Consider the following 144,179-nt stretch of genomic DNA (forward strand, 5'->3'; position numbering starts at 1 on the left):
TCTGCTGGTGTGCGACATTCCAGTTCACCCTGAAGTTACAGTATATGTTTATGCAGATGACATAGCCTTCTTTGCTTCTGCAGCAGATATTCATGCCCTATATCGCTCTCTCCAGGATTGCCTCAATGCGCTCGAGGTTTGGCTGGATACAATAAATTTCGTATTAAATGCGCACAACAGCAGCGTACTGCTTTTTAAAACCAACATACCTCTGTATATATCCTACGCTATCGCTCGGTCAGCATAACTCAGGTAGAATCGTTGAGGTATCTAGGCGTCATTTTTTATGCCAATTTAAATTGGCGGCCCCACATCAAAACTAACGTGAAGAGAGGAGAGCGTGCACTAGGTAGGCTACTACGGATAAGTAATAGGAAATTTGGTATGCGCCGGGATGCGCTTGTACTTCTCTACAAAGCCTATGTCAGACCCATTTTGGAATTTGGCGCATACTTTTTTCTGGCTCCCCTAAATATCAGCTTTATCCGTTGCTGCTGCTATAAAGGCGCGCACTGCCTCTCTGCCTAGGTCTCCCTCAATCAGTCTCCACAGCAGTTCTGTACTTGGAGGCTCCTATTCCCGACCTTAACTCCCGTTTTCACCTGTTAACTGTCAGGCCTTTTTTGCGGGCATTTGAGTCGCCTCCTGGAGTGAATACTTCTATTTTCGTCTCCCATCCAGCCCTTTTTCTCACTCCTCATTGGCCAAGGTCCCGCATACCTCAGGTTGTTTTTACTCAGAATCTTTTATCCATTATTGGAGCGGACCTCAATTTTTTATGCAGAGTTGGTTGGGCAGCGTCCCCTGTCGAAATTACTTTTGATTTTATTTTCCCTCCTAATGCGAAGCATCTGCCTACAAGGATATTAATTGGAATCCTCTTGGATCACCTTGCCCAGTACCGGCAGCATACTGTAATTGCTAAGGATGCGTCTGGGCTCGACAGGAAGGCAGGGGTTGGTATTTTTTCAGAGTCTCACTCGTGGAGCTTTTCGGACAGAGTCCCGGATTACACAACCATATTTCTAGCAGAGTTTATGCCTCTGGGACTGCCCACTTTGGCGATTCCCCCAACTGTTTCTCAGGTGATAGTCCTCTGAGATTGTCTTTCTGTTTTGCTGGCGTTTTGCTGACGCTTTTTTGAGACGCTCACTAAACTTTTTTATTCCTGGATGGGTGCAAGAGGTGCGCTTCGTTTGGATACCAGCCCACTGCGGTATTTTACAAAATGAAGGAGCAGACTTTTTGCCAAAAGAAGACCTAAATGCGCCACTTGCCTGTAGCGTACCCAATCTTGTTCTTTTCGGAATGACGGGATTTCGGCGTTTTCCGTTTATAACCGCCGTACGCAACGATTCCTTGCTCTCTACTGTCGACTACCAACATCTCATGTACCCATGGAAGACTCGTGCGTGTAAAACCCGGCAGTGTGAGGTAACGATGACACTCAAGGGGTGCAGGATTCCCTGTTTAAATCTGTACTTTTGTAAATGCGGGTGCATTCCCACAAACCTTTGTGCGGCTCGGCGGTGAAGAAGAGACATTGGAACATATCTTACTCTCTTGCCAGAGGTTTGCACTTCAGAGGAGAACACATCTAGAAATTCCCAGCACAAAGTTGGGTCTCACCTTGTCGGTGCCTCTCCTCCTCTCCTTGGGCGCTAGCGCCAGGGTTTTGCATTGCATCAAGTTTGCGAATACCTCCACAATTATATAAGAGCTACCGGCAGATTACCTTTCTCATTGTTCCGAAAATTTCTGCATTCAAAAGAGCGTTTCGGTATTTTCATATGTTTAATTAATAAATTCTCAGACAATCTCTCCCGATATTTTGTTTCTTCGTTTTCTTTTAAATTACTCTGGAATTTCACCCAAGGCAAAATCATTAGCTTGACTCCAGTTTATCTTATTCTATTGTGTCTCCCCACTGAACCCTGGCCAATCTCCCGTCGTGGGTATGTGCCATGTGACCAAGGCAACAAAAACAACGAATCATTCCATCGCATCTGTCAATTATTCTTGTCTTCACCTGCTTGCCGTCACGAAACAATATATCCTGTAATGTTTGAATGAGGCGCTAGGTAACGTGATTAGTACCTTAAAAAAACTTCTTGCTGGGCAAGTTGTTAAGTGTTAATCTTTGGTAACAGGCGGGAAAAAGGCACAACACAAGGCACTTCGTCGCGTCTTTCTGCCTTGTGTTGTGGTTTTTTCGCTCCTGTAACCAAAGGTGATTAATAACGTTATAGACCCCCAGGTGGTCGAAATTTCCGGAGCCCTTCTCTGCGGCGTCCCGCATAGCCTGAGTCGCTTTCGGACGTTAAACCCCCAAAAACCTTTAACCAAGCTGTAGTGCAATTGTACGAGCATACAAATATTTCGGGATAGTAAACGTAACAGTGCTGGCTTATTCTTTTTATTTTAGTATTTATAAGTATCTAAGGAAATAGCCGTTGTTTTCCGAAGAAGGCAGAAGACGAGAAGGATGAGCGGCTTTGTGAACAAACGCAAAAAGAAAGTTAAAGCTGCCGAGGTGTCCCAGACCTCCGGCTATTAATATCTATATAACTACGGAGCGTCATGTTTTTAGATATATGGTTTCATACGCCATGAGCGCATGTGGTTCTGAACTCAGCTGTACTAATTTCTAAATGTGGACCAAGACACAGGGCCATTGTTTCATACCTTCGTGTCACGCTGAGGAAGAACCAGAACACATCTGCCAATTGTTGGCCTTTAGTTAACAATCACTTGTGGGAGTTCAATCCCCAGTGGCGCCGCGTACCCACCGGTGGTATACAATGGGTACAAGCTTTCCCCTGATCAGGTGATCGGCTTATTTAGGGTGAAATTCTTGAGAAATCGGTCTTTGACCCCATCTGGAGGAGTGGAAGAATACCTTGTGCCGTGGCGCTGTTTGGCCATTGACGCCCTTGTGCCATAAAAAATCCATACTCATCAACAATCACTTGTGAAATCTACTCAACTCTTGAGGTCTTGCCTTTCGAGTTTTCGCATTTTCTTCCCTTTTAAACGAAGAATGCAGCACGCGATGGAAAGGAAAATTATAGGTATAGCATCAGCGAGACACAATTTAAGTTGAGTGGTAAAACACCTAAAAATAATTTTGTCCAGCCCACACCGAAAATTGGCAAAACGGGCTAACATTAAGAGACCGAAGGTCGGATTATTTCACTTGCTGCAGGAAGACGGCTCGCGTGTTACATGAGGACAAGGTACGTTATAACGTGCAGAAACCAGGCTTACGCATCTTTATTTTAAGGGCGCTGTTATTAAGAGGCCTCGCTTTCTAGCTCCTGAATAATGCAAAAGCGCGCGTCAGAAAACAAATTTCTTTGGGTACGCATTATTTGCTTTCGCGCTATTAGGAGCCTCGGCTCCCGTCATTAGCGTAATCATTACTGGACATGTTTGTGACTGGGAAGCAAAGAGGATGCAGAAAGTGCAAATGCAAGATACTGCATACCGCGTGGTGGCGAAATCCATGCTTGCGCCTGACCTAGCTAATACCGGCGCTATAACCGCTTAGTGACGCTCTGATTTCAGTCCTGGTTTTCTTTCTCGCTCCTAGAATTACCCGTTCATTGCAGTATGCTTAGATAACGCTGTCGCTTCACCCATCTAGCAAAGTTTGACTCTCATAGGAACACTGAGTTTCGAGGTAGGCGCAGCCCCTGCTTGTCAACCAGGAGGTTCTGGATAAGTTTGCACCACACAGGACGATAACTAAGGAAGCGACCCGGTACAGGCGCTGCGTCTTGTTTCTGTACGTTTTGCGCTGCGCAAAACGTATTCCCTAGAATTATGCGCTAACTAGCTGAGTAATTAGTTTTACCTAGCGCTGAAATAGTCCGGCAACATCTTAGGTCTGAGACTAAAACCACGCACCGGCTAAGTTTCTTTCCTCTTTCAACACACAACAGGTAATGCATGGTGTTGAGCATGATTCTCTGAGAAAACTCAGGCACAGCGAAGTTGTTCAGGCTAAACTTAGTTGGAGCGTTTACGACGGTACTGCCACATGGTGGGAAAAGATGCAGGACGCGATAGTTTGCCCTAAACGTGGCGGACCAATCTGTCAGATTGTCGCTCCGAAAGAAGCGAAAGCAAGAAGTGAATAATGTGAGGGCGCGCATTTCATTAAAACGATCTATGCTTGGGGAATGTTCAGATATTAACAAGCTGCGTCAAGCCCTTGATTTTCACTTTAACGACGGAAGCTGCAGCAGAGCAGCACGCTGCTGCAGTTTATTCTCCAGCAAGTTAACAATTCTCTAGCAACTGAACACGTGCCAGTATTCAGGCGCAGTCAAACGCACACAAATTCTGTCACACGAATGGCTATCTGGCGTTCTTGTAGATACATAGGTTTAGATGGGATTATTGATTCTTTAACTTTCATGAGGCGCTCGTCGCTTACGTTCTAAACGCCGTCAAAGGCGCGTCGAGGTGCTCAATCTATAAGCGGCTGCCTCACTTCAGCTCCGAGTTTCGTTAGTTCTCCCTAATGGGTTTAGAAGTATTCGACGAGAATTTCCTTTCTTCTCGTTTTGTACTTTAACTGCAACCTCCCCAGTTCATGGTGCCGCTTATTAATTTAATATATATTAATTGGAATTCAAATCCCCAAAGAATACCTGGTTCGTTATTCTTAATACATTGATAATTTATTTATAGTCATTAGTGAGATGAAAAAGGAGACGAGATTTATTTAAAGCAGATAACTCGGGCGACAATACTATTATCCGGCTCCAAAGGAACAAATTTAGGCTAGAAAGAGTCTCCTTCCCTTCAAGTCGGTTGCTGTGGCACCAAAGTAAAGTATCGCAAGGCAAAACTGCTAAATTTCGCTGGTCGCTACGAGTGCTTCCTGAAACAACATATCATGTAACATTGGTACATAAATGGGCACGCACAGGCGATGAACTACGGTGCGCTCATAACTAGCTGTTGTTGATCAAAAGCCTGCGGTAGACAGAAGAACCCACATGGTTGATTATTGAACCGGCTACGAAACTGTCGCAATCACTCAGTTTAGAAATAATGTGTTAAGTGGAATGGCAGCACTGTAGAAGTCGTGGAATGATAAAAAGTGGCAGTCAGCTAGGAAAATTTCAGCAGATGATGCAGGGCAAACTTTTAGAACAGCGCTGATAAGAAATTTGTCTGTCGAAGTGACATCCACCGCGGCACGCTGTCACCGTCGCGAGGGCACACTTCAAAAAATGAATATATAGTGTGGGCAAACATAATCACCCGCGAAACACTCGATATTCGGAGCATGCGAGCGCAGCCATTTTTCAGAGCCAGATGGCCTTCATGAGAATGAGACCCATCCCTACTTACAGAAACATCCTTATTCAGGAAAACGAGCGTAGCTGTCTCACTGTCTAGCACTTTAAGTACACGAAGCAACAGAAGTGCCTCACTTCTACTGCTTGGAAATCATGCATGCTATATGCCTGCTCTGCAAGGTAACTTGCTGGATGAGTTCGTGCCAATATTCTGAGAATACAAATCGATGAACGGGACACAGAAGAAGGTGTTGTGTCCCTGCCTCTTTCCTCCTTCTATATCCTGTTCGTCACGCTGCTGTCACGGTATATCCATGCACTGTTTTTTCTGGGGATGCGGAACCTCCACTGGTGCTCCAGCTTTGCTAGTAAAGCAGAAGCGACGTTTTGTGCAGCTTAATAGCAGCCTGGACCGAATGAAACTTTCCTTTCGAAATGACCGTCACAGGTGCATACGTCTACGATTATCTGCAGGCTCCTCTATCTTTGCACCACACCAGCGGTATATGTATTGAACCTGACTGGCCACGTGTCTATTCCCGCCTTTTCCTGCTCCGTTCTGCTGTCCACTGAGGAAATGCATAAAAGTATGCTTTTTATTTGAATTGCAAAGCAGTTTCTCCCTGCGAGTTTTAGCTTTCTCTGTGCAATATACGGATTCGCGGCCGCTGTTTCTTAATAACCTTAAATGCTTTTATGCATCTGCGTTTACGGAGGAAACTAGTGTACAATTCTTCTTAAATGTATTGCTGGAGAGACGCACAAGTCACATTGGATTTCTTTTAAGAAAAATGCCAACACACGGTATTCCTGAGCCTACCGCGGGATCACCTGCAGGTGCAGTGTGTAATACCTCTATGTTCACTAGAAATGGGCCTAATGCAGTGGCTACGAATTCTTAATTAGCCCTCTTTATGTTATCGCGATTTCCATATTACGTCAGCAACAAGTAATTTTCTTTTCCGACGGCGTCTACGAGCCTGATTGCCTCGGTGAGCGCAAGCCGCATGCATCTCTGCAAAGCATCTCTGACACGCTTGCTCAGCTGCCACCATGGAAATACCTATTTCTCTTTACATTACTGTTTCATACAGATAGTGTACCGCTATCAGCTGCGGGCCGATGGACATGTTATTGAGGGAGCACCAAGCATGCGTGCTCAAAACGTCACTGTGGGGTGCTGCGATCCAAACAGCGTCAACCCGACACTTGATGTTTAGGGTGCCAGAGAGTTGCGCGGTTATCACGTATTTCTTGCCCGGAAGAGCACTGTTGTAGAGAACGCAATGATATATAATGTTCTGACCGGCTACCATTTCTCAACCACAAAGCGAGAGTTATCTGAATGCTTTAAAGAATGCTTTTTCTCTCTGGCACGCGAGTCAAGGAGCATTGCCGTTTTCCGTTCATAATTCCTTTATACATTTGTGATCAGTAGCAGAAATTCTTTGTCAGCGCATCAATTTCTTGTTGTTGTTATTTAATGACTATAGAATTGGTGGAAATATCGCGACAAACAGACAATACCAATAACGGGGGAAATCGGTGCGCCATGCCTATCGCTCCGTGCGCGCCGTCGTTCATTACCACTGCATTAGCGGAGGGTGACATGTTAGGGGAGGCAAGGTTTGTCTCCGGCACTGCGGCAAGACGCGCTTGCGCGCTGCCTCTGCACAGTCGCACCGCGCTTCGCTCCATTGGCGGATGGTGCTGTCAGATGTGTTGCACACGATATATTCATATAAGTTCGTGACGGCCGTTGTGTTACAAGTACAAACCGTTTACCGCCGAGAGGACCCAGGATTTCACGGTGCCAAAATAGAGGCTAGTCTCCGCCTTCGAGAGGACACTGCCGTTCGTGCCGCCGAAGCAGTCAGAGGTGCGCTCAGATTTCGGATTGCGGAGCACCGTATTCGCTCTTCGTATTTTTTTTTTTAAATTCAACGTTTCATTTTCAGCTTTGAACATCCCTTGCATTTCATAAAAAAATATCAAGGACACACCAGTCTATCGCTATGATCATTTGTCGCAGAAAGAGGTCGAAAGAGGCACTGATTAGCCCCTCCCGCTCTCTCTCCCCCCCTCCTACAGTTTACTGGTAACTGTGGGGTTGATGCGCATGCACACTTTGTGATTTGGCATATCTGGTAATGCCTAGCGCAGGGAAAAATAGCCTAAATGATAGAATTTGGTTTCTAACTTAGTGAACTTTAGGTTCTGTCATGGACACCACAGATGATGCTTGAAAGGTCGCTTTTTAGTGCTCACTGTGTGTCCGCTAGGCAGCTAACTCGAAAGAGCTCTCGTAGGTACCCCATCCACTGGTTCCTTGCTCTGCCATACTAGTATAACCGAATGTTCTCCCTCTGGATATATTAAGACCACACTGAATAAGCAAATAGCCGTTTGAGCAAATAGAACCTAAACAAAGTGTTCTGCACGTAAGCAAGCAAGAAAAAGCGCTTCCAAGTCCCTCGAAATGCAGGGTAATGACACACACGTGTACACTAGAAACAAATTCAGCATTGCTCTCACGTTCCACAGCATCGTTTTGTTGCGTTTTTCTTCAGCAGTATTACTGCGCGCTTATAGGCTAGTCTGAACGAGCGCATCTTCTACCTTACTCTCCCTCTCTCATGAAAAATGAGCAACTCCTTCATCGAGCTCGTTCTCGCCTACTGACTGCAGTGCCTTCCAGCCAGCAGACTGAAAATAGTGCATTTTACTACTTCCTTGACATATTTAAGAAGTGATCTGTACAAAACGGAACTGCGACGCTGTGAAAGAAATATTATTTGCTACGCGGACTGTTGTTGAATCGCTGCAGTAGCTCTTTGCCGTATGGCATGTACCTGCTATAAAGGTAGACAAATATTTGAAGAATGGTAGCCGTTGGCCAAGGAAGCATTTTGGAAACCTTGACGCAGTGCACGTGTTTATCAATGATTACAAGCAGCGGAAGCCGGAAAGTATATCAGCCCTAAATATTTGGCATAATAATTAGGCTTGGATGACCCAAAGAAGCTGCGGACTTATGTAATTAGATGGTACAATCTTTTGCACAAGTGACAGAAATGTAGCCGCGCAATTCTCTACCACGTTAAAAAAAATCCGGGTGTCGATGGAATTGCATAACCAGGCCTGGGGTGCGGCCTGATCGCAGTGACCAACACCTACAAAGCATTTCATCACGAGAACACGATTTGACCACCTTGGAGTAGTACTTGGCCGGAACCTTCGAAAAACAGAAAATGATTGGTGTACCGTTAAGGGACCAGAAGCGGGCAGAGTGGATGAGGAAACAAATGCGGGATAATGACGTCCTAGTCGAAATTAAAATTCAGAAATGGGCTTGATCAGGGCATGCAATGCGTGGGCAAGATAACAGATGGTTCTTAAGGGCAATGGATTGGATTCCAAGAAAAGACAGGTATAGCAGTGGATGGCAGAAAGTTAGTTGGGCCGACGAGAATAATAAGTTCGCGGGGATACAGTAGCCGCAACTTGTAATGAACAGGGTTAATGGGAAAGACACGGGAGACATTTTCTCTGCAGTCGGCGTAGTCATACTGCTGCAGCTGATGATGATGATAACAAATAAGTTTTTAGCTCGTAAAAAATTTATTGTGCGGGACCTGCGTCGCATGTCGAAGCTGTCGATGCAGACAATGTAAATGCTGAGCGCAACAAATCATTAATCGGGAACTAAAACTCTCAGCTAACATTAAAAATTTTCGACAGACAATATGACTTTGAGGAAGAGCAACAATTCGTTGGTTCCTGCAATCCCTCGGATGTGCTTTCTCAAATAGGTGCAGAGAGTTTGCTTCATGAAAGTGCAAAGTTGTTCACTATTTTATACTTTTCTTGGCTAACTGAAAATACCCCAAGACTGAAATATCTCTGGAATGTTAGGAGGGCTATAATTCTCGCTCATCAGGAACTAGTTCGCTTCACGGTCGCATTGACTTTCCGACTAATTTGTTGAAACCAAGGTCCTGTGAATTGCGGATTTTTAAACACTCTTTGCACTCTTTACGTTCTTATGTGGAGACAAAGATGGAATAATGTACGTTAGCGTGCAAGCACTGGCACTGACAACAACGGTCGCGAAGTAGCGCGAAGAAACAAGACTGCCTGTTCGATGCACATTGACAGATTCCGGCCGCTATGAGTAAGCGGCCACGTGCTATGTACTAGAAAGTGCTTGGATGTTGGTGCCTGCGTTAGAAAGCAGGTGAGATTGGCTTTGCATTGAACATGTCGGTAATTCCTTCCTGTCTGTCGCACAGTTCCAAGGTGTTCTTCGAAGCGCTCCGTACTTGCATCGACTGTCCACGATAAGATGTCCACGACAAGAAACAGTTATTGTAGGACTTTGTGACTGCTTAGTTGGTACAAGATCTTTGAATAAATAGCGCGCGCTGAAATGACGAACGTTTCTCTTGTTTTTTTTTTCGTATTCATCATTTCACCTCACGCTATTTATTCAATGATACAGATATTTTTACGTTCGCTTGTGCCACACCTTTATTCTGAGGTTAAATTGTTATTGGATTATTGAAAAGACGTTCCAACTGGTTTCACAGCTTAGTTTTCTCTTGTTTAACGAGAACTGTTAGTGATAAATCCAAAAATTTAAACAAAACTATTTCTTTCTTTAAAAGCACTCCCACGATTATAGAGCTGTCGAATGAGGTCGAAGAGATTATTTCTGCCAAGATCTGTTAAGTCTCGCTCAGGGCGGGAGTTTCCCTGGCGTGCGCACGATGTTCACTTGATTATTTATTACAACGCGTAGAAAGCTTTTAAACGTTACCACCACTGAGGATAATTTCTCTATATGTTACATTGTATCATTTTTAATTTATAGCTTTAGTTTAACAGTGCCCTCAAAGCATTGAGAGGTGCTCTTTAGATCGTCAATTCTTTTCTTGCTTAATTCCTTGCAGCCCCGTGAAACCTGTGGCGGTATCTTAAAGTTTTTACTTCTGTCTTCAAACAACTTCCGGAAAACGAAAACGGTGTACTCTTTCTTCCAACAAATGGCTTAATTGGCTTAGGGATTTGTGGCGTCCTAGAGGGAAAAAATAAACTTACAGGAGGAAAAATACAAAAGAATAGAAAGAAGGTTACAACATCATCTTGCACTTTCCTCACAGGTGAAGAAACGGAAAATGGCAGTCGTTAATAATGAAAGGATTGCTAAAAACAGCTGCTTTCAGAAACGACAGCAGTTGTTAGTTTAATACTTAGCGTTGGTGACGCTGTTCCTTCGACGAAGTACTAAAGCGGTCTCGACACCAATTCTCAGACACAAGCTGTTTATTCCATGTTGTTCGGTATGCATCTCGGGTACAATGGGTAAAATATGAGCTCATTTGGTGCTTCAAGAAATTCTGATTGAGTTTTTACAAGATCTGCTGGACTTTGTGGCAGTAACTCGACATTGGTGCGCAAGCGTTCCACGACGTAAGCCAACTGTCATGTGCTTGCTCGCTAGTGAACGACATAACTGCGCACTGCGCATAGTAAGCGTAGGGGAGTGGATTGTTCGTTGTTCGGGATATGGGTGCGGAGGGGTGAAGGGCGAAATCACGACAAGAGGGATAAGGCTACAAAGCCCTAACTCCTTGTTTCTGTCTAGCTTCTGCCCGATTTAGGCCACTTCACTAAAACATGTCATTGCCAGACTGGAGTGGACACGCGCTCGGCTCCGTGGCGACCGTGCGCGCGGCAGTTTCGCACTCGACAACTTCGCTGTCTGGTAATGACGTCACTCAGACGGCTTCAATATGGCCGTGGTTGCCACGGGGAGGCGTTTAGAGCCGATAACTCCTATTGGCATTTTCTAGCTGAAATTCGGGCGTAGAGCCATACTTCTTCTTTCAAGTAGGCATAATAACGACGTTGTTACTCGCTGCAATCTAAAACCACGATTAGCTCGTAGACCATCTCATGACCCCTTTAAGCATGAGAAAAGCAGGCTCACCCGGTCATATCTTTTGGCTGGGCGAAATCTGTAGCCTCAGAGATTAGTGGATTTGTTTCAAAAACTTGTCGATGCTCAATACTGACTTGTCATTGCTTTTCATTCATACCTTGAACATTCGACCTCGGATTTCGGAGTTTCAAAATCGTGAACCCTCCAGTTTTCGTTCAGCTTCAAGCGTAGCTTTAAAAAATGTGTCTGAACGAGACTGGAGTTAGCAGCAAATCATCCAAAGGGTGGAGATGCAGTGAGTGCCTGACATACCTGGCCTTATGTAGTATCTTGTTGAAAAGCAAGCTCAGTGATATCGTACTTAGGAAAACCGGTAACTGAAACCAAAAAAACAACTAGTGAGTTGTGAACTGAATGACACAGCAGCAGTTGTTCTGCCATCTGTTGCCCGCAACATAGAAAACGTTTCAACGACCCCTGTTATGCAAACACGGCCGCGAGTGTTATTAATCTTTCTTTTCCGTAAACAAACTTGCTATGGCCGCGTTGCCATCCTAAGGTGTCAGGCGACTTCCGTGTATAGAAACCCTGAGTTTAACGCAGATGAGTTGCAAACTACGCAAGTTTCCGAATAAATATCAGTTCATTTTTTCACGCAGTCAAATCCGCACTGTCATAAACTTCATTATGCTTAGTATAATGAGCTCAGGAGTAGCCTGTGCTGTTAGAAACGATGGTATCAGTAACCTCCAAAAGTGTAAGGGTTCAACGGAAGTCCAAATATCACTCGATGCGTCGGAGGTCGTCGATATTTAGGGACTACCCTTTTATCGTTGACATATTGTAAGAACTCACCAACTGCGTAGTGGAGGTAGACTTTCGCCGCATGGTATAGAGCGGGTTTCAGGTGTGCAAATACTCTTCAGGGAGCAGGCACCATTTAAATGAAACCACAATATTCAAATCTACGTTTACCTTCTCCTGCGCGGTGTGTACTCACACCTTGGGATGTATTCAGCTAGCAAATAAGTGCGAAGTTGGGCAAGCTAGGGCTTTCCTTCCGAGGAAAGCGGTATCATTATTTTTAGCGAATGGCAAAAACGAGACTCCAGCATCAAAAACTCTTTCAGGTGTATGTTGAAAGGGCAATGTACATGAGCAAAAACCAGACGTAGACCGTAACAGATATCGAGGGCAATGTAACTAACAATGTAGATATTGTATTCAAAGACACTGAAGATCTGTACGTAAATCTCTGCAGTTGGGGACATAATAAATATGCTAAAGACCGTCAGTGGTGTGGAGGAATTTCACACCCCACAAATAACGCAACCGAAATAAAGAAAGCTTTCCAACCTTTGCAGGAGAAAAACATGGGTTGGGCGCCATAAAGTGATTGCAGTTTTTTAAGGACAGTGAGAACATTGTGCTAGAAAAATTTGTCACAAGGAAGAACCTGAATAATTTCAGTGTTTTGTGAAGTAGCACGCATGATTATTTCTACAGGCTTTTTTTCATGTAATGCATTTGGAAGCAGAATTGCGAATGCCGAAGCGCCCTCGAGGACAGTATCATATGCAATTTATTTTGTTGTTCTGTTTTGTTATTGAAAACTATGCCGAAAAGAAAGTAATCATTTGAAAATGCGAGAAAAAAAAACATAAAGCACAAAGCAACAATACTTCGGTGTTTCACCCATAAGTGTAATACAAGATGAAAAGGAAAAACGCCAAACTTTTTGTTGGAACCTAACCATACCTCATATGTTGCTTTTATGTATGTGCATCACGATGGCTCTCTCGCGATCTGCTACAAAAAACTGGGACGAAAGCGTACACCTAAGACTTTTTCAGCAGAATACGCGTGCTTTAGGTTTCAAATGCTTATACTTTTCTTACTCCACACCCGGTGAAGCCCTACAATATTCAATACATTATAAATTTTAAAGCAGAAGATTAAAAATAATTATATCCAGGGACAAGCAATGATTGTAGTAGAACAACATTATTGCGTTGACTATACTTTTTTTTAAAGGCCAAGGTGCGTTCTTGACTGCACGGGGTCATTCTGCTGCTTTTTTAAGTTCAAATTGCTGGTGGAAGATAGGCTTGAAGTGTCAGCTGAGATAGGTTACGTAAGAGTCAGAGCTAGGCGGCCCTTTTTGCGATGAGATTGCGGAATATGTTAGGACGTGCTTCCCCATATCGCACTTCATAGCCTAACTCACACCTGTAATGAAAGTACCGCCCTCTCAGAACGGCTGTTTTTGTCTATACAGAACGTAAAGCTTTTAGACTTTTGTCCGCGAAGAAAAGGCGCCGGTACTTTCAATGGCGCTTCTTGCAAATGAAGTTCCACGTCCTTTCCGCCTTGCTGCCATCCTACGGAGCTAGCTTTACTACGAGCTCACCCCTTGCACAGGGAGCTCGCAAACTTTCACCGTATAATTTATTTGGGCACAAATAGTAAAACGTCAACGAAAGAGGCCCGAAGTATGCAATTCCGCAATCTCCGCTTTGGCATTTTCTGTTTATTGGAGCTGTAACGCTATATACAGTGGGGCTAAAAGAAATGTTCCCTTCGCTCTGAACAAAATTTGTGTCTCATTCTTGTTTTCGGCACATTACGCTCACGCACAGATAAAGGATGCTTAAATGCTTTCTGTTAGCAAGCGTGAATAAAGGTTGCTATTAGTTGACCTTAACAATTTTCTGCCTGTATTGCACTATTCAAATCAGTCGTCTTTTGATTGTTGTCGTTTGTGGAACATACATAATAAAGCCAATGATGATAAGCTAGACGGAGCGATTAATTAACAGCACTTATCACTTATCTTCTAAATACATATAAGGACCATTGCAGTTCAGAAATATAAAAATGTTAGGATGTCCTGGTGGGGATTTGTATTTCGCAGCTCTGAGTACTAAGGTGAAACTGTTGTGAAAAAGTTGTGTAGTTTCCAAAAAAACACGACAGAAAAAACGTTGGCCAACCGAATCTTGAAAAAGATGTTGAAGTTAACAGAAGTAAATCTGATGAAGCCTGTAGTTTTTTCCTTATATCGTGTCTGCTTTGAGAATTGCTTCTTTTCATGATATTCCGGTTTCCCGTAACATGATGACCGAGCTTATGATTACCGTTCGTCTGGTAAGCGAAGCTTATGCTATGAAAGTGCCATTTGGAAATGAACTCATGACAAACATTGCTTTGTGTAAGATTCCCAAGCCATGAATCTCACTCGTTACGTGCCTCAGTGGAGAACAAATCTTTTGGGCACAGAGGCGGCACTTTTGAATTGTCATTTTCTATTCAAATTTCTATAAAGGTCACCTACAACATTGCTCATAAGCCTTTAAACCACAAGGTGTTCCTTTTAGCTGTGAAGCTCGCCAAAATACGCAAGGCCAAAGTTAGAGATATCTGGACCCCCCCCCCCCCCCCCCCCCTTAATCAGAGAATGTATTCTTCTACCGGATTGGCCATTATTTTGGAAAATGCGCGACTTCAGTTTTCTGTAGTTAGCCACAGAGAACCAGGACTATTGCTCATGTTTTACATACGATCTTATGTGGTGAAAAGCGTTCTTACCGCGTGTGTGTCGTTTTAAACTCCCTAAATTCTATGTGGAACTACCCTCCATTGCTCTTAGCAGTGAATAACGCTAGCAGCAACTTACTTTTACCTGGAATACCTGCACACACATGAGATGCCAACTTCGAAAACGGCGAGGACACTTATGGAGTCAAAACATCAAACGAGCAACCGGATTCATTCTCTGAATAGCGAGAAGGAAATTAATTTTGGACAAGGGCTTCAGAGTATAACATTATTTGATCTCGCCTTGAGGCCTATTTCTTTTATGCGTCACCTCCTACACCTATTTCAAACACTCAGCAATGTATCCGTTCCGCCTCTTCAACCCCCGGTTCCAGAGCCTTCGTAAACATTGGCCGCGAGGATGTGTGCTCTAGAGAAGAGAATGTGCGCTGCAACCAAATAAGGAAACGACAGACAAGCGCAGTTTGGTTGCTCAAGGGGAAGTGGCCCTCTGTTCTCGCTCTAGTCTGGATCCTTGAGTTGATCGAACGACCTAGGTGCATTGTTTACCGAAAGTTCGCAGCACCAATTTGCAGCAGTACTTTTGTTTCTTTAGGTATATTTTGAGAAGGCTATGCTGAATGTTGATCTTTGCGTCTTAGTGGTCTTTTGGCCCTCTGTTTTTCCTCAGTTTACACCATCCCCTCTTGCGGAGCGTACCCTATTATGCTAGGTAGAGTAAAGTCCGAAGCGAGCAGGAAATACTTTCCTGTACTCTGCAAGTGGGGTGGGAGATTCCGTTTGCAGCTCGGTTTCTGTGAAGTTTATTTTCTGGGCAAAGGGTGAGGCAGGACGTTAGCCCTCTTGGGATATTATTGTGCAACCATGTTTTTATGCGTGGTAATAGACAACGGCTGTGGCGAGACATTTGGAGCAGATACATAGCAACAGAAGGATGAAAGCGTCATAATGAGTTGACATATATGATTGTTCCTCATAGGACTGCATATTATTTTTTTTTTGTAGATCTACATGAACGAGTTTTTCTTTGTCCTCGAAGGACAGATTTTTGCGGTTGAATCTGCGTTAAGCTTAGTGGCACAAAGGCACTTGCTTTGGAACGGTTCCTTTGCCTTCAAGCTTCCGAAGAGCGCATGTATTTTGGCGCGAGGTAGACAAAATTTGTTTGGCAGCAGGGCCGAGGGTAACTGCTTATTCGCAACTCTAAAAGCTGTAATGAATATTAATTACGGTGGGCACCACTCATCAATAAAGAACAGGCTAATGGTTATAGTAAAAATTTAACTAAACTCAATATTAGCTAACCAGCCTACCATTAGCGCGTCTCAGCAATATCCTGGTACTCTACACCACTGATAATGTTATGCCGAAAAAAAAATCCCTCTTTTAACTGAAATGTTTTTCAAAAATTTCAGAACGTCTAAGGGGAAGCACCAGGTTTTGATTAAATGCAGGCGTTTGGGCTCACATCAGAATCCAGTGAGAACTATGCAGCCACGCAAACATAAAATAGTCACCAACTGCTGCTGCCAGCACTGCATGTACAGATCAGCGTCGTGCTGGAATTAAAGGTCGAGAGATTGAATATATCTGTTCTTTGTTTTGAATGCCCTCCTCTTATTTTACGTCTTATGATGTAGGAAGAGGAAATTTCTGCGTGTTCGAATAGAGGTGAATTAAAGTTCATGATTAAGCCACCTTCTGTGTAAAATGTGCATATTTTTGTCAATGCTAAAAAAATTGCTAGGCAGTGAATTTTCCACACATTTCCAAATGCATTGGCCCCATCACACTGGCAAAGCGGTTCTGGCATTTTCGTTGTTAGCTAGCTGGAGTTGGCGGGTTATGTCCCAGCTAACAACGCTGAATTTCTTTGAAATTTGAAAGTATAAATAGGCCTCTGAAGAGAGATCAGTAAGTCCCTTTGCGAGCCTTAGTTGGTAGAAACATCCCGACCGTTTTCTTCTACGAATTGCCGTGAAGGCCAATGGTACAGTGAAATAGAATAAGTGCAGCGGACGAGGGTTTACGCAAGACCACGGTGTTGTCATTTGTAGCTTTTTCCTTTCGATATCTTCAGCTCGTAGCGCTGCCAAAAATGCGTGGTATCGTCCCGTCCTTGGAGTGTTCGTGAGCGGTCGCAATTTTTCGCCTAATCTACTAACTTCCGCTTCGCTGCGTAAGGAAAGCAAATATTGTGCCCTTTTATGCACGAGGCACACGGCGGAACGCAACTTACCAATTCCCTTTCAGAGGGCTCAAAAGTGGGCGCCTTCTGCGCCTGCGTGCCGTTCACCACAGGCGAAGTCCAGCGCACGCGCACCTGTGCATAATTCCTGCCCCGCGCTACGCTGCCTCTTATAGTACACTGCACCACAGGTTTGTACTCACACATTAAAATGGTTACGAAATAAAGATAAAAATTTGCGGTTAAGCTCTAAGGCTAAAAAGAAAGAAACTGTCTATTCCTCTACAAAACTGTTTCAGTTGTTTTTGCCTCTCGTCACTAGTTCAGTCAAAACGGCGCTTTCATTATGTGGTATCGGCATTAGCTGCCGTGAACAGAAAATTAAGCGCACTCAGTGAGCGAAATTCCTTACATACCGTGGAGCAGTATATATTAATGTGCACGCAAGCAATTTATTGTGGGTATAATAAGCTTACATCTTTGCTTGGCGCATAAGAGCCTTAGATGATTACGCGCCATTAAAAAGAACAGAACACAACATATAAATTTATTTCAGAGAAAGCGGAACTAGCTCTCGCTGAATGTGTGGTAGTTGTGCCTTAAAAAGCATAGCTTATTTCAAGTTTCCCATTGCTTGACTTATCATCCGTTGCCATTTTATTTCTGCTTTCAGAAAGACAAAGGACTGCCACGGTAATCTCAGTGTATAAGTGATCATGAAGGCCCTGTTTTCGATAAATGAAGATGCCACCCCGCCATTCTTAATCAGATGCTGGCTCCAGTAGAATTGCCGCTGAAAAAAAAAAGCATTATCTGTGAATATTTTTTCGCCCTGTGATTGAATTTGATCTACGCTGCTAAAAGATAAATTACGACTTTCGTCAAGAGCCCAGTGTGTACCATATTTAAAAATACCTAATGCTGATAGGCACAGTCTCACAAAAAAAAGAAAAAAATATTTGCAAAGGAAAGGCCAGCATTTTCAAGAATTGTGCGGTTAGGTGCACTATCCCCCAAAAAAAATAACTGCGGTTTAGTTCATTTTGAACTTGATTAGAGAGCGAAAGCAGTAGCGTATCGGGCAACAAGAAGCGGCTTGGCGTCTGTAACTTCAAATGCATTCCGGACACTGGATAGGCACCGCGCCCACCCTCCCACCCTGGCAGGTGGCAGTGCAATTTATGGTTGATCGCGAGAAGTTGCTCGCCCAATTGTTGTAGTACTGCGTGTCTGCCACAACGTTATCAGCGCAAATGCATGCAGCCCGCATTTCTCTCTCACCACCGCCACGTACCTCAAAGTGTGATGGAGGCGCACACTGACCCTGGGAGCCAGTTATGCGCTTTTCGTTTCCTAAAAATGATCAGAGTCTAGAGCTTTGCCAACGCCAAAGCCAATGAACACTATGAATGCCGACGGGGCTAGCCGCAGCTCAGGTGCATCAGGTTTCGATGGAAGATGCTGCGGGTAGCTGGAACTTTTTCTTCCATTGTTATTTTATTAATAAATATTCCCAAAAAACAACAACGCCGACGACCTATAGCTTCATTGCCGCGTTTCTACTACAACGTTGAGAATGCCAACGCATGCAGCGCACATCTGTCACTATCGCCACGTAGCCTAAAGCGCGACAGAGGTGTCCACTGTCCCAGAAGAACAGTTATGTGCTTTTCCTTTGCTTTGGAACCTCTCTGTCTTCATCGGTTTCGGCTCAGATCCAGAGCGGCTGGATGTCGCTGAAACTCAAAGCGGCGTTGTCGGCGAAACTCGCGGAACACTGAGTAGTAAAGCTTTCGCTTTAATAAAGTGGCGTGAATTCAGCGGCGTTGAATAACATTAAATTGTCTCACATCAAAATTGCAAGCCATTTCAGCTTACACTCAAGGCGCTCAAGCAGTGTTTTCAACGACTGTATACGAATGTATTAACATAGACTTCAGTATAGCTCTAAGGTGTTCCGTTCTTACGTTATCGAGCGAGTAGGTGGGAGTAGTGAAAAGCATTTATTCGATATTGGCATATAAAGAGAGGTGTTCGGGAGCTTCCTCTATTGGGAAGGCTCCTTGCATGCTAGGTGTAGTCCCTAGTCTAGAACCTCATTGGTAGAAGCCGCCATCCGGGCACTCTGGACCAATGCTCGCTGGGCCTTGAGGTCCGGCCAGCCAAGCAGGGGCGCCTCTCAGTCTTCTCGGGAAGGGGGGCGGTTACGGAAAGCGCTATGTACTGCTGGCAGGCCCACAACGTGTGGTAGGTGTCAGCTACTTCTCCACAGTAATTGGGTGGTGGTGGTAAAAACATTTATTAAATATAGAGAGAGGTGTTGGGGTCCGTGACCTGAAGGGTCACGCCCTTACAACCACTAGGTGGGGATGCCTAGTCAGGCACCCCATTGGCGGTTGCCGCAGCCCGGGCACGCTGCGTTAAGGCCCTTTGGGCCTGGAGGGTGCAGCAGCCGGACAGGGTCGCCTCCCAGTCCTCTCGGGTGGGGTTTGGGATAGGGGGTAGGGATGGGTTCTGCTGGCAGGCCCACACCATGTGGTAGGTGTCCGACACCTCCCCACAGTGTGAGCCCCGCCCGTCGAATTGAGGATTGAAATGCTTTAGAGTTGCCGGGCAGAGCATCGTGTTAGTGAGCAGGCACAGGAGTACCCGCTCGTTGGCCTTCCCCAGCCCTTTGCAAGGAGTGGGAAGAGTTTGGTGGGTGGATTTGTAGTAATCGCATATTTCCTTAAAAGTGGAAACCGGATTGAAATCGGAGTCCTGGTCATCGTCGGGTCCCGAGAGAAACGCCCGGAGAGAGAGCGCGCAGGTGGCGGCTTCGGCTGCTTAGTTTCCGTGGAGGCCTTGGTGACCTGGAGCCCAAATAATAGATCGGTGCGCAGGATCGGAGTCTCGGCTACAATTTTGATAGATGCGATAAGCCAGGGGAGTAGCCCACCCTTGCTCGACGTTTCGACAAGCCCCTCGCGAGTCGGTGATTATGTATTTGGAGGAGGAGTCGGAGTAAGCGCTTGAGTTCATTAGACGTTGCTTCGCTCGTTTCAGCCACATGGCGTTGTGGTATTTCGCCTTTCTTCATATTGGAACCGGAGCTCTGTAAAAGTGATGCTGCAAAGACACGAAAAACATGCGCACGTGCTTTGTTTTTAAATTGCCTGTACCTTTTGACCGAAGGCTTAGATGCAATTTACACTCCTTTGAGAACACACATCCACAATATGGAATGCTGAATTCAACCATTTATTTTTGAGAGTTAATAATTGTTTTCATTACCAGCACGCTTATAGCTCCTGTAATTGATATCACAAATCATCTCCCTGATCTTCACTTGCTTACAAACAAAAATAGATTCTGTAACAACCACAACACGTAGGTTAAACAGCGCAGCCTAGATAGATGCTTAGCACGAAGCTTCTGGCTGGAAGTGCATCTGCGGCAGTCGGCCTGCCAAAAAACTGCAGAGTGCTGTCTGATAGAGCAAACCCTAGGAAAACGGGTGTGCTTCAAAAACTGCACCTAGTACTTCGCTGCTCATTCGTTCCTCAGAGCGCGTTTGAGGTGTCCTCTGGGGACGAGACATAGTTTGCAGCAGCCTTTACGGTGGCTGCCGCTAACGCAAGAAAGGGTCATCATGAACTCAATGGGTGATATACCGCTGTCCTCTACGAGACCTTAGCGGGTGTACGAGGTAGGGGCGAAATTTCATGTCACATTTATTGACCCTATTCAAGCCGCTTATAGCGCACAACTCAATAATACAGAATAAGTTGTCCACACATAAACATGAATTTTTAATGCACTAAGATGAACCGTAGTTGCAGAACCAGAAGCAGTGTGATTTGTTTCTTTAATATGGGAGGGACCAGCACGTATCAGTAATACCCGGTATCACCGATGGCGTAGAGGTGGAGCGTCCGCCTCACTTGCAAGAGGACTGGAGTTCGAATCCTGGTGCCGCGGAATTCTCCACCGGGTTTTAAAAAAATCCGCCTGTCGATGGAATTGCATAACCAGGCCTGGGGTGCGGCCGGCTTTCAGTGACCAGAACTAACTGCGCACTCCCTCACCAGGACAGGATTTGGCCACCTTAGTGTAGTGATTGGCCACAACCTTCTATGAACAAACCAATTAACCCTCGGTCCTCAGCCCCAGCGGCTGCGGAGCAACTGACCTCGGCCGCGGTCAGACCTGTGACGCAGCGGAGGGTGCTAAGAATTTCTGTATTCGACAGGCCCCATTGGAATCTGAACCTAGCAACGTTTTAGGTCAGAACTTTAACTAGTGAGGCTAGCCTAGCAGGGCTGTTCGAGGAACTAGCGGGAATTACACCGGATGTCATAGGGCTTAGTGAAGTTACGAGGCCAAATGAGGCGGATACAGTACTAAAGGACTGACATATACTGTGCAATCACGGATAAGCGGATAAACGAGAACTAGGTGCGGGAGTCCTCTTGAGTCAGGACATAGTTGGCAACATAGAGGAGCTCTATAGCATTAAGGAGATTGTAGCACCTATTGTAATTAAGCTGAATAGGAGGTACAAGCTGAAAGTGGCGCAGGCCTACGCGTCTACATCTAGCCATGATGACCAGACCGTTGAAAGCTTCTATAAAGACATGGAATCGGCAATGAATAAAGTAAAATAACACTACACTATACTGATGGGCGACTTCAATGCGAAGGTGTGCAAGAAGCAGGCTTGCAACCATGCGGTAGGTCGACTAAGTTATAGGTTCTAGAAACAGCAACGGAGAGTCATTAGTCGAATTTGCTGATAGAAATAATTTACAGATCATGAATATCTTCTTCCACAAACAAGAGAACAGGAAGTGAACCTAGAAGAGCCCCAATGGTGAGACTAAAAATGAAATCGACTTCATACTGTGCGCTCAACCTGGAATCGTTCAGGATGTGGCCATTCTCGGAAAGGTGCGCTGTAGCGACCACAAATTGGTAAGGTCTCGAATTAGCTTTTACTTTGAGGAAACGGAAGAAGGTAGTGAAGAGGAAGACCATTAAAGAGTTAGCGGCAGGAAGGAAAGTACAGGAATTCACGATATCGCTGCAGAAAAGATATTCGGTGATAAAAGAGGAAGACGATCTTGATGTTGATTCAATGAACGATAATCTGTCAGCGGTCAGTACGGAGTGCGCAGTAGATGTAGGCGGTAGGACGGTTCAGCAGGATACCGGCAAGCTATCTCAGGTGACGAAATATCTGATTAAGAAACGCCAAAGCATTAGGGCGTCTAACCCTGCCGACAGGATGGAACTGGAAGAGCTATCGAAGATAATAAATGAGCGCAATGTAGCCGACATAAGGAAGTTTAATATGGAGAGCATCGAGCGTGCTCTAAAGAACTGAGGTAACTTAAAAGCGGTCAAGAGGAAACTATGCATAGTTAAAAACCAGATATACGGGTTAAGAGACAAGAAGGGAACGTCATTATCAATATAGATAAGATATTTAAAGTAACCAAAGAGTTCTACACAAATCTGCGCAATACCAAAATATTCATAACGTTAATGAGAAAGATGGTAGCGCACAGTAATGCGTCATCCCGCCAGTAACGAAAGATGAAGTAAAGAAAGCCTTAGGAGGAATTGAAAGGGGAAACGCACCTGGGGAGGCTCAGATAACAGTAGATCTGTTGAAGGACGGATGTGACATCGTGCTATAAAAACTAGCAATCCTCTATAGGCAATGTCTTACAATTTCGACCGTACCAGAAGCTTGGAAGAAAGCAAACATTATCTTAATTCATAAGAAAGGAGACGCCAAGGACGCGAAAAATTATAGACCAATCAGGTTACTATCCGCTGCCTATAAGGTATTTACTAAGGTAATCGGTGATAGATTCAGGGCAACCCTAGACATTAATTAACCAAATGATCAGGCAGGCTCGTAAAGGATATTCCACAATCGATCATATTCACATTATCAATCAGACAATAAAGAAATGCGCAGAATGCAACCAACCTCTATATATAGTCTTCATTGATTACGAGAAAGCATTCGACTCAGTGGAAACCTTTGCCATCATACAGGCATTGCGTATTTATCGTGTAGAAAAGCCTTATGTCGAAATACTGGAAGGTATATATAGCAACTGCACAGCTACCATAGTCCTCCATAAAGTCAGCAATAAACTTCCAATAAGGAAGGGCGTCCGGCAAGGAGACGCGATCTCGCCAATGCTATTCAACGCCTGTTTTTACAGGAGGTATTCGGAGACCTGAATTAAGAACAGTTGGGGATAAGAGTTAATGAAGAATGGCTAAATAAAGTGCGATTCGCTGATCGGATTGCCTTGCTGAAGCACTCAGAAGGTGAACTGCAATTCATGATCAATAAGTTAGAAATGCAGAGCAGAACATTGGGTCTAAAAATAAATATGCAGAAAACCAAAGTAATGTTGAACAGTGTAGCAAGGGAATAGCTGTTCACTATTGGCAGCGAGAGGCTGGAAGTGGTAAATAAATACGTGTGCTTAGGGAAGATAGTGACAGCTGATCCGAATCATGAGAGGGAAACAACTAGAAGGATAAGAATAGGGTAAAGCGCATATGGCAGGTTCTCTCAGATCATGAATGACAGTATAGAAATATCCCTCAAGAGAAAAGTGTGCAAACGGTGTATCTTACCAGCACTCACCTACGGTGCGGAAACGTGGAGGCTAACGAACGGGGTTCAGCTTAAGTTAAAGACAACGCACCGAGCCATGGAAAGAAAAATGATAGGTGTAACGTAGAGACCGAAAGCGGGGAGAGTAGGTGAGGGAACAAGCACGGGTTAATGACATCGTAGTTTAAATCTAGTAGTGCGCTTGGGCAGGATTTGTAATGCAAATGCACGATCACCGCTGGTCCTTAAGGGTAACGGAGTGGATTTCAAGAGAACGCAAGCGTAGCAGAGGGCGGGAGAATGTTACGTGGGCGGATGAGATTAGGAAGTTTGCAGCCAATGGGTTGGATGCAGCTAGCAATGGACAGGGTTAATTGTAGAGACTTGGGAGATGCCTTTTCTTTGCAGTTGGTGTAACTAGGCTCATGATGATGATGATGTTCCTTTCACATTTTCTGTAATAGTTCACCGTCATTAGTTCTCTAATCCATGTCGTATTTTTGCACTGCCTGCTCCTCAAATTCCTTGATTTTTGTGAAATATCTTTAAATTGTGTGCCTTACAGTCCACGGCGTAATTGTTCCAAAATGCTACTCGTATAGTTATCGTGGGATTCAATCGCCTGGACGCCTTGGACGTGAAGGTGTGTGTAGAACATGGCAGGTGAAGCAGGCCCTGCAATAGGTGAAAATTTCTGTAATCCATTACTTTGTAAAACATTGCATTTGAAATTTCGACTCTAGTAACGCCGTTTTTATCCTAACTGAGCCTGGTGTTATATTGCGTGCTAACGCCATAGCGCCCTTCCAAATTATATTGGAATAAAGGTTAATGTAAACGACGTCGCCCATTCTAGAAGCCCATTTCATCTCCTAACGCAGTACAGCTTTTTTGTAAGGGCAAAATCAAGTGAATTTCTCGTTGTGTAGAGAAATGCGGAAGGCAGTAAACACCGTTTCGATACACTCAGTGCAATGAATTTGCTGCAGGTCTGCACCGAAAGCTTCGATTTATTGGAAAATTAGTACTAAACAACCTTTCCTTTCTTGTCAAAGTATCGTGGAGCTGAAGCTTATACATTGAAGCACAAGGCAATTCTCTGAGCTTAGCATCAGCTAGCGTTGGATTTGGAATAATTTTTTTTCAGATCCGCAGCTAGCAGTTACCCGCACTTGTTTTCGGAACTTGCCGGAGAGACGCACCCTTTTATTTCTTCACTGTTGCTTCCAGTGCTCTGACAGTGGCCGTTTATACGGTACTCAGGCAGTGCACACAACTACCTTCTCTTCATTGCACTCAATATCGTCATGCGCTAGTGACACTGATGTTGAACAGGACTCACCTGTTTTTGTTTGTTTTTTTGTCTGGAAGTTGCATATATGTGTTATAGAATATTTGGGATCGGCTCGGCAAAGTGTGTCTGTTGGTCTGTAAGTTGAAGAATCTTTATCAAATATTCTCGCTAATTTCAAGATGCATCATTAATTTGCCGTGTTTTCTCAAATTGCTTCAGGTCCAAAAATGGCCGTCTAGACAGTGTTAAGCGTAGACTAGGTCCGTGCAGAAATGCATGTTTACTGCACCGAGTTTTGTAGGCGTGACCGAGAGCGAGAGTTGTCGATATACAAACCTTTATGCATCCGTTTTATTGCTCTTGTCTTTGGTGCCGTTCTACAGTAAAAAGTCCATGTAATCAACAAGAACTTCAAGTGAACATCGCCTAGCGCTAAAATGTTTTCTGCGCTGCTCCATGGGGTTCGTAAAGCTCGAGTTGCACTTAATGCTGGAGACGCCATTTAAACGTTTTTGCTTCCTTTTCCTTTATTGGCCGCAGCTTCCGAAGGCGATCCTTGTTTTCTCTTTCCTCTGTTTTCGTCTTCGCGGCATTCTTCGTTTCTCACCTTTGCTTTTTTTGCCGTGAACGCGTCGTAATGCTGAAGCTGACGGCACCCTGCCTCACCTCACTCTTGAAGAAGCCATCATGCATTCCACTGGCGTCGGCGGAGTTGGTGCTCGACTCTGCCACCATCGTCGTAACTGCGCGAGACGCATATTTCACCTTCCTTTGTTTCGACTCCCTTCTATATGAACGTCGTGGCACTGGTTTTATGCGAATGGTGCGCAGATCTTCGTTCTGCCAGACACCGGAACTCAGGTTTCTGTTTGGTGCTTTGCGTGTTTTGCACTGTGCGTTTCTCCCCGTCATGCCATCAAAATTAAAACTCTGAAATCATGCACACAACAAAAAAAAAAACCGATCACGAACGCTGTTGCTCTTCGCGCGTAATCTGACGCCACACAATATCAAATGCCCAAAGTCGTTAAACTTGCCGACACTGAGCGCGGTTTTTATACAGAGGGAAGGATTCGAGAGAGTTTAAACAGTAGTGAGATGTAGTTTTTAAGAGAATGTTGAATATCCGATGAACTGCGCTGGTTTAATCAAGTGATCGTCACTGCTGAAAAACACATATACTGCGCCGCCATCTAAATTTAAGTACTCAAACACTTAAAGTTGGTGATGGGAAGTGCTTTTTTTGCACCATAAGATTCATAAAAACAGCGTAAAACCTGATAAAATATTAAAAAAAGCTTTGACTTGAAATTCAGCGTGCTTGACTACCCTTGTGAGACCAGTTTCAGCGGACAAGTGTTCGACATCATGTGGCCGTTTAACTTTGTCGCAATTAGATGATCCTACTCATTGGTTGCCACTTTCAATACGTCCAGCTCTGATGGTCTTTCAGGAGAAGTATACAAGTCCGTTAAGTCAGTCTTGTGTCTTGTTTGACTGTGCGGATATCTAGCTTCTGCCGCATTCATTCACAAAACGACACATTGTGTTAGATTCAAAAAGCAGTGATAAAAACAAAAATTGTCCTATTTGGACGCCTATGCCCATATTACGCTATGAAATGTAGACAAAACTTTTTGCGAAAACATTGGCCAATGGGCTGCAGTTTGCTGTGTCGAATATTGTTCTAGATGAACAAAGACAAGCCTTGAGGGCCCGTTCCATTAAAATTAACGAAAAGATGGTCCCAAAAGTCTTGCAGTTTATCATAACATCCAGGGACAACTGGCAATGCTTTAAAATTACTTCGCGAAGGCCTTTGATCAGGTCCGTCATATTTTTTTCTTGTCACCCTTAAAATACGCGTGTGTTTCCTCAGTTCTGTGCAAATAAATCCGTTTTTGCTTTAAAACAATGGTGTTTGTTATTGGCACTTCTGCTTTTCCGCTACTTAGAGCACCTGTGTTTGAGCATTTTGCAGAGAACAACCGCCGATGTTTCTGCATCATTTATCATCAGCTCGAAGTACTAGGGTATTCAGATTATCTATTTTCTAATCCTAGAACATTACTTCTCTCGTTGAGCCAAATTCTCTCGCCGACATCAAAAACCCCTGACAGGCATGTGTGGCTGAATCGCGGCCTGAGAATAAAGTTATCAACCCCCACCCCCTCCTGGTTCAGTAGGCCATCACAAGGCAGGGGTAGATCGAGAAAGGCGGGTCGACCTTCATGGTGAATGGAAACAGGTTTGAGAGAGCCCTTTCTCCTCCCTGCGGTGCTACGTAATGCCCTCCCAGCTGGATAACAAAGCAGACTACGCTCAAGATGGGAGCGACTGAATCCTGGCTGGCAAATATGAAGTGCTGAGAGCTACTTCGAAAGGAAAAGAAAGTACCGGTGCTTACTTTCGGAAATGCAGTTATATGCTTAAGGGCAGAAGTTCAGTCGAGATTAGAAGTAAATCAGAGAGCGTTCGGAAGATTAGCACTACGTGCTCACAGCAAAACGACAGGCGAGGCTGTACAGGGGGATATGGCCTGGGCAGCGTTAGAAGCACTGGAAGCTTAGAATAAAATATTATATAAAGAAGGCCTGAGAAAATTGGACGATAGCAGCAGGGCAAGTAAAGTATTTAAATACCTATACAGAAAGAGCGCTAGTTCAAAATAGCAGAAAAAGACTAGCAAACTAACCAGTAAGTACGCAGGACACAAGGAAAGAGAACGATTTTAAACAAGACGCACAAAACGCAGAAGGTAGAAACTGCGTTAATTAAAAAGAAAAGAAAAATAGTGTATAACTATATCGATGCTAGAAAAGGCATATCAGGAAGGAATCTTTCTATGATAACTCAAGAGGCTGTGCCTCAGTATGCGAAGCCAGATCACGGTATATTAGAATGCGCAGCTGCAAAAAGGTTGGTTCGTGGTTTAACGTCGCAAAGCGACTCAGGCTGTGAGGGACGCCGTAGTGAAGGGCTCTGGAAATTTCGACCACCTAGCGCTCTTTTATGTCCTCTGACATCGCACCGCACATGGGCCTCTAGAATTTCGCCTCCATCGCAATTCGACCTTCCCGGCCGGGATCGAACCCCCGTCATTCGGGCCGGAAGCCGAGCGCCATAACCCCTCAGCCACCGCGACAGCTCAGCTGCAGAAAGAAATTTAACGAAGGAGATGACACATGGGCTGTGTGTGGCAAATCTTTAGAAACAATTGAACCACTCATACTCGAATGTTATGGTTCCTATCCAGATGCTAGCGCAGGCATAGTCACTCTTCCTGAAGCCCTAGGGTTTAGAGGTAACAATGGTCATGTACATTAGTGTGCGGTGGAAGTTAGCAAAAAGGCGATTGGAAGATTTCTGGCTCAAAAACACATAGGTAACAAGTGTAGGTATGAAAACGTATATAAAGAAAATGGTGGCAACTACCACCACTTCGTTTCAAAGGGTCCGCTAATATCTTGCATCCATCAATCCAGCACTGGTCGAGTGCACCGTACGGAGAGACTTGTAGAGGTACAAGTACACAGTGGCGTGTCAGCTCTGCGAGATAAGCTTGGAAATACGATGCCCACTGTAGTATTGTTCTAAACGCCGCTTATGGAGACTTTATTGCCGGACTTTCAATCGCTCGTATCTTCGTCAGGGAAGGAAGGAAAGCATTGCCAGAGCCGGCAATTCACTGCGGACGAATACGAGCCCATCACAACGTAGCGAAACGTGCGCAGCTGCAGCGAAACGACGTTCATAGCCCTAGACTCCGACGACTCAGCGACATAACAACAGGCATAAATGATTCCGCATTTACACACAAAAGAATTGCTTAGGTGCCCAAATATTTTTTTCTGCACAGACATGTCCAGGACGGATCATGTTATTTTGAATTAACAGTTTTTCCACATCAGATGTTAAAAATCTTGCGGCGTGTGTTTCGGGTTATGCTGGTTTATAGCAGCTGAATATTCAATTCAATTCATTTTATTTTACCAGAAGTGTGGAAAGATATCTGGGATAAAAGCAGTGAAATAACAGCTTGACATGGCCCAGACAACTTCTACAGGACAGTGCCGACATAGTTATTAACAATAGTTAAGAAAAACAATGGAAAGATCAAGAATAGCAGATACTATACAATATTAACTTTGAGTAGTAATCGAACACAAACAAGCTTAGTTTATAAATAATATCAAAAATAACCCATGAATACATCATGCATACATATTTGAATAAAACTGCAGATTTGTACAATCATAACTGAAATCAAGATAGCATACAGGTACGATAAATAATAGGTCAATGAAGCAAACATTTATGAGAAACGCGACTACTTATAGTTTGGAAAAAAGATTCTTGAAGCTGTTTAAATAAAATTATCTTGGCATATTAATGCTGATTCAGTGTTTGTGGGAGGTTGTGCTTCAATGACTGAAATTTGTAGATTTTGCGGAAATGCGGAATATGCCATAATTCAGTACTACGAGTAGGTATAACTGTGTTTTTTTTTTGGGTGTAAGGCTTGCAGTTTGTACCAAAAAATTCTTCTGCTCAGTAGTGGAGAAGACGAAAGAACGCAAAATACGGAAATCATATATGTTATTAGCTCTGACGATTTTGTATGAGGGAAATAGCATTTGGGTCGAGTGCAGGAACGAAACGTTGGCAATATAGCGAACGGCCCTTTTTTGAAGTGCAGGTAGTTTTTGAATGTTTGTTTTTGTTTTGGTAAGCCAAATAAGGCTATAGTAATTTAAATGAGATGAAAATAGAGCCTAATATATGTGCAGCTTAACTTTCGTAGGGAGAAGTGTTCTGCAACGAGACAGTGCTCCAGTTCTTGCAGAGAGTTTTCTACAGAGGCTATGGACTTGCGAATCCCAGCTAAGATGAGATGAAAAAATAACTCCTCGGATCTTATGTTCATGTAAAATATCAATTCGTTGTCCAGCATATTTAACAATATGGAGAAATTTAATTGGCTTGTTTCTTGCCCTGGAAATAACTTCTTTAGTTTTTTTTGCGTTAACTTTTAGTTTATTCGACTGTTTAGTTTATATGCCGGTGTGGCATGGGTACTTTTGACGCCCAGGCACACTGACGTGCCAGTTCGCGCGCAAAGACACAGTGAAACTTATTTGAAAGGTAGAACACCTTCTGCACCGCGCTATGGCAGGGGATACGTCTGTACTAGTCCGTCAATACTTAGCCATCGCCACTGCACCGTCACTGAAATGTGTCTAGCGTCAGCAGTATGTTTTATAAGGGCACGCTGTCGGGCTAGTTAATGATGCATTATGTAAAGAAATTAGCTCGAAAAACAAAGACAACGGAAGACGAAAATCATCTCATGTGTCTCCTTTGTTTTCCTTTCTCTTTGTATTTCGCGCTAGTTTAAAATAAGACTATACTTCATATTGCAAATTATTGCTTTATAATTACTTCTTTTACAGTATCTCTAATTTTTTTCTTAGTTGTACCTTTCAGCCAATGAACCGTTGTTTTGTTTTCTGGCCGGTCAGCGCAGGTTAGCTTTATTTAGTGCATTTTTATGTGCGGCGAGCTGTTTGGTAATGTATGTTTTTGAAACACTTTTCTTCTTGATACTGATATTTTGTTAATTCTTACAGACTAATTAGGTAATGCTTGGGCCGCACTGAGTGCATTTTCTAAAATTTGTTGCCAGCTTTATTATTGGAAGTTTAAGCACGAAGTTTATTTTGCTGCAGGCTAATTCGCAGAGGGTTTTCAGCAGTTATATTTTCATTGAATCGAAACTTTTCTCGTCACTCATTTAGCGTTCAAGGTACTTTGGACTCTTAGGCAGTGATGCACAGTCTCTGTCAAAAGTAGCCAGGTTCGTGGTTGCGCTTGTCAGCCATGTAGTAGGGCATTTGCCACACCCCTCTCGAGCACAACTTCTATGCCAAGGAGAACGCAAATTGTTCACCTTTTTGCCCTTGTGCGGGGCTCCCATACTAGACTGAGAAGCAAACCAGGCTGGCTAGTTGCTTTCAGCAACAATGGTACTGGCACGGGCAGAAAAAAATTTAAGTTTCATTCTGTGCCAAGATTTCCTTCTATAAGTTGCATACGAATAAATTGGCCGCGGAGACATGACTTCAGAAAAGGGCATATTTGTGTCGTCAATTGATTGCCGGCTTTCTGAAGGTCGAGAAAAAACTGAGCATTACTCAACTAATTGAAAACACACAATTATATTCTGGGATGTTGGCAGCGGACCATACGGAATTGAACTAACTTGACTTCCCGTATTGCGACATTTTCAAGGCGTAGATTATGCTCATTAATACATTTATACCATTATTTTGATTAGGCTGTAGACATCATGGACCACTGCAATTACAGGTCGACCCTGTCTATTTGTTGTTTTGGCGTAATGTAATTCCTCCCAAATCTTGTTTGTTTCTGTGCATTGTGGGACTAGGCAGTGTTGTGATCGGAGGCCCCGACAGCGGGAACACACGAGCCCGGCAGGCGCCATCGAGCTATGTTTGACCAAAGGTGCTGTCGTCCTGAGAAGAGGATTAGGAACGGCTCCTGGCGACGGTGAGTTGTGACGAAAGGCCTCTCATCCCTTCGTCCGGAGCATGGAATGCGGCATTTCTCCCGAACTGCGCCCTCACGTGGACCGGCATAAAGACCCAAACAAAGGCGCCGGACCCGCCTCGCTCGCTTGCACCTGCGCGGCCAGACAAAGCGGGGGCGGACACGGCTGATTCATCTTACCCTCTGGAATTCACTGGAACCGTCAGGACGCATCTTTCCCACGGAGGGGATCACCGCCTGCAAAGCCAACGACCTTATGCACCTGGTCAACCCGTCGGAAACAGCATTCCAGGACCTCAAGACGCCAAGATTCCTTATCGCCTGTGCACTTGTTTGTGAGGTCGGAGCGGTCACGGGGTTTGGGAAGAGACTATGAAGAGTGTGTCTGCCCATTGGACGCTGGATCAGCCACCGGTTTCCCTAGCTAGGTGCCTAGGGAATATCCACTGTATTTAAGCCGCGATTTGGCTGGTTTCACGGCGCTTCATCTCTGACTTTTGGTCGCCCTGCTTCTGTTGTAAATATGTAAATAAACCTTCAAGTTTACCAACCCTCCTGAAGGCTTCCCTCCGTCGTCTGCAGAGTTCATCGTCATGCGGTGAAGACCTCGGTCCCGATACCCAAGCATATCAACTGGTTGGCAGCGGTGGGATGGTCTGCACCTGGTCCTGACTCTGGTATGGTTCAAAGGTGTTATTGTTAGTGCATGCCTTTGTCTCGTGTTATAACCTGAGGATTAAGCAAAATAATTAGAAGTATTAACTTTATAATGACCTTTTAAGAGCTGGAAGAAAAACTTTAACCGACAAACACGATTGCGCTCGACAACTGGGGGTAACCCTATTCGCCTCACGGGCTCACACACAGATGCACGGCCATATGAGTTAAAAAGAAATTTAACTACTTTTTGCATTATTCGCTCTAATTTCTGAATGTTTGTTACCGTGAAAGGGTCCCCAGATGATTACAGCATATTCTATTAATGGACGGTTGAGGGAATTGTATGCCAATACACGAACACGTGGTGTGGATGACTTTAATGAGCGCCTGAAGAATAAGAGTTTCCCTATTGAATTTACTACGACAGCGTCTACGTGTTTTAACCACGAATGGTTGTTAGTAATCCATAGGCCCAAATATTTACACTCTGACACCTCCAATAATGGTATGTTGTTAGTATCGCACACAAAATAAAGATGTATTTTCTTGTGTGTATTTTCATAAAAACGGTTTTTTTCAAAATTAGTGCACATCTGTCATTTGTTGTACCATGCAACCACCATCGCTATGTCATTATTTATATGTACCTGGTCATGAACTGAAGACACCACTTGATATAAAATACAGTCACCCGCGTACAGCTTCACGCGGACTGAAAAATCTGCCACAATGTCATTAATAAACAATAGAAATAAGAGTGGTCCCGAAACAGATCTCTGGCGGACGCCAGACATAACCCGGACACTCGTAGAAGATATATTGTTTAGAGTGACGAATAGACCCCTGTTTGAGAGGTAAGCTGTAATCCATTTAAGTATCCGGTCGTTGTTAATATAATAACTTAATATATGAGTTAATTGGTTATGTGACACCTTATCAAATGCTTTGCGGAAATCCATGAATATTGCGTCTCTTTGTTATGTGTAATTTATGTAATTAAGTATGTAATATATGTAATTTAGGTGTACATAAAATTTGTCAGGATTTTTCGCCGTGGTCGCTCAGTCGTTATGGCGCTCTGCTGCTCACCCGAAAGACGCGGCGGTCGAATTTCGATGGAGGCGAAATTCTAGAGGCCCGTGTACTGTGCGATGGCAGTGCACGTTAAAGCACCCCAGTTGGTAGAAATTTGCGGTGCCCTTCACTACAGAGTACCTTAAAGCCTCAGTCGCTTTAAAGCCTCAGACGTAAAACCACCATAAAAAAAAATTTATTAGGCTTCATCCAGTCGGTCCAGAACAAGTTGCCGCAGGCTCACGACTGCAGATTCCATTCCTTTTCTGAACTATACGCGGACGAAAGCTAGCACATTTAAATTCATATCACCACTCGTGCATTGTGCTTGTATGAGCCTACGCGTGCATGACATACCAATGAATTGTTGTCCCGAAATTATTCGTTACCTTAAAAAAAATTCAATAAGGTGGCATCAATCAGACTAGAACAATAGCTCTCGTCGTATCGCGGATGAATGAGAAAATTCTTTACAGCCACGGTGGTTGCACAAGGCTTTTGGGGCGCTCACGAACTTGCACTAGTCACTTAATGAGATATCTGTGTAATTTATACATGTGATTGTTGACGTCGAAGGGAGAAGTATGATTTGGAGTCCATTATTAGATTTTGGGTTTTGATTGCGTCAGTAGTTATATCAGCTCCCGGGAAAATTGGCAGCTAACTGGTTTCGCGGAGACTAAAAATCTGTTTATACACTATAAAATAGATCTAGGAACATATCAAGGCATATAGTTTCTGCAGACTTCAAGTCTTGAACACCTTTAATGCGGGAGCTGTATTCGTGCCTAACAGAGATATAAGAGACAGCAATGCACTCAGAGCTGCTCTCGAATTGGAAAGATATCACTCTGAAGCCGTTTCTTTGAGTGGATTTGTGAAAAAAAGAGCATATTTGTACCAATGACTACTAAAAACGAGGTAAAATATATTTGCCGCGCCAAAAACATTGCAGTGCCTAAGAAAACACGTTAAAACTGAAAATTGCTTCAACAAGCATTATGTTGCAGTGGAGTGAAGAAAGTGGTTCAAAAGCTCGGAAATTTTCTAAAATTTATTTTCTGCGTCAAAATTGATCCACGTCGAACTGCACGCCCGAAATTAAACCTTATAAACAGCAATGAAGCCTATTAGGTAAAGAAAAAAACGCACTGACCGGTTTGTTTGATAGTTCGGTATTATTCATCACTCAAAAATACGTTGCTCTGTAGATAGTCTCGGCACTTAAACTAAGTAAGGCCATATGTGTACTGCAGTTTTAAAAAGAACTAAATGTTCTTCAACATGCTTTACTGCACAAAATAAGAATTTCGTTCTTCTCGAGTATTTAGTTAAGATGTCGTTTCACATGACGCACAGAAGCATGGCTTCAATGCTCTCCAGATGATTATCAAGTGGCGTGCTCGAAACATTCCTCGAGCACTCACCTAGAGGGAAAGAAATCGTTGGTATTCGCAATCGATAGTCGCTGAAACAACAACAGCAGCTTCAACTTTAGGCAACAGATCCCACACTGCCTTCCAGACGAAGGCGCCTTAGCAACTGTGCGCCCGAAACTTTCCACTTCCAGTCCGGTTCCAGTCTAGGCTTGACATTCGTTTCCGTTCGGGTAGTCCACGCGAAAGCTTGCAAGCAGAGTTACGCATCCGTCTTGAAGAATGTGGAACTTTTCGAATGGGGCGCAAAAGTTCTGGCTGGCTTTTCCTAGCTAAAGCAATATTTACCGACTTGTTTTACTTTGACCCCAGCTCCTTGGAACTGCAGGAAGAAATGAACAGCTCAGTACTACCTGTGCGCCAAAGAATATGCAATGCTCTCAGCTGCGTGCAGCAATAAAAATATTAGGATGAAGTTATAGATTAAGCTGCGGCAGAGACTACCAATTTCTAGTGTACATCAATATTCTTTTCACGAGAACAAACGTGCATTTTTTTTTTCAATTTCTGGTGCCAAGCATGCGTAAGCTGCACGTTTGCACTGAGAGACGCAGTAGTTTCTGGCACCGGATTAATTTTGACTGCATCTGGTTGTTTAACGGGCAAATACTAATTAAGCCGCAAAGTTATATTCTTTCAATTTGCCTTTAATGAGGTGTTGTACACGCGACTCAGACGCACTGTTAAGCGTTTTGGCACTGCCTAGGCAGTTAGCGAGCTTGAGGAGGTTGAAGTTAATTTTAGGAGTCTGGAGGAAAATGCATTAAATTTGAGTGGAAGCCGTATTTAGCAGACGCTAGCTTAGATCATTCCTGACTGTGCTTTCATTTTCATCTTATATTAGAATTGCTTTACCACAAATATGCTGCATACTTAGGTGATGTTACATTTTAGACGGTGTTAACAATTGCTACGTGGGTAAGGGAAGTGCTCCCACTGCAATTGTCACTATTAACGAATATTCGGCTTCATTAAAAAAGCTCACAAACACTGCTTTAAAATTAAATTCACGACATCACCAGAGGATGCTGATGATTTAATGTGCCAGTACAATCAATGTGCATTATTGGCCGTTTAATTTTTTTTATTTTTGCCAGTTTCTCATCTAGAACACAGAATAGGGAATAATTTGTGCTGGCTTTCCGCCTTGTTTTAGTGTAGCCCGCGGCGAGTTGCATGCTTGGCAAAAGTTCTCCTTTTGCATAAAGGAGGGCCACAAAGGGGACATTTTACAACGTCGCACAGCGTAGGAGCGCTTCTCATTTTCACCTCCATAGAATTCTGGCCGCCGGGGTGACGCTTCCTTCGCGCTTTCTCGAGATCTGTAGCCGAACGCCAAAGCCGTTGAGCCATCGTGGTGGATCGCTTCATTAAGATGTACCACTTGCGCACAGGGCGAATGTACAACACATATGACGGCTAATTGCAAATGCACCGCAACTGGCATCGGTACCGAGACTTGTGATCTCGAAAGCCATTTCGTACTCTTGATTATTAGCGCAGAAAGCAAAAGTAAAAAAAATTAAAGAAGCAGGGTTTCGAGCCGAGAACTAGCATCCCTCGCAAAGCACATTCTTAGGGAGAACCTAAGCCGCAGCCGATCCCCAAGAAGCAATGACACTTCTAGTGCGATCATTATCGCTTAGCGTGAAATTAGGCTCAGGAAACCGTGCTAAAAGGCCCTCCCGAGCAGGTCTACCTGATGCTCAACCTGCAATTTGGACTAAGACACGACCAGAGTTTTTAGAACCGCGAGCGAAGTTGTCATTTTGCGGAAGAAGTCTGCACAAGCAACAGCGCGCTGGGCAGCATCAAACATAGCTATTTGCAGAACGAAGGGGAAAAAAACACCGCTCAGCCTATCTCGGAAGGAACCTTGTTATCCTGCCCCTGATGATCTCATTTAAATAATGTGCAGTTCTTTCGTGCTGGTTCCCTTCCCGCCAACGACTTCTTTTCCTTTCAAATGGGTGGCGGTTTACCGAAAGCGGTGCAGCACGGACACCATCGCTCATTACGACCTACCGCACCTACTTAGGCCCTCTGCCGTTAAACCTCCCAAGCCTCTGCTATCGCATAATCTTGTTGCCTCCGTCATTTGAGCCACCCTTCGCCAGGCCACGGTCGCCGTCATTGTCTGCGACAAGACCGCCTGCAGCACTTAAGAAGCCCGAATGGCTAATTTTGTTTCGCATGGGCACTTAAAAGAAAGGCGTCAGCATGCCTCAGCTTCTCTCTCGTGTCGCTGTTCATTCGGCTGCTGTGGTTTTTACTTCTTTTTCTTGTTGAAACGAAATTGCACCCTAAAACATTTATTTTTATTACCCTCAATGGTGACGCCTTTACGCTGCAGCAGATTCTTAAATTTCATCTCTGTTATCTTGAACAACGAAACCCGCCAGTTCGTAAGTGTCAGTGTTACGGCTGGACAGGAAATCAGTGGTAACATGATATATATGCCCTCTAAGAAAATAATTTTTTCCCTGGACTTTACTCTGCGCTTTATGGCAGTTGCGCTGAGCCAGTTTATTATTGAACACTCTCGTGTCAAGCTCGCAACGGGTTGTTGTTTAGTTGCGCTCTAAAATGTGGCTACTTCTGGAGTACTCGTTTCATAAAATACATTTATGCGTTGTAGTATTTTTTTTTTTCGAGTTTGCATTAGTGGCATTTTACGTCGGGATTAGTTAATACGACGTCTAGAACAACACTGCGTCTGATCGCGCACTCTAAAATCTATTTGTTAAGACATCGCTTGCTCATACAAAACAAATGTCAGCACGCGCTCCAAAAAAGCTACTGCTGCACGAAATGATTCAAAGAAAAGGCAAGGCTCCTCTGAGCAGAACGTACCAGCTTTCTTCTCTTTCGTCGGTGCTTTGCCATCGCCCGTCCTTTGTAGAAGCTCTAGGAATGACCTTCACTCGCTTTTATTTTGGAAATTTGCGACGTCGGTTCTTTCTCGTTATGAACGTCGCAGCAACTGCAATAGAATTGCCGAGTTTACCCCTCAGGTGCAAAAAGAACTCCTCGATATATTTTTGCAAAATAATCCAGGGTTACGCCTGGCTTGCACGTCCATTTAGTACCTTCGATGGCAATCAAGAAAGCCGCTCCGGTGGCTGAGTGGCTATGACGCTCAGCTGCTGGCCCGGAAGACATGGGTTCGATCCCGGCCGCGGTGGTCGAATTTTGATGGAGGCGAAATTCTAGAGTCCCGTGTACTGTGCGATGTCAGTGCACGTTAAAAAACCCCAGGTGGTCGAAATTTTCGGAGCCTTTCACAGCGGCGTCCCTCATAGTCTGAGTTGCTCTTGGACATTAAGACCCAAATTAAACGAAACTAAACTAAGACAAACAAGACACGCTGACTGAAACAGAGAAATAAAGCAGGCCGCACTACAATGAAGCCGTACGCACAACTTACACTACCGCGTACGCGATTCAGTGAGTATGTAAAAAAAGCGATATGGAACGGAATGTGTGAAGAGCTTGCGTTACTAGGAAATATGAGCCTGGGCAGCACAAATGGTCGTGTTTTTACACGGATCACAAGGCTTCCTTTGACCTGGTGTGATATTTAAAAAAATGCATGATCAACTTCTCTGTGAACGACCGTTTTAATAGCATCTAGCAGTAGGATTCCCCAAATCCTCCTCACCGAATCCCCGCTCAAGACCACATCTTAATCGATTCAGTGAAAAACATCTTTGCACTGTGCACACCCAGCTATCATTTTCAATACGCTGCGGGCGACCGCTCCATTAACTTGCTCCACTTTTATTTTCAAGGTACCTGGATCAAACCCAAGGCACATGAAGCTGTTTTATTGCAATTATGAAGAACGCTGGGTCTTTTGCAGCTTAGGCCCTTGTATTTTATTGGCCTCAGTCGTGTTTAAAACAGCCTGTGGATTAATATCACTAATACACTTTATATGTCACGTTCATTTATACCATACGTTGAGTGAGGCATGAACATTTGTGCAAAAAAAACCTTCGTACAGCGCGGAAGGACCAAGACAGGCAAGAACGAACTCAGCACTACCTTCAACTAATTGTTGATACATGGTGCTCAATGTATACTAGGTTGCCCAGTTTTTGGTTCTAGTCGTGTTAGCAGTTGATCTCTGAAAAGGCTTGGGACAACGCAGGAACGAAAAATGCAACATAACCAAAATTGTTCTGCTCACAGTACTAACGCCAGTTCGCGATCACAGTCATTTCAGAAAATTTCGTACCCACTTCTTCAGAAATGAGCTAATGAAACTGGTGCAGAATTGCGTCATCAAATTCGATGACTATAACGTGTTCATCTAGCAAAGTAAGGTTTTTCAACACCGAAATATCGCAGTTCATTAGAGAGTTACCGCGAAAAACCTGTGATCTCAGGTATATTGCGCAAAATTTCACACAGTCTGCAATGAAATGAACAGTAAATGCGACTATCTAATGTTATTGACGGCTTCGATATAAGTTAACTGCCTTACATGCATGTTGAGTTTTGAATATCACGTAATTAATGTTTCAGCAAAACTGCCGCCACCTCCAAATAGATAAGCGGCTCAAAAACGAACAGAAAAGACCATGCCGCAAAACGCATAGACTGACTGCCAAGGAATGGCCGACCAAGGTTTCCTTGTTGGGAAGCCAACTCAAGGGCCAGTCGTGCTTGGCCGAATGACGGCCCACAGTGCACCAAGTCTGTGTTGAAGCCGGCCGGTGCGCCGAGCCCAATCATTGACTCTGGATTGAATGCCAACTATGGGTGTGTTGGATATGGTAGGGGCGAAGTGAAGCCCGCATCAGAGACCGACTGGAGTAAATTGTAAGAACTACAGAAAATCAGTAACTTTTATAGTTTGCTTATATTTTCACTTTAACTTAGGTGTCCATCGTTCGTTTCCATAATCAATTTGTCTGCTCCAAAGATGATTTATCGGCGCCTCGATGGCGTCTTGCTTTTAAACATTATGAACGCGTTCAATGATATCTTCGCTGAACCTTAGGACGTTTTGTGGCTGAATACGAACGCTAGTAGCCGGGTTTAATTTGTGCTGAAAACTATTGCTGGCGCAGTCCTCGTCTAGCATTGGCGTAGGCGGATGTTGCGACGCGCGACTGTGTTGGCTTTTTGGTACTTATATTATAGCAGCGTGGTCGCTGCAATGTGGTTGGACTGCAGAACATTTTCTTAAGCGATTTATAGACCGTCGGCGCGTCTTCACAGGATGGCAGAAATGCTAAAATTATCAAACGAATGCATCAATTAGTTGCCTCTGCAGTCCTGAGTGTTTACGCAAACCCTAATGGAGCACCCGCTTGAAACAAAAGCTATGACGCTAAGAACGGTTCCCGCTGCAGGATGCTGCATGGAACTCTCCCCGGTAATTCATTGCCAAGCAAGGGTCGATAGCAAGAAAAGTCGGCGATGCGTAGGTTTTACACGTCAGCCCGAGGTTATCTGCCCAAGAACAGTCCATCTAAGGACGATGAGCTTCCCCGTTGTCGGACTAGGCTAGGCAACCGAGGTCGGCCCGAAATGATTCAATCGCGCAGATTTCTCGCACCAGTCTCCGGCTGGCGATAATTTTTCCTCTTGGCTGTTGTTCGTAGAAGGGCATGTTTAGATTTTATATTGGCCTATGGAGGCGACACATGTATTCAGTATTACCCTCGTGTGCACTTCTAGCGCGATCGACATTTTTCACTGTTATGAATAGTTAAAACAAAAATATTTAAGTTTCTTTAATTTGACTTTGAACTAACCAAAGCAAGAACACACAAGGCGTACGCTTTATGAGCGCTATTGGGGCGCACAACTTGCAGCTTTCTGCGTTGCAAAATGAAATTAATAAAGTATTTCTCACGCTCTATGTCGGGGGCCTAGAAACAACTTTCACGGTTGTCTTTACCTAGATTGCTTTCAAAAATCCTGAAGGAAACTGTCCAAACTGAATATTTTGATGACGTGTGTAGAAATACCAATGCATTTCCGTCTTACGTAATAAACAACGGTGAATGCATTGTGATCTATTTGAACACACACGGTCTAGGACCTTCTAATGTAGGTTAATAGAAACAGTACATAGACACTGAATAATATTCTAAAGGCAAAGGACCAAGCCTTAACAGCAGCTCTAAGATGTAGTGAAACAATTCTAGGTGATCTTTTTTACAACGTAATGGCTAAAAATACTGGAAGATATCTGTACAGTTTTGCATATGTCTGCAAGCAAATCTACGGCAAATATCTTGTGGGCTATAAAGCGATTTTGTCTCTTGAATTTTTTTATTCACAACAAGACCACCACGGTACCATATGTATGCTGCTGAACGGTCAATATAACGGGTACGACAATTTAACATTTGGCAGAAGGCCTTCCAAAAAAAGTTGGCCGCGACGCTTCTCAAGAAATTACTCAACAAAATACAGAATCCATATATATTTTCAATGCATTCAGATGCAAGATCGTTACTGATTTGCTAGTTTACAGGAAAAAGCCAAACCGCACTTACGGCCCGCTGCGGCACTTCAGTGGCCTTGACCATCGGCTGCTAATCACATTGCGGCACGGTCAAACCTTGGACCCGGTATCCTGTTTTCGATGCAGGCGGAATGGAAAAGGGCCCGTGTACTGTAAAATGTCAGCGCCTATTCGAATATTTGCGGTTGTGTATAGTAATCATGAGCACTCCCCCATGGCAGCTCCCATAACCCACGTAGCACTACTGGGCGGTAAAACCCGCAATTCCCGATTTACAGACAGCGTCTATATACTTCAAGGAGAGTGGTGCCACTTCGTCGCTCTTCCAGACTGCTAAAAACAGAACTGGCCAAGCTCCAGTCTGTTTAGTTTCGTCTTTATATTAAGCACACTGCTCTCTTTCCCATATCTGAGAGTTGATAACACCATTGACTTCAATGCGCATAATATATATTTTAACACCCTGAGTATTATTTGTGAAGTGTCAAAACTTTGAACCCTGTCAACCATCGTACGTGTTCTGTATTGTCCTAGTATCCTTCATGAGCCATTGCGCACTCTAAGAAGGCTGTGCATAACTTCAGTAGAGCTTGTGTTCTGCCTCAGTTACCACTTGCGACACTCCTACATCGTTCACTTGAGCTGCGCTGAAGTTGTGGAAGTGCACGTCTTTGGACAGACCATTTCGTGGATGGCTGCCATTGTGTCTTCTAAGCGCCATACCTCCACTTCCCGACGCTGTGAGTCACCGACGCAGTGAGGCGTACCTTTATTAGCCATATTCCAAACAATGCTAACAGGAAAGTTTATCCGCTTAACTGCATCCAACTACAAAAACAAATTTCTTTTTTTTTGCATTTCTTGCGCTCTAAACCGGACGGCAGCAACCCACTTTATGTCAGTAGAGCCTGCAGTTCGTCGTCCTGAGGTCTCGAAAGTGCACGCATGGAACAGTTCACGCGACAGCTTGTCTAGAACCCCTGTGCACAGTAAATACGCCAACGCAGCAGATATAGTCTGTGGAAGTCGTGGTTGTGATTGCATACTATCGTGTGTGTAGCGAAGTCCTGAAGAGGCTGCAGCGGCACTCTTAGAAAGCAGTAAACAGCCTAGAGGGAAGCTCTTGTGCTCTCGTGCATTCCCTGACAGGTATATGTTTGCATTAAAACGCTTATCTATGAGCTTTTGTTGCCTTCTCCCACCCAAACTTGAACGTTCAACCTTCAGTTGCCTTGTAGTTCTCGGTTAGCCTTGGCCACTGCGTGGTGTGACAGGAGACGGCCCTGAAAAGCATGGTGTGTGTTTTGTGTGCACATGCCTTTTAGTAATTAGTGCATGAAAGGGCGCAGAGAGAGTTTGATAAGGGCCCATCAGATAGTATGCCGTCGTGCACTTGGGAGATAAAGCGTCCCATGTAACTCCAAGCCTAGCTCGAGGTTAAGCTGATCTAGTCTGTTGCGACGCAGATGGAAGTTGATGAACACGATGATGTGCAGTGCACAGCACGATTGTGTTGCAGTTTAACACAAGGCGTGATCGGCTTCAGCGATAGCATATTGCCCTCGTGCAGTGGCCGGCAAAGTTGATCTGTTCGCGCCACCGCGAATTGAAATCCGAGTGGCGGCAATATTTTTTTATATATTTATTTAAGGTCAAGGTCATGTCTTCAGCGATGGCCTGGTGTTTGCAGCGTTGTTTGTGAAGTAGAGCTTCACTGCAAAATTCGCGATAGCACGAGATAAGGATACAAAACTTTCCGTCATGTGCCCGTCTTTCCCCGTGCACTTCCACAGTCTCATAATATAACTGTACCCACCACAACCATATGCGTACATGTTATCGCAAGCTCGGATTTTTTTGTGGTGATCTCAGATTTCTAATCACTGAGCAATATGTTGAAGAACATCAAACTAGAGATCTGGTAAGAGTTCTATGTGCCACATGATAGTGATTAAAGATAAGGAGGAAGAGCAAAGGCCGGAATGTTAACCAGAAGTGTGTTCTGGTTGGCTACCCTGCACTGCGGAGAGGAATGATGGTATTGAGAAGGGACAGAGAGATGAGGCGAGGGGCACAGTCACATTTTGTTCTTAAAGCCTGCCGCTCTCACGAAGCAAAACAGTGCATTGTAGGCCTTGAAGGCAGTTGATTCCTGTGGCCATAGTCCAATGCCCTTATTCTTCGTTAAAAGGCGAGGATTGAGGCTATCCAGGGCACAATGCAGCGTACGTCTCTCGGACCCCAAAGCAGGGCACTCACACAGCAGATGAGATGTACAATTGTGTCCTCCGCCCACATATTTCACAAGCAGGGTTTTCGGTCATCCCAAATTCTGAACAGTATATTGCTTTGTATGTGCAACACCGAGCCATAGATGGCACAGGAATGTTGCTTTGCGACGCGCGATATTATAAGGAAGACGAAGGCGCAGTCCAGTGTACAATTTTCAGAGGGGATGGCTGAAAACTGGTCGGTGTTCCTTACAGAGAGTGTTAGCTCCAATGCCAACCTGCGTAGCTAACACGCTGCGTCAGTTCTTGATATAGGAATACAGACCTGAAGTCTGTCATAGTGGCCAGATCAGCAGTCTCATCCGCGTGGTGGTTCTCTTTGTTACCACAGTGTCCCAGCAGCCATTGAAAAAAGGTATTGTGGCCTTTCCATATTCCGCCGTGGTACATTCGTGAATCTCTGTAAGCAGTTGTTCATGCAACCCGCGGCGTAGAGCAGCTTGTATTCCGTACACGGCTGATTTGGAATCAGTGAAAAACGACCCTTAATGTGAAAGTTCCTGGCTTATGAACTCAACTGCCGCCCGAAGGGAAGCTGGTTTCGCAAGAGTTGAGGAAGTTTGGTAGGCCGTCTTCACTTCCGTGGTGGACATGAGTACTTAGTATAGTGATGAGGTAAATATGCTATTGTTTCTGCAAATGAGGTGCATTTACTGTACAGATTACGGTTAGACTCTCGGGTCCTGAAAAACGGGAATCGTTTCGAGTTCCCTCCGCGAGGAGAGTAGAAAGCGCGCTACTTTCTGCAGGAGGCAGCGTACACGTCATATTTTTTATTCTATATTTTTTCACGGCATAGATCCACGCCCGCAGATTGATGCGACTGGCTCACATTTACTCCCAGAAAGAAAACTATAAACTGGTCTCTTTGTGTTTACTATTATTTCCCGTATTTTATGGTGTGATTGCATATCTGGGTGTCAATAGGGAGGCGCTAAAAAAATCTCTCAATTACGCGGTTCCTCCGTTCAGCAACTTGGGCTAAATATACTGTCTAAAGAAACAAAGAATACTTGTAACTAAAGCTGAACAAAAAGGAGATCATAAAATTGGCATATGTAAGGGAAGTTTTCTGATCGTGATTGAAATGTTCGAAGCGAATTAAACTAAGTCGCTACGTCCCTGAGCACCGAGTGTGGTCTTAGTTGAGAACTTATACAAACATTAAACAGAAATTACTTCTTTATTCTCATGGTTATCCTCTATTCAGAAATAGTGAATAGAATTTAATGTCTTTTTAGAAAATCCGCATGAAGTAGGTCTCACTGCACCATTCAGATACAAATGTGCTCCGCTCTCGATAAATGGACAGCGGCGTACAAAAGCCAGTGGAATTGTCCTTTTCTAAGTAGAACATGTTACCGGGCAACTTTGGGCGAATTACTTCTGGCATGCATAAGTTGCGCGAAAAACACACAAACACACACTAGACAGAATACAGGGTATTTCTTGTCTTCTCGTCTGTCAACAAGAGATATGTTCCTGACAATTTGGGTGAGCTACTTTTACTGGACCCAGAACATGCATAGGGCGCCCTAGCGTATGCGAGCAGTGGATACGGTTAACTAGAGATCCCTTTGAAATCAACGACAATAGAAGCTGGAAATCAAACTACTCTAAACGAACGGCAACCATGGAGCGCCGCAGGAGACCACGTGCTTTGAACGTGGTTCAGAACAACACTCAGCCTCTTTAGAAGCCAGTCGGCTTCTAAAAGTTTCTTTAAGTTTTTGGGAAATAACTCTCAATCTGGGTTTGTGTAAACATACTTAGATGTATCCCTGAACAGTAATTTGAACTGTTGTTCACTTATTTCAGGCACAGTTACACATTGCTCTGGACAAAAAGGGCCACTAGTTCCAAAGTCTATCATTTAACATGAGCGGCAGCATAATGCTGTCATAATCCATCTACACTGTTGTTTCGAAAGGTACGAGAATTTCTGTCGTGGAAGTAGTTCAGATTTATTTTTGCGCAAGACACTAGAGAGATAGAGAAAGATGAACGGAAATGTAGGGAGGTATACTAGGCGACCCTCAGTATGCTTCCCTACAGTTGGGAAGGGGAACAGAGGGAAAAAGAACAGATAGAAAGGAGAGAGGAGAAATGGAGACCACTTTTTCACGTGTCCGTAGACCACAGAAGACAATACATTAAGGGGTTGAATATATTAACTGCACTTTTAAGTATTTTGCAATATTGAAATTCTTCATCATTATGCATCTCACCTGAACAGCCCTGAAAAAAAGCACGTTAAACAAAACACTTGTCAAAGTAGCTGTTAAGCTTTTTGGCTCACGGTTGTGCTTTTCTGGGTCATCCCCAAGTCTGAGACGGTATCAGACTCAGGTTAAGTTGATCTGATCTGTTCGCGCCGAAAATAGAAGTTGATGAAGACGATGATATTCCCACGACGAGACTGTCTTAGAGATTACCACGAAAATATCAACAGACTCACGGCCACGGCCAATCAGACTGTCCTGCCAATCAGACGGATCTCCAGCAAAAGACGAGGCATGAAAGATAAAGATCTATGTCGACTTGTGCAGGCATTCGTGCTAAGCAGGGTCGTCTGCTACCTCTCTTACCCGCAACTGCATCTCGCAGAAAGGAACAAGGTCGAAGCTACAATCCGGCAGGCCTGCAAGGCGGCCCTTGAGCTGCCGCACAGTGCGTTCACGGAAAGGTTGCCGGCTCTTGGGGTTCACAACACACTCTTCGAGATGTGGAGGCGCACCCCGTTTCCCAGCTCGGACGACTCACTCGTACGAGCACTGGAACGGCTATCATGTACTGACTAAAGATATGCGAACAGCTCCAAGAGAAGGACGCGAAAACGCAGTTACCCACGTACATCAGGAAAGCTCTTTTGATTAAACCCCTACCCAAAACACGCACCCCGCGCACCACGAATGCCAACGCACAGCGAGGGCTCGTGCCCTACAATCCACGTACGGCCGAAACGAAAATGTGGCGTACGTGAACGCAGCGGAATACGGACAAACCCTGAGAAAAGCGTTTGCACTGGTCGCGGTAAACGGGAACGGCACCCCGTTGGCGGCCTCGTCATTAGAAACCATACCTCCTCCGAGGCGGCGGAGGAAACGGCAATAGCCTTTGCTGTAGCGAACACGGGTGCTGATATTATATCCAGGGACTCCAAAAACAGCCATTCGCAATTTCGCTACAGCCCGTATCACATCCATCTGACTCCGCATCCTTCAAAACAGCCCCTTACGATGAAGATGTATTGACCTTGTTCCCGGCCCACTCGTCTAATCCAGGGAACGAGGGGGCTCACGCGCAAGCCCAAGGTTTCGTCGGCCGGGCAGTGAGTGCGCCCTCCGACCCGAATTTCACGAGGGACGGGTTGATCTCATTTCATGACATCACGCATCACTTTAGGCTGAAGGGGCGCGTATATCCTCCTCCCCACAAATCGTTAACAAAAGCGCAGGAAGTTACTTGGCGCCGACTGCAAACATGCTCGCTTTTGAATCCGGCAGTGATTGCCCTCTTATACCCTGGCCAGTACGACCAAAACTGCCATAAACGTAGTGAAAGCGCCACATACGACCACATTCTGTGCAACTGCACAAATGACCCGCCTCCGGCGGAGTTGACACAGCGCCCTTCTCTCCAGCGGCGGGAGGCCGTGCTGGTCAGCTCGGACCCTAAGATTCAAGTACGAGCAATCGAGAGAACCAATGAGGTCGCCGCCAGCCATGGGCTAACGGCCATCTAGTATGTGTCTCCTGCAACCTGCTGTCGACGCAATCAATGTTTTACAATCCAATCCAATCTAATCCCGAGGTATATCGGCAGCGAAGATAACACTGCTTTCTCGTGCAGTGGCCAGCGAAGCTGTTCTGTTCGTGCCCCAGGGGATTGGAAACCCAGACGGTGGCAATATTTAATTTATTTATTACTTCAAGGTCAAGTTCAAGACTGCGGCTAAGGCCCGGCTCTTGCAACTTTGGTCGAGAAGTAGATTTTTCACTCTAAAAATGAAATGCATCTGAGAGCGCTGGGAAGTTTCTTTTAGTGAGACACTACAAGGCATTTTTCAGAAATATTGAACAAGCTTTTTTGCATTCACGTGCCTCAGTGTGTTCAATAATGCAGTAAAATACTTTATAAGAACATTCCATCTACCTTTTATAAATAAATGAAGAAAAAAGCAGTAAAGAGCAAAACAAAAATGTTTGCTCTCAAACGAAGTGCCAAGATATAGAGCACAAATTCCTCTTAAAATGACACGAACTTTATTTGCTGTTTTTTCTCCCCTAAAGTAGCCTTTTTTCTGCACTAACATCCAGTGTGTCGATCTCGTCGTTTAAACAGGCGATAACGCGCAGAGATAAGCTAAATTCCTTTTCCTTTCAGCTGAGCCATGTTTCAAATTTCCTTTTGTCTGCGTTACTTTCACTTTATGCTAAGGTATTTTCGCTCTAGTACTTCGTACTCAATATATGCGGCCGCTAGAAAAGTTGCTTGATGTCTTGGGGCCAGTTATTTCGGCCTCATCTGATGCGAGGTGGAGTTTGGCGTAGACCTCAAGCCATAATCAAAGGGCCAGGGCACCCAAGGCAATGAAAAAATATAGAGTTACGATTAGATGGGAGACCTGCGCGCCACTCGCTGATTGCATGCCCCGACCTGTAAACAGGGCTGTCAAGAACACACGCACATAGCAGAACCAAACCAGAAGGTATGAGATTACTGCCGGCCGCAGGAGACTTAATACTTAGTTGCATCTAAGGCCAGCTATAGACAGCAGCTAATGGTGCCTGTTTTTTCACTGAATCCCGTGGTCTCTGCAGCAGAGGAGCAGTTTTTCTAACAAGAACAATGATGAGCGATATGTAGAAATTTTTATCATTTGCAATTTTTCGCCATATTGGTTCCAGTTCTGTCGTTTTCAACTGAAATTTTTCGCGACATATCAATTGGAATTTTGGCCATATTTTCGCCAATTTACTTTTGAACTGCATTTGAAATTTACAGCCTGCTATGCTTTTACGGCAGAAATTGATGCCTTCAACTCAGCATGGAAGTAAACTATTCAGTGATGAAACTGGCACACCGGCACATCCATGAATGTTTTCCTGAATTCCTAGTACTTATTTGTCATGTACGCTTTAAAGTATTTGCTCGTCGTCATAGTATTTTATGATGGCACGGGCCACTGGCGTTTGCCCACTGCCAGTTCACTCTGTTCGAAATTATTCATTTGTCAATGAAACGGTAGGTGCACCGGCCCGATGTTTGGAAGGTAGAATTGTCTATGAACTACGCGAATGCCTTTTCAACGAAAGATTATGAGATTTACCTCTGAGGTGGGTGAAATGTTCAGGCCAATCCCCCAAGGTGGAGTTGGTTTGTGATAATATAATTAACTCTCGGGTAACACCGTTGCTGTCTAAAAGAAATTTACTCTTTCGAAACAATTCGCTAATTCCACAAGGAATATAATAAGCGATCTTTACTGTTCTGCTACGCAGTGCCGAAGTTTCACAAGCCTTCAAGTCAAATCCATCTTTTTTAATGGTACTTCATAATGGCACGAATAGCCGCTATATCAGCTAAGCCTTACGCGACCGATCAATGTTGCATGCGCAAGAGCGAAATCGTTCGTAAGGTAAGCGGCCCTGAAAGAGTGGCGCAGTGGACTAAGTCTCTGTGCGAAGGAGAGTCGGTACGCTGTGCAGGTGAGTAGCTCGAAGAGACTGCGATTTAGCAGCAGGGATGCGTTTCGAGTGGAACTCATGCTCCGAAGTTATCAGTTGTGAAAACAAAATACATAACACAATTTTGGCTGATGGTGAAGGATTAAGCGCTGTAGTCCACAGGAAACATAACAGCAATTACGTTTCCCGTTGACCGCTTTGGTTGGAGGAATCTGTACTTTGCTTCCTGGAACTAACATAAGATCCTAATGGTACTGGTGTAGAGCGCATACTTCTTCACATAGAGCTTTTTTTTTGTCACTCGGAGGGCTAAAATGTGTTGAGCGGATAACATAGTATGCCTTCAAAACAATTTTAAGGTTATATGTAAAATTTCTTCTTAGGGTAAAGATGTCGCGTACTCTGTAATTGAAAGTCGGCCGCCTCTGCTGGATCGGACGGGCTTAAAGTTCAGCAGAGGAGGTGGGTGACAATAGGTGAGAAAAGGCGCAGAAACTGTCATGAGAACAGCAAAGTGGGCACTCGAGCTTTCGAACTGTGTTTCTCTTGACGTGTTTAAGAGGAGGCATTAAAAAAAGGGGAACAGCGCACGCTTTCTGGCAGTGGTCTCTTACAGGCGAGAGCCACCTGCTGTGGATTTTGTATTTGAACATGAAACCACCTTGATAAGTCCGAATTCAAAATAATTTATCTGGCCGTCTGAGCAGAATCACTCTAATCTACACTAGAGGATCCTCAGTGTTATAGATAGATAAAGAGTAGGAGGGAAAGACAGGGATGTTAACCAGAAGGGGTTCCGGTTGTCTACCCTGCACTGGGGAAGAGGGATTAGGGGGCTAAAAGGAGGAAGAGAGAGAGGGAAAAAGGCATAACACACACGCACAACGCTGTCACAATTTGTCACTCAATCCAGTCGCTCTCAAGTAGGCAAAGAGTGCCTTGTATGCATTGAGGGCAGTCGACTGCTGTGGCCACGGACCGAGGATCTTGTGCTCTGTTAATGGGCGAGGATCGAGGCGGTCCAGGGCACAACACAATGTATGTCTTGCACTCACAAATGCAGGGCACTCAAAGAGAAGATGAGCGATGGTCTCCTCACAACCACCGCTTTCACAGGCAGGACTGTCGGCCATCCCCATCCGGAAAGCATAGTGGTTGGTAAAAGCAACGCCGATCAATAAACGGCATAACAATGTTGCGTCGCGACGTGCTCCTCTTGCTTGGTATAATTATTGTTACATGAAAGTGATTTGTAATTACCGAGTTTTTTTATGCATGTACGTCATCTGTGCAGCCTTTTGCGCCGTTTCAGTTTCTATTATGTTATATTTCTTGCTCTTTTGCAACAAACGTGCATAGGTGTGTCTTCATGCATAAAAAACTGCTTAAATTCAGCATGATCTCTTCTTCTAAATTGATCTGTGGGTTTAGTAAAATTGCAGAACATATATGATGAAGCCCTTGCTTTTCTTATCGTGCCTGTCAAAAAAGAAGGTATTTTTATGTTGTGCTGATTACTTCGGTAAACTCAGCGCGAGGTATGTGCGGTAGGTTTCTAGCTTTGCTTCATAGGACTGGTCGAAATGATGAATTTATATTCCCACATCGCGTACAACTTTCACTGAGTACGAGTTTCCGCACTATATCATCATCTTTACACCATGCGCATGAATTCAAACATTCTATTGCAACGCGAACTTGAAAAGTTTAGTACCCACATTCAAACATTCCAGTGTGTAACATGCGTTGACAGAGCGTCCCAATCAAACAACATTGTTACTCGTAACACCGGATCGTGGCCATGGTGTGAATGATGCTCCGTGTAGCACTATTTACCATACCGGGCGTGCGTCTTCCCCTTCCCACTGGCGCATAGCGGGAACCACAGAGGCCTCCACCTGTCACTGCCTTTTTTCGGTACACTTTCCTTCATTCCTACCGTTTATATGTTGTTTGATTTCAGTGCCTCGCTCAGTGCTTGGTATCACCAACATTATCAGCCGGACTACGCTCACTACGCCGACGAAAAGACGTGAATAGCGTCTCTAAACAAGGGTGCGTAAGACTGTAGCTCCTGAACATTCAAAAGGACGCTTTGATGACATCCTGCATTGAATCAACTCAAGAGTATGGGCCAGAAATGTTGGTCCCTCTTAAAGAAGACTGGTCTATATGGCTCCGTCTGCCTCCAGAACAAGTCATTAAGTCTAAAATCAGGGACACACTGGCAAATGAGGTCCGCACGGGTTGCTTCTCACATGTATCGTAACCTGCCATAAATCTGAAATCGAGATCAGTAAGACAGTGCCTCGGAGAAAATGCGCTATAAAATTGGGGCTGTCAAATGAGCTCTTACAAATGAGCTGCGCTTTTCATGAAGAAATTATGTTCGTTATAAACTCCTTTATTCTTCCTGTAGCGCTTCCAAGCTAACAATACGACAGTTCGGACCTTCGAAAGGTCGATGGCCACGAGAGCCCCGGCAGGTTCGATTGCTAGATTACAAAACAGCAAACGCCTTTTGCTGTTGAGCATTTTTGGAAGCACTAGTGGATATGCCGATTGTCATCTTCATTATAAGCTTAAAAACTTCCACTGCCCCTCCCATACCCTTCCAACTGACCCTGTGCTGTGCCAGCTACACCCACTTTTACATTGCAAACATGCTATTTTCATCTACCCACCGACCCTCTGACGCCCGATGCTTTGGTTCACGTCACTTCGCAGCCATTCTGTTACAGTAAACAGTCACCGTTAATCTTTTTTTGGCAATACGTGGCCCACCCAACCCATTTCTGCTTCTTCATTTAGACCAGCATATCGTTATCTAGTGTTTGTTCCTTGGTCTGTTCTGCAGTCTTCCTGTCTCTTATGTTACATCTTTCATTTTCTTTTCCATGGCTCACTGCACTGTTATGAATTTAATAGAAACCCTTTTCTTCATCCTCCGTGATTCTGCTCCATATGTTGGTGCCGGTAAGATACAGTTGGCATGCTCTTCCTGCTTTAACGCTATCGGTAAACAAGTATTCATCACATAAGAGTGCCTGCCAAGTGTACTCCAACCGATTCTTATTTACCCTGGTTTCACTCTCGTGACAGATATCTTCTTATGTTGGCGTGATATTGCACTAACATTGCTGATTTTTTTCTCGAAGTGGCCGAACACGGATAAAAATAACCTCTGATATCTCGCTTCATTTCGGATGGCAGCATTTTTTACCTTTCCTCTGCGCTTGAGAAGCTGTAGCCTGAACGAGTGCAGACGTTTTGCTTATACAGCGGGTGGGAACTTGTTATTAGATGGCAAATAAATATTTATGGTCTAAAAGTTACAGCAGTGCTAGTCCGCTTACGTTCCATCTTAATGCGGGCACATTTGTTATTCATGTGAACGGGGCGTGGTTAGCGGCAAAATCAATCCAGATAGCGATTCTGTGGCTTCGACAAACCGCGGCCAATCCCATTTACACGTCAGGCATAAGTGGTACCAATTTTCGACCGTGGGTTAACTTAACGAACTTTTTCACTGCCTGGCAAAACTGTATTCCGGATAAAAATGATGTATGGTTTCCTTAAAAAACATAGCCATTTATCTTGGTAAATTAGTGCTCCCAATTATTGTGTCTACAAATTTCTTTGGTAACTACAGTTCACAACATATCCTCAATAACAACGCGGAATGATATATATCAGCTCGTATGCATATATTAAGTTTTCAAATCACCAAATCTAAGTTATGAATTCCTACTGATGAGAACAGAGAAGTAGCGTGCCCAGGAATTCTTGAGAAAACCTATGCACCTCATGAAAGACTCCACGCAGTTCGTTTACACCACACCAATTGTGCAAACGTCCGCTGGAACAGCAGACCACAACATAACGAGATATTTCTCAAGGATGAAGCTTGGATGAACCCACCATCTTTCGAAAGACGCACCATGTTGCTCTAAACCATTATTTATTCTGCGCTAAAGCGAATTTAATTCCTGACATCAGAAGCTGCTCAAACAAAGGCGCTTTTCTGATAGCTTCCGCGGTACACATCAGAAATCAGTGCGTTTTATATATTTTGAATCACCGTCAAACCTCGCCCTCCCGGCGCTCTTTCTCCCAAACTCTATCTCGTGGCATACTTCGAACCTTCCTCTCCCAGCCCCTCAATGCAGTAGTGCAGAAAGTGGGGGAGGCGCTCGGGTCATCACGTAAGATAGAAGAGCTGGAAGAGAGACGCGGCTGGATCTAAGGAAAAGCAACAGATGTTCAAGTGGCACAAGCCGCGTGTTGTGCATACCACTTGCCGGTTGCCTGCGCTCATCCAAAGGAGACGACATAGTTGGGAAATCCCAATGAATAGTTTGCCTCTGGGCTCTTCCAGTGCGGGTTGTTCTTTGCGGCCACAGGTGTTATCACAGCAAATGGAGTGATCATAGCCTTGAGAAAGGGGCAAAAGCCGCACTATAAACACCACAGTTCATACAAGCATAAAAGCTTGTCTAGGAAGTTGTGGCCATTAATCTCAGTAATAGAACACAGGGCATATGAAAGGCGTGTTTCCTGCGTTTAAAACAAAATCACTACTCTGACTTTGCCTAATGAACTAGAGAATACACTATCAATTAAGTCTTACATTCAGCAGACTAAAAGGTATCGTAAAGATCGTTTGAGACAAATGCCTTGGACGTGCTTAATTAAACGCACACAACTTCGTAAAGAACTGACAAAACTCGGTACAGCTAATATAAAATGTTTGTTAAGAGTCTCCATGTCTTTTTTAAGACATGACGGCCTGGTTACGTTTTGTACCCCATCGCTTCTTTCTCTCCTGTGTTCTTCGTTCCTTCTTCCTTCATCCCTTTTGCCTTCTTCTTTCTTCTCCTTTCCTCTTTTCTCTCTCAGCAGGGCTTAACCTTTGGTTCGGTTTTTCTTAGCTTGAGGCCTGCAGATCGGCCCCAAGCGAAGAGAAAACAGCTGCAACCAGCTTCACTTACACGATCACTCTTTATGGCCTTCCATTAACGACTCTCACCGTAAAAAGCGGCTTCGATTTTATATAAAAGTAATTTGCTGAAACTCGGTATATTGAAACTGCGGCACATTAAGCACGGCGGCCAAATAGGGACGGACCTGCGCGCGCTCCGGACGGATCGGGCAGACACGAAGGCGGCGCAGGAAGAGAAAGGCGGCAGGGTTGTTTTCGTCTCGTAAGCCGGAATCCATTATCGGCCCGTCCACATGGCCAGCGGTATGCGTCCGATGATTGGCTTCCTCCCTTTGGCTCAGTCTGCACAGCGAATCGCAGACATTGTTCATGCTTCGCGTATTGCCACTGACATATATTTATTCTCTTGCACCCTTCTTTTTCGTCTTTGCATGCTGCTAGTATAGAGCAGCTGAGGCTCTGCAGAGACTCGATATCCTCGTCAGAGAAACCACGCAGGCTAAGAAAGAGCAAGGGGTCGTTCAGAGACAGATATATCCCCGCACCCGATGCAAACATGATCCGTTTGCGCTCAGGGCAGAGCTAGGTAAGGAATAAAAAAAATGTTTGGTAATAATGTCACGCACATGCTCTCCACTCTCTTTTCCCTGTTTCTTTCCTCTCTCTCTTCTCGTGATATCCACACTTGATCAATGGGTTCCAAAAAGGAAAGAGAAAGCAACGAACATGCAAAGACGACAAGGTAGAGAGCAATATCTCACCGAGCAATGGCACATATCTGTGTTGATTTTCAAACCCGCGTGCCCTTTTCAGCGAAGTGTAGGATAGATAACAATAATCCGGGATCTGGAGTTACGAGGTAGAAAATAAGCAGCGCTGTCATGACTGCGGTAAGCCCAACAGTTCTAAAAATCATCTTTGGGAAATGGCCAGCAGTCCATCAGTAGGAAGCACGGGAACGGAACCTATACTACTTGAGTTTTTTCTTGGAAGTGGACAAGATATGCTTGCCAGCTCTTACGGGGTCAAAAGTTTCTCACTTGCATCTGCATTACTGTGCTAAGACGCCCTTGTGCACTTACGAAATCTATGGCGGTGTCTGTGGTAGGATTGTTGAAAGAACCACAAGGTATTAATGTCGTTAAGCAGGACCAGAGCTTGTTAAGTATAGTGCTGGTTTAAAATATGTGACAAAAAAATAAAAGAAAGTCATAAACCCCCCGAATATACAGTTGCCCCGAGAGGAAATTCGTTTCAAAGGCCCAACGGAGAGCCTTCTCCGCCTAGCTTCAGTGAAGAAGACATTTCGCAAGGTCTCCACCTAAGAGCACTGTGGAGGAGGATACCTTTAACATCAAAAAGACAGTGTGCAAACAAAGGTGCCTTTAAACTCACAGCAGTATTATAAGGATTTATCGGTACAATTTAGGCACGTGAATAAAACTCTTCAAAATAATGGTGACTTCTAAGACACTTGTCTTTATGATTACTCCTGTTTTTTAAACCTTCGGCACTAAAGCAAACATACTTAAATCTGTCTCTGATAAACAAGGTGAGTTACAAATCCGAAACAACATATAAAGACGGTCGTCTTTTTTTGTCTAGAACACGAGCATACCAGCTGTTTTGCCTAAGATGTCCTGCAATTTGTAAAAATAGGTCTTCTGAGCTAGAAGACCGCATTTCTTTGACGAAAAATTGTCATCAGTGCGTCGCATCAGAATACAGTTAACACGTGCTGACTAGTAGGCTGGCCTACTAACATAAGATAACTACGTTTTTAGGCACTACTCTTAGTCTTCATATTTATTGAGAGGCATTCAGCACACCATAAAAATATCCGTATCAAGTTTTAGAATTTAGAAAATGCAATTAGCCATGGCGCTTTTGCCCAACTCAATTTGGCTACATCGTGCCCAAATGTTTGAGCTTCCAACTTGTTTGCAGGCAAAGTAGCCGTGCTCTATATACAAATAACTGGTCGAAAAATGCAAACATTGTTGGGTCACAGCATTTTTCAAATTCTACAAACTGATATCGCCATAACCTAGGGTGCGCCACAGGACTCTCCATAAATAGACTGAATGCAATACTTATGTAGTTAAATATTCAATATTCGTTAACCAAACTACAAGTTACAACAGATCAGCTGTATTCTGCTGGGCTACATGGCATAAAAAGCTATGCCAAAAAAGCGCCCTTCTACCTCACAAATTCTAGAATTAGAAGTGCAGAACATTTTAGGTGAATCCTTTGGTTTCCTGCGACAATGGCCAGAAAATGTTTAATTTTTATCATAAAACGTTCAATAGATTACGAGAACGATGAGTTGTTACTTGCAGCACAATTGGATAAGATGATTGATGAAAGTATGTATGACGTTTTGAAGCCGTTGAAGTCGCACCAAATAGGTAATTTATATATGCTACCGAAAAATACTGCCGGTATCGACATCTCGACATGTCCGCTTTCTTAACGATCACTTCTAATTACAGATCTTGATGTTTTCTTCCATCCTGAAGATGACACTAGCTTTTTTTGCAACAACTCCTGTTAGGAAACGCCTTATTAGAAAGGTGTGCTTGCGGTGGAACCGCAAATGTGATTATAAGAAGTGGACAATGCACAATCACTACACCGGCAACCTCTGCGACGACTACCTCAGTGAAGCTGGACTGCACTCCTACTGTTAAGTTTCTACCTTTTGCATTACATTCCCTCTTTCTCAACTTATGCCCCATGGTACACTTCTAGAATAAAAAAAAACAACAGTACCGAGAACTGTTGTCCTATAGTTTTTTTTTTCATAAACACATGGAAAGACGTTAAAATGATCAAATGCGACAAACTGCGGAAGCAGAATGCGCATTTACAATAATCCTTTTCTATTTGGGGATTTTCTCTTTGATGTTGGTCTAATTTCCCAACAACCAATTCCGGGAAACTTGTGCCCGATAGTGGTTGTACTTTGGCTGGCTTCTAACGCTATTAATAATTTGATGCTGTAAATATATATCATCTACATTTTGGGTGTACTAAGTCGGCCTTTATGGCTCGGTGATAATTTTTTTTCCACATTAGTTTTATTACATAGAATTGGCCTTACTTGGCGCACCGCGTTGGACCAGTAGTTAACGCGCTTGCTGACATGATCCCCTGGCTAGCGTTGGCCTTTCGGTGTTCCTTTCTCTCTCTCCGCAGGCTCAGCCTGCTTAGGTGCATCGCAGCGCCCCCCTCTCTGTCTTCACCGGTGCACATCTTCCCTCTCGCTTCTCTTCTAGGGGAGAGGCGGGAGGAGTAATTTGCGCCTGAGGGCACACATATTACTCAGCAAAAACTTCGCAGCCGTATTTTCTGCTTCCACCTGGGAAACATAGCTTACTTATTTTGAGGCCATCGACTATGGTGTCCGGCACCTACTAATTGAACGCGTGCAAAACAAAATAATGTGTATTTCAAGAATTTAGTTTTCTTTTGTACCAATGAGCTATTTATATTCCGGCTAGGTGGGTCAAGTTACTGACGATGTATCTTAGTGCCCTCAATGGTAACTTTCTATAGGTAGTTACATTTTTAAGATTAACTACAAGCCGTAACTGTCGACTATTGCATTCTTTAGATCAGTGGCTTTCCTGACTTCCGACAATTTATGAAAAAATTTCGAGCTCGATGGCCCTATACGGCTTGATCTGTCGACGAAGTATATCTTAAACCAAGCGGCTTTGAAGCATGCTTCAGGCGCAATCTCAATCTGTAGAGTGTCGCACTTCGTTGAGGCATTACAATTCGCTGAGTTCATCAATCAAGGCGAAGAAAGTCCTAGTTGACAGAATGTGTCTGCTTTAAAAAATTAAATGATAAGCCAAGCAACAACGATGAGTGTCGAACCTGCACACCACCACATCGAGTAGCGAGTGCCCCGTCCAAGGTTCCTACATGGCAGCTCGACTCGGTGACATATCCGCATCAACGCATGTTGAGAACTCTCCACCCATCCCACATCAAGGCGGCATCCTCTTTTGGCATTGATGAATGCCGGGTTTTTGTTTGCGTAAAACAGCGACGACACTGTTCTCTCGACAAACACACTACACGGCTGTTCTGAAAGAAACATTTGAATTTGCAGCCCAGCATAAGTGCCCTCTTGCTTTGTAGAGTTTATGGTCTGAAATAATTTTGTGGTTTTATAGCTGAACGTCCCAAAGCGACACGGGCTATCAGGAATGCCGAAGTCGAATTGCACAAACACCCACGGGAAAACATGGTTTTCTCTCAAACTGCAAGAATATATCTCAGGATACTTCATAACCGCAGCTTAATGTTTGCGTTAAATGCGAATTAATATCCCCTTCAAAGATCTCATCATTTTTACTGTACCAGGGGATTTAAGAGTATAGGACAACAGCGACTACCAAAGTTTCGTCATAGCGCCCACAAGGAGGATCAAGTGACATAAAATGGCATATACTCCAGGCGGATTCCACAATTCTATCTTCACAAATTTTATTCCCAGGCTTACCTCGGTAACATCCTCATAGGCAATAGGCTGAATAGGGAAAGTTTTAGGTACGGCATGATATATACGGCGATGATAGCGAGGCCATCGTCAATGAGCTTCGCTCCAGAAAAAGTGCTTCCAATGACCACTGCAGTAAAAATACTGCTTTTCAAAGCGCCCGCACCTAAATAATCCGCGCGTTGCTTTCGCCTTCCGCCAATTATGAAGCTTTCATAAAAATCTGGGGAGCAGCTTGAGAGCCAGGATACAGTCACCTAGCTGACTTCTTTTCCAGCATCGTTAGTGTACCTTGCGTTTTCAGTTTTGTGTCCGTTGTTGCCCAGCTTTTGTCAACCCTGTCGGCTTCAGTTTAAGGTAAACTGCTTGCACTCTGCTTTAGAAAATTGTAGTCAGAAAATTGATATGCACGTCGAGATTCCGAAGATATTGCTCATCTGATTGGTTGTTAACTAACCAAATCGCAATTACTACAATGTGATCGTCAGTGTGTTACTTACTACGTTGCTGTGCGCTTCACGTTACATTCATGTAATTGCGCATTAAGCAGTTCGATGGAGCAATTGCTCTCGCTTACCCGGAACCTGTTTCAAGCACTTTTTCATTTCGAAGCACGCAAAAAAGTTGGGATCTTCCTTAGGTTTTCGCGTGCATCCGCAGCATTAAAGAGTATCGGTGTCAAAACTGTTAATGCTTGGTGATTACCGCGTAAACTTCTTGTTGGCAGCCGGTTCGACGAAGGCCGAACGAGCTTTTTTTATTACACCTTGACACTCGCTATTGCAGAGATAGGTACACTACGGCACCTCTTGAGCTCCGTGGCAACACTTGAGGTCCGTGGAACCACTTGAGCTTCGTGGCGGCGCCGTTCGTCACGTGTTTGGTCACGTGGGTTGATCACGCAGTGCTATCATTGGTAAGGTGGTTGGTGATGTGGGTTCGTCACGTGGTGCGGAGCAGCTGCTGCTGCCGGCGGCGGCGTGGCGAGCAACAGCTCCAAAAACAGTTGTGCGCATGCGCCATGTCAAGTGGGACGAAGATGAAGACGAAACGCCCAGCGAAACGGGGTGGTGAAAGAGTGACTATGCAATTCGACTGAGCTAGTTCCACTCGGCCAGATGTAGCTATTGCGTCACTCCAGGTTTTACCAGAGCTAGACTAGAGCCATTTTTTTCAGTTATATTCACAGGTGAAAAACCTGCCAACACTGCTCCTTGACTGCGTTGTAAATGGGAACATATTTTGTTGTTTTAAAATGTGTGCGTGATAAAAGTGCGTTATAACACGACGGCGCGTCCAAGCTTCTACTCGTGCCCCGTGCTTTGCTCGTCGTGCCTCTCGCTGTGTTAATCGTTGTAGGGAAAAGCGCGCTCATCCGCGGTGATGTGACCACCTCGAGCACACACCTTGCGCCTCGTGCATGGCGCCACGTATTAAATTAGTCTTCATCAGGTCGGCAGGCAGTCCCGGCAAAAGAAACGCGGTGGACGAGGCTTGAGCAGCGTCATGTAGAAGCCTTTTCTCGCACGCGGCGTTGAAACGCAATGCGCGTGCACGATAACTGCTGCAAGTCTAGGGTGATGAGAGACTGTGCACAATCATTATAAAACCCTAATTAAAATAACAATGTGCAAAATGCTGGGCCCGGGTGGCAGCGCGAAGACCCAAACGTCCTCAGGATCCCGAGGTTCGAGCTCATGACGTGGCGTTGCCCGAACGCCTAGTGGTAAACTAGGTTGAGAGTTCGAGGGTGCAGAACTGAGAATGACTCTGCGGTGCTGGTCATACAATTAGGTTAAATTCACGCGCTGCTTTAACAAGAGCCATTTCGTCAACTCGTGACCGCGCGCTCAAGAAAAGAAGAGGCCCTGCACTTACCTTTGTCTTTAGATGTCTGTTGATTTCTTATTAAAACCAGCTCTGCGCACCGAGATGCTTTATGTAGGGCCCTCGGTGGAATTGAACAATATGGCAATCTTTCTACGTGACAACGGTCTCAGCTACTATACACTTCAGGTCAATTCTGCAGCAGGCTGTGTTTAACGTTCGATTGTTTGCAAGAAAACTTTGGAACATGTGATTGTGCACTTAGCTTATTGTCCGTCCTGAAAGACTTCATCAAAAAGAGCGTCTAGAAATAACTAAAATTATAACATTATGGGATATTAAAGTTTCAAGAATATAACTACGGTAAAGTTAGCCAGGGAACGAGAATATATCGTGCGCATTCGTGTATCTCTCCCATTAGAAAGGCAGACTCAGCAGAATGTTAATTAACCGGGAGTACGTAATTGCCGCGAGCCCTCCCCACTGAAAAAACCAACGGAAAGCTTAAGACAGAAATGTATGAACTGCTAAACAAAAGTAGCGGAAGTGATAGCGTCTGGATCCATTTACGCTTGAACGTTCGAGAGCCTCATCTCTATGCCTGCTGCATCATCGCTTAAAACGCTTCATAACGCTGATTTTGCCGTGCCGCCTGCTGCCACACTTCACAATAAATGTTCAAGAATTATCCGCAATACTTTTATTATCCACTCCCCGCTAACTGCATCAGAGTTTCATTACTGGTGAGGCTTGAAAAAGAGAAGTAGGAAAGGGTAGGCAAAAGAGCTCTTGCTCGAATGCAGTGGGCATGATGGCGAATTCTCCATACTGCGAAAAAATTGCGTTCGCTGGGTAATTCCATATTGTGCAGCAGTTCTCGTGCTTTTATATGCATAATTGTGTGGAGTAAGGAAAAAAAAGAGTATGTCCGTCACCTGGTTAAACTAAAAAACGAAAGCAGTATTGTTGAAATTTTTTAAGTCTTCAATCACACGTTTAATAATAGTAAACTAATACAGTTTCCTGATTTATGGATCCCATTTGGGGATGGTAATGGTTCTCACTTTTGATATTACAAACCTTGAGTGAGCCGTGCACAACTCTTTGCCATCGGCCAATCAGCAGTGTTTGTTAAGGCGCTGATAGTCAGAACGCGCCACTTTGTTTCGGGTGATTGGCATATACATGAAGGGAATAATAACCACCTCTTCTCTTCTTTGAGAGGCTGCGTAGTCCGCTTCTGAAGGATCATTGTTTGCTTTCGTTAACGGCACCATGCTCTCACTTGGCAGAGCGCGAACGCACGGAAAATATTAAATAGGCAATATCCAGAGGTTTCAAATATTCCAACAGCGTTTGCATTGATGTTTTCCACTAATGCACACCCGAGTCATCAACAAAGACTGCGGTCAGTAGTGACATGCTATCCTTAGCGCGATGAAGTGACAATTGCTGCACCATGATCTCTGCACCCAATTCTTTTACCAAGTTTACATGCAACCGCAGATCCAGGGACCGCAATAATCTTATCCACTCTTCAAGATATTTTTTCACTGCTCACATTTACTCACGCGCTGGCGGCGAACCACGAAATGAATTGCCGCACCTTCAGCTAATTTCCGATGATGAGTATGTGTGCTGGCGCCACCAGGAAGGAAGCGCTAAAGCCTTTCCTTCCTTTCCATTCAGATCATTCTAGGACTTTCACGACCGCGACTGCCAAAATTATATTTCCGCCTGATCTTGAAAAATGTTGTATACACCTGATGGACAGGAGCTCCACGATTTATACATAAGACTACGGGACACTGGCTATTCTCTGTAAATCATTACTTCAGGTGATTACGGGATGAATTTTTCGGTATCATATGAAGACATGACTCTCTCAGTGGCTCCTTCTGTCGAAGCAAGCCATTCGTTGCGGCTCAGGTGTAGAAAAGGCATCCTCTTCAGCAGCAGGTGAACTGATTTTTTTTTTCGAATAAAAATCACGTTTTCACCCGCAAATCAAAGAACTTCATATAATTGTCGTCCCAATGCTTCGTGCTATCTCTCATATGCACATACACACCCCACAAGTGGTTTTAATCACGATCCAGGAGAAATACCAAAAGGTCAGACTGGGGTATCTGACAATGACGGTGTTTTGCCTTTGAATACTGCTCCTTTAGAACGTCGAAGCGCTAGACCCTACATACAAAAATTCAGGCGTGACAAAAAGAGAGTCCGCGTTCCAGATGTTAATGTCTGTTTTCACCCAGAAAAGAGATCAATCCTTTGTTGACGGAACGAAAGCGATATTGGCTTCGTATTTCCTACGAAATGCGCCCTCAATTGTGTGTTCTTCCTGTCCCTAAAATCGGAAATCCTGGAGTTGTCTTAAGCCGCCTACAAGTAACAGTCTTCACATTTAATTTCCAGCAGACTCGAAAACCACATGATATGTGAAGATAACACTTTACTTAATGATTTGAAACATTAGCTCAATTTGCAGCATGCGCTGATGTCTGATGTACCGGCAGGAATTTTGTGCAGAAATGAAACCTTTTCTTTAGACAATTGAATTTGGTGGCTAGTGAAATGGCTATTGATGTTGCAGAACTTTGGGGGTGATTTGTGGCCGCACGTCCCGATGTAAAGTGAGAAAATAGCACTGATGTGCAGAGCCATTACTTTAATCTAATGAAGCAATGTTGCTGTTTACATAGGGATAAGTAACATGCATTTGCCGGATGAATGATGTCGCTTAGAACAACTCAAATTCCGCGCTATTAAACATGCATGCCACCAACATAAAGAAACGTCTACATAAGACAGTCTTTGAGTATAAAGATGACCATTTGAAGTAACATATATATATATATATATATATATATATATATATATATATATATATATATATATATATATATATATATATATATATATATATATATATATATATATATATATATATATATATATATATATGCAAATAAAAAGTATTAAAATTCCCAAATTCTGCTGTTAGAAGCGTCGTCTCACAACGCACAACTGCTGAGAAAATCTCTCGACACTCTCTACGCTTTCAATTAAACGGTGGGGGTGCTTCACGGTATATCAACCGTTTTTCTAAAGAGCAGCGGGAAGCCCGCCTGTTTTCACCGCTATTACAAGATTTCGCTCTACGTTCTGCTGTCCCTTCATGACCGCCTCTCTGAGGGCGATAAATTTCACGCTTCCTCGGGTCCATTATTCTCCTTGTACCAACGTAGGGCACGTCTCTTTCCTTAACGGGCCAGCGGTTCTACGCTCAGTTTCTCCTGTACATCCCCGAACCTTTCCCAGCTATTTTTTGAAGAGTACGCGAAGCCGGGCAAGAGGATTGAAAAAGAAGAAAAACACAAAAGCAATGTGAGCTGTCGCTTCGCTGGTTCCGGCGCGTGCAAATCTTTAGACGCGTGTAACGTGATTCGCTGAAAGGGAAAAGCAGGCACCAATGTGGACGCTGAAGTTTTCTTCTATGTGAAGCAGGAAGTTCTCGCGCTCATCCGTGCGTTGCACAGAACATGAGGAGAAATGTAGAGAAAGTGAAAAAAAAAAACACTTTTTGATTTAAATGTCTGGCGTGTAAAATCGATTCAGGAAGAGTCGTTCGTTTTTTGGCAGTGACGTATTAGGAAAACAAAAAGGCAGCTTCATGCTCCGCTCTGCCTATTTCGAGCACTAAACCCTGGCAGAACGCGAATGCGAAGTGCAATTGTAGAATTTCCTGCGGGAATTTCTCAAACAGAGAAAGCCGGATTTTGTACAAAAAGAGTGTCTAAACTGCATTACGCTGTTTTTCTGAAAAAAGAAAAAAACAGGAACCATGCGGCTCTTTGTTCTCTGACCTTTGCAGACATCAGACTGTTAGTACTTTTGGTTTTGTAAAAGCGGATCGGCAGTCTCAAGGAACATATAACGATTTAAAGGAGAAAAAACACCGTTTTTCTTGGCACTTTCGCGTCAACATTTTCGGTGAAGAACGTTTCTCCTTGAGTACTTCTGCCTAGTTCCACTTGTGATCAAAGATTATCCTTTTCTCAAAAGTGCACAAAACTTCAGCATCATGCTTGAATCTAAAAGTTACTTAGTATTACTCACTGGAAAATAAATTCCGATCGTTTTTAGAGAGCGCTTGATCAGCGGCAATCGCTTTGTTCCTGCACATAGGTCGTACACCGATTTCCAACAATCTTGAGAAAGAAACTAGATGAAAGGCCATACACACAGCGCGACTCATTACACAAATTTCTGCACTAAAATTATGAGTTGCTTTAGAGAAAGCAGCTTGGACTTCCATCGCAGACTATCTGTAAACTGTAACATAATAGTAAACTTTAAATACTTTCTTCAGGGTGACGTTAGGATCATACAACACGAAGCACAATAAAACATGAATAATAATAAAATGTACCCTTCAATGTATTTCATGCGGGTGGATTAGAGGTTACGCGTGGCCTAACCATGTCAAAATTGACCGTAACAATTTTTCTGTTCAATAGCGCAATTTGGATTATCAGTTCATTTCTGGATTTGCCATCTAAAATAGCCTTCAGCTCCCGAAAAAAGAGGGGGATCATTGGGAAAGCTCATAATCCTCTATTGTATTGAACAATAAGCACTCCCATTAGTTTTGTTTCCGGTGAATTTAATTAATAGAGACCATGGCGGCGTCTCTTTTTAATCACACAAAGGTTACAAACATTATGCTCTTAATAAAACTAGCACCGAGAATGGGACTTGTCATCGTGATAATTTCCTTACCTTTTTGCAACCAAAACTTTCACACACTAATCCTTACAAGCATGAGCAGTCCCAGTAATTATAAAATATGCGGAAATAAAATGAGAGATCAAATTGGGGGAGGAAAAATGGTATTCAGTAAAACAGGGGTTGTATGACAGGGGTGAGAAAGAAAAATTGAGAGAGTTTTAAAACCATTATACCGTCTGTGACGAGCGGAAGCAGTTGAGTTCGAATAAGCATGAACACTGCCTTAACTTGTCCATAAATTTCGCTTAAGTCCTGCCTAGACGTTGCATTGCATTGCCCTTCAAGGTATTTTCATTTAAACTTTCGTACCACGTGACCTTCCCCTAGACACACCGTATCCAGTCATTTCATCTAAAATGTACAGGGTCAAGGAATATAGGTCAACATTCAAAGGCCGAGCCTTCAGAGACCCGTCGGTCCTCCAGTTGGTTTGGTTTGGTTTATGAGGGTTTAACGTCCCAAAGCGACTCGGGCTATGAGGGACGCCGTAGTGAAGGGCTCCGGAAATTTCGACCACCTGGGGTTCTTTAACGGGCACTGACATTGCACAGTACACGGGCCACTAGAATTTCGCCTCCATCGAAATTCGACCGCCGAGACCGGGAACGAACCCGCGTCTTTCGGGCCGGCAGCCGAGCGCCATAACCACTCAGCTACCGCGGCGGCTGGTCTTCCAGTTGCGCTTCTGTCTGTTTCCGAAGAGCTGCTTGCCTCGTGGGCGATTAGCACTTGGGGAAACAAGCACAGATTCTGAAGAGCACTCGTTTGGCTGAAATGGCGAAAAAGGGTAGAATAATAGCTAGTAACCCCGGCATAATTTCACCCTGTTCCAAGAATCACACGTGTTTCTGGCCACTCGCACATTAGCAGGCGGAGGAAAAGTCATGGAACGAACAAAAGTGGCGGTCATCCGTCTAATACCCTATGCAGTAACAGCAAAGATGAGAATTTCCAGGTAGTGAAAACCCCGAAGGAGCCAGCGATGCGATTGGTACTTTGGGGTAAGCGCACGAACAGTCGTTCTATTGCGGATAAGCAAATGCCTCTAGTAGCTGAGGAATGTCATGGATGGGGAACCTGGTTGGGAGGAGGGGTCCGGGGTTCGTCAACACTTCTAGGGCTCCCTGCCTCGGTGGGTCACACCACAGGGAAAAGCTGTGTGCTACACATGCACGCTTGGAGGTCGAGGGCCGCACATTTGACAAACAGCGAGTGCTCACCCTCTACCGAGGCTTGAAGAAGATCGAATCTGTCAGAATTGTTTTGATATCCGAAGCTGTCTGCATTCCAGTCCAACTCCCAAATCCTTCCCCCTTGCACAATTTCTTTTCTCTGTATTCCAGCCTGCTTGGCTTTCCGTAGGTCAGGTATTGTAGCTTCTGTACTCTTTGCAGTTCATACTTTCACCTACTGGTGTACAAAAATATTCTCTTGAATTTGTTTGTTTACGTATAATACTGATTTGCATATATTTTGTGCCATGAGGTAACGCTGTTAAAATTTTTTTTCAAGGCTTTTAAGCCAACCACAACCTACCGTATGAGTATATTTTGTGCAGTTGAGATTTTGGCTGATTTTGTTTTTTTCCATCGTAGTTTTGAATTAGGTTGCTTCGTACTCAGAGTAATTTGATTCACGAACCTCAATAATTTGTACTGGAATACTGCTGGGCAAGTGTTTCCATTGTTTTGACTTGAAAGGAGATAAATAAAAAAAACTCACAATGCAGAAGGCGCCTTTTACCTATTTTTTGCGGTGTACAGTGTTTAAGTTTAACTTCCTTAACGTTAGAGTGTCAATATTCATGAAACAATTACGCTCAATCAATTAAAAGACATTTTTGGTCAGTGATGCTTTATTTCGTAAAATTTTGCAAAACATTTTGTAGAATATGGAAAAAAAAGTGCGGAGAAGCCGTGAAAGTCTCTCGCTAGTAAAGCTAGAAAATACAAGCATGACAGAAATGTATTACCTTATTTCTGAGATGGCACACTCGGAAGCGCCTTATGTTTAGAAGCAGCCATGTAGTCCATAAAAAAAGGAAAGCCTCAAGAAGACGTACTTTCAGATCCAGGCAGTCATCTACATGGCAAAGAAAGAAAATATTGCGGTCTAGTTTCGGCAAACAGAAAAAAAAATGTGCAACAAAACTACTGCTGTTGTCTTTCTCATTACCTTAGATTTTACTGTCTATATCGTACCGTAAAAATAAACATATTGAAGAATTTTTTTCCTCCGCTCTATTTATGCTTCCCCCGTCCCATTTCGCCCAGCTGTATTCGTAGAAAAAGATAAAATTTGTTTCCGAGAAATCAGATCTTTACGTCTTTTCTGTTATAGTTAGCCCCCTCTGATTTGTTCAGGTAGTATACACTGCATAACCACAGGTTTCTATGGGTGTAACGTTTCAGTATGCACCAAAGAGCGAAAAAAAATCCCAATTCGAACAAAATAAAATCCGCAATCATACCGGCGGTGCACTATCTTTGCTGGAGTTTAATTAGAAATTCACACAGGAGCTTTCTGTACAGCCATTGTCCCAAACGTTTTTACAGTACAATACGAGAATATTTTAATCAACACTTAACGTATTGGTTCGTAAATTTCAGTTCGAGTGAATAAAGCACATAAACACTGCCTTTAATTGATAGTATTTAGAGATTTTTTACTGCACTAGCACTAATACCCCCAATATCAGATTTCGCCGAGGTCTGTCTGCCCAAAGCATCCGGCAGGTGGCCAACCTGCCATAATAGGCAGATGGCAAGAGAGAGAAAGAAAGAGAGGGTTTATTGATATGAAAGGCAGAGAGGTTGGCCTGAAAAATAAATATCTGGCCTGCTACTCTGCTCTGGGGGAAGGGAAGAGGAGATAAAAGAAGGTCACGATGGGAGACGATGATGATGGGAGGAGGCAGATGAAAAAAAAAAACACACTTTCTGACATCACAAACGCGAGACAAGGTCCGTGTCGCTCAAAAAGCGCGAGAGCGCTCGCGTTGCCTTTACAGTTCTAAAACTCTCTGGCCAAGCGCCGAGGATCAAATCCTCAGAGAGGAGCGATGTGTCCATAGGCTTCAGAGCAGATGCGAGTATGAGTCTTTCACGTGCATACGCTGGACACGCCATTAAAGCATGTTCTATAGTCTCTAGCACGCCACATGTGGTACATTACGGGAAGTCCGCTTGTCTTATTAAGTGCAAGTATTTGCGCGTGAATGCCACGTTTAAACGTAGTCCACGAATAACGCATGCAATAGGGCGAGGTATTCCGCGAGGAACTGGAAACGTCATCGTCGGATCTAGCCGTTTAAGGCGGATATGGCGGGTGCCTGGCAGGGCCCAGTACCTAGCCGTCGCCCTCCTCATTAATTCCGAAAGGAGACAAGTTGTGTCCACTATAGAGAAGGGTACAGCTGTACGCAGGACACTGCTGAAGGCGCTCCTTGCTTCAGCGTCGGCGGTCTCATTTCCATTAAGTCAGCAGTGTCAGGGGATACACTGAAACACTATACGGTGGCCGTTACCCTGAGCAAATGATACGAGACTGATGATATCATGAGCCACAGCTTGGTAGGCTGTGTGGCGTAGGAAGCATCCTAAAATGTGTAGCGCAGGTTTACAGTCGGTGAAAATGCACCACTCCTGAGGCGGTTCTCCGCAGATGTGGCGAATCGATTCCCGAAGGCCCACAAGCTCTGCAGCGGTTGAAGTAGACTTGTGTCCCAAAATGAATCTGCGGGTCGTCTGTTGTGCAGTGATTGCGAAATCTGCTGTTGATGCATTTGGAGACGCAGATCCATCCATGTAGACGTGCACACATTTGTGGTATTCTGACCAGATGTAGGCAAGTGCGAGTTGCTTCAGTCCGCTAACCGGCATCGCAGACTTCTTGATTATGCCAGGGACATGCAGGCAGACTGAAGGCAGAGCCATTACCCATGGGGGCTGCAAGGAATGATGCGGCAGGGCATAGTCTGAGGGCAATTCGGAGCGATGGAAGCGCAGCGCGCGTGCAAAACTGCTGTCCGGTCGCTCCTCAAAAATCTTCGTCAGCGGGTGACAGCGGTGCCGTGTAAGCGCACGTAAATATAAACGAAGGGGTTTGTGTGACAGGCAGACCGATATTGGGCACGCACGAGATTCCTCAATCGTGCCTTTGTTCGAGGCACAACGCGGTAATCCGAGGCATACCTTGAGCGCCTGTGCTTGGACACTCTCTAATGTCCGCAAGCAGGAAATACTTATGTTATAGAGTACAGGAAGATGGCAAACTGCCAAGAGGGCTGTGGGCAACCTACCTACTATGCAAATCACTTCATGGCAAACCACTATATGGTCGCCGGAGTGTCTTGAACCCACGGCGACACGAACAGACAAGTTTGTCATGCGACTCCATTGGACCATTTCTTCATCTCCGCAGCCGAACATCCCGCGTATTTGACTCCTAGTTTCGCATGCGGCGCTTTGCATGTCGTACTCATAATCGATTTCCATCCGTGCGACATGGATCCAGAACGCACCACTCTCGCACTGCCCGCTTTACCCAAGCCTCCAACTGAAACCGGAACAATAGCTAAAAACGACGTGCGACCGCACCTAATTCGCATTTTTCCTAAACACAATACGCCTGCCATCATTTTTAAACGCATCAAAGCGCAAAAACTTTAGCAGGTACTGTTGGGAATTCCTGCACAAGCGCTGAAACATGGTCTTGTCTCAGAACTAATCTTTTCTGAGAAATGCACTGTCCTCGTGTGGGCTTCAGGGATTGCAGTACGGCTTGTCTTTCGTCACCTGCCCGATATATCTTGGCGGGGTTACGGCTCTTGTTTTAACCTTTTCACAATTGAGCCCAATACGCGCCTCAGAACTGATTGGCTTGGCCTGCATAATTTGAAGAACAGTGGTCCATGCGAACCCATCTGTAATTGACTGCAAACCTCCCGCAGTCGTCAGAACATATCTGGGAAATCGCGCCAAAAACAATTACTCCAACTGCGGGAGCGGCTTCACACGCGACAAGGGGCGAATAAGCGAATCAGGAAATACCACAATTTCTGTTATAAATAAAAAGCGATATATTTGCAAAAAACATGTGCCTTCACAGAATGCCAGTTGAGCAATAATTCATTTCTGAGCATGGAAAGTAGGCATATGTTAATGTATATTTTTTTGTACGGCGAACGCAACTATATCTTCTGAATTCAATACCACAGTGAAATCAAAGCACAGACAGTAAGCATTGCCTGCAACCTTTGGGAGAGCATGGAGACCTCAATACTTATGTGGCGGGCATTTGATGTTTGCCTTTAATCGTCAGCTGCAAGTTACACCTAGAACTTTGAAATGCGGCAAGTGGGACGTCGTATCGTCTTTTTATCTTTCAAGCTCTTTCCTTCGTTCGTTACAATTCAATAAAACACCAAATTGGGAAGGCAATAACAAACGTCTCTCGCATTTGTTATTCTTGAGATCCATCTCTGCTTCAGGCGTAAGCCTCAAGGCGGCGCCGTTGACGTCCGACTGACACTGCAAAAACTGGAGACCTGAAAATAAGAAGGCGCACGCTTTAACAATTTACGACGTCGCGTTTTTACTTCTCGCGAGTATTTTCCTACAGAGTTTTTTCACGTTGTTATCTGCCAATTGTCGGAACACGTGCGCTGATTTTTTTCCAAAACTGCCTTTTGAGAAGAACGACAATGACTGCCTGCCAGGATATGTGGAAACACCGGTTGTCGGTGACAGTTTGCGCTGCGCTACTCCACTGATATTTCAGTTCGTCGTACTATATTACAAATGTGATTTAACTTTGGAGATAGGTTGAACTGTGCTTGAATATATGATACTAATTTAACAATGACACTTAAAAAAAAGCTTGATCAGCTCTATTTATGGCCCAAAATTCACGCCTAATTTTGCTTTTTTGACGTGAAGTAAGCGAACTACCACTCGAGCCTTTCTTCTTTTAAGCCAGGGGGTCACGTGGTTCGTCACGCGGTTGGTTACGTGACCAGTCACGTGGTTGGTCATGTGGTACGGTTTCCAGAGGATGCGCAGACTGGTGAGGCGCGCGCGGCGGCGACTCCGGCGCGCCAGCTGTGCACCGCGTGACGTCACTGCTTTTCGAGCATGCTCAGCACGGCTCTCCAGGAGCCACACGAAACTGCTTAACCACGGCGAGTGTTGATTACGCTACTAAACCCCGAGTGGCGCGTTCATATCATGAGTAACTTTGAGCATTAAATTCAGTGAAACCAAACCACCACCGAATTCGAAATGATGAATTATGTGTATGAGTTCCTTGCGTACTGTTACGAACAAAGAACAGGAAGGAAAAACTTGATGGCGCAACTCATTTTAATGCACTTCAACTTGCGCAGCCAGCATGTGCCTCATAAAAAATGCCAAAGTGGAGGACAGTTTGCACAATGAGAGGATCCATAAATCACTAAATCGGGATGACAAAGCGCATTTGTTGTTGTCGGGCTAGTTGGTCAGCTTCTTCGTTCGCCATAACAGGATTTTTGCGCAAGGCAGATGTCTTGTCCTTGTGTCGTCTTTCTTATGCAAAAAACCTATAATGGCGAATGAAAACAAAGTATATTGTCACGTAGTGGTGACGGCAGTCGAAGCTGCGATGAAGACGGACGAAAGGGTCTTCTAAAACTGTTTATTGGGCTGACTTGCACCCAAAATGGACTGAATCACTCGGCGGCGGCGAAGCGACAAGCGTCCTCGGCGGTCGTCGAACAGAATGCCTGCCGCTGTCGGCCGTGCTCAATTTAAAGCTGATAGCGAACTTTCTAGATAAAGCGTGCAAAGTTACTAGAACATTCCGGAACAACGTAGAATCAGCTCTGCCTGGCTGCGATCAATCGAGATAAATCTAGTGGCGTCTTGCGTCGCGCAGAAAGCGATAAGGTAGTGTGGCAGCAGATTTGAAAAACGAACAAACACTGCAAATATTCGCGGCCTTACTCCCCTCTCAAAGAAGCATTGACCCGATGCATTAAAACAAACAATTCGACTTGTAAGAGAAAAAAAACGAATCTTGCGAAAATACAGCATGGAAATGCAGCGGCCTTTAGCGCGCATAATACGGCTTCAGACAGACTACATGGACAACTTCTGGTCGTGCGCGGCGTCTCTGGATTGCAGTCATTGCGTCAGGGATGACTACATAATCCAGTTCACCTAGCTGACGAAGAACCTTGTACGGGCCGAAATAGCGGCGCAAAAGCTTTTCACTCAATCCGCGGCAGCGAATCGGCTCCACACCCAGACTTGGTCTCCTGGCTTGTATTCCGCGTTGCGTTTTCGTAGGTTGTAGCGTCTGGCGTCGGACCGCTGCTGATCTTCGATCCGTAATCGGGCAAGCCTTCGAGCTTCTTCTACGCATTGAAGGTATGCGGCAACGTCGACGTTCCATTTTTCTGTAACGTTGGGCAGCATGGCGTCTAGCGTGGTCGTTGCCTCCCTGCCATGGACGAGCCTAAAAGGTGTCATCTCGGTGGTCTCCTGCACTGCGGTGTTGTAGGCGAAGACGACGTAAGGCAGGATGACATCTCAGGTTTTGTGTTCGGCATCGACATGCATGGCGAGCATATCGGCGATGGATTTGTTCAGGCGCTCGGTCAGTCCGTAGGTCTGCGGATGGTATGCAGTTGTCCTCCGGTGGCTGGTTTGGCTGTAACGCAGGATGGCTTGCATTAGTTCCGCCGTGAATGCTGGTCCTCTGTCCGCGATGAGCACATCGGGGGCGCCATGCCGAAGAAGAATGCACTCCACGAAAAATTTGGCGACTTCTGCTGCTGTTCCATTCGGTAGTGCTTTCGCCTCGGCGTAGCGGGTAAGGTAGTCGGTCGCTATGATGATCCATTGATGACGTTGAAAAAGGGCCAAGCATGTCCATGCCGATCTGCTGAAAGGGCCTTGAGGGAGGTTCAATGGGGTTCTGAAATCCTGCTGCTCGTGTGGGAGAAGTCTTTCGTCTCTGACAATCTCGACAGGTTTTCAGATAGTGTGCGACATCGGCAGACACTCGAGGCCAGTAATACTTGTCTTGAATGCGGCGGAGGATGCGAGTAAACCCAAGATTTCCAGCTGTCGGCTCGTCGTGTGAAGCCTGTAGAACTTCTTTGCGGAGACAAGTAGGTACAACAAGGAGGTAGGCTGCTTTGCTCGCTGTAATGTTCTTCTTCACAAGAACGTCATTCTGCACACAGAAGGATGACAGTCCTCGCTTGAATGAAGCTGGGGGGGGGGGGGGGGGGGGGCAGGTGAAGAAACCTTGCCTTCCAGGTACTCAATGAGGCATTTTAGGTCGGGGTCCGGGCGTTGCTGCTGAGCAAAAGAGCTGGGGCTGATGGGTCCCAGGAAGGCGTCCTCATCGTCGCCCGGCGGCGGTGCATCTAGAGGGGCTCGTGAGAGGCAATCGACGCCAGAGTGCCGCGTCCGGACTAGTAAACGACGGTGACGTCAAACTCCTGGAGACGCAGACTCTATCGAGAGAGTCGGCCAGAGGGGTCTTTCAATCTGGCAAGCCAGCAGAGCGCGTGGTGGTCGCTGACCACCTTGAACGGTCGTCCGTAAAGGTAGGGGCGGAATTTCGATGTAGCCCAGATGATGGCAAGGCACTCCTTCTCAGTTGTCGAATAGTTAGCCTCGGCCTTGGAAAGGGAACGGCTAGCGTATGCGATGACTCTCCAGCCTGTCACATTTTTGAATGAGGACGGCGCCTAGTCCCACGCTGCTAGCGTCGGTATGAACTTCAGTATCAGCGTTTTCATCAAAATGCGAAACGTTCGGTGGGGACTGTAATCGACGCTGAAGTTCCTTGAAGGCTTCTGCTTGCGGCGCTTCCCATTCAAACGGCACGTCTGCCTTCGTCAATTGGGTCAGGGGCTCAGCGATGCGCGAAAAGATTTTCACAAATCGTCAGTAATATGAGCACAATCCGAGAAATCTGCGCACTGCTTTCTTATCGGCCGGTGGTGGAAACTGTTCAATAGCAGCTGTTTTCTGCGGGTCTGGGCGTACTCCTTCCTTGATAACGATGTGGCCCAGAATCAGCACCTCTTCGTAGGCAAAGTGGCATTTCTCTGCTTTCAAGGTTAGGCCAGACCACTTGATTGCGTCTAGTACTGTTCGAAGTCTTTTGAGGTGCTCTTTAAAGTTCAAGACGAAGACAACGACGTTATCTAAAAATACCAGACAAATTTGCCACTTCAGGCCTGCCAGCCCTGTATTCATTACTCGCTGAAACGTCGCTGGTGCGGAACAGAGACCAAATGGCATCACCTTGAACTCAAACAGCCCATCGCGAGTGATAAATGCTGTCTTCTCACGATCTCTTTCGTCGACCTCAATTTGCCAGTAGCCGCTCTTGAGGCCCATCGATGAGCAATTTTTGGCGTTGCAGAGGCGGTCCAGTGTGTCGTCTATGCGGGGGAGGGGGTAGACGTCCTTTTTTGTTATGTTGTTCAAGCGGCGGTAATCCACGCAGAATCGAAGTGCGCCGTCTTTCTTTCGAACTAGAACAACCGGTGCCGCCCATGGGCTGTTTGAAGGCTGGATGACGTCGTCGCGAAGCATTTCCTCGACTTGGTCCCGGATGGCTTGTCGTTCTCGCGGTGACACACGGAAGGGGCTTTGACGGAGAGGTCGGACGTGTTGATCCGTTATAATGTGATGCTTGGCAATTTGCGTCTGTCGCACGTTCGGTGATGTCGAAGAACACTCACTGTAGCTTTGAAGCAGATTGCTGATCTGGTCTTGTCTGTCCCTCTGCAAAACAGGGTTGATGTTGAAAGTGGGCGAGTTCTCTTGGTCAGGCGACTCTTCTGCGGAGGGGTCGGAGAGGGCGAAGGAGTCCGTTACGTAAAATATTTCGTCGAAAAAAGCACTCGTCCGTCCTCTGTTAATGTGTCGGTATTCTTCGCTGAAGTTAGTAAGCACTACTTCGGCCTGGCCATTGCGGAAATGTGCGATTCCTCTGGCGATGCTGATTCCTCGCTCTAGAAGCAACTGCATGTTCCCCTCGATGATGGCTTCAGAGTTAATGGCTTTCGTGGCGCCTACGGTCACGATAACGCTAGATCGGGGTGGGACGCTCACTTATTCCTCCAGGACACTCAGGGCAACGTGATTTTCCCAGTTTTCATCGAAAGGATGGCTTTGTCCGTCGAAAGCGTGATCTGCTTGGATCGGAGGTCGATGATCGCCTGATGCTCATTAAGGAAATCTGTACCCAAGATCACTTCGCGGGAGCATTGCGGCAGCACAACAAAGGTCTCAAGATAGGTAAGTCCTTTGACAGTCACTCGCGCTGTGCATCGTCCTGATGGCGTAATGAGGGTGCCCCCTGCAGTGCGAATTTTTTGGCATCCCAAGCCGCTGTGACTTTTCTCAGCTGTGCAGCGAATTTTCCATTCATCACCGAGTAATCGGCTCCTGTGTCGACTAGAGCGGTAACTTTCCGGCCGTCGATAGTCACTTCTAAGTCGGAGGTCCTGGCTCTTGCATTGCATGTCCCTCTCGGCGTCGGGTCACGGCTTCATCGCGTATGCGAGTCGCGGGTGGAGCGTGTGGTTGAAGCTTTTCTGGTTGGCGGCGTCGTTTTCAAGGCAGCCTGCGTCGTGGTCAATGTCCTCATTGTGTGCGGCGTCAGTGCAGCGAGTGCCGGTTCTTCATGCGGCATCGCGGGTGCAGCGTCTTCATGGGGCGTGGTCGGTGAACGATCTTCGCCGTTTCGCTCTTGAGCAACCTCACCTCCAGAAGTTGCTGCCTTTAGTTTCCTCTACGGGGGCTGGGAGACCTTCCTCGTACCGCGGCTGCGTAGCTGCGGCTTGGCGACGCAAAGCGCGAGGTTGACGGCGATGGTGAGCGCGAAAAGCGGTTCGGCATACACTCTTCTCGACGCAGGTACTAGTCGATTTTTTGCGGACGTTGTCCGAAGCGTAGTCGTGGGGCGTTAAAGGCAAATCCTCGAAGACCGATCTGTCGGTACGGGCAGTGACGAAGAATACGGCCGGCCTCACCGCAATGGAAGCACAACGGCCGGTTGTCGGAAGTCCTCGAGGCGTCGCATTTCCTGGGGCTTGAGCGTCGGTCATAGGCTGGGTGGGCGGGGGCTGGGAGGCGGCGTTGTGAACAAGTGGCTCACCTTGGGGAGGACGTGGGGGTTGTCGTTGGGGCTAGGCAGTCCTTACTGCAGCGGCGTAGGTCATGGCCTGGGGCTCTGTGGCCGTCGGGGTGTGAAGTGCCTGTTGCACTTCTTCCCGTACTACGCCCATCAGAGTCGCTGCTTGTGCTGGGGGAGGATGGCAGTAATCGGCGTAGCTCCTCTTGGACGATTTCGCGGATAACTTCCCGCAAACTGTCGGTGGTGGTGGCCGGCGTGTCCGAATGGATTGCACAGGCAGAAGAAGGGCGGTTGTACTGCCGAACAGGGACGTCGAGGGTCTTCTCAATCGTACAGGCTTCTCGCATGAATTACTCGACTGTTTTTGGCGGCTGGCGGACGAGGCTGCCAAAGAGTTGTTCTTTTATGCCGCGCATTAAAAACTGAACTTTTTTTCCTCGGTCATCCAGGGGTTGATCTCCGCTTGATCTCCTCGACGTAACCGCGGACGGGCTCATTCGGAAGCTGGATCCTGGACTCGAGGAGTCTTTCGGCTCTTTTTTTTTCCTCACGAAACTGGTGAATACCTTCAATAGATTTCTCTTTAATAGCTCCCATGTCGTAAGGGACGACTCGTAGTTTTCGTACCACGTGCGTGTGGAGCCATCCAATGACAAGAACACCTGTCCAATTTTTCCCACATCATTCCACTTGTTGAATGACGCCACGCGCTCAAATTGATCCAGCCATTCTTCAGGGTCTTCGCCTAGGGATCCATTGAAAGTTGGCGGCACCCGCGGCTACTGTAGTATGATCGGTGTCGACATCTTCGGCGAGGTTGCGTGCTCGTAGCAGCGTCTTTTCACTGTCTGGTGCGGTCCGGCAGTTTACCGAACTCAGGCTCCTCTCCCTGGAGACGTCGGCTGGCTCGTTGAGCTGCTGGCTTGTCCTCGGGTGCGAAGCGCAGAGGGCTGCCTTCACGACTAGAAGGGGGCGTCCGGAACATGGAAGGCTACCCCGAACCTCTACCAGATGTCACGCAGTGGTGACGGCAGTCGAAGCAGCAATGAAGACCGACGAAAGGGTCTTCTAAAACTGTTTATTGGGCTGAGTTGCACCCAAAATGGACGGAATCACTCGGCGGCGGCGAAGCGACAAGCGTGTTAGGCGGTCGTCGAACAGAATGCCCGCCGCTGTCGGCCGTGCTAATATTAAAGCCGATAGCAAACTTTCAAGATAAAGCGTGCACAGTTACTATAACATTCCGGAACAACGTAGAATCAGCTCTGCCTGGCTGCGATGAATCGAGATAAATCTAGTCGCGTCTTGCGTCGCAAAGAAAGCGATGAGGTGGTGTGGCGGCAGATTTTAAAAACGGACAAACACTGCAAATATTCGCGGCAATATATACTGAAGTGTTTTTTTTTTCATCCTGATGGTCGGCCAAAATTATTCAAGCTTGGAGGCAACAGTTCATAGCCACAGTCCCCTCGACCAGAAATCATTGGCTGAGACGCCCGGACTATGATCACGGCCAATGGGCTCTCCTACTGAACTTACCCAGAATTTATGCTCTCTATAAATGTTTTCCTCCGACTCCTAAAAAATAATAGGTTCAGCAGTAGCAAGTGTTTGGCCTGTGCGTTGTTCAAGAGGACTGAACACTCATGCACCCGTCGGGAAAATTTGCGCGCGCTCAGTATTCTAGAATGCAGTGGACAAAACCATCACTCACTTGCCGCCATTATATACTGCTGCCGCGAGTCAGTAGGCTTCTTGAAATTCTCAGGGGCTTCTCCAGACCGGCGCCTCCTAAAATATTGTGATGATCCTTAGGGTAGGCACATAAATGAGGGTAGACTTCAGCTTCACTGACCACAGCCAAAGATTTTTACTCCTGATACTATTGAAGGCAGCCCTTCTCTTCAGCTGTGGCGAACGTTAGTTTAGAAAATGAGCGCAATCGACAATTTTCGTTAACCCGGTCCATAAAAATGCACTGAGCTGGCACCGGAACGGACTGAAAATGAATTATTTGTTGGCCGTAGTATTCCTCAACTTTCATTTGAAACGCAAGCACAATGACTTGAGTTGAAGTTCCACTTGGAATCATCTGTTGTCCTCACGATGAAAAATTTTATATTTCTCTTTATCCGATGTTTCACTGCAAAAATTTATTTATGCAATGTATCTTGGAGCTGTTAATTTCCGCTTTTCGGTTACCATCAGTTTTAATTCGAAAACATTTAAAAATCACATTCAGAAACATTTGTCCTTCTACGACAGTACCTTTTTGTTGTAGTTTGTTCGTATTTGCAATATTCTAATAGGAATTATTATACAGTCCCTCTCAGTATATTGCGGGATCTCACTTACTGACCAGATATGCATTGGAAAGGCGAGACGTTAGCTTTCTTACCCTTTTCGGCTCTTATGTGCACCTATTCCTACACATAATGTGGACCCCACTATCTCACTTGGAAACGTTACACTGCTAAACATAATAAAATATGCAGGTACTACTTTAATATTCAATGCATGATAAATGCATGGCAGCGACAGGCTAGAGCTGGTAAGGGCAGATAGTGGCATCAGACCCGGATCATGAGAGGGTACTAATCAGAAGAATAAGAATGGAGTGGAGTGCATTTCCCCTGTTCTCTCAAATCAAGAACAGCAGTTTACCAATATCCCTCAAGAAAAAAAGCGCACAACGACTGTACCCTACCGGTGCTGAGATATGGGGCGGAAATGTGGAAGTTAACGAAAAGGCTTGAACATAAATTGAGCCCCACATAGCGAGAGATGGAGTTAAAAATTATTCGTGAAACGTTACGGGACAGTAAGATGACAGAGTGGGTGAGGAAACCAACCCGTATTAATGGTATCCTAGTGAGAAATCAAGAGGTAGAAATGGCCTTGGGCAAGGCAGGTAATTCGAAAGCAAGATATCCGCTGCTCCTTAAGGGTAATGGCGTGGATACCAAGAGAAGGCAAGCGTAGCAGGGGGCGGCAGAAAATTAGGTGGCGGATGAGATAAAAATGTCTGTAGAGATAAGCTGACCGCGGCTGACACAATTTTTGTACCTGAAATCCTGGTCTTACAGTTTTCTTGTCTATCGCCTGTAAAGCCCCTGTTGAAGGACCTCCTGCACTTTCTAAACTTTGCAAAATACGCAGATTATCATTGCACAATGATCGCAAACACCATACTGCCAATGTACGTAAACAAGCGAACCACAGCCATTATACTCCAGCGATGCACCTTTATTTTTTATATCCAGGACCACACAGTTTTATATTCTCCTCTGGGATGGCAAGTATGGCTGTGGCAAATATTTTTTACAACTGCGTCTACTTTCCTGCTCGCACGCGGCTGTCTGATTGGAAAATGCAATGTGGAAATTTTCTTTATGCGATCAAAAGATGCAAATTACGAAGATTTTTTTATTTGTAAGTGACACATGCAAATAGGGAAGTGCTGCCGCTGAACGCAATATTAATATACCAGGCCTGCCAGGGCGCCCGCCACTTTTGTTTAAAAACAGTTTTTTTTTCAAGGAAGAACATTGCTTTTTGCGAAAACTGATACCAATGATGGTGTTCGTCAAAAACAGGTAAATAGTATTAACTGCTGGATACCGAATAGTGTCAGCGCTGTGGCTCAACAAATTCTGGCAGTTTCTCCTACAATTCGGAAATTTCTCTTTGAATTGGACTGCAAGGGCAGAGCGACATGCATCAAACTGCGTCATTAAGCGGCGCATGCACCACTGGACGTTCTATATTCCGCACGCTCTACCAACGTTTTGCTGCGTGCCGTGGCTCACTGCCCCCGCTAAGGCGGTTAATCAGTCACACGGGACATACGCTGAGGAGCGGCGTTAGCTGGTTGGCGTCGCTTTGGGCGCAACGCGGTTGCTGTACTTTCTAACTGCGGGAGAAATGCTCGAAACTTGTTCAGTCACTGCGCTGACAGTATTCGCGATTTCTAAATTCTGAACACTGCTATGGCTACTGATATTGGTTATATATATATATATATATATATATATATATATATATATATATATATATATATATATATATATATATATATATATATATATATATATATATATATATATATATATATATATTTATATATATATCTTGTTGCAGCCAGGTGCTCTTCTGCATACGCAAAAAGTTAGATATGACAATTTACTTAACAGCCTTACTGATTAGTGTGATTAGCATATTTTCTTATACCACCATAGGTGTTGTCGCCTTGTTGAAAACGCAATCATTTTAAATCAAACAGCCGATCTTTAAAATTTGTTATCGGGCTTCCTTGAATTATCTAATAAAAAGTCTCTCTTAGCGCGCTCTGGGCCCCAATGTATCTAGTACAGTTTATTTCCATTGTTCGGCTTCGAATCCAGCAGATATTGTTCACCTATTCGTTTGAATATAAGTACAATTATCTTCTGTGTGTTTGCTTACCACCTTGTTCACGTAGCTATTACTTAGAAAATCAATGAAATACTAAATCTCGCATGCTTGTTTCGCACTCGATTACTGAACGCTTGGAGACCAGATGTGTATAAACTGATCAAGCGACTTGGTAGCTCTTTCATGTGTGCGGCAGTTTTCACTCGACTCAATGACCAAGCAAATAGTAAATGAGTGGTTCATTTCCCAGAAAATAAAAAAATGAACAGTTAGGTACATGTCATATAGAGAACATCTACAGTGAAGATTTCTTTCTAAAATTGATATGCATTGTGTCTATATTTTACCCTACCTTTTTAAATTTTTACTACTCTGAATGCTGCATCTAAGTTTTGACACGCGAAAGAGGTTCGGGAGCGTATGGAGACAAGGGGCGTCATTTTTTTTTTGCGGGGGGGGGGGGGGGGGGACAATGTTTCATATCCTGCTCAGTGCAGTCAAATGTATTGCAATTATAGCATTATATAGGAGATGAATGCAATGATGTTAATTATTTTATGAATGGTGCTTACGTATTAGAGTTGTCTGTCTCATGAACGACAATCGCGGAATTTTTTGTTATTTCAAGCTAATCAGAGTAGACTCCCTTAGCAGCGGGTGGCAGTCCTTTCGACAACTGATTTTTTGAAGATCGAAATTCTGGGAGAGGTGTGCAACCCAGCGTGCCCCTAAACCATAAGCACGTTTCTGCTCATTAAGATCCAACTACTTTGACTGCTAGGTGCTGTATATTTATCCTAGTAAAGTTAACTGTCCCTAAAGGAGTAACTACCCACAATCTTAATTACTTCCACGAGCGAAATTTTCAAACCGCGAAGTTCTTTTGTAGCTGTTGCTGATAGCGTTTATTACACATGATTCACTGAGAACTTTTTTTTTCGGCCCAGCCATTTTGTGCAGTTTGATGGAGGAGCATAAGAAGGATGCGATCCACTTCCTCTGAGTTACAAAAGTTTAGGGCTTCAAGTTCTTCCTTATGGTTCACTAAGATCCTGCCTTCTATCCTTTCAACCGTTCTCTTCAGCCAGAGCCTTGCTCGCTGCAACGAGCAAGCGGCAAGAGCCTAGTCAAGCAACCCAAACTGGTGACACGACGACGCCCACACGTCTCTTGCTCGTCAAGGAGCACAACGACACAGTCCGGGCCGCTTCTTTCAGAGCCGAATCTGGCTCGTTATCTCTGGAGACCAGCAGGGCTTTCCCGGTAATGTGGAGTAATGAAACGCCGCGTCCCTAAGTGGGTTCTGGTCGTAATTACCAAGGCTCGCTCGGGGATAAAAACCGCGTTTAGCCCTCGGCAGTGCCCCGCAGAGCACTATGGAGCCGTCAAGTAGCGGAACGCTCGAATAGAAGGGACGGCGGAGGATACACTGGGCCAACAAGAGACATCAGCCTAGGGACGTACGAGCGTGCAATGTGCCCACGCACTGTGCATTATTCTGGTTGATGGCGGCACGGCAAAAACTTCCCGAACTTCGGCATACACGCCTGCATACCAAGTTTGTTACTAACCTCCTCAGAGAACGTGCAGGCGTTTTCTTCTTCCTTGAGTGCGGTAGATACCTAAGCCCATCTCGTAAGGCAGCCTGTTGCATACTTCCAAGAAGTGACTGAGGATTGCCGCGATAAGGTGCTATGCTGGGGGAGCACGGGAAGAGGCTAGGGAACCTTTCTGCTTCGTGCTGACCACTTGGTCGCCTCTGAATTAAGTACCGAGCTGGCCTGGAAACATTAGGATGCTTCATGTCAATTTTTGCTGGTACCAGGCTTTCTACATATGGCATTATCCGACGAGACCGACTTCGTACAACCTGTTCCCTTTCAGTTTGCCGTCATGTATTCCAGTGGAGCAACTTCCAAGACAGCAACTTTAAATCTTTCCCGGTCACATGCCTGGTTTCTGTAAAATTCTTTCCTTAAACAGAATTGTGCTTGTGCTCCGCTGGGAATGAATATATATTTCCCACATTAGATGATATCGTGCCTCTATGCACTAGCATAATGAACAATGTCGCCACTGCACAGTACTAAAGATCACCCTCATTGGCAGGAGGGGCTGCGCCAATTTAGTGATGAGGCATGTTCATTTGATCTCTCGTTAGCCGTGTCGTGCATTCCTCCAGCCATGCCATCACGCAGTTTGCTATCTAATCTCGCCACCTGATCATTTGCTGTCCCCTGCTGCGGATTTCTTCCTATGACATCGAGTCTGTAATGTAAAGTTTTCTATCTTATCTCCTGCTCGCTTTACTTGAGCAAGTGTACTTCTTTTTTATTTTAGCTATGATATATGAACTCCTGGGGCCGTATTTCGAGTCTGTGTCATAATAAAAAGCGTCATAATCTGCCGCAGTGGCGGCGCTTGTTTGGTCAAAACGCCGGAAGCGGATATCCGTCAGGTTGCGACTGTGAGCGGCGGCCGGATGTGTCTGCGTTGCGGTTGCCGCAGGGAAACGTCCAGCGGCGCTTTTGCACTTTGCCGAAAATGGAACAAGAGCAGTGCGAGAGAAATATTCAGCCACGCATTTAGTTGTCCATCGGATTCCACTCTAAAATGGTAACTTGAAAGCTGTTTTGTTTGCCCACTGGACTTCAGCAATTAGAAACAATAGTTATGATACTCTTTTCTGTACCTTTAAGGCCGAAGGTGTACGTAAAGAAGAAAATATTGTACTCAACTACGGATGGCTTTTCAGTGACAGAAGGTGGCCGCCACAGCCGTCGATCGACTATGGTAAATAAAAGGCAGCTAGCTTCTTCGCTTATCACGGCGTTTTTCATTTATCTTGAGGATAAAACGGAACGGAGAGGAAAATTTGTGGCATGCACTCACTCGCTGCACAACGCGTACTCCGTTCCGTGCTGAACCAAGATGCCGTGACGAATTGCCGTCTGCAACTTCGCTGAGCGTAAGTTGGCGTGGTTACCGGACGCTTGTGCAGACGGTTATTTACGTTTTTCATTCCTTTTATGCAGGCACTGCAAGAACCTCGAGATGTCCCTGGAAGGTTTTTAATTTTTCTGCCTCCAATAAAGAAAAGGGGTGAGCCAAAAAAAAATCTTCTTGCTGTGTTTCTCTTCACATATGCGTTGGGAGACTTCGCAAACTAAGTTTTCATAAGTTCACTATGGTACGAATTGCAGGCATGCCCACACTCACGCCTGAAAACTAACTTGCAAGCTCATTCACGAGATCAATGCAGAGCCACCCCACCGTGGCTACCGAGAACTGTAAGGGACGCCGAAAAACCTCCTCTGGCATGTCGAACGCGTCTGTATAGCAGCACGCCGCTGGCGACAGACCTTCCATGCACATGAGCGAATTCACGCTGCCAGACAATACACACGATAATGATGGAGGACTCTTGAACAGCTAATAGAAAGGTCTAGACTAGAAAGTGCACGTTTGCGCGCAGTAAACGCCGATACTTGCGGATCATTATGCGTTATGCTGCATGACTCAACATACGCAGACGAGATGACCCGGGGATAGCGGCGCTATGCGGCTTGAATGAAGAAAACCATTCCTAAAACAAACCGGTGCTCGTTAGGCCTAGAAGGTGGCAAATCGTCCAGCGAAATAAAAAAAAACAACAGGCCAAATTTATCGTCCATCCAATTTGTATTAGGTAAGATAAGACGATGCGAAAGTCCTGTACCCAGTTTATAGCCATTTCACGTGCTAAAAAACGCAGCAACACAGACGAGTTCACTTTGAAGAGAGAGTCGCCGCTTAAGAGCCCGCCGCCCTGTTGGCCGTCCTTGAGCAGCGAACGCTATGTGTCTGACGTCACCTTCCGGTTTCATTGACTCTTTTCGCAGCACCCGAACCACCACAATTCTAGCCTTAGCGTTAAGCGCCCTACGAGAATATCAGCGAAATGCAGAAAATTCAAATGTGCAAAAAAAAAAACAGATCACATGCTTCCCAGCGACCACCAGCACCAGGCGACGTTTTCAGGATTTTTTTTTACGTTTGCTGTTCATTAGGGCAGTGCTGGTGGCCAAGTCCAACATGTCCCTACACTAGGGAAATGAAAACCAAAATTATTTGTTCCAAATAAATATCATTCATGATTAAACTGCGCGACAGAAACAGGGACAGAGACAAGAAACACGTACACACAGAGAGCGCAGACTTCCAAGTTTTGTTCGAAAACGCTTTGAGCATTCCTGTTATAGGCGCCGAACCGCCACATGACACTGCCAGGATGCAACACAGGAGATAAGTTTAACGGTTGAGAAGAGCCAACCTGGAGAACCAATCTAAAAAACCCCAAGTGTGTGCATTCCTAAACACCCTTGATACCTAGATAAAAGGAAAGAGGAAGGTAAAAAACCTGACAGTGAAAGTAAAAATTGAAAGAGAACGAATTATGGAAACGGCCTAACCATGTATTACGAGCGAAAACTTTACTAAGCAAAGGAATGAGACGTGAAACCAACCGTAACATCAGTAAAAGATGAAGGTGCAGGCAATAAAAAGTAGGCAGAAAAGCATAAAAGCTAAGCCATATGAATGATGCAAGACAAGGTTAACAACGAGACTAAAACCGTGAAACCGAGAGTGAAAGATCTAGACAAAAATCAACAAAGGTAAAGGTGACGCGAGAATGACAAAGGCTAAAACCAGGCTAAACTCTATGAAGATGGAAACAACAAGCAACATGATTAAAGGTGCAGTGCTAAAAAGGGCTGCTTAAAGTGTTACTTTCTAAAAACGAGAAAGATATTTTGCTCAGAGACTCATCCTGTGCGGCAGCGGGTGTAGAGTGACGATGAGTTCATGTAGCTTCGTGCTCCCTTACAATGTGTGTTTGTGTCGCTGGAAGTTGTGCAAATACTCATAAAACTTCACTTGCTGCGAAGCACTGCAGCAGCTACATTGTGGCACTGAGCTTAATCCGCGTTTATTGTTTGACCTGCAGTGAAAGCATTGATAGCATTGATATCAGTAAAATATTGTCTTTCCTACAATAATATGATTCACGTAATACCTACACAAGTTTTCCTTCATACAGAAGCTGTTGACAAGCGCCTGCATGCGAAAACTGCACTCATAATAAACTGTGACACATCTCCAACATAAAACTATAAGTTCAAAACCCAACATTTAGGAGCCGTCTCAGCTCCTTCTTCAGGGCTGACTGGGGCAGTACCTAGCATCTTTAAGTGTGCATGGAGGGGAGCACGAGGTAGAAAAAAGGAAAAAAGGAAAGCGGGGAGGCGAAAGACATAGGGGAGAGGGTAGGCATGAAATCATTTATGTGTTAGCCAAAGAAGGAAATTTGTCCCATCAAATACTTTAGCCTGACCTGTACGCTTTGGATTCCCGTTGCTGTCTGATTGATTCAATAGATTTCATTTTTTTGGTCACCTTTTGATGGCATCTACATCTCCACGTGTTCTTTCATCGACGCAGGGAGCTTCCCTTTATCGCTTGTTATGCATTGCCCGCCCCCAGTTTCCAACTCTTCTTTTTTTCTTTGGAAGCCCTATTTTTCTCTCATGATGCTATCGGTTACCCTAGCCAATTACAGCCAACTGCGTTTTTCAAGTGCCGACGCATTCAAGAAAGAAGCACTAAAACGGTTTTGGATTGCTGACTGGCTGAAGCTCAACGTCCGTCTACTTGTGCATGCAAGCTGCATACGATCAAATCCTGGAGGGACCTAAAATATTTCGGGTATAGTTTCTTTTAGGTAGTTATCTAGCGGAGGGTGCGTACGATCAGAAGTATAGAAAATATCTGTAACGTCGAGAGAAAATATACGTGCTTGATGTACAAGGTTTAGTGTTTCTCGATAAAAAATGGCCCCCCTTGGCTTACGGCGAAGCGCCCGAATGTCATTCGTAAATAAACTTTCGGTATTCATTATCATTCAAAAGCATAGGTGTTCCTTTATCTGTCCTCACGTCGATGCTGCTGTATTAACAGTGGTGCCAGTTAGGGTGTGTGGTTTCAATTTTGTAATCGCCAATAAATTGAAAAGTGTGTGACTATTCAATTTCTGTCTGAATAAGGGCAGTAAACGCTTCAGTAGAGAGAATAGAGACACCAATGAAGTAAATCTTCGGGGAAAAATGAAAAGTAACTAAAAACATAAGATACAATATGAGCTCCGGTGCACTTAAGCTCCGGTGCACTTGGATGGCACCTAGCTTTTTCAAGGAAAGGGTACCTCATATTGCACGGACATAAGTGAGCAAAGCTAAGCTGAGCATTGCACCGCATTGCACAACAACCCAAACATTGCCCAGTTAGACTGTGCCATCAGCAGCCTTCAGGCCGTTCGCGTTTCGTGGCAGGACTAAAAGCGAGGGGATGCAAATATTCCCTGCGTGGGGCAACATATTTCCACGGGGAAATAACCATTGCTCCAAAGCGCGTTAAAGTTTTTAAATTTAGTTTAATTGTGACTGTAGTTCTATTTTCTTTCCTATTTATAGGAAACTACGTGAACTCACCTAGAGTGGCGCGCAAATAGTGTTTGTACTGAAGGTCTACTTAGAGGTGAACCTCTGGCTTGACTTTGGGAACTGAGTTGCATCCTTGGCCATTGTCTGCAGCGGAAACGCGACTAGGATGTCGAATCCACACGGCATATATGCTGCTCCGTACAAGAGAAATGTATGTTTTTTGCATTGCTTTCTCCGGAAGTCGCCATTGCTCAATTGGGGAAACATGGGACATGTGTGTTTCATGGATGTTCTACAAGTAGCGTGGCGTACCAATCAAGACTGCGCTTTAATTATGCAGCTGCAGATCACTGTGGGCGCAAATGAACGGAAACCATTTCTTTTTTTGTAGTCTCAAATCCTCATTAAGCAGTAAACTGCGTTCTTCTCGCGGCGATACGTACGGTAATTTATCAGTGATTCACTGCAAGCACGCGCTCTAGGAGGAACCCATGGCGCGACGTCCGCAAAGCTACCACAGTCCGAAAGTATTGACGCCATAAATAAAAACAGCAGAGCATCCAGAGTGATAGAGCCGGGCTCCAAGAGACATAATCGTCCCGTCCCCCACGCAGACCTTTTTCCTGCAGGAATAACACTGTTGCCCCGTGTTAGTAAAACCGTCCTCCCAATTCCTATGCGCCCAGAACAGAACGAAGAACGGTGATGCTATCGAACGCCCAGATTACCAGTAACAAAGCGAAAGAAAAAAGCGACTTACGTTTTCCGTTCGCTTCTACTTTGAATAGGAATCGGCTTCCAATAATTGCTGACACGGAATCACGTGAAACTTCGTTCTAAAGCTTAACCGGTGATTCGACTCGTGCTGCAAGTCTCACTTTAATGATAGTCTAGCTGTGCTAATGGATTCATAAATTGTAAGCCTAGATGGCTGTTTCATAGTACTGAAGTAATCCTTAGTTCCTGCATTTTGAAAGATTCTCATCTTACAGCTGATAGCTGGCGTATTTCAGCCAGTGCTCTGGTAAGGATTAGATTGTTTAAAAAAGCGGCAGCAACGTTACCAATTATAAAATAGACTATAAAAATTTAAAATTATTCCTGCCAGAAAAATACATTCCCAAACTCATTCTTTCTGAAAGTCGAATCGGCTGCCAGCCAGTGCTGCGAAAAGCCGAACTACTGAATTATTCGTTTTGAGCCTTCAGTTGCACTTGTAAGCGCTTTAAACTCAGTCACGTGTAACATACTTGTCCCGCAATATTGTTACCCTAATTTGTCGACCCGCGCGTGAATTTCCTTGGTTCTTTGTGTCAATTTGTCGATGCATTCTTGTTTGTTTTTGGCATCTATTACTTGCATATGTACTTCATACCTTCCACTCCAGCTTACAGCCTCACCTTGAGGCTAGCAGTATTGCATAAATAAATAAGAAATAAATAACTGCACACTTCTACATCTACGATAGATTTGATCAGTTATATTGCCTCGCATTTAAATTTAAACAATAATGTGACAAGTTATAGTTCAAAATGCGAAATGTCACGCACCTAGTTACTTTCAAGAAGATTCTCTATTGTGCACGTTTTACTTTAGTTCAACAGGTGAAACTGTTTCGTTTCACATCTGTCAAATGATTTCAGACCACCCAGCACTATAGTACCTCTAAAGTTGGCTGCAGTAAACGTGCTTCATTTTTTATCGCTCAACATTCATATTACAAACTTAGAAAATAGAGGAATTCTGTATGCGGCTCGGGCATACCATGTAGACCGTCGTGCTGTGACCGCAGGCAGCATCCGCGTTCTGTGACAAGATGAGAGAATTTTTCGAGCCTAACGAAAACAAAACATTGATATTGGTGAAATGTTTAGGGGAATCCCTCAAGGTAGAGTATATTTGTAATAAGGGAGTAATTACTCAATCACATCCACCCGAGCTTAGCCATACGGCTACAAAGGAAAGCTATACAGCTCTCTCAGAAACTTCGTAGTTAAGGAAAAATTCTTCCTGGTCCGGTTGAAACCCGGGACCACCGCTACACCGGAGGAGTCGCTCTACCAACTGAGCTAATCGGGACGGCAAGCTTATTGTATGGCGAGAGCGAATTGATCAATAACTCGAAGTGGGAACGGTGTATGTCAGATGATTAGGGGAATCCCCCAAGGTGGAGTAGATTTGTAATATTAGAGTAATTACTCTTTGACATCCACGCGAGCTCAGCCGTACGGCTACAAACAAAAGCTATACAGCTTTCTCAATGAAAGTTGTAAAGCGCTCATTTGAAGCCGCATGGCTGCACATGGGTGGATGCCAATGAGTAATTACTCCCTTATTACAAAACATTGATTTCGAACGCTGGAAAAGCGAGAGTAGGGGCAAAGGAACTGCGATAAAAGTCTCTTCATAATTTACTTGCGCTAAAGTTTGTGTCTTTTTTGGCCGTTCTAAGGCAGGGGCGCGACAATATTTCAGTTTTCACCTTAACAATGTTGGCTAGTAAAAGTCAGTTCGATGACCTCGCTGACAGCAACATGGATGCCATGTCCCGGCGTATGGTAGCGACAACGTTCTCCGGTCTATTACCTCTGGCTCGAACATCATTGCTTTCACTTTAGTGCTCACGCGCGAGAACGTATTGAAGAGCAGTGTCAACACCGCGTCCCTGTCGTGTCGGCCAGAAAGCGTTAATGAAAACCTTGACTGAGAGCTGCTTATTCGCGTGACTCCTTGTCGGCAACATGTACGCAAAAGGAGCCGCCATGTTTGAGCGGTGTCAGTGCCACAAGATGATCAAAGAGGAGAGGGCATGTGTACCTGGATCCTTCCCAATAGCAGTGGAGAGCATGGTCTTTACTTTGCCTTAGCCCATATCCGAAGCTTCTTTGAAGAAGAAAGCCGTCTCTAACGAGCACACGCCTTTGCCGTTAACGACCCCTTTTCTTTCATACCCTTTTCATCTGTTATGGCAAAAATACCTTATAATCCCCCAAGAATAATTTGTTGATGCTTCTTAAAGATGTGCGCAAGAGAATAAAACACTCAAAAGCAAAAAGATGAAAGAAAATATTGGCCGATTTAAAGGCGTTCAAAATGTGCTTGAGAATTCTGCCGGAAAGGAGCCATCGAGTAGGTCGATAGTCAGATTATTACACTGTTGATTAGACTTGTGGAGATAGATCGACTAAAGAAGCAAAGTATCATTGCCAAGGTGGCTTTTGTCAAACACACGTTCCTGTCGGCGTAAGGGCCATTAAAGTACGCTGCCGCTTGACGCTTGCCACTTTGTCACGGATTGTGACAAAGATGGACAGTTTTGTGCTTTCTGTTTGTAGCTTTGATTTGTTTTTTGCGTGGCCACGTTACTGGGTGGCTTGTATATTCATATTCCCTCTTTCATTGATAGAGCTAGAAGAAGCTTTCATTTACCTTAATTACTGCTTTGTTTTACACCGCAAACAAAATGAAAATATTTGTTGTTTCATATTCAGGATTGAGGTAAGAGAGCCTGTTTGAAAACGTCAGACTAGTTTCTTTTTTACCCATGTGTGTCATCTCAGGTCGTAGGATAGAAACTGTTGTGAGAAGTAAACAAACAGAAAATTTTTATAAATTTAACAAATTTGGCCAATTTAATCAAATCTAACAGTTATGACTATGCGGTACTCGAGATTCTGCTGAATTTTGCAATGACCTGGGCAGAAACAGCAAGCTTATTATTTCGTACCCGCCATCAATACTATTTCGTGTACAGCAACAGGTAATGATAGCTAAGTACGTCAATTAACCCTGTCTTTGTCCTTGGCCTTAAAAAGTAATGCCTCTTTCTGCATTAAATTTGGGATGTTCATACCAGGACCTTCATTTCTTTCATCTCTTATTTTCATATACTATATGGATGACAGCGGTTTGGTAAGAGAAGGAGATAAATGATATTTTGAAACAAGCAGCAGTTGGGCGATATTCGTAGAGTATACGAGCCTCAGAGTCCAGCTACAATGCGTGTGATAACGGTGATCGTATTCCATAAATACAAAGTTTACTCAAAGGTTGAATTTGAGCAAAATCAACTTTACGTTCACTGGCTGTTCGAGAGAATTCTGCAAAGACACTCTACCCTGTACGGCAGTGTCATACATAGCCCGACTCAGCAGTATGTTACGTTTATATAGTTTTAGCGGTATTATACACCGCAGAAGATAAGAGGTGGTTGGTCCAAGCAATCAATCAATGACGCAATCGATAAGTTTATTCATGAAACTAAAATTGACTGCAAGAGGATGCCGAACTGGCGAATTTGATTGGCTTAATGAATAGATTTCAGTCCGGACAAGGATGAGAAACGAAAAGAAACAAAAAGCACACAGCATTCATTTGTGCTTCTCTTTCTTTATTCAATGTCTGTTCGCACTAAATCCTAGGTATTATAGTTCAGCCCACGGGTCTGCTGAATGTAGAAATAAGTCCCAGAGTTCAACACTATAGCAAAACTTCTGGTTTCTTAGTCCATAAAGCCTGATTTGCGAAATGCAGTAAAAGAAAGCGACATGGAAATAATTTAAGGCAGCATATGAGCCTGGAATTCACTTACTAGTCAGAACAACTAAATATCATACCGTACGGAACTAGCAAGGTAAAGAGAACAAATTATAGGCATCATAACAATTCGGGCCTTACAGCATAAAAAAAGGCAAAAACAAATGTCAAGGGGTGTCATAAAATGGCGTTAATAAGTACATAATATGAAATAAATATTCGTAAAAGCTTTCTGAAGCCAGACAAGGCTAACTCGTTACCAAGTGGACATGCAAATCATTTCACTATTTAAAGCCAAAGAAAGCAACCGTCTATGTTTCGTCACTTGGACGATATTTGTTCAACATTAAAATGACATAACGTTACGTCTAAAAAGAACAGTTTTATCAGTGTTGTAGAGAATGTTTACATTATTGCCAAATTCATGATATATAAAGCAAATCTAAACTCGCAGAGCCGGATGTTATTTAGAAACTGAACATTGGAGGAAGAAGGGAGCTATATGGGCTAAATCCTGTAGTTAGATCTGCTTGATTTTCAACGTGTACCATTCGTGCTAACTGGCTATTACAGGTTTGACCTCAAGATATGGTATAGTAATCAAGTTGGCTATAACCAAAATCGTAACATAATGTAGTATGTCGTTTTATCAATTAAAAACGTTTCCTGACTTAGTCATGTCGAGAAGACATCGATATTTATATGAAGCGTATGTTCGTTAACAGTAACTCGCTGCGCTCTGGCAGTGTAATTGTATGAGTTGTCGTTTTGTTAGTATGTAGCGCGTTATTCACACCAAATTTACATGCCAGGTTGGCGCAAGGCCAGTATTGAAAGATTAGGAAAATGCACGCGTCCTACTCCTGTTAATATTTCATATTTTTTTAACATGTGCGCCCATCTCAGACGTTAACACTGGGGCACAAATACAGCACATGAAAGCAACACTTATGAATCTTCGCCCTGTAGCTTGCTGTCCAACTAACTATATGAAAATATACGCGTATTTTTGCAAATGGGTCGCAAGCCCCAAGGGTAGCGTTCTCCTGGCGGCCTGGGGCACAGCTGGAAACATCCGAAGGTCCTGGCAAAGGATGAGTCGACTGCCAACAGAACAACTTGTTAATTCTAGCATCGCAAAAGAGCAGCCGGTCAGGGCGACCACGTTACTCGACGGAAGAAATGGAAGCCTCCCTTTGGCGTCCGGGGCAGCTGCCTTTATACCCTCGGAGTCGAGAGCAAGAAGGAACGGCTCGGGATGAAGCGCACGAGACGGCGACGCACGGACATGTTGAGACGTGACGTGTCGCGTCCGCCGGGCCGGCGCCGGTCAGACTTCCTCGCCTCCCAGTTGGGGAGCTCCTCTCCCCGGCTGTCGCGCTTTGACAAGCGTGGGCACCAACATGTACACACACACGCGCACACACGAAGACACGTGGCATTGAAACCTGCCTGGACGCGCTTGGCGGGAGGCGTTGCGGCAGCACTGAACGGGCCGAAATGACCGCCACGTTTAACGAAGCCCCGGCGTCCGTTGCATCCGCGCCGGCTATACCGCGCGTCGTAGGCGAAACGTAACAGACCGCCCCGCCGGGAGAAGGAGATCCCGATGGTCAGGGGACTACATCCCCTGTCCGGAGGGATGTCGCTCGATGATGCTCGTAATCGAAATCGGCCGTCCCTCGGCGTTGCTTGAGCGAAGCGCACAGAGAAGGCCTCGTTCTCAGGTTCAGGTTCACACAGGACACTGCAAAGTGACTTCGTGAGAGTTGCCATTTTTGTTCTCGTTCCCAGCAAGCGCTAGAACTACGCCGAAACGCAACCGCTCAGTCAGCAAGCACGAGACAACCCTCACTAAGCTCTGCCAGGCTCCTTCCCCTTTTATACTACTGCCTAGTTCCTCACAGTAGTCAAGCAGCACTCAGAACGCGTCCACAAATGGGAAAATTGCACTAGAAAGCACGTCATCACTTTGAAACGCTAAACAAAAGCAATATGTTAAAAATCCTGCGTCAGGAAGAAAACATCAGTAACAAACAACTTTGAGGCGGATTCCTACGTTAGGGGCCTCGACTTAAGCCATCGGCGTTACCGTTGAGACTCCCCTTTTTGTAACGCACCTCAAAGGTATATTGTTGCAAAGCGAGGCTCCAGCGCAGGAGGCGGTCATTTTTGGGAGAGATGGTCTGCAGCCATTGGAGAGGGCAGTGATTCGTCTCAATGATAAACCTCGAGCCGGCTATGTAGCATGACAATTTCTGAACGGCCCACACGAGACACGCACACTCTTTCTCGGTGGCGCTGTACGCCTGCTCACGACAGGTCAGCTTACGACTAGCATACCGGACGGGGTGTTCCACTTCTCCATTTTCCCGTTGGCACAGTACAACGCCCATGCCTCGCTCATTAGCATCGCACTGAACAACGAACCCTTTTGTGTAGTCTGGCGATCGTAGCACAGGCTGGCTTGTTAGGGCGCTCTTTAGGCGCTGAAAGCTCTTTCCTTTGTCTCGCCCCAGACGACTGTTTGGGGCTCTGTTTTTCTTAGAGCATCCGTCAGGGGAGCCGCGATATCGGAGTACCTGGGGATGTACCTCTGATAGTAGCCGGCGACATCTAAGAACGACCGAATATCGGTCTTCGTGCGCGGTTGCGGGAAGTCTCGCACAGCGGCCACCTTTATTTCAGAGGGGCGGCGACGACCCTATCCAATCACGTGACCGAGGTAGACAACCTCGGCCTGTGCTAATTGGCACTTGGGAGCCTTGACTGTCAAGCCCGCTTCGCGCAGGCGGGTTAGCACTGCCCGCAAGTGTGCCATATGCTAAGACCAGGATGCGGAGAATATCGCTACGTCGTCTAAATACGGTAAAGCGAATTCTTCCTGTCCCCGCAACACTTTGTCCATGAGGCTTGAAAAGCAGTATGGCGCGTACTTCAAACGAAAACTCAAAACTTTAGTACGGAATGTTCCCATTGCTGAAATGAACGCCGCATACCTACTAGCCTCTTCTGTAAGTGGAACCTGCCAATAACCCCTGACAAGATCTAGGGTGGAAATAAACTGAGCGCTACTAACTTTCTCGAGGCGCTCCTCGATGTTAGGGATAGGACAAATTTGATCCTTAGTGATGGAATTAAGCCTGCGGTAGTCGACGCAAGGACGAGGTTCCTTGCCCGGTACCTCAACTAAAATCAAAGGGGAGGTATAATCACTGTCACCCGCCTCAATAACACAGAGCTGTAGCATTTTCTTTACCTCAGCCTCCATAATATCGCGCTGGCGGGGTGACACCCGGTACGCCTTGGATCGTACTGGCTCTGGGGAGGTAAGTTCTATTTCATGAGTAAGGACGGAAGTCCTACCAGGCCTCTCAGAGAACTGACCTTCAAACTCTTGTAAGAGTTGGTGTAGTTCGGTTTTCTGCTCAGGCGACAGCGGTGCTTTAATGATTAAGTCACTAATGACCTGATCAGTGTCTTCCCTGTTCGTCAGTGAGCCTAGTCCCGGAAGCTCGACCGGAAGCTCTTCGGGAACGTTTACCATCATACACACCACTGCTTCCCGTTGTCTATAGGGTTTGAGCAGATTACAGTGGTAAACTTGCTGTGCTTTCCGTTTTCCTGGCAGACTCACCACGTAGTTAACGTCCGACTGTTTTTGAACAATCCGTGCTGGGCCCTCCCACTGCACATCGAGTTTGTTTTTTAGCGATGTGCGCAATATCATTACCTCATCGCCCACCTCAAAACGACGGGCCCTGGCTGTCCGATCATAATAAACCTTGGCCCTCTGCTGGGCCTTTGCCATTGCTTCACCTGACAACGCCTGTGCCCTTCTTAAGCGTTCGAGGAGCCTAAGCACGTACTCGACCACGACTGGGTCGCCGCCCCTGCCTTCCCACTAGTCTCGAAGCATGCGAAGCGGAGACCGCAGCGAGCGACCGTACACCAGCTCAGCTGGCGAAAACCCCGTAGCCGCATGCGGCGCGGTCCTTGATGCAAACATCACCCCAGGCAGACACAGCTCCCAATCACTTTGTTGTTCAAAACACAATGCTCTCTACACGCGCTTCATGACGGAGTGGAGCTTCTCAACGAAATTCGACTGTGGGTGGTACACTGAGCTGTGTAACAGCTTTACCCCACACCATTCGAGAAGGGCTGTCGTCAAAGCGCTAGTAAACTCTGTGCCCTGACCTGACAGGATTTCCGCAGGAAAACCAACTCGCACAAATATGGACAGTAGTGCATTGACTATCTCAACTGAGCTGAGTTCTTTAAGCGGCACTGCTTCAGGGAACATTGTCGCTGGGCAGACCACTGTCAAAATGTGTCTGTACCCCGTGGCTCTTACCGGCAGAGGTCCCACTGTATCCATAACGAGCCGTCTAAAAGGCACTGTATTGATAGGTACCAACTTCAACGGTGCCCTCGATTTGTCCCCTGGTTTGCCAACCCGCTGACAGGTGTCACATGTCCTCACAAAGTGTTCAGCGTCACGAACACACCCTGGCCAATAGTACTCTTGCAAGAGACGGTCCTTAGTCTTCTTAACTCCTAGGTGTCCGGGCCACGAACCGCCATGCGACAAGCGCAACAGATCAGATCCTGACGGTAGCACTGAGGCACGATCAGCTGATCGAACTCCACTCCTCTGCGGTCTAGATACTTCCGGTACAGGACCCCACCTCTTTCCACAAAACGAGCATTTTTCTTGGCGATACCTTCCTTGACATTGCAGCGCATGTTTTCTAGGCTGCCATCCTTTTTTTGCTCGGCTATCAAAGCCGACCAGCTGACTTTTAGGAACCTATTAAGTCCATCTGACGTAGGCGCGATGAGCAAATCTGCAGATAGCTCTTCTAACTTTCCCGTGTCGGGCATTTCCTCGCCAGTACCTGGTGCCTTCAACGCTACAGGCTCAATTTTATTCAGTTGGGACGTGCTCTGAATATCCGCTTGCTGCGCCTCCGACCCTTTCTCATTGTTCGACAACGTCGGCCCCGCAACTACCGCCTTTGCAGCGAGCTCCCGAACTCTCGATCTGGTTAAGGCCTGAACGCTAGCCTCACCAAACAAAAGCCCCTTCTCGCGCAGGAGGTGATCGGACCTGTTCGAAAATAGGTACGGGTACTGGGGGGGGGGGGGGGGGGGCAGCATAGATGACACTGCGGCCTCCGTCTCAATTGCTCCGAAAGGTCCTTCAATAAGCACTTTTGCTACGGGCAGACACACGCTATGAGCTTCCATGGCTTGCTTGATCCATGCGCACTCGCCCATGCGCAATCGTGCAGGTGGAAGCCACTCCAGCCCATGGTCCACGTAAAACACTCCTCTTGTGCGCTTGCAGTGCACGAGTAATGGCCGCAGATGGCCTGCACCCCAGTTTTGAAGGTGTGGCCATAATAGCGGGTCACCTCTAGCAGATCCTGCTCCGGAAATCTAATAGAAGGGCACAAGCAACGTGGTCTGACCATGCCCACGGCACTCCCAAAACACCCAGACCGCCACCGACGCAGAATCCATCCGCTGCGACACCTGAGCCAAAGCCGCGCTACTCCTTGCGGAGCTACAAGCACGTCGTCGAAAATTCATCCAAGAACTGACTATCTGCTAAAGACCAAGGTGAACTGATTGAAACTTCTGTATCGAAAAAGTTTTTAACCTTAAGAAAGGCTGTAGAAAAAAGAGCTAGATACAAACATCATGTGAAAACCTTCGGGATGGGGTTCCTCTGCAGCTCCATTCGTCAGAATCAGAAATTTGTCAGCTCCTTTCAACCGGTAGTCCAACCTCTGCATCAGATATAAGAATCAGTTCACCCAATTCAGGCGCATGTCAATCAACCTTAAAAGTCACCAAATCTACACCAAACATTGTTGCTAATTTCTCCTCAGTAACTTTGTTACACGATGAGTGCATGGTGCTGTCCAAGGGCCTCAACTTTTGCCCCACTAGCGGTATAATTAATGAACTTCAACTTTACAAAGATCTGAATAATTTCTCCCGAAACCTTACACTGAGTGGATACTACCACGGTCGCCTCCAAACATCAGATCCTGGTCCATAACTTCGATCTATTACTCATTGGACACCACCTCCGCAGCGCGATAAGTGTCCAGATTTATACATAAAGGCAGTGCAAAAGGATATCCTTTCCGAATTTCAAAAACGACGCTCTTATCGCCCTAATCTCACAATGCTTGAACGCAATGCGTTGCAGGCTCTAAGCAGCCGATCTGACATCGTAATAAAACCAGCGGATAAAGATGGCGCCATACTAGTTATGAATGAAAAGGATTACCTTGAGGAGGCCCAAAGGCAGTTAAGTGATTCTTCATTTTACAAGGCTCTCCCTACTGATGCTACGCTAGAGTATAATAAGAAGGTTTCAGAATCTATTTTAGGTTTGGCAAAAAAGAAGAAAATTGAGGACAAGATCGCAAAAGCTCTAATTCTGTTACATTCAAGTCCAGGACATTTTTATCTTCTTCCAAAGATTCATAAAAAAAATAATCCGGGAAGACCAATTGTCTCTGGAATTGGAACTGTTACTGAAAACATCTCGAGTTATGTCGACAGCCTCATCAGGGATATCCCTTCCTTATATCCTTCCTATGTTAGGACACCACCCATTTTTTTAGTGAAATTCTCGACTTAGTCATTCCAGATGATTCCTTACTAGTGACCCTGGATGTCGCTTCGCTGTACACCAATAGACTGCATGCTGATGGCATCAACGCAGTCGTCTATGCTTATGAGCGCTTAGAATCTAAACAACCGGTTGACGGCTGCACACTTGCAGAGATGTTAAAACTGATACTTGAGTTAAATAACTTCGAGTTTAATGGCCAGCACTACGTGCAAATAGGTGGAACGTCAATGGGAACAAAAATTGGGCCAAATTACGCTAATATATTCATATTTTACAGAAGATTCATCGACGACATATTTATGGTCTGGACACATGGTGAAGAAAAACTCACTAAGTTTATTTCGGAGTTCAACAGCACTCATCCTAACATCTCGTTTTCCTCGTCGCATTCAGCCTCGACAATGAATTTTCTTGACGTCCAGGTGACCATCACGAATAACAAACTTGAAACAACAGTCTACAGAAAACTCACCGACCGTCACCAGTACCTACACTACCAGAGCAGTCACACTCGCCATTTTAAAACATCCATCGCTTACAGTCAGTCCCTACGTTACCGTAGGATTTGGTCTAAAGAAGGCGACTTTGAATCAAACTGCGAGCAACTCTGTGTGGACCTAGCACGACAGAGGCACCCATTGTCAGTCATCGACGATTCAGTCAAGAAAGCTTCAAAGCATGACCGGCGCGAACTCATAAATGGCAAAAAGCAGCCACGGCCGGACTATCAAGTCAATCTGGTCCTTACCCATTCGGCTTCAATGTCCAATGTTAGCACAATTCTAAAAACAAAACACCACAACATTCGTCAACAGAGTGAAAAGATGAAAGAAGTTATCCCTGATCCCCCACATGTTGTGTAAAGACGCGCAAGGAACATGCGGGATATGATAACCTCGTCTACAATCGGCAACCGTAGCTTCAGAGGATCCGCGCCATGCAATAAACCTAGGTGCAAACTCTGTCCGATGATGACAACAACAACCAGTGCTAAAAGCACAGCGTCATCCTTCTCATTTCAGATAAAAGGTAACTTTTCATGCGACAGCGATAATGTTGTCTACCTCCTGGAATGTGGCACCAATAAAGCTCAGTACGTAAGACAGACAGTTACACCATTCAGAATTCCCATCAACAACCACAGATCACATGTGCGGACACAGCCAAATGTCACACTTTCAAAACACATCAACAACCTTGGGCACCCATTCGATAACTTTACAGCTGTTGTACTCCAATCGGGGTTCAAAACAAATTATGACCGCGAGAGCTGTGAATCTACCTGATTCACAAATTTAACACAGTCTCGAGCGGCATTAACGAAACAGTAGGCCAGCTATCATGTTTACACACTCAATAGATGTAACAAATAGTTATCCCAGACTCCTAGAATAATAATTATCCCAGACTCATAGAACGGGCGGCAGCATGCATAACAAGCATAGCTTCCGACGTGTTTTCCTTTTTTTCACTTGCATTGTCCCCAGTTTTTTCACTTGCACTGTCCGACATTTAGTGCTGTTTTCTTTCCTCTTTTTATTGTTATTCTAATCTTGTATTGTCGCGCATTGTATTATATTGTCACCCATTTGCTGTTATCCCCCCTCATTTTTTTGCTGTCATGTCGGTCTTCGCTTCATACTTTGATGAATTGTTTACTCCGAATGGTCATTTGTCTTGCGGTAAATTGTACTTCCGACTCATTGCAGCTCTTTTCTGGTGTTGGATTTATTGTTAGCCTTGTCTTTTGTCTGTATCTGTATGCGTGTGCACCGAGTGCCCTTCTAAGGATTGATTAGGAACTTGTATTATTTGATTTCTCTCGTGTTGCCACAACCCTTGTCTGAATGGATATTTCCAAGTCTTGTACAATGGCTCTTCTTTCCTTCTTTCCCCTCATTTTCTTTCTTTTTCTTATTCTTTTTGTCTTTGCGTTTTTGTTTCTTTTTTCTCTTCTTTCTTTAGAGGCCTCGTTGGCATTCGTCTTTACCCCCCTCCCTTCCCCCCTACCAGTTCATCTGGAATGTTGCCTTCTGCATGTACAGGGGTCAAACCCTTCACGCTTGTTACCAAAATACACCCTTCACCCCTTTCCAAAGCAGCCCTGAGGTGGTAGAGAAACCCCCCCTACCTTTTTTTTAAATGTCCAATTTTGTATTATCTCGTGTTGCCACCACCCTTCTCTGAATGCATATTACCAAGCCTTGTACAATGGCTCTTCTTTGCTTTTTTCACTAATTTCTTTTTTTTTTGTCTTTTTTTCTTTATTAGAGGCCTCCTTTGCATTCCTCTTTACTCCCTCTTCCCCCCCCCCCCCATACCAGTTTCTCTGGAATGTAGCTTCCTCCTTGTACAGGGGTGGAGCCCTTCACTCTTGTCACCAAAATGCGGAGAGGAGCGACACCTCGAGGGCCTTTCGAAGGCAGCCCTGAGGTGGTGGGAACGAATCTCCCCCTTTTTTATTTTTTTATTATCTTAATCTTATTGTTCTTTTGTTATTTAAAAAAAATCAGCCTCTCCGGAACACCTGCACCGATTCTCTCTCTTCCTTTGTTAAAAAAAAATGTTCTTCCTGGTCTCTTCCCTCCCCCCCCCCCCCCCTAGTGTTCTGAACTCGTGCTTTGCTGTAAACTTGTAAACTTTGTAAACTTTGTACCTCACGCATTCTCTATAAAAACTGCGTGTTTCAAACGCTGTGCTACACTCGAAAAAGGCTGGTCCTCCAGCCGGAACGTCGTGAATTGAATCCTGTTATGTTTCTTCAATTTTTGGTGATTTTATATTATATTGACCAAATCAGCTGCCAGAAATCACTTTTGATATATATATATATATATATATATATATATATATATATATATATATATATATATATATATATATATATATATATATATATATATATCAGGAGCAGAGGGCAGCCGGTTGTTTAGATCACGAAATTCCTTATTTAAAGGTCCCTAAAGGCTCACTGCCGTGCTGTTTAGCTCTTTTTCATAATGAAATGGGTTTTCATGACCTCGCAACTCACCTGGTATTGATGACGATACAGAACCATGATGAAGCGTGCACCTACATTTCCGGCAGTGTACTGGAAGACCGTCGAGAGTCACAGTCGATTAAATTTGTGCGCTCAAAGAGCAAAACATTCACACATACCGCCCAGTCTTTCATACGTTACCGCACAATAACGCTCGTCTGTAAACAACACAATTTCTACATTTTATAAAAGGTGACTCGTGCTTTGGTGCGGAAGTCCTGCGGTGGTTGGACTAACGACCGCTATTTTTCTGTTCAGCTGGGAGAAAATTCTAGCTATATTCAAAGGTGCGAAACCACAACAGTGATGTCCTATCTCTTGCCCAAGATCTCCAGTCAAACGGAGAGCCTGTTTGCGTAGCGGATGATAGCTGGTGAAGGGCGCTCTCTACCACCCCAATTACATCTGTCGGCCTCAGAATTTACCCACTGGAGGATTTTTTCGCCTGCCGTGGTGATTACGTGTTAAGAAAAACCGCTGCTTTTGTAGCCATAGCTACATTACGGTAGCTTTTTGAGACTTCAGCGTGGCGGCGCCGCCACCCTGTGGCTGCGCCGCCATGCTGTCACGTGGTTGGTCACGTGATGCGGAGCAGCTGCCAGTGGCGCAGCGCCGTGGTTGATCACGTGGTTCATCATGTGGTTGGTCACATGACCAAGTACTACTCGGCCACCTGTAGCTATCGCGTCACTCCAAGTTTGACCATAGCTAAGCCAGCGCCAATATTTTTACCCTGTAATCAGCGCAGATACGCTTTCCGCAATATGGTCGTGACATTAAAGACCAGTGGAATTCTTATGGCATGAAACCGCTTCCGCACCTTATATCAGTTTTGCGTCGCCTGACTGGGAACGGCTTCACACTGTGGGTGCTATAGAGCCACCAAAGATGTTACGAAGACGCCCTCAGATAAAAATCAAGAAAACGTACACAGTTATACCAATAGAGATCTCGATAATAAATTCTTAACAACGGGTGCAGTTTTTGAAAATGTAGAGGTTTTACGCAATTATATTTCAAGGTTGGAACCTTCTACCAAGATCAGGTAATCGTCAACAATCCTGAAAGTTCTCAGAAATAGACTGTGTAGCAGCCTGCCGTCTTGCTATTGATATATTTTAGGAAGATGTGCCACAGGTGCAACCTTCGACCCATTGCATGCTGTAGTTTTCTGCACAAAGAAAAAAAAATTCCAACCGACGGTCATGGATCTCCGACAGAAAGACAAGGTTTCGAAAAACGTTTCAGCTGGTCGAGACACCAAGCTTGCTCATGAAGCCAATCAGATTGTTTTCATTGGGTATGCACGCTCTCACACTTTCCATCAGTTCGTAATGCGGCAAAGAGTACAAGAGATCCTGAAAGAACTGTTAGAGGTTCTGCAACTTTTCGAACCTTTATTGAAGGTTCCGTACACATTAGTTAAATTGCTTTAAATGGTTAGAGAATGAAAACTATTGGCAGTTTATCTACCTTGCCTAAAAAATAATCTGGCGAATCTAACGCGGTGCCTCTGTTTTTAGGGGTGGCGGCAACTCATCTCGAGATCATGGCTTCAATTCCGGCCTTAGAGGTCGCTTTTTCATGGAGACTAATTATAAATCACTGGTGAACTGTGCGTTGCAATGTACGTCGATAACCACAGGTGTACAACGTTAATCTGGAGTCATCCAGTACAGCGTCCCTCATAGCTCATGTGTCAATTTCGGCACTCATACACCATACACCATATAAACTTAATTCTCTGACCTCTCAGGCGGTTTATTTTGGCGGAATTGAACATAATACAATGATTCGCGAGTACCGCGAGCTATAAAATAATTGTTAATGTACGTCCAGGTTATTCACTCTTTCAAAGTGTTTTTCAGAAACAGCAAAATACAAAAACTCGATAGAAAAAAGTATTATGATTTCATTAGGTATTAAAGGCGTAGCTGAAAGACAGGTTCTTTTGCTTTGCGCGTATTTATTTGTATTTATCTCTTTTCAGGTGCCCTGCCGATATTAGAGCCTGTGAGTTTGATCTCTTGCCATCTATTAGAACCGGGACCCTGCGCCGCTTCTTCGATTTTTACACCAGTAAAAGAATTAAAAATATTTGCAAATCCTGGCACTGTATTCGGTTTGGACACTGAACAGCTGACGCAAAAGACATGCGCAGCCTAAGAAGAAGGATGTGCCGATGAGGAAATGGAAACGTTAAGTGCGGCGCACCGAAATCTAGAAGTTCGTATTTTAGAAAAACAGGTGAAAAGAGCGGCGTTCACTTCTTGAAAAAACGGAAGAAGCGTCACAGTGCCGTAACATTTGATTTATCGCTGGCCATCTCTTCAATCCTGATTTCACCACGGAATATAAATATTTGAAAATGAAGTGAGACGCAGAAACCTTAACAGTTTCAAGCCATTGATCGAGAGAGGTAAGTGTCCCTTGGGAAACTTGTGCGCACGAAACAAAACTTGCCTTTTCAAATAGCTCACCGAACACGTGAAAGAGCGCAATATAAAAAAAGAGACCGAAACTTTTTCTGGTCTCACTGTTTGTGCGATTCGAGTTTCGACACCTGTGGAAAAAAGTTTTTTGAAGTGCCAAAGATTGATAGGCACTCAGCGGCATTCTGGGCGGAATCGAGCCACCATACACTGCAATACAGTGGGCTTTATATTCTGTGGCTAGCTGTTATATCTTCATTTGGCAAGTTATCCAGATAAATTACGCCTGCATTATTTCAAGATGACGCCCTATTAATTACGTTCGAAAAGTATCATGAACAGAACTCCGGCTGTGGTCATTATGAACTTCAAAAATGTAAGATAACCAAATAATCTATTAAATACGTTTGCTTGCATAAGCAAACAATCGCTACACGTTGCTTTAGCTCCGGCAGCCTTGACGAAGGAAGGAAGCAAAGAGACTCCATATAAGTAAAGCTAAAACTGTTTTACATAACAGCCTGCAGGTCACATTCCTAAATCTTTAATATAGCTTCAAAAAACACAGAAGAGTGGGTTTTTAATCTATTGATTCCAAAACGCTCTCAAGTTTGAGCGATGAGCAACAAAGTTTCTGCACCTGATTTTATTTCGTTGGTCTCATCGTTTAGTTTTGTACTGAACTTTTTTTTACCCAAAAAATAGAGGACGGAAGAATCTTGAATGAAATTGGATACTCGGGTCTGTCTGCCACGACACTTAATTTGTAATTTCGAGTTGTGGCGCAAGAACAAAGTAATGCCCTGTACCACACTTTGATGCGCACATGCCGGCCACAGCAGAGCGAGAAAATGTGGCGCAAAACAGGTACCCGGCGCATCATTGTTTTATATTCGCAGCGTTTCTGCAAAAAAAATCGAAAGGCTTTGGCAATTCCTTCAAGCATCTTGTTCCTTTTGCGTAGTTGGCACCAATTCAATGGCCTTATTTCGTCAAAACAAAGTTGCACAGTTTTTGGAAATCTTCCATTAGTTGTTTTTTTATGTGAGTGCCGAATCTGTTACATCCGCTGAACTCACACTGAACGTTTGTCAGCGAACACGTGACAACGACCTCACTCTTAATCTGTGATGCTTTAGAGGGAACGCACTCACCCATTATCAAGTGATCAAGGTTACCCTACGCCGCGATCAAGCAATCGACCGTGTAAGCAGCCAATACATGGTGTGTTTTGAAAACATCGTTGTCATCAACTTTGAGGAAGGGTCCAAAACGTCACCAGACGCTTCTATAAGCCTCTGGAACATTCCATGGGTGAATTGTAGGAGTTGTTTATAGTCATCTGGTGAAATACACCACTGAATGGCGCTGCGAATTCCTTCGAAACGCCTCAGGGATGCTGTGCGCCTCTCTGCATAGGGTTCAGAAATAGTTTAAAGTAAAGACACATGAGCAGTCTTGCAGTTGGTAGATATCTTGACCATACCGTGAAGTAAAAATCAGGAACAGAAGAGAGAGAAGCGAGGAGAGAGAAGAGACTTCAGTGAATATAGGAGTGCCAAGGATGAAAGGGTAAGAGAATAAGAAAAGGCTTTACACCTCTCATTAAGTTTTGTGGCCAGCCGATCACGCCAAGCGCAGTCGCTTTTCTAACTACGTAGCTTTGTAAATGTGAATAGCTGTCTTTCATAGCCTAAGAAGGGGCTTACGTAGTTGCTGAACTTACTTGTTATGTGACGACAGTTCTATCCTACTTTAGACGAGCATCCCTTGTCGTTTGAGCACGCCCGTCTAATGTACTATTAGGGTACATTATTATTAGGGTGCCAGTCAGACAACGGTACGTCAACACACTGGTTTGTGCGCAGTACGAAGCCGTTACTAAAGTCTTTTGACGCCTGAAGTAGTCTTGCAATGGTGGCTTTGTGAGAGCTTTTTCCTGGTAAGCAGCGTCGGTGCTATAGTGTGCCATATGAAAAACAAACTCGTGTGCTATAGTGTTCCTTATCAAAAACTATCTCGTTTAGTTACAGTTAAGCAAGAATCCTGGCATAGTACAAGTGACCTCGGGAGAGCATTTATATATGGACCAGGTGATGGATGCGGTCAGTAGTGTGCCATGTGGGATCCTGTTACCACGATCTCCTTACGACTTGTAATGTTACAGATATGGCAGAAAGTGCGCTATAGTTATTATTATCACTTCTTGATCTCAGGCATGCTTTTATTCAGATATACGGGGCCCACTAAAGATATATGGTTCCTTTTTTTGCCAGCCAAAATTTTGTTTTCGAATGGGTTGAGTGCCTTTGCAGCTCCACCTTCGCGCAACTTAAAAAAGGTGTTCCTTGTTCCAAAAATGCGCAAGTTCAGATCTCTCATCTGTAGTGAAGAGACGAATATTTCTAAACGTTTTATTCGAATCCAACCAGACTGACGTCCGTCGAAGATATTCTCGTAAACCTATCGGACGTTCTCGAGCGATTTTTCCCGACTTAGTAATTATAATCTAGTTAACAATCAAACTTACTTCCACGGTCATGACAGCAGCGCAGCACACAAATTATTTACGAATATTCCTCTCTAACTTTAAAGAATTGGCAAGAGCAGTGCGCTGAAATTTCCTTCCAAATAATAAACGCGTCCAGTTGTTCTAGAGATTTACAACCACAATAATGCGTCGTGCACGTGATGAAGGTCACACTCCGTACCTGGAAATCGCATTATCGAAAACCTGCGTCCAGGTAGCGTTTTTAGCCCGTCCCCACTAAGGCGATATTGGTACATCAAGGCATTGCGAGAGTACAAGCGCGAAAATGTTTCAGAGATGAACGTTAAAACCTGCTCTCTTTCTCTAGCCTGAACACATCTCAGTCTACTGAAGCAAAGCCCTAAAAATATGAACTGACTCAAAAATGTGTGCCCAGCCTCAGTGAAAACTATTCCTAAACACGGAAGCTTAGATTTTGGACGGTCGCCTGGCAAGTCTTTGGGCAAGCATGTCCACAGCTGCACTTCCATCTCATCGCCAGTTGAAATTCCGCGCGGTGAGGCGCATTCCCCTGAACCACAAGTTTTCCGCCTAATGTAATGCCTGACAGCACCAAGATTTCCGTCCGAAGCTCGGCCTGCAATGGAGTCGGTAAAATGATGGGCGGAAGTCGCGTTCTTTCGCCGTTGCGCATGTGGCGTTACAAAGTCCATTCAATGGATTCATTTATCGTACAAAGTTCGTTCTAAGTATTTAGGCTGCTGGTCTAGCAGCAAGGGAAGAGGCTTATGAGAACTGTTGATGGGTCATTCTTCCATTACGTAGGGCACTTAAGGCTACTCACGCACGTGAATGCGAATTGGCAATTAAAACTAAAGAGGAAGTCTTCTGCTACGTGTGGTGTCCTTTTTTCAGGGCTACAATGGTCATGGCTGTATCTCTGGGATGCCAGGTTAATCTGGATGCGAAAACGTTTGTGTCTGGTCGGGGGCTAGTAGTTCACTATATTTTTCAATAGATAGTGTTGTGAGCAACTATTAATAATGTCTTAAAGACCTTTAGGTTCAAGACTTTCAGGGTAAACGCTTCAAGGCCCAATGCCGTCAGGAAGAAGGATTTCATATTAAACGCCTTTACTCTAAAGTTCCTAAAGTCAAAGGTATTTGACCTAAATGCATCTAAACTAAACACATTTGACATAAGAACCATTTAGTGTCTATGAATACGATGTGTCGTGTGCTGATTCTCTGACCAACTTATTTTCGTTTACTCTCGGGACAGGTAACCTTATGTGTCCACCCTGGTTTGGAGCCAAGACGCTCGGCCCACGGTGATGTCATTGAAGTTTTCGGACCGTTTAGTCTGGAATACAACGCGGGGGTTCGTTGGTGATGAACCAGATAATGCTTACGCATTAAAATTGCGAGTTGGATACAGGATTGAGCACAGGCGCGAATGTTCACGCCGTCAAACGGCAGCTTTCTGCTTTTGCAGTGTTCAAGTGCAAGACATGCCCACAAGAACCTGCTGAATAAGGAAAATGCACGACCTAATAGACCAAGGAATCCAAATATCAGACATGCACACCGGAACTTAAGAAATAAAAGGCATGACTTAATAGAAGAAACAATCTAAATACAAAATATACAAACTGCAGCCTGCAAAATGAAGAAAAGATACGACTTCCTAGAACGAGGAAATCTATACAACACGACAACTCATTATCCTGCATTCTCAAGAGGTATACGCCTATTTAAAAAGCCAAATAAATATTTCGGCGTGATTGTAGCAGTCCTGGAATGCTAGCACATAGTTTATTCAACTATATCACTTGACGGTACTAGAAATATACCAGTTATTGCAGATGTTGATGGCTCTTAGAAGATTATAAATATAGTCTAATTATTTCCTTACTGTAAAGACGTGTTGCTGATTAGAAACAGTGGCGCTGAAAGATTGAGAAAAAACACTTGGGGTTCTATACATGTGCAGAGTTTTACCGTTTAGATATAACCAGCAGTTTCAAATAGAATAGTAACTTTTGTACAGCTGCTCAGCTTGAATTGACTCACACACAGTAGCAAAAACCGTCCCGAACGGTTTTGCATTTAACCGTTCTCTTTTGTCTTCGCTAGCCGTGTCCTTGTCAGTATAAGCAGGGCAGCTCTCGTGAAAATTACCTGCATTCTACCCGTAACGAAAGTACTTCAGTGCATTAAAGCCTTTAATTCCATATCTACATCTTAAAGCCTAGTGTTGTCTTTCACTTCGGAAGCATAAACAATATATATATATATATATATATATATATATATATATATATATATATATATATATATATATATATATATATATATATATATATATATATATATATAGCTGTAGTACAACGCTATGGATAACGGTGCCTGTTTTTGTGTAATCGTTGTTGAGGAGAACAACTGCAGATGCGCCACTGTTGCTGCTTTGTCGGCGCTCTCTGAGACCAGGGCCAAATCAGGAGGACCTGTTTCTTTCTTTTGCCCTGCTTCATTAACGAATAATGCCTAGCGAATAATTACCTAGAGCATTGTATTTGGGCAGCTAAATTTCCGATTAACTGTGTTTCAAAACAGCATGCCCCTGCGTTAATGTGGAGATGCATATGAGCTGAACGACACATTTCAGATTTGCCTGAGGTTTGTCTGGAGAGGCTTGTCTCTCATATCTAAGCTCGGGAAGAGGTTCATAATAATCAACATACAGAAAAGATGGTCCGCCACTCTCTCCTCTCTTCTTTCGCACTTCGTCTGTTTAGTGAACTTTTGTTACTGGTTGCACTTCACTGACAAAAAGAAAAAGCCGTGCCTGTGACAAGTGAGCTTGGTCGGTAGCTGAGAGAAACGGCTCATTTTCAGAGCAGTGCTCTATCATTCGTAAGAAAAGCGGAACATCCCTTTATAAGCTAATCCTCTTTCGACAGATCACCTGTCACTTATTGCTTTACGGTCTGAATAGCCAGGAGGAAAAGCGATCCTTCAATAGCTGTGGACACCCACCACCTTTCACTTCCTTCCTTTTCTAAGCTTCCTTTGCAGGCACTTCTCTGGCCTTCGGAAAGGAGACGACAACGTCCAACAACCTCCAAAGACGACGCACATGCTCTGCCTCATTGTCGACAGCTGTCCGAAACGAAAACAGTAGCGAGAGGAAAATTGATGGGAGGTTGCAGACAGCTCGAGGGTAACACTGTAATGTTTTGCTGTCACTGCCTTTTCACAGCATTTTGTTTGGATAGTTTCGTGTACTCAGCAAAGTATCCTGTAACACGTCTTTGACGAAACAATGTAGTTGCGCCTCCATAAAATATTCCGCACTACCAGTACTGGCGGCCTATTTTTCTGTACGTGGAAATGTTTTTTTTCCAAGGCGCAGTGCGGTTCAGATCGACGTTGTCTCGCACTGTTCAATCCATGAAAGACAAAGCAGCTAATACGAGAACGCCTACACCAGAATCTCCAGTCTTAAAACTTTCCTTTGTGCGCTAGAGTTGGTCATCTGATCCGGCTGCTGTCACTCAGATTGTCAGCCGGTATCGCTCTACTAAACCTATTGCACTAATAAAAGCGTATATGACAGCAGCGGTGGCCAAGTGGTTTGAGCATCCGTCTCGCATGCGGGAGGTGCGAGGCTCGATCCCCAGTGCCACCGGGTACCCACCGGTAATATAATGGGTACAAGTTTTCCTCTGGTCTGGTGCTCGGCTTATTTAGGTTGAAATCCTTGATAAATAGGTCTTTGACGCCACATTGAGTGAAAGAAATTACCTTGTGCCTTTGCGCCCTTTGGCCACAGGTGCTCTTGTGCCATGAAGGTTTGCTTTATGCAGATTTAACGTCCCAAAGCGACTCAGGCGGTGAGGGACGCCGTAGAGACTGGCTCCGGATATCTCAATCACCGGGGGTTCTTTAACGTTCACTGACATCGCACAGTGCATGGGCCTCTAGAATTTTGCCTCCATCTAAATTTGACCACCGCGGCCGGGATCGAACCCGCGTCTTTCGGGTCAGCAGCCGAGCGCCATAACCACTGAGCCACCGCGGCGGCTCTCTTGCGCCATAAAAACCTATCATTATTTAGCAGTCTATGTGATAGCGCTAAGTTGTGACTACTAACGCATAAACTATTTCTTCATATAATCTTGCTGCCTACCATGCACTGCCACCCAGCACGTACACTGCAGCACCCATTTTCTTGCCTTAACTCCGGTGCGTCAACACCCACTGGTGGACCACCCTTAGATTTTCATAGGAGCGCCGTTACGCACCAGTGAGCCTCCGGCGAAACCAACTGATTGAAACCGCGAACAGAGGAGGATAGCAACCTTACATGTGTGTTTACGAAGGCTCTTCGAAAAACCTGGTATGTCGAGAGCTTCACAGCGTCGTTCATTATTTGCGCCGCACGGCAGGAATAGAATATGTGGCCCGCAGGTAACCCTTGACGCAGTGATTGCTCTAACTCACTGCTGGCTTTGCCAGGCCTTAAACGCTTGTAGTTCTTTCAATGGTTAGAAAAAAGTACTATTATAATTAATATTGAAGTTATTTCCATTAATTACGTGTGTATATAATTTTTACAACACAGGACCAGAATATTGAATATCGTGCTTTGTTTCACATTCAGTTTCTTCTACAGCCCTTTTGTTTAGCATTTTTTCCTCTTTTACAGCTGTGTATATACCACGAGTGCTTAATATTCTCCGATGTTAATTTGCCAGATGAACGTTTTGTTCTGCTCTGGTTTGCAAAAGTGGGCTTTACCGCAGTCAAGTAAACCTCCTATTATTTCTCGGGCAGTCAGCTGTATGGTTCTGGTAACCATAATTTCATAAGACGATTCGACTGATTGCCCACCTGATCCAAAGCTGCTATTGCACTGCCGGCGTTGCTACTGACGTAACACAGCAAGGCATTTTTTGTAAATATCGCTAGCGGGCTTTCTGTCGGCGCAATGTTTTAATAGTTGGAGGGCCGACTGCGTTGAGAATTTGGGATGTCTTTAGCAACGTTGTTTTACCCCACAGCAATAACAATATATAGCAAAATTTCCATGCTTACAGTTTTCGTGCCTGCCAATCTGATCGCATAGGCCGTTAAAGAAAAAACAAAAGCTATGTTTATTTCTTTGTGGTTCATATGGACGCCTTCATGGACACTCTGAACGCTACTGATCTTTTGAACAAGAGTTTATTGCCCAAGTGTATTTCATTGTGCTCAAAAATTTTACATTAAATCGCCATGTAGTATCTTCAAAAAACAGTGGCATCGCCTTACATGGATATCTCCTATAATACACTGACATAAGGGTCTGCCTAGTCGTCCGTAACAGAGCGGAAAAGCTGCATCATCATCAATAACCTGACTACGCTCTTCTTCCTCAACCGGGCTATTTATAAAAATTGTTCAAAATTTTAGGTGAAACTCCCTATATAGTGTTGGTTATGCTTTGTGCTTTTGTAATATGGAAATGCTGTTGGTTGCCGGCTTGATTAAGATGGGCAAGTCGGCAACAGAGATGGCGGTGCCGATGTTGTAAAGTGCGTCAGCCATGGTTCTGCTGTCTTGAAGAATGACTGGGCATACACTGCTATTGCCGAGTTTGGTGATGGCGGCCAAACTGCCTAGTGCGCTTCGCTTCAAGACATCAATGGCAATGATGCTTTTGTGGGGGTTTACTCTAACGTCTTTAATACCTCCTGGCACGAGGCTTTCAAGATAAAGAGATGGCTTGCCTGTTCAGGCTGTTCAAGTTGTCCGTTGGTTCCAATGGCAAGAACACGGCTGTATATTTCAAGTTCAGCGCCCTGGAAGGTCTACGTGCATCAAGCTGACATTGAAGGGTGACTGCATATCATCATACGTGAAGCTGGGGCGCTTTCGACACCCAGTCCATCCATTCGTACCTAAGCCAGTACAGTGCAGGAAATGCATGAGGACTGGTCACGTGAGCGGCGTCTGTTATAACTCTATCGTGCGCCCAAGTTGCTCTGAGCCACACAGCGGCGACAGTTGACGCGCGACTGCCTTGAAGGGCGCCAACGGTATTGGCCCTCAAGACTGTTCCTTGCAGGATAGCCCTAGCCTAAAGACTGAGAGGCTGCTACTGAAGCAAATGGTTCGGGACCATTCCATCCAAAGAGAAGCCGCTGCAAAGGTGCGACGACTTCGTCCGCGCCGGCGAAGATCTTTGAAGGAAGCGATCAACTTTGAAAAGAAGACCGCAAGTTGCTTTGCAGTTTGTCCACCTGCACCAGCAACCGCACTAAATTAGGAAAGCCCGGCGTCTGGTGACACACAGCCTGCTGCCTCAGATACACCATGGGCACCAATAACAAAGCCTAGAGCGCACACTACGTCAGGTACGTTGCCGAACCCTATATCTGCAACTCCTACGACTGATCGGGGCAAAAGGCACCATTCGGACCATGGAGAAGATATACATTGATTGGAATTTTCAGGTCGTTGATAAATGTCATGTATGCTCTGCTTTCCAGTTTGCGCACGCCAGGAGCACACAACGCATTGCAAGTAATGGACGCGCTACATCCAGTTCTTGCAGCTCTACATTAGAAGACACCATGCCTCTACCGGAACTATTTCTTCCGAAGAAAGTTTAGCAAGCTTTTATTTTCTAATTGAATGTCCGTGCACTCCAGTTCTGGATTTCAGATGTTCGGAACAATGTGTATGAAAACATATTCAGGGCATTGGGCCCCGGACTATGCCTCCGTCTTGCATGTGGCATAGCGCGCCGCGAAGTAGCATTGCTGTGCCGTATATGGCTCGGTGTTGCCTTCACAAATCGATATGCTTTTATGATCGGGATGGCCGTTCCGGAAATGTAAATTATTATTTCACGAATGAAGACCCCGTTTAGCATTCACTTTCTATTCATGTCTGAACTATTCGCTTCACCTCTATGCTTCCAAGGAGCGCACTGGTTCAGTGATAATGCTATAAACAGGGTGCTTCAATGCTCCCTCTAGAGAACCTGCTGAATGCAACTTTAAAGGCAGGAAGGGCGACACCATTTTCTAGAAAGGGTGAAGCGTACGACAAGGCAGAAATACCACAAGTTTGATTTGTTGCATTCAAATTTTTTGTACCGGTCAATGTTATTCAGCTGTTGAGCCAGCTGTGGTGCTTGACGTAGTAACAGCGAGAGCAAAAAAGAGGGTGCCAGAAACTGTGAGACGTAGCTTTCAGACGTATTCTGCAGTCACTGAGAAGGAAGCCTGCTATACGCCCTGTGAATAGCGAAATTCCCGACTTCCACGCTATATACATGCAAATCCGCTTTGAAGGGGACAACTAGTTCAGATACCATCAGAGTCGGAATAGTTTGTACGACCTGGGCGCAAAAATCAATAAACAGTGTTTTAAGACTTTCAGAAAGAAAACAGCTAGAAAACCCTTTTATTTTTCTTTGTAGGCTTCAGTTATTTTTCAGGTGAGACCGGTGAGGTAAACAAAGAAAGCTCTATAGCAAGAAGCCCAATTTCCAGCTTCCACAACGCACGCCTCCATTGTTTGGTTTTTCTATCACGTTAATTGAAAGGGGAAACAATATATTAGGTTTTTCTCATGCAGAATACAAGCACATGCTAAACTCAACAATTGTTCTGAAAACAGTGCGCAAGAGTAGTCTTCAGAATCAAGACTGCGCTTTCTTGAGGGAGATTTTTTTTTAGGGGGGTTGCAATTCATGCTTTGAGTTACCTCTCAACAGGACGTTTATTGCCCCACTTTAACGCATGCGTTGCCTGCCGCAAAAAACTAAATTTCTTGAAGGTTGTGCTGGCGACGCTGAGGGCCGCTGGCATTTTATATCAATGAATTTTGTTGTAGTTTTGCTGCTATTGTAGAATAAACGCAAAAATGTTTTGGAACATTTAAAAAAAAGCGTCTATAAAGTAGCACAGTTTAAAAAGTAAACATTTGAGCAAGTTAAGTGCTCATAAATAAATTGAGCGCTTGCACACAAGGCCCGCTTTTTTTAAATTCTGCTAACGACCTTTTTTATGCATTAAAATGAGCTTGATTTAGGCTTCCCCCGCCAAAAATAACACCACATCTATCAATATACCAATCCATTACGGAGAAAACTAGCAATTAGTCTAAAAGCCCACGACACGCTAAACATTCTCGTAAATTACCAGTATACGCCCGATGCGCAAGAACTCGTTTATTGTGTCAAGTCATGCAATCGATGATGGACAAAGTGCTGGACATGAGTGACTGTTCCGGGTATTAAACTTGAAAAAAACAACGGTATAGTTACCACAAAACGTTCTGCTGGAAATTGGGAACAGAGTTTATTATTTTCCCTTACTGGGAATCCAAGTTCTTATATGTTTTGTTGTAATCTTTTCTCTTAAAGTGAAGCAAAGAAGTGAAAACTCAGGCCCTGAATTTATTCACGCAAACTGTCCTGCGGCTGGCAATGAGGAAAAATGACAAGAAAATTCTGGCATATCTTATAATGATTGTGTTGGCACTGTACGTGTTTAACGATGGGAGAGAAGAGAAAAAAGAATGTGCGACATGATAGCCCATGGCTACCAATAATTACTCGCAACGGAAAACACGTATGAAATGCCTCGACAGTACACTTCGAGTTGAATTGCTCGAAGAACTAAACAGATATTTACAAAAATATTTTGTGTATTTCCCCGGCATTACTTCTCTTGCTTTATTAGCGACACTATATGAGCATTTTAGAACCGGTGATTAGTTGGAAGAAGCAATCTACCCTTGGGCTTAAAATATAAATAAAATATCCATTCAGCTGCTCTTGTTATAGAGCGATGACGAAAAAGACAACTGTTCAAAAAAGCTTTGATATTGAAGCTAAAGTTTCCTGATGCTCTAAATAGAAATTACCGGCACCACTTCTAGAAGACTCAGTCCATTTAAACCTTTTGCTTTATGAGGCGACTTCCACTAGCCGTTGCCACCTTGCGCCAAAGTTCCTTTGCCGTAGTTGTTGCCGTAGTGCCGAGCTAGGCGCTAAATGTTATGTACGTAGTTTTCTTCCTGCATAGAGAGTACTATGCAGCGCCTACCACCCTTGAACAGCCGACTGTCCAACTTTGATGCTACTGCAGCGCTGAAACTTCTGCAATAACGCATGACGAGAATTCCTGCCTGAAAAATGCCAGCTTTCGTTGTTGTTAAAAAGATTGTAAGTGCACAGCCGTGTACAAAATTCTCCGAGATGTGAGTTGGCGCAATAAAAATAACTTCTGAGTGGTAGAGCACCGCAAATCAATGAAAACCGTGGAAGCACAAAGAAACATGCTTGATCATTGGTCGAGAAAGACACCCACAGACAATCTGTGCCGTGTAGAAGTACTTTTGTCTGCCAATCTGCATTCCACCAACTTTTGTTCATGACAGGGAAAATATCTGGGCTCTGTTTTCAGCGTTTACTCTAGAGCGGACTTGCGGGTGAAAGAGTGCACCCTTGGGGCGTAACTGCTCTTATGTTTTGAAGTTTCTGAAGCAGGAAGGATGTATTAAAAGCTACAAAAAAGAAATTACGGCGATAAAAAACAGCACTTAAGTGGCAAAAAAAAAATGTGCGGAAGAGTGCTCGACAGAAAACCTATTTATTTGTTAGTAGATAAATCAGGTAACAGCAGATCTGTTGAAGGATGGAGGGGACATCGTGCTAGAAAAACTAGCCACCCTGTATACGCAATGCCTTCTGACCTCCACTGTACCAGAAGCTTGGATGAATGCGAACATTATCTTAATTCATAAGAAGGAAGACGCCAAGAACTTGAAAAATTACAGGCCGATCAGCTTATTATTTGTTGCCTACAAAGTATTTACTAAGGTAATCGCTAATAGAGTCAGGGCAACGTTGGACTTTAATCAACCAAATGACCAGGCAGGCTTTCGTAAAAGATATTCCACAATCGATCATATTCACACTATCAATAAGGTGATAGAGAAATGCGCAGAATATAACCAACCTCTATAAATAGCCTACATTGATTACGAGAAAGCATTCGACTCAGTGGAAACTTCAGCAGCCATATAGGCATTGCGTAATCAGGCGGTAGAAGAGCCTTACGTCCAAATACTGGAATATATATACAGGAACTGCACAGCCACTACAGTCCTCCATAAAGTCAGCAATAAAATTCCAATAAGGAAGGGCGTCAGGCAATGAGACACGATCTCGACAAGGCTATCCACCGTCTGTTTTCAGGAGGTATTATCAAGCATGAATTGGGAACATTTGGGAATAAGCGTAAATGGAGAATATCTAAATAATCTGCGTTTCGCTGATGATATTGTATTTCTGAGTCACTAAGGAGGTGAACTGCAAGTCATGATCAACGAGTTAGACATGCAGAGCAGAAAGGTGGGTCTGAAAAATGCAGAAAACCATAATAATGTTAAACAGTCTAGCAAGGGAACAGCAGTTCACAATTGGCAGCGAGAGCATGGAAGTTGTAAAGGAATACGTCTCCTTACAGCAGGTAGTGACTGTCGATCGCGATGATGAGAGGGAATTAACTAGAAGAATAATAATGGGGTGGAACGCATATGGCAGGTTCTCTGAAATCATGAGTGGCAGTTTACCAATTTCCCTCAAGAGGAAAGTGTACAACAGCATAATCTTACCGGTACTCACCTACGGGGCAGAAACGTGGAGGCTAACGAAAGAGTTCAGCTTAAGTTAAGGACAACGCAGCGTGCCATGGAAAGAAAAATGATAGATGTACCGTTAAGAAACCGGAAGCGGGCAGAGTGGGTGAGGGAACAAACACGGGTTAATGACATCCTAGCCGAAATCAAGAAAAAGAAATGGGCTTGGCAGGGCATGTAATGCGAAGGCAAGATAACCGCTGGTCCTTAAGAGTAAAGGAGTGGATACCACGAGAAAGTAAGCGCAGCAGGGGGCGGCAGAAGGTTAGGTGGGCGGATGAGATTAAGAAGTTTGCAGGCAAAGGGTGGATGCAGCCGGCAAAGGATAGGGTTAATTGGAGAGACATGGGAGAGGCCTTTGCCCTGCAGTGGGTGTAGGAAGGCTGATGATGATGATGGTGAGATAAATAACAGGTGTTTACGATACTGAAGTCAGAAAATCAGGCTTCTAGAACATCACACCAAAAGCCTCTGCGTCGAGGACGAGTACGAAGTACAGATTGCGTTCGGGCTGCTTAATTTCCCACAACAAGATTTTCCGGGCGCGGTTACATTGAGTTCTGGGCCTGGGCCAAGGTGCGCCTAGGCACAATCCGCAAACGTTCTTAATTCAAGTTATTTCGAAGCTCAATCTTGTTTTTAGAAACATCATAGAAAGCATTCTGCTCACCACAGTGGCAAATAAAGAGCTCAGAAGTGTCCTTGTGCAGGAATCGATATTGAAAGTTGGTTGAAAGACAACTGCTTAGGCAGAAACGTAGGCCTACGATAAAGAAGCCTGAGCGCCTTTAGTTCTCTTAGTTCGGATAGCCTAGATCATGCTTTTGTGACTCTGCGATAATCTCGACCTTTCATTCAATTTAGCAGGCAAGTGATAATTGAAGTACATGCACTACAAAGAGACTTCTCTTGCTAGTGGTTTTAGATTAAGCTTGTACTCCATTACTCTATTACGCTCCCTCGAGTACTCAGCTACGCATATCGTACTAGCGTTATTTCCTTTCCTGTTTTAAAAACAATCTTAAGACACCGATCGAAAAGAAAAAAATGAAAGCACACGGCATCGGTACGGTTACAGCTCCGATTCCCATCGGTATATTCGTAATCTACATATCTGGTGCTCAGGCAGCTATTCTTAACCACGAAAGTCCCCCTGATTTTCGCTTTGGTTTTAAAAGTGCTTTCCTAGAGTTTTGTTTGTTTAGAAGGGCATATTTCATTAGTCCCTGCCCGTGAAATGTTGTTATCCGCTTTTGGATAGGTGTAGTTTGATGAGAATTCTACCTTACTCGTACGTTTTCATGAGATCTTACGTAACCTTATTACACTTCGCAGTGCCGGCCTTGCGCTCTTTTATCGCCACCTCCAAGATTCTTTGCGTGGCGTGGCTTTAAACGCCGAAACTCCAGTTTTCGTGAAAGGGTCGGTTATGGTTAACTTTGCATCTCCGGTAACTGGCTGGGACAGGTTACTTTCTCTAAGACCGAGTGCCAAGAATGCTTGTGGGCAACCACACTCTTTGCGTATTGTTTTTGCTGTTTATCTTTATCTTTTTGCACAAAGCAATTGTAACGACTGAGGGTACTTCACGGTCCGAGGAAACGAAAAACGCGTGTTTTATCCTAAGGAATTTAGTTTCAGCCTTGACCCTGGGCGCATACCACTAGAAAGCCGTGCAAAATAATGTCGTGCAGTTACTATCCCGAATTTGTTTAGCCCCCACGACTTTTCCATTTGTGCTCTCCCGCTGAGACCTCGGCGCTCTGATCCAATACCTCCGTGTGCAATGAACTAGAGTGGCAGGCAGGGTGCAAATGAAGGCTGGAGATATATCGGGGAAGCGTTGCTATGCGAGCTTTAGTTGACTCAAGCGGAGAGATCAGCGTCTCAATTTATTCACGTGTTTAAGAATAAACAAAGATGTTCTGTTTGTACCTAATTTACTCGCCCCCCTCCCCCACGTAAAATATTATTAAAGATGCGGTAAATACACGCTTGGCAAAGAGAACCAACTATAAACGCACGATTAAATTTGACGAAAACACTCAAACCGACTTTTTCTGAATCTTTCGTGGCACACGTAATACTATTCAACGTATATGATTATTTTTTTGGCACTGTGTATCAACAGCCGTTATGCATTTCATGCAAACTCATCTTTACCTTGAAATCAGAAACTTGTTGGAGCTATTTCGAAAACCTCATTATATTGCTCTTATTATTAACAGTTATTTAATACCAGTTAACAGCTAGAGCAGAGAAATATTTTATTCAGCGGTAGCGTTCATACAGTACCTTTAGCATCGATATAAAGTGAAGAGAAGGAGACATAAATGCATCAAAATGTGACAGGGAGCAGTGTGACCGGAGCGTATTGCTCTCAGGAACAAAGATGTCAACAAGTTCCCACAAAAGCTAAAAACACTTTTTATCGCCACTAGTTCCGACAACAATAAAGGTTTTGAAAGTGGATCAGGTAATCCGCCTATTGCAGCTCTGCAATTGACATCAAGGGTGGTGCACTTATTCTTGTGAAAGAACAAGGTTTATTGTCTTCAGAATGCAGTTAAGTGTTCCGCTTTGGTGGATTTAAACAATGGCGCATGTAATTTGAGAAATTCTAATTCGTCTCTGTCGAATTACGTGCTTGAATGATAAGACAGTTTTAACCAGTTAATGCCCGTATACTTTAAAATGGTCAGTCTATATTTAACATTCATATAACGTTGGCAGTCCTCATACCACTCCTGGCGTAGTGGTGCAGCGGCATTGCGTTTTTTGCTATCGTTATGTTCATTTTTCTGTTGCGTAATAGCCCAAATGATAATCACATAACTTTTAGCGCGTCAGACACTTGCGCGTTACACACAAAGTCAGAAACGAGAGGAAAGCCTCAAAGTACTTGCAAACGTTACAAGAGGACTTGTCTTCGTTGGGGAAAGGCGTTCATCATTGGCGAGGTTTAACTGCTGCCTTCACTGCGAGGAGGAAGAGGGCGTGAAGTGGGTAAGGCTATTAGGATGGGGAACCTTAATAATGTGCAGCATGATGGCTACTATGGATGATAAACGAGTTGACCTGCATCCGGAAGAGCCGGTCCATCCTCTTTAGCAGTCATCAGACCTACACAAGATTCACGCTCTCCAACATAGCACCCTTACCATTTCATGTCGACCTCCCCCTCATCAGAAAGCATTCCTCTTCGGGCGGAAGGCCGTATTTAAATCTCTGCAATGATAAGCGATTTTCCCAGACGAAGATAAGTCCTCTTGTAAAAACGTTGGCAAGCACCCTGAGGCTTTCCTCTCCTTCGTTCGCTTTGTGTCTGTCAAGCCGCCATACTCTTGCCCTCTCTCTGCTGGACAATGTTCGTACGTTGCCCTGTTGAACTCAGTCACCCAATTTCAGTTAGGTTTCAATTTTCGCTCAAACTTATTTGCATCTCTGTAGCACTGACATCTTAGTTCGCTCTATTTTTTCTGTAATTATTCCTCAGTCCATTTGGAGCCAAAGAGTATTGGTACCTGACTGACTTGTCTGCCTGTCCCTTATTTCACCTAACGTTTTCACTGTTTGTGACGACTTTCCTTTTCTATCCAACTAAACTGCTCGTTGCCTTCGTCATATCTAACTGAATTATAATGCCATCGAATATGCAATGCGCGAAAAGAAGTTCACGTGAGCAACCAAATTTCAAAGTGTATGAAAAAACTTACCAATTTCAGACTATTCTATTGAAAAACAAATGATGCCCTTTTATCAATACATTCTCCGTAGACGATCGCAGGCGACGGATTGAAAGAGTTCAAGGTTTGGAATCGCCTATCTATCGGTACGAGTATGTTTCTTTTTATTCTGTGTAGGTTTGCGCTAAGGCATTTCGATGTCGCTCCATCCCTTTCCTAATTACGCTTCGTACTCATTCGCCTCTCTTGCTACGAGATACTGCGTGTTCATTTTGCCTTTTTGCTACCCCCTTCCTTGAACTCGAGAGCAGATATTTATTTTTGCTCCCCCTTGAAAACCATTGCAGTAAGAAAGAAGATCCTGGGGCTTCTAGCAGCAGCGAAACCACTCTCAGCCAAGTCTGAGTTACAACAAGAGAGCTTACGACATGGCAAACGCAGGTGGTGCGTTTACTCTTTGTTCCCGCTCAACAATACCAATCTCATAGACTTTTCGCCTTCTGTGTTATGCTTCGTCAGTGCATCCATACTTTCCGCAACTCTGCGTGTGCTATTGAACAGGTGGGATGACACACGAAGCGAGACTTCAAAACGGGGCTTGCGTCACCATATTTTTTTGTTTATTATGTTTAGCTTTCGTTTTTTCTTTTGTCATGCACACATCTCATGTATCTTGGCGCTGAGTCCATGTCCTTCTGTGGTTATCTTTTATTTGAATCTACCGAATAGGTAAGTAGGACATTGTCCACGTTGCCCTAGTGTCGTCGAGCATAGGCCACACAGCGTACCTCGCTGTGGTTGTCTCGATACGCATTGATATAAAGGCAAGCGCAGAAAATATTATGTCGCAAGCCCTGGAAGGAAAAAAGTGTGAAAATTTACGTGATACATACTTAAGTTGAGAAAACTTGTTCAAGTAACTACGGTCCGTGAAAGAACGGCAATGTTTTTGTAAGCAGCGATTCATGTCACACACTGTGTGATAAAAAATAACTTCTTGCCGAATTAGAACAATACAATCGGTCATGAGCCAAATTTTATAACAGCAGAAGCAAGACACAGGTGCAGAGAAGAGAGGTACACAAAAAAGTTGTGACGGAGGTGAATAACCTTTTATTTTTTTTTATAATAAAAAGAGTGTAGGGCAACACAAACTTTCGAGGCGAAGCTGGTACTGCGCATGTTTCTTGTTCGCATGTATGAAAATTCATCTGCCACCACCCACCCAAGCTACCGCATTGGTAGTTGACCTTTCGTAGGCCCGCATTTACTTGAGCTACTCTCAGGGCAGGTCGATGTTTACGGGCCCAGTGTTTTGCCTGCAAAGAGTCGCTAATAATGAGAGCAGCAAAATAAGAGCATATTGACACTAGGACTCAGTGAAAGGTTACACGCGAAAAATTATTCGACTTTTTCTCTCGTCCTATAGGTTCTTCCCAACGCTTCCAGATAAAATCCTGGTCACAGTTCCAGTTAAACTTCCTGTACCTTCCTCTCAGTTGTGGCGTGTTGGATCACGATGGATACTCGTCTCGAACGGTGAATGATGATCGACGCTGGCCGGTGATCGAATATACACGGCGGTTAGCAGTACGAAGAGCCTTCATGTCTTGATCCGCTCCTCCGGCGACACGTTGCCGGTTGGGGCAGCAACTCTAACTTCTTAACAACCGAACTTATTTATTAAATACGCGATCAAAATACAAGGAAGGTTTCGGCTCCGGAATAATTTCGACTGCCTGGGGATCTTGAAAGTTCACCGGCATCACACAGCGCACGGGCGCATTTGCGTTTCGCCTTTGCGTTTCACCTCCATCGAAATGCGGCCGCCACGGTCGGGTTCAAACTCGAGTACTCCGGATCAGTAGCCGAGCGCCCTAACCACTGAACCATCGCGGCGGGCTCACTGTTCTGCGATTCGCGCAACGTATCTCCCTGAAAGAGTAATAAAAGCACCCACAAAGAAGTCACCGTCATTCATAGCGTGGTAACGCGAAATATTGCACTGTTTTGATTGCACTGCATTCTACTTTCTGCTCCTTGCCGTAGTCATTTTAGTGAACTATTGTGCACTATTTTGTTCCACGGCTTTCAACAGTTCATGCCACTCCGCCCTCATACCACGCTGTGCGATAGCGATCCTCTTGTTGTGCTTTTGTATTTTCGCGTTTTTGTCCTAATTTTATTTTTTTAATTCCTGTATTATGTTTTATTTGCCCACTCATAGCCAGGCTCTACTTGGGCTGATAGTACCTTTAAATAAATAAATAAATGTTAATTTTGAGCTGTGAGGTTGATTTAATACATTCTTCAAGTAGATCGCGAAGTAAAAGGATGCCTCGAGTTATCACTACAACCTTTATTTTTTTGCAAAGGTGGCAATCCTGGCACGGAAAATTTTATTAACGTATGCATTCAACCTAACCCGACGGCAAGAGCCGGATCCCGCATTAATACCTCAAACCTAACTGCATAGTGCACATTCGGGCTGAATGCTCCAATCTTGGCGCCTCTTTACTTTGCATAACCCATCATTACGACACCATCATAATTAAAAGCCGCCATTGCTGTAGTCTCAGGTACACCGTTCCCTTTCTCCTGGTTAGTCAGCTAAGCTTAAGTTCCAGTGATTTATTGCTTCTTAGTGAAGGAACATAGGGGCACAATTATTCGTTCACCAGCTTGGAGCAGCACTAAACATTAACATGGAGCCATCCACTAGCATCCACTTTTCTTAGCAGTCGACGCAGGAATTTTACTCGTAGAAAATTAGAAAGAAAGGCGAAAGAATGGAGAATTTATTACCGTAATATGCTGCATGAACCAGTGCTGGCGTATCATTACAGGCTAATAAAAAAAAAACACAACTTCATACGGCGCTAGTAATTGTTGTATCTTCAGTTATAATATCCAAGCTGATCGCCATGCCCAGTGCTGCTACAAATGACAGGTGCTGGAAGCAGAGAACGGCATCGAACATTGTCGGTGTCAGCTGTGGTTGCAGACAGCATGTGAAGCAATGAACGTCTTGCCAGGCGATATCGAAGTCGATGTCCTAGAGAGAGTTAGCCAGGTTTCTCCGAAAGCCGGAGCAGATGCTGTCATAGCTGACATTTCGTCGCGAAGTTTGATTGTCGTAGGGCAGGCTGACGGGATTTCATTCAATCGCGACCAAGTTGGGTCTACCATTCTTGCCTGAGCAGCACACTAAACGCTGTGTGGTGAAGAAGCGCCTTGCGCCTTCCGCCGTATACTTGTCACGAAAGCAACGCTTTCTGCTTTGGTAATAAGGCAAATTCAACCGAAATTTTCTAATAAACGTTTTGCATCTTTAACTACTTCTTAGGCGAGGAGCTCAGTGAAAAGGCACGTTATTTGTGTATCATTGGCGTTATTAGTAGATTACTCATTCTTTCATGTACCAGTTGGTACGAAAAAGAGATTTTTTAAATATTAGCTGCTGTGGCTTTGTAGAAGTTTCGGTGCTTAGAGGGCTGCGTCCTGTGTTTAGTAAAGCAGAAATTTGGGCAAGTTGGTACGTATCCATTTTGAAACAGCGCAACAAAGACGGGACGTGGAAACTGAGGTGTAAAGACAAACAAGCGCTGACTAACAACTGGGTTTATTGAAAAAAACACGCAAAATATATACAGAGTTAGGAAAGACTAATCGCCACCATAGTCAACTCATGCCACATGTGACGCCAGATATCCAATCTCCCCTTCGGAAAGGGCGACCGATGGGCAACTAATGCACGTTGCGCCTTTCTCACGTATAAGAAAAGCTTCAAAAACTTCTCGCGTCATCTTATCACAATGGCGAAACACGATATTAGTGTTCTTATAGTCGGGGGTACATTTGCATTTCTTGCAACGGAATGCACCTTTAGTGAGAGGGTCTCCTTCTGTTTTTCTTTTTTCGTAATCTTTTTCGTGTTTACATTTGCACCTTCTGCAGTGGACCGCCACGTGTGACAGGGGGTCTTTTTTTCTGGTGTTCTCATGTTCCATGAGTCGCTTGTTTATACATCTTCCTGTTTGGCCAATATATGTGGCGCCACACGAGAAGGGAATTTGGTACACTACCCCTACCTCGCAAGGTACATAAGGGGAAACATGGCGCACCTGACAAGCCCTTTTGTTTCCCTCCTGCCTCTGCCTTACCTGTCTACACATTCTGCCTAATTTCTTCGGGGCAGAAAATACGACGTCAACGCCATATCTGCCTGCCACTTTTTTGAGCCCATGGGACATGCTGTGCGCATATGGAACCACTGCCGGCCTTTTATTTTTATTTTCATTTCTTGCACTCGGCCGAGCCCCATACTTCACGTGCCTAAGCAATTTTTCCGCTGCCCTGGAAATGAGGTGAGCCGGATAGCCATTCGCGCATAATCTGTTTGATTGGGCTGCAATGCTCTCCCAATCATGGTTCCATATGCGCACAGCATGTCCCATGGGCTCAAAAAAGTGGCAGGCAGATATGGCGTTGACGTCGTATTTTCTGCCCCGAAGAAATTAGGCAGAATGTGTAGACAGGTAAGGCAGAGGCAGGAGGGAAACAAAAGGGCTTGTCAGGTGCGCCATGTTTCCCCTTATGTACCTTGCGAGGTAGGGGTAGTGTACCAAATTCCCTTCTCGTGTGGCGCCACATATATTGGCCAAACAGGAAGATGCATAAACAAGCGACTCATGGAACATGAGAACACCAGAAAAAAAGACCCCCTGTCACACGTGGCGGTCCACTGCAGAAGGTGCAAATGTAAACACGAAAAAGAGTACGAAAAAAGAAAAACAGAAGGAGACCCTCTCACTAAAGGTGCATTCCGTTGCAAGAAATGCAAATGTACCCCCGACTATAAGAACACTAATATCGTGTTTCGCCATTGTGATAAGATGACGCGAGAAGTTTTTGAAGCTTTTCTTATACGTGAGAAAGGCGCAACGTGCATTAGTTGCCCATCGGTCGCCCTTTCCGAAGGGGAGATTGGATATCTGGCGTCACATGTGGCATGAGTTGACTATGGTGGCGATTAGTCTTTCCTAACTCTGTATATATTTTGCGTGTTTTTTTCAATAAACCCAGTTGTTAGTCAGCGCTTGTTTGTCTTTACACCTCAGTTTCCACGTCCCGTCTTTGTTGCGCTGTGTTTAGTCCCTTCTGCCAAGCCACATTCCGGGCGCGTAGGAAGGAAGCGGTGAGAGTGTTTCCAAACCAGCTGCTGCGTTGGATGAAACACAACGACCCTCTCCCTTCCCATGCTCTCCTTCATCTGCTGCCCACAGCGAAAAAATGAGTTCTTTAATTAATCTTCTACGCAGCACACCACGGGACCATATATGTAGTTGATAACGCAAGCGGCTAACTAGACGCTGCTGCGAAATCCCGTTACTGCCTAAACGCTGGGGCGCCACCTGTGCAGGCAGCCTTGCAAATAATAAAAAATTACCTCCTCCTTATCATGTGCTCAGAATGTACCCAGATTGTACTCTTTTTTCTAAATTTGAATATTTCTTTCTATCGCATTTGTCGTTTCATAAATTGTAGGGCAAAGGTGTGCGGACACGTGCCTTACCATTGCCCACATTCAATGATTGGCGCGAAAAAAAAAACTGTCCGTGTGCTACGTTGAAAATCCTAGTTGAACAGAGCACCAATGTGCAGCGTGCCTAGAGGTGCAAACTCTTGAATTGAAATTGATCAATCACTGGAGAAATGGCAGCAATGCGATGAATGGCCGACCGATGACACAACCTTGAGAGTACTTGACGACAAAGGAACCTTCTAAATCACACCAAACATTTTTTTTCTGGTATCACAGGATTTAAGGACATGAAAGGTGTTGAAGCAGAACAATACAATTACTTGTGCACAGAATCTTTGTTGCAAGCGGTAGCGTACATTACGAGGAGGTAATCTCGGCGCTAACGTCTAATAACTTGGGAAAATAGAAGACACCCGCCCTCCCTCCTAAGATAAGTATTACCATACACTTACTTTTGGAATCAAATCTATGCGCAACCCATTGATACGATACGCAGCCTTCGCATAATACCCACTGAACGCTGCAAAATACGTATAATTAGAGCGCCTACAATTGTTTTTATTATAAGTTGAATCTTCTTTTCTGAGCAGTCAATAAACATTAGTTACTCTGCATTGCATTTGTATCGTCTAGTGGAAATGATCTATATACGGCTAAGCCTTCTGATGCGTCGACGATTGGCGGATAATTTGTGGTTATTGGTGACCTATTCTTTCGCGACATCGTTATCAGGCCCTGAATGATCGCACCGCAAATAACCATTGTTCGCGTGTTGAGGCCGACGCCCCGTCCTTCCGTAGAGATTACCGCAAGTTGGGCAATGGGACCTTCATGTATAGGGATGTGGGAATACTTGTTTTTGTTTGTCGATAATTAGCATTTTCTTCAACAAACATCACAGCGAATATTTCCAGAGCTTTCGCAACACAAAAGGTGGTGAAGGGTGCAATCGACATCTCCAAATGCCGAATTCTTCGAGTACACACGCCCGTTAAACAAAAAATAGTGCAGTAAATTTTTGTCGCACTCATTAAAGCGAAGTCGATCTCCAGCATCCAGGTGGTCATCCGCAGCTTGGGAGCCGACCTACATGTGTCGCCGAAAATCTGTGGGGTGTGGCAACTATTTGCGGGACCTTAGAGTGCTCATATTGGTCAGTGCATTGAAGCGAGGCTGTTCTTTCTAGCAATACCCCCAAAGATTTTGTAAGGCGCTCGCGCCGTTTCTCTTCACCCATCGCCACCCCTCGGCTTGGGTCGTAAAGGGGCAACCTTCGCCGAGCGCCTCGCGCTGGCTCCGTTTCGAGTAAGGCTGTCCGGCTTGATTGCGGGATTTCAAACGGGCAAAGGGGCCTCCGGCACTGCAGTCAGCACAAACTCACCCCGCGCAAATCACAGAATTCGTGCACACTACGAATCTTGCATGCCGCTGCAGTGAGCACAAATTCACAAAACGCCAGTCGCGGAAATCGCGCGTGCTCTTCATGGTTGGTGGATGCCGCTGCGTTGCGCACAATGTTGCATATCTCAGGCCACGGTAACCGCAGATCCTAAAACTAAGGTATACCACGTTAGTCAGCCACAGCTCACGCCACGCCAGTCACGGAAAAAAACTTGTCCTACGAAGGATTTATGCCGCTGCAGTCAGCATAAACTGTCACCGCACAAGTCACTGGGACAGCGCAGCTTCCGATTGGTGCATGCCGCTGGAGTAAGCACAAAGTGCCACAAACTGGTGAGAACGACTTAAACGCGCAACCTCCCATTGGCGTATGCCGCTGTAGTCAGCACAAACTTGCACCACGCAAGCCAAGGCACCTGGGATCCTCCGATTCGTGTGTGCCGCAGCAGTCAACACAAACTCGCACTGCGCAAGTCACGGGAACTGCGCATGCGCCGATTGGTGTATGCGGCCGTGCCGGTTCTGGCTCGTCCGTGGCGCTGGTAGCGAGGGCGTCGAAACTTGGCACATAGAGATGTGGTACACATACACATGGCTCATAGAGATGCACATCTTGCACAACTGCTGCCTACCTCCGCCTACAGGGCCTGGAGATTTCTTCTGAAAATGTTCCCTTTTTGCCTTTACATGCAAGAGCATGTCGCAGTATTGCGTATGTATAGATAACTCAAAAATACCTTATGCAAGAATCCATCACTTCCTTGGAATAATCATCCATCGTAATCTATCATAGAGCCCACATGTCTCGTACATGAAAAGGCGACTAACATCGATTGTTCACGCTCTCCCTTTTATTGAATGGAAGTCGTGGGGAACATCAGTGCAGTCGGTGCTCCAGGTCTACACCGCATTATTCATGGGGTTTCTTCGGTACAGCCTCCCTGCGCTTCGAAACTTCAGGAAAACGAACATGCAGGGTCTATAAAGCGTTCGAGCTCAAACTCTCCGGATATTCCTTGGACTGCCAAAATGCGCGTCTACAGCCGCAACAGTACTCATTGACGAAGAAGAAGGAGCGCCGACCAAAGAAAACGAAAAAAAAAACAGACGTTTCGGCTCCCGTACGGGAGCCTTGTTCACATTGAAATGAAGCAAGCAGCTCAGTGGCATTACATATGCTTGAAAAGAAGGCGCAGGTAGCGTGCGTAGATTGGGTTAAGATTTCTATCGTTGCGGTTGAGGGTGTGGCTAGTAGTTTGGATGATTAATGATTCCAAGTGCAGGCGAGGGTATAGCTTCTTTTCCGTTGAAAGCACGTGTGCCCGACCCCAGTCGATGTCATGGCCTGTAGATACTGCGTGCTCGGCGATAGCATTTGAATCCACTTTTTTGTTACGTACATCGTTACTATGTTCTTTTAGCCGCCTCTCGAAATTTCCGGTTTCGGCAATGTATGCGTAGTCACAGTCGGAACAAGGAACCTTGTACACTACGCCTGGATATTTTTCTTTGGGAAGGGGGTCTTTGACATTTATCAACGCATGGCGCAGTTTTCTTGTCGGAACGTGGGCGATATGAACACCAAAGGTGCGCATGATGCGTGCTAAAGCCTCGCTTAGTCCGGGAGCATAGGGCACGGCAGCACGTTTCAAGGGTGACAGAGGAGTATCGCTTGCTGGGCGACATAACTGTTTTTCCACAGATTGCACAAATGAGGTCGGGTAGTTGTTGCTTGAAAGTTCTTGCCGTACAATTTCAAATTCAATGGTCTGGTCTTCAAGGGAGCTGCAGATGCGTTGCGATCGTTTGAACAAGGACATAGCGACTGATTTCTTCTGTGTAGCAGGGTGAACCGAATTAACGTTAAGGTATCTTCCGGTGTGGGTCGGTTTTCTATAAACGCTGAAATTGAGCTTATTGCTGTCCCGCCTTATCAATACATACAGAAAGGGCAACGCACCATTCGCTTCTTCTTCGGTAGTGAAGTCTATCGCTCATTCTATAGAATTTAAATGGTGCGAGAAGGCGGCTAAGTCAGAATTACGAATCAGGCAAAAGCAGTCGTCAACATATCTCAGGAAAATTCTAGCAGGTGATGCAAACTTTTCAAGGGCACGGCGCTCGACGGATTCCATACAGAGGTTAGCGACGGTCACTGATATAGAAGCACCCATTGGTGTGCCCTGAAGTTGACGGTAACAGCGTCCTTGGAAGACGAAATAAGTATTATCCAGGCAGAACTGCAGGAGTCTACGGATATCCAGAACTTCAATGGGGGTTCGTTTAGGTAGAGACTTGTCAGCTTCGAGAGCAGCAGAGCAAACTTGTACGGCCAGGTCGACAGGAACGCATATGAAAAGCGACTTGACGTCAAACGAGACCATGAGCTCGTCATCGACCGGTGCTATGTCGCTTACCTTCTTGATGAAATCAGTCGAGTTGCGAACGTGCGTTGAGCCAAGGCCGACAAGAGGGGAGAGGATACGATGGAGGTAGCTGGATAGACCCTGAAGAGGGGACCGACTGTAGTCTACGATGGGGCGCATGGGCATATTAGGTTCGTGCACCTTCGGTAGACAGTAGAGAGCAGGGTCTGAGCCGTTGGTGCACAGCAGAGTGAAGTAGAGTGGCTTGTAGGTCGGGGAAACGAAACGAAAGACGTCTGAAAGAAGTTTCTGCAATTCGCGCTGAACTTTCGAGGTTGGGTTTTTGTCAAGACGGGAGTAGGTGCTTTCATCTTCCAGGAGGCTTTCCATTCTGCTTATGTAGTCAGTTCGGTTCAAGAGAACTGTGCTGTCTCCTTTATCAGCGGGGAGTATAACGAGAACTTTGTTGTCTCGCAGGCTCTTCACGGCTTTTTGCTGTTCTGTGGTAAGCGGGGACAGGTGTTGTCCTGGGCGATACTTGGAGAGGACGCTGACTGCGCGAGTCCTTGCTTCATCGCGGCGCGACGCTTCCACCTGATTCACCGCGTTTTCCACAGCACACACAAGTTTTTTGGGGTCAAGAGTAGGTCCAGTGTTGAAATTGAGGCCAAGGTTTAAAACAGAAATTTCAGAGCTGCATGGTTTGTACGAGGAGAAGTTTTTGACGACGGTTGTGGGCGTAGCTTTTTCAGTGTTTGGGCGTTGCGGAAGAAGGCGATGCAATTTGTTTTTCTGTGCGAGTTCAGCACACCGGGACTGTACAGCTGCCTTTTGATTGGCGTGCAGTTGAATGCTGGCAAATTCTTCAGGGTAGAGTGATTCCAAGCGACGTCGAGTGAAGAATGCCTCGTGTTCTAGAACTCTTAGCTTATCTTTGCATTCCAGTATCCTGGCCTGAAGGAGCGATCGTTCGGCTTTGGCGACAACGCTCAGACCAAAGCGTGTGGCAGACTGGACGGATCAAACGGAGGGACCGTGGGATAACAGAAAAGGACTTGCATGTCAGGTTGAACTGAATATGGCTTTTGAACAAAGAGATGCGGGTGATCAGGGACACGTACTGGCGGATGCTTGTGACGATGGGTTGGCCGTACGCCCGGCGAAGATTGATGAAGTCGAGAGTTCGACGAAAACTCGCCTGGTCGGGGACAAACATGTTGACGTCAACATGGTTGTGGACGTCAACATGTTTCAAGCAACAACTACCCGACCTCATTTGTGCAATCTGTGTAAAAACAGTTATGTCGCCCAGCAAGCGATACTCCTCTGTCACCCTTGAAACGTGCTGCCATGCCCTATGCTCCCGGACTAAGCGAGGCTTTAGCACGCATCATGCGCACCTTTGGTGTTCATATCGCCCACGTTCCGACAAGAAAACTGCGCCATGCGTTGGTAAATGTCAAAGGCCCCCTTCCCAAAGAAAAATATCCAGGGGTAGCGTACAAGGTTCCTTGTTCCGACTGTGACTACGCATACATTGCCGAAACCGGAAATTTCGAGAGGCGGCTAAAAGAACATAGTAACGATGTACGTAACAAAAAAGTGGATTCAAATGCTATCGCCGAGCACGCAGTATCTACAGGCCATGACATCGACTGGGGTCGGGCACACGTGCTTTCAACAGAAAAGAAGCTATACCCTCACCTGCACTTGGAATCATTAATCATCCAATCTACTAGTCACACCCTCAACTGCAACGATGGAAATCTTAACCCAATCTACGCACGCTCCCTGCGCCCTCTTTTCAAGCATATGTAATGCCACTGAGCTGCTTGCTTCATTTCAATGTGAACAAGGCTCCCGTACGGGAGCCGAAACGTCTGTTTTTGTTTATTGTTTTCTTTGGTCGGCGCTCCTTCTTCTTCGTCAACATGTTTGTCCCCGACCAGACGAGTTTTCGTCGAACTCTCGACTTCAACAGTACTCATTGCCCAGGAGAACCCAGTGACTGACTATATAACAATTGATGCCTTGAGAGCGCATATTCGGCACATCTCTCTGATTTCCGCGCACCATCTTGATAGTCTTCTGCTAACCGGCCGCGTACATCATTTGCGGAAATTATTGAATCCCAATGCGACTTTCTAACATCGCAATTTACAGAAGCCTCTCGACACTCTTGTCTATTATGAAGCTTGCATCAACTTTGTGTGCTTCTTTCCTTGCCATGCCTCAGAGATAAAGCTGATTTATCGCCGACAGCACTGAAACAGACAACTCTTGAATATTTGCATGAGAAACACGGACACCGAATGCACGTTTCCCCGATGGCTCACGGACCCCCTCCAGTTCCTCGGGCTACGTGGTCACCTCCGTAAGTACCATATTTTTGAAAGTGAAAACATAACCCCAGACTTCATCGACTGGTGCAGAGCTTACCGCTATTTTTGCCGCCATTGGGCTTATCACTTGCGATACACCCCAGCAATGGTCTGTTTTCAGTGATTCAAAAGCAATCCTCCAAGCCTTACAAGCTGCTCTTCGTCTTGGGTCCCCGGAACAACTGGTCGCGGAAATCCGAGAGCTCTGGAACACCGCCCTCAATAAAGGGAACGAAATTGTCTACCAATGGCTGCCAGGACACAGCGCCATCGCAGGCAACCACCGCGCGGACGAGGCCTGCACGAACTGCTCACCACGAGGGCGATTTTGTGTACATTCCTCTCCCGAGAGCCGACGCAGTGGGTAGGTTTCGAATACTGGCGCAGGCGATCACGCTTTCCTTGCGAAATTTCGGCCAGTTTTCAAACCCGTGTCTATAATCCCTGGATCCTGAAATGAAGCTAAAGCTTCCTTCCGACCTACCACGACGTGAGGCAACATTGCTATGTCGCCGGTGGCTTGATGTCGCATTCACAAACCATTACTGTACTGTGATCGGGATGGCTGATAGCCCTGCATGCGACATCTCTGGCCGCGATGAGACCATATCTCATATTCTTTGCGAATGCCCAGGGTACAGTTCCTAAAGACATCAATTCACGCCCGCTAACAAAGTTCAAGATTCTTCGCGATGGTCGCGGCGATCATCGATGGTGGGGCTTGCCGGGCCCTCCAGCAGTTCTTAGGAGCAGGCTGTGCCTTTTCCGAGGCCGTTTCGCCTTTCGCTGTTTTGATCACTCTCTTTTCTTCCTCACCTTTATATCACCTCATCCCTTTCCTCAGTGCAGGGTAGCAAACTGGTTTCATCCACCGGTTAACCTGCCCACTTTTCCTCCTCCTCTTCGTGCTCCTCCTTGCACTGCTGCCAATGATGATGTGTCCACCCTCTTCACGTCACCTCGCACTATCTACGTCCTTTTCACGTAGGGTTCCCAAGATCAGCGGGATGTGTACACGGTGCGTGCTGACACCCTGCAAGCGCCCACCTACCTGTTTCGTGCAACCTTCGCGGTCAACGGGAGGGACCCGTAGTCGAGAGATGACCCAAACGCTTCGGAACACCTTCCAGGCGTACCACAGGCCGACCTCTCCGCCTTTCTTTCATTAAAATTCCCTTTCTCTCTCTCTTCCAGACGGCGCACATAGCCCGTCAGATGAGAGACCGAAGGCATGTGGCGTGTCTAGGATACGTAGCTGGCGCTCGGGACGCCACCCACGAACGCAGTTCCTGGTTGTATCCGCAAATCTTGGCTACACAATTCATAGACAAGTCATTGATTGATAGGAGCAGCGTTTGTTGCAGCCGTTGCATTGCGGGAGACCGTATGATAGAAGTGTCGTCTGTCTTTATGTTTCGTGACCACGAAACACCAGTATTGCAAAAAAGAACATTTGCCTAAAACTCACTGCCAGTGAAAGCCAAACTGGGTTTATTTTCTTCTTTTTTGGCCACGCAATATCAAATTCATTATGGTTACATTTTTTCTCGTATATATATGGTTCATGTCAACATTTTTTTTGCTGCCAAATTGTCTACAAAAACTCGGCAATAAAAGCCCGGAAATATAACTGTTTTCAACTAACAGTTAATGCATTTAAACAGGTAGGTAATAAATAAGTGCGGTTTCTTGAAATGATCAAAATTACGCGAGAAAAATTTCTAGGCAGGGTTTTTAATGAATATAAAAATTCCTACTCATGTTCCAATTTTGTATCATAAGCAAGTAATACCTTTTAGTGAATCTTATTAGTACAACTGGTTTTGATCCCTTTTTTTTCGACCCAGATGCTGAAGCCAAACAGATAGCTTTGGGCCGAGATGGCTTTGGGGATCTATTAGAACGAGTAAGAGAAATTCACTACTAAAGCACCATCAAGATGAAAAAAAGAATAAATGAGTGGTATGGATGATCGTTGCAATTTCTTGGAAGAATGACGAGCTCTTGGCGAAATATTCGTGCCTTTCGCTTTAAGATGTTTAAATACGGTTCTAAACTATTGCCGAGTTTTGTAGTGATAAATACGCTACACTGCCTCTTCGACCCTTAAGCGTGGCACCACTTGAGATCCGTGGCGGCGCCGTTGGTCACGTGGGTTCGTCACGTGGTGCAGAACAGCTACTTTTGCCGGCGGCGCGGCACTAATGTGGCTGGACTGGGCAGGTGTGAAAACCGGCCGGGGAAGCATGGCCCCGCAGAGCGCCGATGCCGTGTGGCGGCGCTGACGGCTGAGGCGCAGTAGTGTTCCTGTATATGCTCCCTCCCTGCGGGAGCATAACACTAAGGCGCGGAAAGGCGTGCAGCCGAAATGAGCGCATCGCGTAGGCTAAATTTTTATCACTGAGGCGAAAATGAGCCTCTTTCGCCTACCGCGCGTTTTCTGCGAGTGTCAAAGAATGAATCTTTACCATAAAATAACGTTTCGTCAACTCGCATCATTATTCCCGCTAAATAAGCTGCTTCACAAGCCCAGTTTGCATTGCGTAGCTGGACTGAAGCGCGTTTTGTGCATGGACATTTCGAGACATTGCCAAGGATATGAGCAACGCCGTAGTGGAAGGTTTCGGAATGATTTCAACTACCTGGGTTTCTTTAACGTGCACTGACTCTGCGTGTTGCGCCGCCATCGAAGCGTGGCCACTACGGCGAGAAGAGCACGCTGTAATTTGCTCCGTAGGATTTGCAACTGTAGTCGCATTGGCTGAAGGCGCCCCAACGCACAAACCAGTTTTTGTCGCCGCTTGCAAACCTGTAGCATGTATGCCATCTTGACGCTCATATAAGGAATCCCCGACGATTCTAGACAGTGAAGCAACACATCTGGCCATGAAATCGTTTATTTACAACTGAAGGCGCCATTTCAACAAGCAGCAAACCAGAACTGGCTCCCTTCTTGGACCAGCTCTTGGACCCCAGCTCAAAACAATAAGGCTTCCTTCTGGGGCCAACAGATCCAAGCAAAACATTATTGCGTTCGGCTGAATGCAAGTTTGTTTTCCAGGACGTTGGCAAGAATGTAAAATGATACTGACGGTTGTAAACGGCCCCCAAGGTCCAACTCATTAGTTGCCTCAGCTGGAAGTTCTTTAGGTATGGTGCCTTTATCACAGAGACATGCTGTTCTGCTGGGACTCCGGAAGTTTTTTTCGAGTGGGGGACAGGTCTTCGAGTTTTTTGGTTGTTTGTCTGTTTATTCCATCTTTTATTCAAATGCATAATTATTTTATTTGCTTTTTGTTTATATTTTAACATTTCGCTGTTCAAAAGTGTATTTGTAATTAATGCATATAAATCCTGAATTGAATGGGCAACTATACATATATATAAAGGTGTACAGATGAGGAGTGATCGACTGCATCTAACAAATTTGTTCTTACCCTTTCAGTTCTAGTAATCATGCTTATGAACAGAGCTCAGTCAATTAACAATTTCTGTTTGGACATGGTTGGTTTAGGTTGCTGAAATTAAACGTTTTAAGGCTGGGCATGAAGCGAACGAGCTGAGCCTCACTGTGCTTTACATTTATAACGTCCTGAAATTGAAGTGTTTGTCGGAAATCTGATCTGAGTGCAAGAAGTTGGTGACTGGGGGGGGGGGGGGCGCTGCCCCCTCTGGAGAAATTCTGCAACCGCCCCCCCCCCTCCTCTGTTCCGGAGTCCCTGGAGCTTCTGCAGGCTTCATATTGAGTTTTTAAAATACCCTTCTTAGCCACATAGCACGCAATGTAATATATCAGCCGTGCATCGCTGTGTCGCTCAGCATAGCTCTGATGGCCTACAGCCACTTCCACTTTTTCCGCAGCCATTTTTGCTGTTGAAGGCATTTCGCCCTCGCATAAAAAAAAGAAAGGCTGCTATAGAAACTTCAATACAGGCGACGAAATGAACTGAAGTTAGTACAACTGCAACGGCGTGTGCAGGGCCAACGCGGCTCAGCGGCTGAGCTTACCGCGCCGCTAGCTGCAGCGCCGCATCATCCCTGGCGGCATCGGTGCGCAGAGGAGTCACGCGCGGCCGAGGGAAAGTGCCGCGATCTTCACACCTTCCCAGTCTAGCCACCCTAGCGGCACGCAACAGCTGCAACAGCTGTGCGCATGAGCCGTGTCAAGTGGGACGAAGGTGAAGATAGAACGCCCACCGAAACGAAGCGGCGAAAGACTAACTTTGAAATGCTACTGAGCGAGTTCCACTCGGCCAGATGCAGCTATCGCGTCACTCCAGGTTTAACCAGAGCTAAACCACGCCATTTTGGACTGTGGAACATGCGCCTACAGCAAAAAACTTACTACTATTAATGCGCAGCATCTGGAATAATCAAGTGAGTCATACTCAGTCGTATATAAGCCTTATGGCATATGAGCCTTAACAAATCTCTGTTCCTGTACAATGTCATTAAATATTGCTACCATTTGGCTCAACTGTCGCAATCTCACACCTACTTTCGCAGATGCCATTGCCAAAGTCATGCTAGAAATAATGTAAGGGAAGACTTCACGGATGAGGTTTATTCCAGCCCGCTTCCAGAGACACGCCCCGAGCGAACAACTCAAGCGATGAAGAGGAGTACTCACATGTAAAAGAGAATGAAGTCGCATTCATATAGGTTGCTCAATACCGTGGAATTTCAACATCTCAAGTACCCATGGAATATCCGGTGGTGTAAGTCAAGGCTTTTTGAAGTGTCCATGACGCTCCTGCGATGTAGAATCCCTCACTTAAACTTGTACTTATAAAGGTGCGGGTTCGCTGCGACAAACCTTTGTGTATCATGTGGGCAAGTTGAATCAATCGATCATTTTCTCCTCTCTCTCCGGCGGTTCGCGGTTCAGAGAAAGCAATATCTGGAGGTTCCTCTTTCGAGACTAGGACTGCCTCTGTCTCTTACAGTTCTTCTATCGTTCGGTGCGAGTGCCAAGGGATTCCCGTTAAGCAGTGTATGCGGCTACCTTCACGATTACATAAGTGCAACTAATCGATTATCTTGTTAGCTATATACAAAATTCTTTCGCATGTCCAAAAAAGGCTAGATTGATTCTATTCCGGATGACTCATACCTCTTGAATTCATTTTATTTTTCCAATTTTTTTTATCTTGATTCAGTCTTCTGACGTTTCCGTCCCCGCGCAAATGCTTCATTGGCATTCTACTCAATACCTTGGCCAATCACCCCCACGTGGGTATGTGCCATATTACTTGAGGAGAAGAAGAAGAAGAAGAAGATAGGAGAAAACGACGAAGGTTCATAGAGCGCTCATAATACGTGCAAGTAAATTAATGTAAGCGCTAAACAGACGCAGATGCTGCTGTGCAGCTTCACACGCTTTGAATTCCCTCTATGTTCTGATCAATTGCTGTCCTAAGAGGGTGCCCTTCATCCTTCGCGTTGAAAAACTTCGAATTCTTTTTATGCGTTGTGATACAAGGCGTTCTCTAGTCGCCTGCATGATTTCGATCTCACGAAGTCAACTACGAGTCGCCTGGAACGCAAAAATTTGCGTTCCGTACCGCTTTCCCCTTTGATTGGCTGCTCATATTTTTCTGTGAAATGTACCCGCGTGTTTGGTGTTCGTTTCTTTTTCTCCTGACCGATTACTTCAGCAGAACGCAAACACCGCTTGGGCGATTACTGTGGGCCCTTTATGACTCGGCATGCTGACGAGAGCCATCATGAATAGCCAACTGAATCATTCGACCACGTGAATTTCTAGCACAATATATCTGTTTACCCGGATAAAAATTCAACTTCTGTCAAGCGGCTAATACACTTAAGAACATACTTCTCAGGCCATTGATTGAAGGGCAGATTTTGCTTTTTTTTTTAAGTTGTAGCTTTATGTACTGGCGTGCACATAGCTCATGAATACGTCAGGAAGCTTTGTGTTCCAGCATGGTAGCATTCACTTTTTTTTGTGCTTATATAAACAGATGATTTTTCGCCATAGATAGCCTCAAGTATGTTGTGGTAATTAAAATCTAGATGCTTGCAGCCAGCAAAACATGAACATCAGGCTGCTGCGAACAGTAGGCAGAACGCAATTAGTTCCAAGCGGTAGACCTTTTCCAAGCATGAAACTGCCGCGCTCGGGTGAGAAGCCAGTCGGCGCCGGAGACACATGCCAAAAGTCATGAAGTGTACGGATTCCATAATTAGAACAGTTCAGTGCATTTCTTAGCAAGAGAGGCTAGTGCGACGGTAGCGCCTCATGCTGGCTACTTAGGGTGTCGCAGTCCTCCCAGCACCCCATTGTGCCTGAAGCGTTCATGATTATTTGAGTAACTGCGGGGACGCGAAACATAGATAAGAGCCTTCGGTGCTTTCTGAACTGAACGCGCGCCTTCTTTAAATACAACGGTTCCGGTTCTTGTCCTGTCTCTGTTGAGTGAAGTTTGAGACGTAATGAAGATATGCGTTCTTTTATATTCTTGGTGAATTCACATCACCTTCTTGTAATCCTCCAGCAGATGAGATGACAGCTCATGAGGCGAAAAATGTGACGAAAATTTTACTTCCATCTTTACAGTATGCTTTCGAATACGTGTTGATCCAACATAACCTAAGTCATCACTTTAAAACTATCGGTGTTCTCCCCAAAATAACCAAAACTGCCGTTTCACTTGCAGCATGCCGACGCTCTGTAAACACCGCGTTGTACTACTATACACAGCCTATTCCCCGTACCCCCCCCCCCCCCCCCCCCCCCCCGTATGAGCATAGCTTTACACGGCCCTCGCCGCGGATTTGAAGGTTCAACAGCAAGAGTAAATGCAAAATGGGTAACACATGAAGCACAAGAAAATTTTGCTATCGTAATGCACTGACTTGCTCTTAGTTTATTATTTGCGGAACATGTGAAAGACGTAGAATGCGCTCACTTTCATACTTAGGTTGAGAGCGGTTGTTAATAAATGCTCAGCAACTACGCAAAAAAGGGCATACGGTCTTATATGATTGCTAAAGCAAAAGCTGGCGCTGTTTCAATGGCTAATTCTCCTACCTCTAATAGCCGACCACTGATCTTAAAAACGCTTTCTTTGAAATTTATCCTGTATTAAAAGTTCAGCAATCCGTTGAATAGGAACTTTCACTGCTCATCTGAACCCTCCGTGATACTGCATTCTCCCAAGCGGTGGCGAAGGGAGGCCTGTAGTTGTACCGAATACTAAAACAATGCATGATAATGGAGGGCAGCATCTGCTAGTTCAGTTCTTAATCAGAGGAATGCCACGTAGAACAGGTTTACGATGTGGGCTGGCGTGGGTACTAAAGTTTGGTGAAAAAGAAAGCTCACTAGGCCTAGAACGTATTTCAGGCTAAGGTAAAATAAACACTCTATCAACCATATTTTGCGGCCCATTTTTAAACTTCACTCACCAACCTAAAGCAGAGCAGCGTTCACAGGAGTTTTACGTATATTTTGGCATTTAAAACCGGGGGAGCAGACTATCAGAGTTGTAGGCTGCATTTTTGGGCCCTGGAGGAGCAATTTTTCGGCTCTTGTGTAGGTACGAGCTCTTAGTTATATTTCACTTCGGCAGTCTCGCAGAGAGAACTTTCTTAACTTGCTGTTCACCCAACTCTGAGCATATTTCTGTAAACTATTGCGTAAAACTTCAGCAAAAAAGAACCAGGTAGGCAAAGCGAACATGGGCGATTTTCAAACTTTCATTTTCTCACCACGACGATTGCATGTTAATACGCTTGCTTTTCGGCTTCGTTTCATGACGTCTGTCACTGGCTTATTATTTTCAGTTATTTTGTTGCTAACAAGGCGGAAAACTGTTTTATTGTTTTCATGGGGACAGGTTCCTGAAAGAAACTCTTAAATGTGGTCTTCGTCTTAGAATAAAAGCAGCAACAGCAGGCCCATTCTTTTGTACCATTCTTTTTATTCTGAATTTTATTTTAATGCTCTGGGTCTTAGCAGAATGGTTTCCGACACGTCAGATATATCGGCTTTTCACACTGTGTTAAACTGTGTAGGTTTAAAGTCTGCCCGCAATTATGCTGCACCTAAGGCAAAAGCAGCCCACTCATGGTTCAATGTGTGCGTATGAAGGTCGGGAGAAGATCTACCGAGCTCATGGTATAGTGATGATGATTATGGATTTTTATGGCGCAAGGGCAGCTATGGCCAAAGAGCGCGATGTCACAAGGTATTTTTCTTTTTCTCAAGGTGGGGTCAGAGACCCATTTCCCAAGCATTTCACGCTAAATAAGCCGAGCACCAGACCAGGGGAAAGCTTGTACCCATTGTATCACCGGTGGGTACCCGGCGGCACTGGGGATCGAACCCCGCACCTCCCGCATACGAGGCGGATGCTCAACCACTCGGCCACCGCTGCGGTCCTCATGTTATAGTGATTAAGCGCGCACACACATATAAACTGAAAGAAATCAGAGCGCACTAAAGAAGAATGCATGTTACACCTGTTGTAGCGGATAATCAAATAGTTAAATTTATACTTCATGAAGTTTTTCCCTGCTTCCGTAGGAAGCAAATAGCTGCAGAGCGATCGAAGATACCATTGCTGTGCTTTGGATTGCAGCTGATATCATTATTAGGACGGCGACAATGAGGTGTGAAGGAAGAAATTTTCTCCCAATTATGCTTTCGAATAACGCGGAAATAACTACAAAGCAATATTCGGAATTTTGTTTCTTGTGCTAAAGCAACGTGTGCATTTTTTTCTCTTCAGCCGATATTTTTCACGATCTGTCTCTGTTAACCGAAGCAGGTGTCGAATTTTATTTTGATATATTCTCGGTCCATAAATGTCATGAAGACTGAAAAGAAGGGCGGACGTAGCCACTATCACCGTCAATTTACATTCGTAGTGTGCGGCACAAAATGGCAGAAATTTTCAACCAGCTGAACAAATATATTATGACCAAGTATGAACGCTTGCTTAAGAAATTCGTAATCGTGTGCCCCTTTCTCCTTGGTGTCACACTTTGTAGGTCTCCAGTCAAGAAAGGCGCAGATCTATCTTGCGGTTTTGGGGGAAAAGCACCATTTTAATGCGCTTAATTTGCATCGATATACATTTGCGCCAGGAAAAAACCACTCATTATAACGTATCAATTAGTGCCCTCAGAAAGGGAATCTGACGTTTATATCTCTTCGTGAAATGGTCTCTGAGTTTCTCCTTTTCTTTCGTACTACTCATTTCTGGGAATATTGCTAAATTGTAAGAAGCTTGAAGGCTTCCGCTAGTTGGCGACACATTTTAAGCAATGATGGAGATGCAGAAAAATAGGACGACGAGAGGCATCACACACACAAGCGCCTTCAGTGTGCGTGGCGCGTGAATGCGTGTGTGCGTGTGTGCATATAACAATAATGTGTCAAAAATAAAGCTTACATACATTTCCGACATGCCTGCAAGCAAATGCATGCTAACATGCACGAACAAAGCAAGCAATCATGAAGTCTTATTGCTGCCAATACCAAAGATCACCTGCGCTATTTTGTGCAAATCGCTCATTCTAAGGAACACGCACTCACCTACAAACCTTTCCCTTATAATTAACTTCCATGTAGAAAACTTTCTCCTCCCTGTAAGTGACAGCTTGGAGTTTTTTAACACCAAACCTTCATGTGGATACGGCATGACAAAGAGACGTCCAAACAGAGCAATCATTTTCACAATGCCTGGCGTTGTGAAAATGATTGAGAACTTCAGCCTCAAGGAGAAAAATTGTGTGTTCTCGCTTTTTAATGGACATGCATTCGAAGAAGAAATCACTCTTTTGCGGCTTCATTGAGCTTCAAGTTTTCCATAATTACTTTTTCTCTGCAGTGCATAAAGTAAGACCAGAAATTAACCTAGAAGTAAGGAAATCAGTGCGGCAAGCCCTTCACGAAACTGCGTTCTGGTTACTTTGCCGAACTGGAAGTCGTCGGTAAGGGTTCTTTTCGACGGTTGCGAGACATCATGAAATGAGTTTTTTATGCAATATATTTTGAGTATGGGACGAAAAAAATTGTGTTTTTCGGAGTGGCATGGATTTTGTACGGCCTTCTTTTCGTGCATGGCTTCTATAATGTCTTCGTTTCTGGTGATGATGGTGATGCTGTCCGCAGGCTTCATATCACAAACCACGGCAGTGAATTGGCCAGGGAGCATTGCGGAGGCTTGTAGGACTATACGTATTTTATCTTCCTTTGTTACTAACTGTCAAGCATGTTGATACGTCCACGTAATCTTCTTTTGTTCAGGCACTCTTTTGTTATGCTGTGTTGTGCCGTGTATTTAAGTGAATGTCTGTAAATGGTATCAACATACTTCATACCCAGTAAAGGATAAGAACAGTAAATATTTTGTTTTTATTTCCTCTCTATAAAGAAGAGGATACCTTGAGTAATCGTTTATATAAGAGAATATTTAACTAAATTTGAACAACAACGAATATAATTTAACGAAACCTAATCATTGATTCTGTATGTAGCCTCCGATTCTGTATTGGATGATCAAAGCAGCGGCTTTCACTCCTTTTCATGTTGAAGGTTTTCGTTTTACATAAAGCCTAACCTCGAAGACGGTTTCTCTTAATCAAAGAAATTATTTCCTGTTCAAAAAATGAGACTGTTATTTTCTCTTTCATTTGAACCCAAACAAAAAGTAACGCGTGCACAACGCTCTGGTTTCCCAGGCATCAAAAACTACTCATTTTCTCTAGACCGCAAGCGTGCTGAGAATTTCATATATACTGTTTTTGTCGTCTAAAAGCATAGCCAATGTATCACTTCTGGCGGTATTTATGCCATTTGTAGCCCATGATGGTACCCGAACACCTTCCGCATTCCACCTTCAAGCGCATTCCAAGTGTCCCTTTTGTCATTACCGGACATACGCCATAAACTACCGCTGCTCTGCTTCGCGGTGGCGAATACTACGAAGGTTACGCTAAAGAAAAGTGATCACCCTTCAGACGCATGGTATGTTGTGTTGCGGTCTTCAGAGCAAGCGAGGTTTTTGTTACATTTTTTATTCATATATGTTCTTGCTTTTTCTAAGACGAAAAATTACACTTACCATCTGTGCATGTTTCATACGACGAGTGAATTCATAAAGATGTAAAGCTTTTCAGCAGCCTAGTAGATATCAGTTCATTTGTCGCCTGAGGCCACAATGAAGAGGTAGGAGGAGATACACAGCGCGCCGATGTTGTCTAGATTAGCGTCGAACATAGCATGCTAAAATTGAGAATTCGGCTTGCAATGACTTCGAGTGGGCCCCTCAATCTGCTTCCTTTGTGCAAAATAATCTGCGATCGAAAGTTGTTATTAGGAAAATTTCTTGTCCCCTCAGTACAACACAAAAAACAGTAATATCCCTGTGCATTATCGATGACATCACGACATCATGCAACAATTGACTTGAGGGAAGGTGAACTGAAGCTCTATACACGAATTTACACATTTACAACAATTTAGGCAGCGAACGCAATTACTTGCCACTGGTTGAAAGAAAATCTTCCCTCCTTGGCATCGCAAAAAGATTCGAGGGATCTATATCTAACTCAGAACCATTTTGCAGGCTCCGCGGCCTGGTTGTGGAGACCTAAGAGCCTGGCCTACACTTTGCATCACCCAACCACAACAGCCTAACACATAGTTGGTTTA

Source organism: Amblyomma americanum, chromosome 5 (assembly GCF_052857255.1).
Source record: "Amblyomma americanum isolate KBUSLIRL-KWMA chromosome 5, ASM5285725v1, whole genome shotgun sequence".
In the NCBI taxonomy this organism is placed as follows: Eukaryota; Metazoa; Arthropoda; class Arachnida; order Ixodida; family Ixodidae; genus Amblyomma; species Amblyomma americanum.